Here is a 121,896-nt window from a genome sequence, read left to right as displayed (position 1 = left end):
ACTGGATATGCAGCGCGCCTACCCTGCCACACTGGCAGGTGGCAGTTAAAATGGTTGATCGCGAGAGCCTGGTCACCCAATGAACGTTGCGGCGTATTGCTGCAGTGCCGCGTGTCTGCCACAACTTTCTCAGCGCTAATGCATGCAGCCCACGTCTCCCTCTCATCACCGCCACGTACCTCGATCAAAACGCGAATGCAGCTGTCATGAAAAATAGGGCACTGTGGAATTACAAAAGGTATGCAGTGGTAAGAGGGATCTGGAAAGGGGTGATGGTCCCTAGCCTGACCGCCCCGCCGCGGTGGCTCAGTGGTTAGGGCGCTCGACTACTGATCCGGAGTTCCCGGGTTCGAACCCGACCGCGGCGGCTGCGTTTTTATGGAGGAAAAACGCTAAGGCGCCCGTGTGCTGTGCGATGTCAGTGCACGTTAAAGATCCCCAGGTGGTCGAAAATATGCCGGAGCCCTCCACTCCGGCACCTATTCTTCCTTTCTTCTTTCACTCCCTCCTTTATCCCTTCCCTTACGGCGCGGTTCAGGTGTCCAAAGATATATGAGACAGATACTGCGCCATTTCCTTTCCCCAAAAAAACCAATTATTATTATTATTATTATTAGCCTGACCTTCGGTAATGCGGTCCTGTGTATGAGGCCAGATGTTCAAGCAAGGCTAGAAATTAAACAACGGGGAGTAGGGAGGTTAGCATTGGGAGCACATGGCAATACACCAAATCAGGGGGTACAGGGTGATATGGGATGGGCGTCTTTCGAGAGCAGAGAGGCTAGCAGTAAGATAGCATTTGAGGAACAGTTGAGAAAGATGGAGGAAAAGCAGTGGGCTAGGAAAGTTTTCAGATACCAATATATAAAGAATGTTGGCACGAAATGGAGAAAGCGAACTAGAAAATTGACAAGCAAATATTTGGACAGCAGTAAGGGGGCAAATCAGCAATTATCGGTTAAGAAAAAGGTTAAAGAAACAGAGAGAGCTCTGTTGAAAACAGGGATGCTGACGAAATCGGCACTGGGAACATACCGGACCTTTAAACAGGAAATTGTCAAAGAAAATATCTATGATAATTGTAGGGGAAGCTCTTTGTTGTTTGAGGTCAGGACTGGAGTTTTGCGGACTAAGACGTATAGAGTCAGGTACCATGAGATAGACACTTTGTGCATTGCGTGCGGAGGAGGAGGAAACGGCTGAACACTTGATGCTTTTCTGTAAAGGGCTTCACCCTACAGTGGAAAACAGCGGGGCTGACTTACCCAAGGCATTGGGGTTTACGGATAGTGAAGGGAAAGTGGATTTTAAGAGGTTAGAAGTAACCAAGAGAAGGTTATCTGATTGGTGGCTAAAAGCAAGACAGGAGCAAAATTTCACAAGACATGGCTAGGTGGCTTGAGCCACCGCCCGATTTAAAGGGTTCTGATGAACTAAAGCGGCTGTTTGGGCTTGTTGGTCAGTGAACATGGTAAAAGAATGCAGCGCGAAAAAACAGGGACGAACAGAAGTGGACAGGGCAGGGCGCTGACTACCAACACATTTATTCAGAAAGATGAGCAGCTTATATAACGCAGTCCAACACCCACGTGACCAAGAAAATAGCAAACGCGTTCAACTATCTAATACAAAAAAAAACGAAGTACACAATATCAGTGATACATATCTAGGTAACGCAAAGTCAGCCAAGAACCGATAAAACCGAGAGGACCACCACGAACCGTAAGGTGCACGCATGGAAAATGATCAGTCAGCGACCATTTGCCGCCAGTGCAGCACGAGGCAAACGAAAACGAAAATTATAATATAGTCACCGAACACTAAGTAAAAGTCGAAGCTAAAAGCAGGGTCGGGGCCAAACGCATAACAAAACAATACAAAACGCAACGCAAAAGCTGAGTCAACCGTTCACAGTCAAACTGAGTCAAAAAAGTTGAAAGTTCTCTAGAACAAGAATTAAAAGCAGACGTGATTAAAAAAAGACGTGTTTATAGTGGGCCTAGAAAACTGGACTCCTTGTCTGTAAGTAAAATAGAAGGCGTGCTGACGCACTTGTAGCCAAAGCTGGAGACAACTCCCCGGGTTGCTCCTTCTGCACTTACCCGGAAGAGACTGCCCAACACCTTCTGTGTGAATGCCCTGCCCTTGTCTCCGCAAGGACTATCATGGAGGCTGGCTACCGCTCCCTGGGCCTCCCCTGCACATCAGCGGACCACCTTCTCTTCCCCGGCTGTCATAATGCTGCCAAAGCCCTCCGGCACCTCCTCAACTTCCTGGAGGCCTCCGGCCTCTCTGGCCGCCCATAGGCCACAGGGGACTGCGTATGTCATTCGACATTATCATTGCGGCTGCGCGCCTACCCTTTCCTTTCAATCTTTTTTCCCCTCCCCTCCTCTTTCTATGACACGCCGGCAGTGGGCGTGGAGGCTTGTCCTCCAGGATAGTGTACTAGACAAGTATTCTAGTTCACTATATCCTCCAGTAAACAAGCCCGTGTCTCCCTCCTTTTCATCCTTCCCAACAATCACTGAAGAAGAAGAAGAATAAATGTGTTGGTAGTCAGCGCCCAGTCCTGTCCACTTCTGTTCGTCCCTGTTTTTTCGCGTTGCATTCTTTTACCATGTTAAAGGGTTCAGCCGTATCCATCCATCCATCCATCCATCCATCCATCCATTGCGGTGGCTCGTCGGGTCGGCGAAAACCGAGTGCCATCGCTAGTGCCCCGAGGCTGTTGGATCAGAAGCGTTTGCGGGTCGTTGGATCCGCTGGTCGCGTCAGGTGGCATGGGGCCAACCGAAAAATTTCCCTGTTCATCGGAAACCGACGGGTGTAGGCCTGCACATTCCAGCACGATGTGCTCGATGGTTTCTTCAGCGCCTCCGCAAAGTTCACATGTCGTGACATACCCTCCATGTACTTTGCCCCGCAGTTTTGCCGAGTCCGACAGTGCGTCTCTCAAAATTGGATGGCAAGCATGTCGTCTCTGCGGGATCAGCTGAAGTGATGGTGGAACGCTGGCGTTCAGTTGCCTTTATTGCTGTCTTTTTTCCGGCTTCGCGGCGCGTATTACACGCGTTGCGAATGTGGACGACTCACTCTTTTTGACGCGGATGTTGCACGGTCTACACGATGCACGGCACGAAAAAAGCTTGGTCGCCGCTTGCTGGCGGAGGCGTCGGCGCACGGTGAGATCAGCTTATGCAGTGCGACGACGCTAGCGTTTTCCCTCCGCGCCACAGCTTTGAGAAGACAGCAAACTGCGAGGACACGACTACCGCAACTTCGTGGCAAGTATGTTTCACGTTGTTTGTGACGAACGGCGCGAGTTTCCCGTACCGAACTCGAGACGCTGACAGAGGTGACGGCGTACTGGGAAGTTCGAGTGGCTAGTTCAGGAGAAACCTGTCCTTTTGCTGCGACGTGACCTCATGGCGTTGCTTCTGCTGCATGCTCAAGCTGTGCCGGCTACAGCGTTCGAGTGCGCGTTTGTGGACTTGCCCGCGCTTGCTCATGCTTTGAAATGCCCGCCTTTGTCCTCTGTGTATTTCTGTGCTTTGCAAATGCATGCTTCTCAGTTCATTCGATCTGCTTGGTCGGACTCAGCTGGAACGCGTGACTGCCGCAGGTGCTTAAACTTAGCAATTTTGAAGGTTGATTTTTTGCCATTTTGTTTTAGATTTATGGCGTTAAGTGCAATTTGGAAAAAAAAAAGTCATTTGATTGCACAATTCTAATATTGACTAATCGAGAAATATTAGCGATTTAAAGTGAGCGGTTACCTTTAACCACCACAATTTGTGCATTTATGTAAGTGTGCACCAGGGCAAAATTCTGGAGGCCCGTGTACTGTGCGATGTCTGTGCACGTTAAAGAGCGCCAGGTGGTCGAAATTTCCGGAGCCCTTCACTACAGCACGCCTCATAGCCTGAGTCGCTTAGGGACGTTAAACCCCCATAAACCAAGTGTGCATGCAAAGCATCGTGGAAGAGCTGGAGTGTACATTTTCCGCCAGTGGCACGGCTAGCTGAACGCAACGCGATATGTACTTGCCTTTACTTGTAAAAACTGCTTTTGTTTAGGATATTTTGTTCTGCCTTGGTTGTTATTTTGCAAATTAAAAAGAGAATTGAATGGTGCGTGGAAAGGTATGACCATGAGCAATTTTGTATACCAGCCCGTGAACCATGTGGCATATGAACACTGTAGATAAACTAATGATAACGAACTAGCGGAATGCGACTATTACGCTTCTCCAAACTTTACGCGAGTGAAGAAATGAAGGAAGCAGTCCCTTCAGCAGGAATTAATGAAGGCTGAGTAGGGGCAAGAACGGCTGACTGAAAGCCTCAAAACAGCACCCTGGTAGGGATGAGAGCTCGAAAATCTGACCGGTGCTGACAAGTCGGCTAAGCATCGGGCGGTTTGCTGTTTTTTTTTTTCATTTTTCCTTGCTCTTGTGTTCACCCTGTCTTTAATGATTAACACACGTAGCGGAATTCATAAAAACAGGAATGATGTCTACGCAATCTGCCGTACAGGGGAGTTCCTCCTGTCGGCCTCCTTGTCCCCTGGCCAACTGCTTTGAGTGCCTTTCCTACGCAGGGGCGCCAGCAGCATTCCCGTTGAGCTGATGCCCGAAATGGTGGTCTCGTCAAGGACAACCCAGGGCTGTTTGTGCTGATATCCAGGCAGCCACTCGATATAACAAGATCATCACTGAGGAGCACCAGTTTGGTCGTGGAAGCATATACCGATTGTCAGATCAGGTGTGCGTCAAAGCTGTGCCACATTTGCGTCGCTTCCGGTGAGTTCATTCTTTCCACCCTATCTTACCTACGCAGAGCGCCTTCAATGTTCGAGGTATCCCTGTCTACTATACTTGACACTCCCGAACTACCCTGCAAGACAGGTGGCGGTGCTTTGTATCGCTGTATATATCCGGGCAGCTGACAACGTGCGGGTTCCGACTGAGCCTGTGACAGCCACTTTTGGCGGACGTCAGAAATCAAAGCATGGCCTCGTGAATTTTGCTTCGATCCAATAAATACTAGCCCTCTGTAGTGTAACGCTTGTTGGCACTTCGAACACAGCGCAGGTGCCTTCAAATCTCGCTTGCGTTGCTGCAACGTCGAGGACTGTCATCCTTAGGTGCTTGTCTTTGTGGAAAACGCATGCAGCAAATTAATAGAATTGCCCCTCACGGGCTTGAGAATCCCAAATCATTGAGGTTACCGACAGGGATTCAACGTCCGTGATGAAAGGCTGTTGGAGTTGGCATACGGCTACGCAGGAGCAACAGCCCGTCACGGTGTCGTGCAAGAATCGACGATTTCCCAGGTGACTGCGGCTGCTGTTGAAGCATCCGTGGCAACGGTTGTAGAGCGTCTGTGAGTGCCTGTATATTGTTACTGAAGTTCAGGTGTCGCATGTTATGCAGGCTGCACCCATCATGGCGCCTATGCCTTCTCTTCATGCCAAGCCTAAAAACCCTTAATGGTTCATCCCTGAGAACGACCTACGACTTAATCCCCATTAGCCTAAAGGGAGCATTGGTTTTATTTACAACGTTGGTGCTCATGAAATTTGATAAGCGGATTCTCAAACGCAGCGTGTTCCCTACTTCCCATCCGTATTCTCTGCGTCCCCGGACCAAAGCCAAGAAGTATCCAGCAGCTTGGTATCAAAGCCAAGCAGAGCATTTTGGTGGAAACCACTGAACAGCACTAACAGACGGGATGGAAGAGAAGAATGCAGACATATGCGCTGTTCTCGCATGTTGATGGAAACGACCAGCCGAATCAACCATGCAGCTTGACTATATAAGCCCTGCTTCTAGAACAGTGTTTTGCATCATGCAGTTGCTGCTGCCAGGCTCTCACAGCCATAGGCTCCTTGAGACTACTGCCGTCAAATTCTCTTTCCTTTTATTCAGCTTCACCAGATTTAGATTGCCGGTTGTCGATGTTAACTTTGGATATAAAAAGTTTACAGCAAAAGAGGCTACAGCCAAAGAGCCGTTTCACACGAAGTTACCGGTTATTCCATCCAGATGTCCAGTCAAGAAGAGGAGGTTGGCTCATTGTTGTTTCTTCCAGATTAGTCACATGGTTGGTTTATATTTAGTTAATGGGCCATGAGTGTAAGATTCCAACATAGATTTTATTATCCTTTTGCGCTGTCCATTTGCAATACAGATAGAGAGAGAGATAGAAGGGAATCTTAATGAGAGGAAAGGAGGAGAGGTTGGCCGGTGGTAACATGACCCTGGCCTGCTACTCCACACTGGGGAAAGAGGAAGGGGAGGAAAGGGAAAGAATGAATGAAGGTTAATGATGGCATAATACAACGAGTTTCATGAGGTGATGTCCACACACACACACTGGCTGACACTCGCATTGCGATGAGTAGGCGCACGTGAAATTAATGTCTTGAACACACACTGACGCATGTCATTAGCACATAATGGAGTAGAGACTCCATGAAAACACAAATGTGCATACTCACACATGATGTCAGAGCTGTCGCTGTGTATGCACTAAAGCGGTACGCTGTGTAAGCCGTGTAGGCAGTGCACGTGCGGTCGCAGACGGGTATCCAGGCCTGTTTCACATAAAAACCTGAGCACGGCCTTCGTCACACATCACCCATCAGCACGTTTCCTCCTGGCACCTTCAAAGAGTTTTTTCAGGGAGAGGGCGAGAGTCTTGTTGTCTCACGGTCGCTTCAAGTGTTCTCATCAGTGTAGTTCGGGCACTCGCAAAGAAGGTGTCTAGTAGTCTCTGGAGTGTGGCACTGTACGCAATTTGGATTAGTTTCTATACTGATCTTGTGAATGCAGTGTTTGGTGTAGGTAACGCCAAGCCATAACCGGTGAAATAAAGTCCCTTCACATCACATTACCCTAGATGACAGATGAAATCGTGAGCAGGCGTCAAGCTTAGAGATGCGGTCCTGTTGATGGCTCGAATCGTTTCAGTGCAACTGCATTGCGGCTTGCATTAAATGTGCTAGCAAGGCTCCAATGTGAGATCTGAAAAAGGCTATTTCAATGAAAGCACCATCAGCATGAGCTAGCCGAGCCTCTGCATCAGCAAGCTCGTTCCCCGCTATGCCGAAATGGCTCGGTAACGACTGACGCTTTATGATATGGCCGCGGTAAAAAGCCGCATCTAACAAAAGCACTATCTGTTGAACAAGCTGCTCACATGTCCTCGGTTTAATGCATGTTTGTATGACCTGTAAGGCCGATCTCGAGTCGCAGAATATAGTCTGTTGGTGCGTGGTGTGATGACCAATATAACGGACGGCCTCTCGTATGGCTGCCATTTCTGTTGCCGTATATGATGTTTTGTGCATTAGCCTGAAACGATGACCTAAGGTATTTCCAGGCACTATCACCGCTGCACCTGACGAGGTGGTTGTCACGGATCCGTCCGCAAAAAAATGCTGGGAGTCACCATACATAGATGCAATGTACGACAGCGGCAGCTGTTTCAGACCGACTGGTGTGATGTGCGTCTTTGTTATCCCTGGGATGGTTGTACATATGTACGGTTTCGGTACTGCCCAAAGTGGCACCTCCGCAATCTGGTGTGGCATGTAGTTCGTAGGCACCGCATTGCGCTGCATCCAGAGGGTTTTGGAAAAGGCTGAATCTGGACGCACAGTATTAATATTTGTCAGGGGGTGGTGACGATGCCTGGTCAGATGTCTCAAATGAACACGAAGTGGCTCCTGTTGAAAATAAATTTGCGCTGGGCAGGTGCAGGGCTCGGAAAAAGGGGCCCCATGTAGAAGTGTTGCATTGCAAACCTATGTGTACTCTTAAAAGCACGAGCCTGTGCGCTTCCAAGCGCATGCAGGCCTGATACTCTGATCCCCGAGAGAACGGGTGCACTGTATCTGAGAAGACTGACCACCAGCGCCTGGTACACGTGAAGTAAAGATTGCTCAGAGGGACTCCAGGATTTCCCTGCCATACACCACACAATGCTTGCAAAGCTGTCGAGCTTTTTCTTGAGCTAAGAAATGTGCTTCATCAAGGACAAGTCACGGTCTATCGTAACACCTATGAATTTTCTGATGCGTTACGTATGGAACAATTTGTCTGTCGGTTGTGTCCGGCTGCCACTGCATTAACGTGAGCGTGAAAGCCAAACTTACGCTTTTAGTTGGTGATGAGTGGCAAGCAAGTTCAATAGCGTCTAAAATTTGGACAGCAGCCTTAGCAATGGCCATGTCTACTCCAGCAATTATCAGCCGTAAGGTGCCTATCAGTTGTTTCAGCATTGCCCTGATTTAATCATCTGTTGCAGACACATCCGGCGGACACACAGGGGGACGTGTCACAAAGCTTACAGTGCACGATGGTAGAGGTGGCCACTCTGCAGTGTCCACCTGGGTGGTTGGCATACTTGGCTCTTGTGGAGCTGGAGGCGGTGGCTTCTGCGCTGCAGAGTGGTGTCGTTCCTCATGATGCATTGTCGCTCCATTTCCTAACTTCAATTTTTTATGCTGGTTCCGTGTACTCCTTCTGTAGCGACACACGGCGATTGCTGTTTCTCGGTGAGTAGAATGGTCTCTCATCATTTTCTTCAAGATCTTCATCTTTGTTTTCACCTTCGAACATTCCCTAGATGTTGGCACAAATTGGCACAAGCAGTTGGCACAAATTGGAGCTTCAATCATACATTTAGGTCCCTCGTGAACGCCACTACAATGTGGGCATGCTTTCGTGCTCGTACACGCAGCACTCACATGTCTAATCTAGCATTTTCGGCACTGCAGTGGTCGGGGTACATAAGGACGCATTGGGTGCCTCATAGCACCCACTTTCACGTGAGATGGTAAAATAGTACCCTTGAACACTAGTTTGACACGCCGTGTGGTAGTTTGACACGCCGTGACTGGCCAAAACGATGGATGTCACTTATGCGAACAGAACAAGATAGAAGTTGCACCAAGTTCATATATCCTTGATCTCTATGTCCACGTCGGAAATCACGCCAGCAGTAGTGCTAAGTCCATGAGCAAAGAACGAGCGGACTCGTATGTTGCCAAGGGCTGATACGGTCTTCAACTTGTCCAAGGTGGCCCGGTTGGAGACATCAACAGAGAGGATGTTCCTTCTCGCATTAATATGCACTTTCTTGACTTGGCCCAGGACCAATCGTTCAAGAAGGGTCAATGTCTGCCTAATTGATGGAGTTGAGATTCTCTAAATCTTCGACAGGCATGTATGAAAGTGGTGTGCAAGATACTGGGCCTCTTCACGTGATTGTTATGGCTGGCGATATTAATTCACATCATGTTTCATGGGGACTTTAGGACAACTTTGTGTGGTAGCCGCGAGTAGAATTGGGCAGCAAATAACTTTCTGTGCATAAACTCAGCACATACCCATGTGATGCCCCCGCTGCAGGGCTCCTATTATAGAGCAGGAATCACGCATGAAATACGGCCAGTTACGAGTTTAATCGAGAACTGGATGCCCCCGCTCACTCGGAACGTCCTGAGGCGGCGTCCGGACGCCGCTGCGGGGATCAGGTACTTGGAGAAGACAACTGTGGCAGCACACATGGTGATTGTTGACACGACTTGGCGAGCTCTCTTTGGTGGAGAGCCGGACTCTCCACCACGCACACACTGGGTGGCACTCATCTCGCATAGACGACGTGTACCATATGCAGCACATTTCTTCGGCATATAGCATGTGGCTTGCAAACACACACCAGTTTTCATAGTACGCGCTCCGCGCACAGCTGCAGAGAAGAGATCTGCACTCTCCTATATCCCAGCAGAAACCCGTATGCACTCACACCACCACAAACGCATGTGCACATGGCTGGTCCGCACTGTACACCATCTAGGTGCGCATAGCACAGCACACGCAAGTGTCGCAGACAGGAATCTAGGTCTATTTCATTGAAAAACCTGAAAACAGCCTTCATTGCACACCAGCCTTCAGGCAATATCGCCGCGGCTCCTAGGGTAGTTGCTTTAGAAAGAGGGCGACAGTCCAACCGTCTGAGAGTATTTTCCAAGGCTCTCGTCGCATCAGGGTAGTGAGGGCACTCGCAAATAATATAATGAATTGCCTCTGGATGGCTGCAGTTCAAGCAATTCGGGCTAGCTTCATCTCCATTATTGTGTAAGCAGCTTTTAGTGTCGCTATACCAAGCCTTGAGGCTTGATGATGGAGCAGGGTTCCTTGACGCCGCATAACATTTGATGGCAGGTGAGGTTGCGAACCAGCATCAAGCAGAGTGATGCAGTCCTGCTGGTGGTTCGCATCGTTACAGTGCTGTTGCATGGCAGCCTGCATTCAATGAGCCAGTAAGGCTGCTGCGTCACTTCTTGAGAACGGGACTTGAATGGAAGCCCGATCAGTATGAGCCAGCACAGCTTCCGCATCAGCGCTTTCATTTCCCACTATACTGTAACAGCTGGGTATATAATGAAGCCTGGTAGTGTGGCCACGCTGGAATGCCTCAGCTCGCAAAAGTACAACTTATCCGATTGGCTACTCGCATGGGCAGGGTTTCATGTATGTTTTTATGATCTGCGGGTCTTGAGTTGCAGAATATACTCAAGTGGTTTGCGGTCTGCTGGCCAGTGAAGCGTATGGCCTCTTGTATGTCTGCCAATTCGGTTGCCGGGGATGATGTTTTATGCATGAGCCTGAAGCAGTGGCTAAAGGCGCTGCCAGGCATAATAACCACTGCTGCTGAAGAGGTGTTCGTCACTGATACGTAGACAAAAACATGTTCTGAGTCATCATGCGTGGAGGAGATATTGTCACGGGTTGTTGCGGCAAGCCGTAAAGGCAATCGGGAGACAGGCCAGGGCGTCTTGAACCAGAGGCTTCGCGAGAGCGGGAGACGGGTGAAACGGTCGCGACTCAGTTCACGCGCACTCCACAGGATTCTCTAATTCTTTGTTGCCGATCTGCCCCGAGCAGTCAGCAGCAAGAATAGGTGGCATGCATGACACTACTCTCCTCCCTAAAGATGCATCGTCCCGATGCGCATACAGGCATAATTAACGTAAGTAGAACGAAAAGTGTTAGAATACGTGCGTTCACGCCGGCCAAAGTATGTGGACCCCCTAGCAGTGACATAGTTGTCTGCCCTTTGTAGCAGCTCATTCTGATCGCCCGCTGTTTTCTCCTTCAGGAAGGTAGCCATCGACGGCGTGCAGTTCTCTAGAAACTGCTCCCTCAAAAGGAGGCTCTTGATACCCTCGTAGGTCTGCTCACACGAAGAGAGCTGTACCCACCGCTCCCAGTAATTCTCTAATCGGGAGAAGAACTGGGACGGGGTTTCGTGCTCGTGGGGGGCTTCTGTCCGGAACTTCTGTTGAAATCCCTCCTCCGTCAAGCGGAAACGAAGCAGAAGAGCTCGCTTGACCTTGTATAGTCTACCGCATCCGCTCCCGGCATGCGGCCAAAAACACTCAACGCCTCTCCCGCAAGGCACGTGCTAAGGGCAGTAGCCCACTGGTCTTGCGGCCACTTCTGCGCCTCTGCGACTCGTTCGAACCGTGTCAGGTAGGCGTCCAAGTCGTTCGTTTTATCGTTAAACGGCGCCATTAGCTTATGTGGACTGACGACCGTGAAACGCGATGTAGGTTCGCTTTGAACCGAAGCGGAATCTGAACCAGCGCTCCCGCCACCCTCGCCTCTCGCGTGGAGAATTTGTAGTTCAGCGTTCAGTTGGAGCATTTGACGAGCGGAGCGCGCCTTGTCCCTTTCTTCCTCCTCGAGCAGCCGCTGCTCTTCTTTCATGTGCTCGCGCTGTTTCGCGCGCTCATCTCTGAGGAATTCCTGGAGGGCGACCCCCTCGAAGCCTAGCTGCTTCCCGAGAGCAATTATTTTTTCTAACTCTGCCATTGCACCAACGGTTCTTTGTTCTCAGTTCTGACAGTACGTGAGATATTACTTGAACGCTATGCCTCGCGGTCACGGCCAATCGTGGTCAACAAGTCCTGTCGCGGACGCCAGTTTGTCAAGGTATCGTGGGCGGCTGTGGTGTTGGTTGGCACCGAAGTTACAATTAATCGGGCCAACCTGCCCACCACTGCACTCTCCGTAAGTTCGGAGGGGGAGGAGCGACAAACTTCTCCACCCCGCGTGCGAAAGATTGTGATTCGACTGCTGACCGGCGATAGGGGCCATGTCTGATTAGTCTTTGACTGGAGGCATGAGGCATAGGCAAGTTTTGTAGCGAATTAATTTAATTAGGCAAGCAACAACCAAGTATTACAATATGCCGACAAGGTAGCGCCGTACACTGACGTGACGCAAATAACACAAGCACCAATTGAACATGTTAACACAACAATTAACACAAAGAAAGAAACATCAGGGCAATTGCTATACAAAAATGTTTCGAGACGGAAATACAGTACAAAGGATTACAACTAGAAACACAGAAAGCAAAAATACAAAGATAAAAGAGTTGAAGTGAGTGGTGAGAAACGATGGCTTAGCTGCGGAGTGGCAAGGTCCGGTCGCAGGGAGCGTCGGGCTGCGGTTGCTCGTCGCGGGGCTGATGGGGGCTTGCGGATACGGGCGAACTTGGGCCTCGCGTCTTCGGGACCGCCGTGGCCGCGCTCTATGCGTCAGATCTCCGCTTAGGCTCCTTGCCGACCACTTCCCTGGCTGACCTCACTCACGACCGCACGCATTGAAATCTCCAGACCAACTGCCAGCGCGCGGCGTTCCCGTCGCCCCCTTCGCATGGCAAAGAATGAAAAAAAAACTACACAGGGAAAAAAAGACTCTTCAGGAGCCACGCACAGAGGAGTGCGGCTCCCAAAAAGAAAAAAAAGAACACATGAAGGAATGTCGAAAGAATTCGGCACAATGCCTTAATCCCACGAGGAGTCATTGGGGACCGCGAACAGTGCCAGGGCATTAATCCGCTTCTGCTGTTCCCAACACGTGCAAGCGCTTGCCACCTGTATGGCAACAATGCTAGGAGGGGGGGGGTCCAACTTTTGACTGGTCCTACTTTGAGGACCTGCGTTGGTGCCTTGGGTAATGGAGCTCGTGTTGTTCTGACGTGCCCCTAGGGCCACAACCAAGGGCTGTGGAGTTGAGTGCCGTGGGGGAGGTGGTGGCAGTCGATCAGTTGATTCTGGGGACATTACCTCAGTGTCACCCTCATAGATGAACTGAAGCAGTTCGTCGACACCTGGAAAAGATTGTTTTGCCATGAGTATTTTCTGTGCTTTTACTCTTTGCTGTGGACAGAACACAATAAAGAATTGTGCCGTTTGAAGTCTGTTCAGGCCGCATCCTCTCGCAGTTTAAAATAATGCTTTCGTTTTTTTATTATTTCGCAAACTTGCCATCAGCCATACTAGAAAAAGATAATGCTTTCATTTTTTCAGCCCGACGAGTCCATCTTAAAACACTGCAAAACACAAATAACATTCAGTGTACTGCCAAATCCTTACCTTCGTTCCCATTGAGCACAACACTTGCTGCAGTAATCGCCTGCGTTTGCATCGGCGCCAGCAGCCCAGCCACAGCTGCCGTGCATTCGTCGGCGGAGGCTGCGTTGGCTCCTTCCTGTCGCGGGCGGCCGCCGTCGAAAGGGTTGTCTATAACCTCGGACATGTGCGACGCCACAGCCCCAACTCTTTCGAGCTCCTCCGTCAGCGATGACGGCACCGCTGAGCCGCCGCCTTAAAAACTCAAGAGAAAATTTCATGAATATCAGGCTATTCTTACACATTCTCTCTGAAAACTACACTAAATAGTAGCTTCTCGCCCAAAAATCCACACCTGTTACGAGATTTTTGCAGCATATGAACCCGGTGAAAAGAAACAAGTTTATTGTAGCGGCACACTGATGCGACAAGAAGACAGCTTACCTGTACGGAACAACTCCTTTGTGTCAGTCACCTTGCCTCTGGGCCACTTTTCTTTAAGATTATCTCAGCATTTGTGAAGCTGCTGACTGCTGCGCGGCCGCATGCCGTGCTGGCTGTTGAACTGCTGCTCAATCTTCAGCCACACTTTCTTCTTCTGATTGGCCGACACTGCGTCTGTCCGCTTATTTTCAATCACGCTTTTACGCCGATCCATGAGGTCGATAAATATTCTTTCTTCCTTCGTAAAATTGATTTTCTTTCTTTCTCCTGCCATTGCAGAACGCAATATACTAACTAGGCCGTCAAAATAGAAAATATATGCAAAAACAAAACAAACAGCTGTTTTCAGGGAGAGAAAAAGAAAAAAGCAGTTCCAAATAACACGCGAGCAAAAACAGCGAAGAAACACAGTTTGGATTGGATTGGATCTGAACGACTGCAGCTGTGCCCAGACTTTGAAAACGACGATTGGCTGAACATAGCATTTGTGCCTCCAATTTTATCTCAACCTTTGCAAACACAAGAATCAGCACTTAATTTTTATTTATAGTCGCTAGCAGCTTCTTATTTAGGAAACAAACGTACAATTAAGTGCTAAAATAGTTGGTAGCCTCGTTCTCAGGCATACTTTTCTGCACGATAAGTGGCCCTTTCATAAGGCTTCCTTTTGGTGCGTTAAGGCGGATTTTCGAGTCGCACTTAACCTTGCCCTCATTCTTGTACTTTTTGTATCCTTATGAAAGTTGCCCTTTTGCTATAAGTGTAAGGCTGGTTTGTGAATACGGGGGTAAGTACCAATATTAGGTTTGCCTTGACAATGACGTGTCTGTGAGTCTCCATGAAGACATTGGAGGCAAGTGGCGACTATAGATACTTTTTTGCGACGTGGGAATGTTTTTGAAAAAGATCCAGTGAGGTTGTCACCAGAAGGGAAATGGTTGGAATGGGCACCAAGTACAGATTTGCCCTGCAAAAAAGGGATCCAAAGGGGAGTAGCCATTATCAATCCTTTTACAACAGCCTCCTGGGCTTACTTTGGGGCGTAGTTAAGAGCAGGACAGGGCTGGCTTCTTCTAGCTGCAGAGCAGGTATGCGTGACAGATCTGTAGGCAGGCCTGCCATGCAATACGTTGTCTGCGCTGCGCATAAGCCTTGTCTGAAGGAGGGTTAAGAAACCATCACGGTGTTTTCGCTTGAGGCCGGTGTATGGAGACCACAGGCGCATCTGAGTGGAAATAGGGGGTGCTAACACTGCAACTAAATATTGTCCTGTAGTCCGCCGCGTCGCTGGTCGAGGAAACGTCAGTCGTGGGAGAATACGTATGCAGCTAACATGTGAGCCGTTTTGCAGTGCATGCCCTTCTGAAATGGTGGTACATTACTGGGAAATAGCCTTATAAAGAAGTTCTTTGAGGAAATCGTAGTATCCGGTTCAAAGGACTCCTCATGCTGTCCACATATCAGTGTGGGTAGAATTGCCGAAATCGGAGTGTGCAATCAGAAGTTATTCCACTAACAGTATTGAAAACACAGATAAAAAAAATCGAGTTTCACAAGCCCGCAGCCGAAGATTGTGTCCCACAAATCAGAACCATGGCTTGCCCACATGAAGCGGAACCTTGTAGGCTGTTGTTGACTTGCTAGGGCAGCACTCGGGAGCCCACATTGCTGGCGGTGTACTAGTTCCCCGTACATGATACTGATGGAAGCCTTTTCATGACCCTAAAAAAACGGTCTTTTGGACTCTGGGGAGATTGTGGGAGACATAAACCTCAACTCTTTCCTGTTCCTCGAGCACAGTCCAGTGTCAAACATGCAGACACCCTTCGACCTGTTTATGAAAAACTCCTCCCCCCCCCCCCTCCTCCTCGCACACACACACACATACCGCCCTCCATTTTTAGTCTCCGGTTCTCTTCTCATTACAGTTTTGGCTGTGATGTCCGTAGTAGGGCGTTTTTTTTTCTTCGCTGCCTACTCGGTATCGGCGGTTTGAGCAGCAGCACTCGCTTGCACGATACTTTTTGGCGAAAACTGTCGCCCCTAGCTTGATTCTTATTAGCTTTCATTCACTTGTCCTGCTTTTCTTTTTTACTTTTTTCTCGAGTGAAAAGCTGACAACACTCAGATACATTATATTTTAGATCCCTTTCCATAGGGTAGAAGGATGTTGCAAAAGGTCACGTTGGAAATGCATCCGTAGTGGCTCCTGTTGGAAATAAATACAAGATGGGCAGGTACGGGCCTCATAAAATGTGCCCCATGTCGAAGCCTTGCAGGGTAATACCAAGCACACCCTGAAAGCACAAGCCTGAGCCCTTTCCAGTGTTCGCAGGGCAGTCAGTCTTATCCCCGAAAGAATCGGCGCACTGTATCTCAGATAACCGATCACCAGCGCCTGGTACAGGGCGAAGTAAAGATAGCTTAGACGGACCCCAGGATTTGCTAGCTATAAATCCTTTAATGCTTGTAAAACTGTCCAGCTTTTTGTGAGCAGAAAGACGTGCTTCGTCCTGGACAGGTCGCGGTCTATAGAGAGACCTAAGAATTTATAGTGCGTCACGTATGGAAGGGCTTGACCGTCAGTGGTGACAGGGTACCACACCATCACCTTTTGTGTAAAAGCTAACACAACGTTTTTAGTTGGCTATAACTCAAGCCTCTGACGACGCAAGTACGCAGACACAATGGACACTGAACGTTGCAATCTAATCTCGCTTGCATTTGGGGACGCGTGACACTTAATTGACGCCCATATGCTGATATCTGCATACGCGGATACTGAAACTTTGTTTGATAGTTCTTTGAATAGGTTGATTAGTACCAGATTAAATAATTCTGGACTAAGCACTTTACACTGAGGAGCAGCTGCGGTGGCTCAGTGGTTATGGTGCTCAGCTGCTGCCCCAAAAGATGCGGCTTCGATCCTGGCCGCGGCGATCGAATTCCGATGGAGGTGAAATTATAGAGGCCCGTGTACTGTGCGATGTCAGTGCACGTTGAAGAACCCCAAGGTGGTCGAAATTTTCGGAGCACTTCACTACGACATCTCTCATAGACTGAGTCGCTCGAGTCACTGAGTGCCATAAACCAAATCAAACTCCACCCTGAGGGACACCACACGTGACAGGATTATCTGTCGTGTCACATTCATCAGTCGCCATGTTATACTGCCCGGTTCCTCAGATAACTTGCAATCCACTGACGTAGAGAAGGAAATTCCCGGCTGCACATGTAGGAGAGAGGAGGAGGAGGCCGGCAGGTGGCTGTCGCGGAAAGATCCCCAAAATGACTTTGTAAAATTGATAATGACTAAGAATGACTTAGCAAAAATAGACTACTGATGACTAAGCAAAGAACACACCGAAATTGCGCAGCAGTGAACACTGGCGAAGTATATAAGAAAATATAACGAGAAAAGAAGTAGAGGAGCAGCAATTAAAAGCAAGAAGACCTCGGCTTTGGTTTCACACCCCATAGACTATGTGCAAACACTGTGCATGGCTCCTAAAATGTGCGGATATAGAACACCCGTCCGCCAGGCAGTTTGACTTCTTTTCAGATTACATTTGGCATCTTCCTCAGCTATATGCTAAACTTATCCCGCCCCGCTGTCTGATTGGCTTACCGGAGGATCATTTAAGGAGCCTTTCTGCCATAACACTCCGTTTCAACTGAAGCCTGGCAACGCAGTAAACAGGCGAAGTCGGGTTATTCTGCCCGTCACTGAACTGGCCTTTCTCTCTTCGCCTGCCCAATTTCAGTACCACTTTCCTTGCAGTGATTCTGACGGTAAGCGATGCGCTCAGGCTAGACCATCCTCATTATTCTGTAGCAGTTATTAGCAATTCATTATCATTGTGCTCGTACTTCTTTGTACATAACCACTGGCTCCCTTGTCTTGAAGGAGTAGAAACACCAAATGTCGGTTGCTTATTTTCTCCTTTGTAATAACGCGCAAGACTTTGCTATACAGCAATCGCCACGTGGTAGTCGCCTACGACCGCTAATTAATTTAATTCTCTTCCCTCCCCTATTTTATTTTGGTTTCAACCGAGTGATGGCTACGACCTCTAAGGTCAGTATAGGTCATGTGAGGCTTTAGGAAAACTGTAGTATAATTGTTGCTTCTTCACTCATGATTCCGGCCCTTGAGGCAGGCTGCGTTTAGTACTGCAGTGAATTACAACGACGAAGCAAGGATTATGTCGCAAAATTTTTTTCAAACCTAAAAGTGACTTATACTGACCTTTGATGTCATAACCGTCGCTCGGCTCTTGAAACCGAAACAGGTGAGAGAAGAAATTCGATTGTAAACTATGCAGTGGTCGTAAGAGAATACCACGCGGTTTTTCTTATGCTTACTAATATCTCATTACATAGAAAACATGGAACCAAAAATTTGGTGTCACCTTTAAGAAAGTTTCATTCCCTGCTTCCGCCTCATTTGCGCCTTGTTTGCTTATTAATATGGGTACCTGGCCACTATGGTGTGTTTCTAAATAAGGATGCTTATAACCTGCAGGTTTGTGGCAAGGACTTCCCTCAGTAGCCCCGCGTTAAATGTCCAGGACTCCCATGTGTTTAACGTATATCACGGTTGCTATGAGAGCCGTTGCCAAAAGTAAGGAGCCTAAAAGATTCGCTTTTGTGCAGTGTTGTGGAGCTCTTGTGGTGTGCGTGGCAGTTCTAAGAAGAATTCAAGGGGCGAGTACAGGAGTTTCTCTCACTTTCAAGACATCTGGAACATTGAAGTAACAAGCCACATGGAAGGCAATCCCCTTGCAGTCCTTACTTTTCACTAAGGGTGTACATTGTTAGCTTATTATTATGCAAATGGCAATACCTGTATTTCAGCACCATGTGGGATGATAGGGATGCACAAGAAAGCCTAAGATTGGCTTGACAGAGGAGTGGCACCCTTTCTGCAGGAAAAAGAGGCGGCAATGGAGTACAGACAAAAAAGTGGTAGGGTTTTTGACGTAGTTAAACCGGATAGAGAGAGATTATTTTGTTGAAAGGTTAGCTCGAGGCCTTTCGAGGTTAAGGAAGGTGTGGCGGGGCTAGGTGTGACTCCCCATGGGAGCCTCACAAGCGAAGCTCCACAGGGATAGATGGATGGAAAACGTTGTTTGGTCCTGCAAGTAGCGATAATTAACCACTAAGCAGGCCGCTCCCACGTCGGGACTGGAAGGCCAAGCCTCACGGCCACGTCGTGAGCCTGCTGGACAGCCCAGAATTGTTCATCCAGGTCCGGGCTGCGAAGTGCAGCCTCCCACCTGGACATGTCCTTGATCGCCGAGTCTTCAATTCTTTTGCAAGACTAGAGCATATGTTCGAGCATGGCTAAATCACCGCAATTCTGGCAATCAGGCTCTGTATACGTCTCAGGATAAAACATGTTCAGCCTCCGTGGGCAAGGATAAGTACCAGTCTGTAGTAAGTGTAATGTAAGCGCCTGAGCCCTGTTTAGTTTAGGATGCGGTAAACCGTAAACCCTGCGATTAAGAAGATAATACTTCGTGACCTCATTGTATGTGAAAGGGGAGTCTGTTCTCGGGGAGTACTGCCATGCCATGGCGCGGGGCAGAGCAGCGGGTAAGATCTCGCGCTGCCTCATGAGCGGACTCATTGAGATTCGGAGGGGCTCCCTCGATCATCCCAAGGTGAGCAGGGAACCAACATAAGTAGTGTTGAGAGACCTCACAGGTCTGAATAATTTTAAAAGCAACCTTAGCCACTGAGTCCTTTTCGAAGGCCCTAACGGCCAACTTTGAATCACTATATACAAAAGGCCTGCGCCTGTCAACCAGGGCGAGCGCAATAGCTGCTTGCTCTGCAACCTCTGGCCTATCAGTCCGAATGGTAGCAGCATTAACTACACTGCTCTCATTGTCCACGACAACTACGGTAAACACCTTCCTCTCCTCATTAAAAGAAGCATCGACGAAGCCAACCTTCTGATTCTTATCGCGAATGAGTCTCAGCAGGCAAGCCCCCCTGGCCTTTCTTCTACCCACATTTCGCTCCGGATGATGTTCCTGGGAACAGGCTTGACGTGATACCGCTTACGGACCTTTAAGGGAATACCAACGTGAAGCTTCGAAATCTTCTCCTGAGGAACACCTAACTCTCTCAGAATCTGCCAACCCGCGCTAGTCGTAGAGAGATGCACCATCTGCGTCCTCTCCTGAGCCTCGGCTATCTCATCCTGGGTATTATGAATTCCCATCTTTAGAAGTCGGTCGTTGCTGGTGCACACTGGCACTCCCAACACTTTCTTGGTGATCAGCCGCCGCGGGGGCTGAGTGGTTATGGCGCTTGGCTGCTGGCCCGAAAGACGCGGGTTTGGTCCCGGCTGTGGTGGTCGAATTTCGATGGAGGCGAAATTCTAGAGTCCCATGTGCTGTGCGATGTCAGTGCTCGTTAAAGAACCCCAGGTGGTCGAAATTTCTGGAGCCCTTCACTACGGCGTCTCTCATAGCCCGAGTCGCTTTGGGACGTTAAACCCCCATAAACCAAACCAAAGCAAACTTTCTTGGTGATCTTCCTAATCTGCATGTCAAGCTTCTCCTTCTTTGATGGTTTCCATGTGTGCATGGCCGCTACATAAGTAAAGTGACACAATACAAATGCGTGCATAAGCCTAATCAGACTATCCTCCTTCAACCCAGTCTGCCTGTTGGCCACCCCCTTCACTAGGCGTACCGCATTTTCTGTCTTGGCAATGATCTTCTGGACCAAACCACTTTCTGACTCAAACCACTTTCACATAGTTTAACACACAGTTTCACCATTTTCAGTCAACATGGTTGGGGGCAATTTGTTAGCCCGAACGATATCACGCACAGACACACACGCCGGCGTTTCACACATAGTTTAACACAAACAGTTTCACCATTTTCAGTCAATATGGTTGGGAGCAATTTGTTAGCCCGAACGATATCACGCACAGACACACATGCCGGCGTTTCGCAGTTGATGTGGTGTCTTGTTCGCAGCCACAAGTTTAACACCGGACAGTGGTGGAGCCACATCTTCAGAAACACCAGTTTCAAACAACACAAGCACGTGCACGGCCATGAGTAAAGAGTCTCAGCATATATTTTGCATGTGAGCCAAGAGTGATCTGACATTTAGCGCCGCTAAGATTGTAGCGTGGCTACCAATGAGAGCTTTACACCGACCGTACGCAGCTTCAAGTTTCGAGTCTTAGTAACTCATTCACCATTGAATGGCCCGGATTCGACACGACATGATGAAACCGGTGGTCTCCCTCTTTGTTGGCGAGGAAGAGTCCATCTAGACTCGTCACGCAGCTGAGTGCAACGTACACGAGTTTTGAGGATGGCCTTTTGCGTAGTCGTACACAACTGTGTCGAAAGTTCCGCCTTGCGATTTGTGAATGGTCATCGCACTGGCTGGAACGACAGGGAATTGAGTACGTTTGACAGACATGTGTTTCAAAGCCTTTCCCTTGAGTTGGAACTGCATGGAGATTGGGTTGATGGGAATCCAACTGGCACGTCAACTGGCACACCCCGTTCGGCGCGGGAATTTGGCTTTGGCAAGAGTGCCCACGTTATGCGGACAGTTCAACCACGCTCTCTACGCCTCCTCGTTGACATTGTACTCGATCTTTTGGAGAGTTCTCGCCATACCATTGACCGAATCATTCGACACATCCACGTTCTTGAGAAGCATATACAGTTTGTCGAGACGCGATGGTGAACACTCTCAAAGTTCGCTTACATCCAGTAAACCCACGAGAGCAGCAGATTGGACAGCCGTCGCCGTAGCTCAGTTGGTAGAGCACCGGACGCGATATTCGGATGTCGTGGGTTCGGATCCCACCGACGGCATGGTTGTTTTTTCTGCTGCTTTATAAGTAATTTTCTTTAAGTGATAGATTAATCGAAGTATTACTGTCCCACTGATAAGCACAACACGTTAAAAAAAAATTAACATTCCCCTATGCACCGTGGTTTCGGTGACTGTTGGCACCATATATATATATATTGTTACGTGGCGGCCAGCCGAAAAAAAGAGACGCTATGATCGATGGCAATGAGATGATTTAATGGCCGGTAGCCTAGCGCGAGCGCTCCTGCCCGCGCCACTGCACAGTTCGTCTTCTTCGTCACACTACCCGGGGCCACCGAGCGATCGTCTCGATCGGTGACAAAGAGACGCGCGAACTGGTTACTGGCTTAAGAGGATGGTTGGACAGGAACGAGAAAGGGGTGAGGTGCTGGCCGCCACGATGAATAAGATGGCTGAATGATTCCTGGCCTTGAAGCTTCCGGGCCGCAGGTCGCCAAGAGCTGACGGTCGAGTTCCCAGGACGCGCCGAACGGCCTGGGCAGGGGATCGATGTCTTCAGGTGTAAGCGCCATCTCGGGTCGGTGGGGTCGATAGTTCAGGTCCTTGCGTTGGGTTCAGTTCGTCGTGTTGAGTGGTCGGGGCGGGGGACGGGGCGGGGGGAACAACGGCGAGGTCGGTTCGGGTCTGAAAGGCTGGGGCACGGCCGAGCGACGCACGCCAAGAACTCACGGCTGACGACCACGGCTGATGCAGGACGCCGAAGCTCCCCGGACCAGGATGTCGATGGTACCCCGCAAGCTCCACCAAACGTTACGTGGCGGCCAGCCGAAAAAAAAAGAGACGCTATGATCGATGGCAATGAGATGATTTAATGGCCGGTAGCCTAGCGCGAGCGCTCCTGCCCGCGCCACTGCACAGTTCGTCTTCTTCGTCACACTACCCGGGGCCACCGAGCGATCGTCTCGATCGGTGACAAAGAGACGCGCGAACTGGTTACTGGCTTAAGAGGATGGTTGGACAGGAACGAGAAAGGGGTGAGGTGCTGGCCGCCACGATGAATAAGATGGCTGAATGATTCCTGGCCTTGAAGCTTCCGGGCCGCAGGTCGCCAAGAGCTGACGGTCGAGTTCCCAGGACGCGCCGAACGGCCTGGGCAGGGGATCGATGTCTTCAGGTGTAAGCGCCATCTCGGGTCGGTGGGGTCGATAGTTCAGGTCCTTGTGTTGGGTTCAGTTCGTCGTGTTGAGTGGTCGGGGCGGGGGACGGGGCGGGGGGAACAACGGCGAGGTCGGTTCGGGTCTGAAAGGCTGGGGCACGGCCGAGCGACGCACGCCAAGAACTCACGGCTGACGACCACGGCTGATGCAGGACGCCGAAGCTCCCCGGACCAGGATGTCGATGGTACCCCGCAAGCTCCACCAAACGTTATGTGGCGGCCAGCCGAAAAAAAAAGAGACGCTATGATCGATGGCAATGAGATGATTTAATGGCCGGTAGCCTAGCGCGAGCGCTCCTGCCCGCGCCACTGCACAGTTCGTCTTCTTCGTCACAATATATATATATATACTTAATAAGTTTGTCAAACGGGCCCCTCATTTCCTTTACCTTATATATATATATATATATATATATATATAATCTTGGTGACATCTCTTGATGGTTAATATTGCTCAATAACTAAGGGCACCTAGTGTTACCCCTGAACACTACATCTATTCCTCTGTAAACACATAGATATTGTAAGGGGGCTGCGGAGTCCTGGGTGGAGACCAGAAGGCAGCCATCAAGGCGGCGTCAGCCTGACGTCGAGTTAGTTCAAAAAAGCCGTTCAGCTGGCAGGTCTAGCGCATTGGCCACAACGGTTTTTCTCCACTTCTGCAGTTGCCTGCACTGGGCCTGCGCTGGCCTGCTATATTACAATCACCCTCCGGCAAAGAAGGAGCCAACCTGGCGACTCAAGGCGAGCACACAACCTGGGGCCGTAGTAAGGGTTTAGGCGTCCGTTATAGCGGGATGGAAATTTCGTTAAGAGTCCGGGGGTGGAGGAAGGGACCCAGAGCCAGACGAGAGAGTCGGGAGCATAGGAAGATGCCATTGTGAAGCTGTCGCGGCTGATTTGCTGGCGTTGCTGCATTTTGGTGGTCAATTCACGGGAAAGCTGGCACCACTCTTCAGCGTACTGTGCAGCCTGAGAAAGTGGTAAGGACTCGGAAGCGTCAGGGCAGTCAAGGAGGACGGTTTTCATCGTAGACGTAGGGTCCCGACCGTAGAGGAGGAAAAAGGGCGAGAACCCAGAGGTAGCTTGCACAGTGGTATTGTATGCGTATGTAACAAATGGAAGGATTTTGTCCCAATTAGAATGGTGGCGGTTCACATAATTAGCGAGCTTGTCTCTGAGAGTGCGATTGAAATGCTCAACTAAGTCGTTGGTTTGGGGATGATAAGCAGAGGTAGTGCGATGAATAATTTACAGCCCTTGAGGACTGTCTCGACGACTTCCGAAAGAAGGACGCGGCCGCGATCACTAAGGAGGTCTTTGGGTGCTCCATGTTAAAGGATGAGGTGATGAAGGATGAAAAGTGCAACATCACTCGCGGAAGCAGATGCCAACAGCGTAGTTTCCACATAACGGGTGAGATGGGCTATGGCGACGACATACCGATGGCCATCCGGAGTCGGTGGAAGGGAGCCGTTAAGATCAATCCCAACTCGGTCGAAGGGGCAGGTCAAGTTTGAAGGATCGCTTTGTGGTTCCGGAGCCATTGATGGGCAACATCCGCCAGGTGGCAGATGACACATGTCAGCTTAACGGTGTCGTTCGTTATTATAGCGGCTCATGAGGTCATACTTGGAGAGCAGTGTTGGCGGTAACGCTTATGAAGTCACTCTGCGTCCAGCCGGCCGGGAAGGCGAGCTTCCGTGCAAGCTACACGCAGGCGTTATTTAAGCACGCAACACGTTTCCCCAACCCGTGGCGCAGAGTCACAGCCACGGCAGGTCCGGACGAAATAGGCAACGGCAGGGCAAGCTAGGAAATAGTTTATTATCCTAACGCGAGGTAAAGCACACTGCGGAAGAATGTTCTATCCGTAAAATAGATGTTCAGTAGCTCACCAAGTCGTTGACGTCGACCGGCGTTGGTGTTCGGGGGCCGGCGGGCAGCGGAAGGGGTCCGTGGGGTAGTTAGGTCAGGTCCGGCGGCGAGAGAGCTTCCCGCCGCGCGATCACCCCTTTTTATCCCCTCGGTCATTCCCTCCCTGGCAGCAAATCGTTACCGTCAAGCTTAGGCGTGCTACCCTCTCCGCAGAAGGCGGCGCGCTGCCGTGACGTCACGTCAGTGCTGGGGCGGAAATGAGCAGAGTCGCGGGGGTGCCTTCTCTCCACATTCCTGGCGGCCTGCGCGCCCGTGTGAGTCACGGTCGCCGCTGGCGCGGGGGACGAGGAGGGGATACCAGTGTATCCCACATCCTCCCCTCCTTAAGAAGGCGGGAAGCCTGGCGGCGGCGCGGCGACTGCCCGAAGAGGGGGCCCAAGTGCCTCGGGCCAGCACGCCCGGGGCCCGGTGGGGTGGCCGCCGGGTGACAGCGATGCGGCGAGGGGTGCTTTGGGCTTCGTCCGGACGTCGGGGGTGACCGCCGGCGCTTGGGTTGTGCCTGCCTCTTTTCCATCTGCGCTGGAAAAGGTCAACACAGATGTAGCCAGCTCCCGCAGCGCGTGCTGCGTGGCTGTTCGACCCTCACGAGAGTCATGAGGGTTAATGCAAGTCAGTCTTGCGTGACACTGATCGGCATGAGCGGCCCGTACGTTCATGCATCTAACGAGACTGCCTGCTGGCTCGCGCCCTCGCTCTAGGCTGCGCAGGCAGATTCTGTTTCTGCCTAGGGCGCAAGTTATAGCGGGACGCGGGGTTCGCCGGCTGATCGCAGATCTCGTTGTCCGACTGCGGCGCGGGTCGGGCTGTGTCCTCTACCCACTCATCTCGCTGCACGTAACGTTTCAGGTCGCATACGTGCACCGGTCCGCCTGTCGGTTTCGACCGCAAGTCCTCGAGCCTGTAAACGAGCGAGGAAAGTTTCTCTCGCACGCGGAACGGCCCGATCCATTTCGGCGCCAACGAGGCCGCAAACTGTTTGCTAGCGTCACTGAGAACGTGCTGGCGTCGAAGCACCAGATCGCCCACTTCGTAGTGAACATCCCGGTGCGAGCGGTCGTACTGTGCTTTCTGCTGCGCCCTAGCGGTGCTCAGGTTGCGGCGAGCCTTGCGTAAGGCCTCCGTCATCTTAGCGCGCAGCTGCGTCGCGTACTCAGCTCGTGCTGAGGAAGCGACTGGCGTCTTCCTGCTGTCCGATAGAATCCGGTCCATCGGATTTAGCAGCTCTCTACCCAGATTGAGAGAACACGGCGCATACCCAGTCGAGCGGTTAACAGTCGAACGCAAAGCAAACGTGATCTCCGGCAGATAGGAGTCCCAATCTTTGTGCCTCTCAGAGTACGCGACAAGCAAGTGCTTAACCCAAACCACTCACTCACGCAACTCTGAAAAGTGTAAGCATGCCGAGCATTTTGGAACATCACATTTTTCAGAATTATTGTAAATTTGTTGAGAGTTCAGCGATGTTTTCTTTGTGTAGAAAGAATTTTTGCTGAAACGTCATTTTGTGTTTAATGCCACTTCAGAAAATGGCTTCACCATGTGCCACAGAGCTAGAAGCCATCATATGTAACTCTACAGGCAACTTTAGGCTACTATAACATTGCTGATCTCCTGCACATTTGTGCAAAGTATTCTCGTTAAGTCAGGATTTTGCGTACAATCTTGTTTGGTCTAGAAGTTTTATGTGAAATGTGAGCTTTATGAAATTTTATCGCAAGTTTCTAAGGCGAATACTAGTTAAAATTAATGGCCATGAAGTAATGGCAAAGTAACATGCGGTAGTTTTTTTCGGTAACGGTAACAAGTTACGTTTTTTTGTAGGTAACGTAGGGTGGTAATGCGTTCCTTTTTTTTATGTGTAACGAGTAACATATTTAGTTACTTTTTTTTGGTAACGCCTACAACACTGGTGGAGAGCCAGTCGTTGGCGTCTTCATCGTCGTGGCCGCAAAAGGGGGGGGGGGGGGGGGGGGTACCGGAACAGATGATGGTAGCGGGAAGGGTGGGTGTGGTCTGGCTGGGTTCGTCAGGCATAGCGGACGCCAGTGGCAAGGTTCTGTTGCAATGTTCCAGGATGAGGATCCAGTCGCACCCCCACGAAATATAAGGGGGCTCGGGAGTCCTCAACAAAGACAAAAAGGCAGTGGCAAGGCAGCGATCAAGGCGGTGTCAGCGCGACGTCGAGTTAGTTCAAAAAGGCCATTCAGCAGGCAGGTCTCGCGCATTGGCCGCAACCGTCTTTCTCATCTTCGGCGGTTGCCTGCACTGGGCCTGTGCGGGCCTGCTATATTGCAATATGTATAAGTACTCTTATTTCAAGCAGGTACAAGTTTTACAAGTATTACAAGCAGGTGTCAAGTATTTGTACAACCAGGTAAATGTCATTGCACATAGTCTTGAAATCTTGCAGGCGGCCTCCGATTTCTTAACAACCGAAGAAGTGGTGTTGGCTCGACAGCAGGTTTTTTACAAGCACTAGCACTATCACCATCAGCACTAGCACTATCAACACCAGCACTGCATGTCACCTGAAGGAAGTCGCATGTGTTGTGAACTCTGCTGTAATCGACCTGGTGATGTTGACTGACGTCGCTTAGAAGGCCGTGAAGTTTTGCCAGATGTCTGTGCAGCTTGGTCGCTGTGGTGCTCGCCTAGAACCGCATGCAGTGGCAACTCCTTCACTGGTACTGCGGTCAATTGCGAGGTGTTCCAGGTGTGCCCGTCCGCTACACAGAAGGACCAGCGTCCTATTCGCTTGAGGATTTTCAGCGGTGGTCCAACACTTGGCCGGGAACCGGCTCCTTGACTCTCATATACTTTCCGACATGGAACTGGCACTGTGCTGGAACTGGCATGGAACATGGAACTGGCACTCCGAAATGGCACTGTGCTGGTGCAGCAGGGCACTCACGGTTTGAGGACCGGAAGCCTCATGTTTAGAATGCTCGTCCACGGATGGGCTAGGGGCGATATGGCATGAGCGGAGCTGCACTTCGTCGTTTTCGATGGAAAGAGCCACGTCCCTGGACATGAGGTAAAACGCACCCAAGTTGAGGCCAGCAGGCAAGTCCGCAAACACCGGGAAGTCCACCAGGACCTTGCTGCCAGAAGAAAATTCTCGAATAGGCGTAGCCAGCGGGGCTATGGTATGGCTGGAGTGCCCGTGGTGGCAAGGAAAGGCGGCGGCGGCGGCGGCGAAAGCGCGGCTGAAGCCATCTTAGCGTGGTATTCAACTACATCGTCGCCAGGTTGTGTCGGCCGGCGCGCGACCGTGGGAATCAGTCATCTCATGCCACGCGAGACACCTTATCCAAGCGTGAAGCGATATATATATGGAGAACCACTGGCGGCACATGCACAGTAGGGTTTCGAAGAAACCCAATGGCTGCTCCCTTTTAATGATGGCCATGCAGATGCTGGTGGCAGCCTCAGTGCAGCAGAGATCACGTCGCCTTGTCAACAATGAGATCAGCCAGCCATAAAATTTCCGGCGGAATCAGCCTGCCTGCATCGTGCTGAATTAGAGCAATGAGCTTGGCTGAATCCTTTGGTAGGTCTTCAGCATTGCTGTCTCCTAGCCTGGCTGCAGCTAACAGCAGTCTCTGGTGGATATACAGGGGCTTAAGTTTTTATATGCAGGGTTTTAAAAAAAGTCCTGTGCACAAAATCCTGGCCTAATTGAGAGATAACACCACTCACAAGGTAGAATATTATTGCTTAAGTTGTCTGAGATCTAGATAAACATGTACCCCAAGCCTAATTGAGAGATAACACCACTCACAAGGTAGAATATTATTGCTTAAGTTGTCTGAGATCTAGATAAACATGTACCCCAAGCGTGGCCAAGTGCAAAGTTATGTTGCTAGGCGTTCCGTAATTAACAAAACCCAGGTAGCTAGTAGTACAAATTTTCATATTTCTAACTCCCAGGATGTTCCCGACTCTATTTCAGTGATGCCAAATTGTACTTGTTGTAGCTTGGCCACTGTGTTTGTCGAAGAGATCTATTGCTGCAAGCCGTTTCAGCCGCTGTTGTTATTCTGGGCTGTGTTCCTGTTCGGAAATGCCTGGAGTCAGCAAACCCGAGCTGTTCGATGTGGAAACGAACTAAGTGAATGCCAAGAGCGAACAGTTCAGCACTTCAATGAAACGATGTGCCAGACAACAAAGGAAATAACTGCCTTGCTCACGTGTTGTGGTCCAGCCAAAATACATGCAGGCTTGGAACCTGCCAGCACACACAAAGCAGTGCGAGGAAAGTTAAACCACCACCATTTGGGGTTCGTCTGCCCGTCAGAATTTATATCCCATTTTCACTGCGGTGTTAGTAGTAGAAGCAGTGATGTTCCTTGTGACATTCATTCCGACGGGCAGACAAACGCCATCTTCAAAGAAAGCGCGCTTCTTTCCCACCCACTGAGCCGGGACGTCGTGTGCCTCGCTGTCCGGGACATGGCGCGGCCTGTGAGACTGGCTGCTTGGCTCGAGTCTGCAAAAACTGTACTCGTAGCCGAAAACAGTTTTTCCTTAATTCCACCAAATACAGGCAAGTACCGATGTTTATCTAGATCTCAGACAACTTAAGCAATAATATTCTACCTTGTGAGTGGTGTTATCTCTTCGACAAACACAGTGGCCAAGCTACAACAAGTACAATTTGGCATCACTGAAATAGAGTCGGGAACATCCTGGGAGTTAGAAATATGAAAATTTGTACTACTAGCTACCTGGGTTTTGTTAATTACGGAACGCCTAGCAACATAACTTTGCACTTGGCCACGCTTGGGGTACATGCAATGCATGATGATGCAGGTATCAGTAACACCTGAAGAATGTACTGGTGCAAGCCTGCATTGCATCAGGTCTTTGTACTTAGAGGTGTGGTGTAGGAGCTAGACAACGCTGATTCCCTGGAGACAGTGACCAGAAGCCTAATATCAGGAACACGTACAGTGTTGGCCGCATGTCATATGGGGAACAGTGGCACTTTTCTTCCCACAGTGTGGGAATGGCGGTTGTGAAGGTGGCATGCTCGATCGGGCTGCCAAAAATAAAGAATGTGGGCTGTACCGGCACGTGGAGTTGCGTTGCTTTGCTTCCGCCAGATACTGAGTTCCCGCATCGACTCCAAAGGAAAGATACCTATCAAGGTTGACCTTTACCTTAACGGCTACCCCCTCACCCCCACACACACATACACATACTTGAATAAAAACTACCAGGTGGGGTGCGTCACAGGACACGCACAGCTCGCCATATTGGAGCTTGTATTTTTGTGTTAGTAGAATTTAATAAGATTGCACCTGCTTGTTGGGCTATTTAGATCTTACGTCTTCGGGTATGCAAATTACCGTGCAAGCGCAGAAACTGATTGCTGGTCTTTACTCTCCACAGACTCGAGGATGCACTGTTTCTTCGCTTTGTTCTTCATTTCTTTGGATTTCATTGCCATCGCTTGGCTACACACAATTTATCTGAATGTGGCGTGCTATACATCATCCTGGACGGTTACCTGATGAAAAGTTGTGCTTAAGATGTAAAAAAAAAAATTACTGTTCACTGGTGTTTGAAATTAAGTGCGTGGTTTAACTTAAACAACGGTTTAAATATGAGCACTTTGGCCTTCAACAGTTAAAAGCAACAGCTTTTGTGCATAGCAACCTCTTAGCACACAGTCGGTTACAAAAGCGAACTCCCATTTTTTTTTTTACTACCTAAACGACGAGCCTAAATTTCTTGCAAGGTGTTGTTTGCGGACTTGCCGCGTGCCAACGATTTGCCGGCCTGATTTCTATGCTTCACTTGTCTGAGTTCTTGTCATTTTGACGCATATTAATCAGGAATGTTGGCAAAAATTTGAAAGGCAGTGAAATCATTCAGCATCCGCCTCTCAAAGCATTTGCAGATTTTGCACATCAAAGCAACACCGTAACCATAAAGTGGGTCGCATAATAGCGCTGAACTTCTGGTTATTAATGCCTTCCGTTTTGTGACGTGCACCAAAACTTCAGAGCACAATTGTTTTTCCCAAGTGCTTCTGCTAAAAACCGGCAGTTGCGACCAGCGCTCAATCAAACGATGGTAGGCGAAAAACAACGGCACATAGAACTGTTGCACCACAATGAGTTTCGGCTTAAATCAATTCAACTGCTTCAGGAATCTCTCTCCAAAGAGGAAGCGAAAAAATAACGTAATTTGTTATTTAATCACCGTACAGGTGGAAATATACGAAACACGCAGAATATCTTAAATGAAGTCAATGGACTCAGCTAAAAGCAGAGCATATTTTCCCAAATAACTGATCAAGATACGACTGATTCTCTGGATAACTATTCTTTAGCTCTGGGACTGCAAATGGCAATGCAGCTTCCACGAACTTAAGAATATGTGACAAATCCTCGAAATATTCCTGAACATTTATATGTAACTGATGTAAAATACGTGCTTCCTTTTTATCTTCTTAATCACTCACTAAAATGCGTATCTTATCATGATGAAATCAAAAGTAAACTTATGTGCATCAGAAAGGAGACATGTTCCAGTGGATCAGCGCCCGGCCGATGCCAATTCTAAATGTAACGAGGACATCTCAGGACGCACTCTGTAATGCTGTTTATTACCTTGCATCTAAAACTCAAGTGCTCTGAACCGACGCAGGTTCACACATTGCAAATATACGATGTCTGCAGTTCACAGTCCACCAAGAAGTAGTCTTCACACTGGGGGCAACCTGCGGCGCTTGCTTTATGCTGTAAGGCTTGAGCTTGGTAAAAGGTGTTTCTGTTCACTTTTACGCATTGCTGGCATAAAGTCTGGTGTAATGCATTCCTGCTTTTTGACGATTATCTCCGGCAGTTTCAATGGTCTGCGTCGAGGTATCGATGGTGTTTGGCTGGGAACAGGGACAGTACACCGTGATATGCAAGTTCAAGTCCGTATGAAGCTGACAACTGCGAGGTACCCTAGACAACGCCAACGTAGATAGTGCCATGTTTGGTTCGTCTACTGCCGCTAGCACACGCAACACCTGGCTTGCAGTATAGACACCAGAAATTTCTAGGGACCAGCTATTACAAGCATTTCAGTATTATGGAATTCGCATAGACGCAGGATTAAGTTGAAATGGTGGTAAGTAGTGTAGGTATAGATGAAAATTTGCTTACCATCAGTGACATATGACAGCGTTTGAAACACTCTCCAAAAGGTTGGTTCGACATTCGGTTTCCCAGACCGCCGAACTCCAGCAAAAGAAGGCAGTGAATAGAACGGCACCATGTTTCTTGTAAACCGCAACCAGTTCCGCTTCAAGGCGATAGTCACCCTTGTTATTGAGGGCATTTGAACAGTCCTCGGAACAGCCAGCATGATCCTCGAAAAAAGGATGGCACTGTGAAGGACAAACAAAGAGGATAGGGACTCGGATACGCCGTACAATGTGGGCCATGGAATCAGCGGAATTGAATTGACGTGAGGCCTCATACAGTCCACCGGGGTACGACCCCACTAGAATATTGGCAGAAAATTGGTGAATGACCGTTCATCGAATTTCGCTGCCACGACCAGCTCCTCCCAGAATGCGGAAACTCGCGCATTTGTGCGCGTGTCCATTTTGTGCCCAGTGTCTAAGATCTCAAAAAGCAGGCTAGCAAGCACGCTGCAGCGTGCTCTACGGCCACACGGCGCTTCTCGAATTCCTCCTGTAAATAGCGTATGTGCCATTTTTCGCGCACTGCACACAAGGGCCGCGGCTTCGATTTTATAGAGGCCAGTACCTCAACCCGCGCATCAGCCAGCTCGCAGCAGGCGAGCCTCCTGTTCATCGAAATCTGCCTGAAAGTTCCAGCAGTCCCATAGAAATTGATTATAAGTCTTCTCAGCACCTTCATGGAGCTGTTCACTCAGCTTGCCCCAATGCGATGCAATCATCGAATTGATGTTGCACAGCCCGTCGCTATCCACGTGCTTCTTGGCGTCAATGTACAATTCCAGGATTATTGTTTCAGGCTTCTTTACTTCGCTATTTTTGTCCATTTCTGGCGCCTCATCACACGATGCGCTCTGGTGTGCAGTGGTGTCCACGGGAGGCTTCATGTAGCAGCCGCCCTAAGCCGTATTGTCAGAAACATCACCTCGTTATTGTGATTGTGACCTAATCGTAGCCACACTCCTGTGACTACTTTCTAGCCTCTGCCACTGAAGGCAAGGATTTACTAAGAAATGCGGTCAAACAGTGTGCGCTAAGAACCTGGGTCCAAAAGAGAGACTGCGAAAACTGGAACAACCGTGACTCCTTGCTGCAGCCTCAATGAGGTGTGTGCATTCAGTTGGCAGAAGTGACTGCGATCAGGTTTTCTCGGAACACAAGCCTTGCGGACAGACAGCACTAGGACGGGCTCGGCTGCATTACGAGTGCAGATAGCAGCAGTACAAATGAGTAAATGCTATTGGGCCCCCCCCAAAAATGACGTATTCAGATAGTTTATGCATCATTATTACAACCTGACCTTCAAAATTTGTTTATCAAAGTATTTTTAGTGGTGGTGCCACAGAAGTGGCGGCGGTGCTGGAAAAAAGACTACGGGATGAAAAAACACGAAGAAAAAATAGCGTAGCCGTAAACATGGCTGTTAGTGGAAGGATGCATATATTTCTCAACAGTATTGCAAGTCCCACAACGAGAAGAGAGCTAATGATGTTACTTCATTCCTGGAATTTCTGAATTTTGGAACAGTTCTTCGAAAAACGCACTCTGACTGATTTTTGACTCAAAAAACAAGACAATTTTTGCCCCACGAATTTCGGGAAATATAAAAGGCGTAAACAAAGGCTCTGCCATCATTTCTAAGATAAACGGGTCTCAAACGCTTCGCCTAAAACATCTGACCAACTACCGACCCAGAGTACACTAAAAACAACGCCGGCAGCCAACACCCTCTCTTGTGTAAGAAAATGTGCCTGTATAGGTGGCACATGTTTCAATGAGGCACCGGTACCTAAACACATCTGTAAGCCAATGTGAAATGCAGGCATCATGACTTCTCTAGAAATAGTGCGTATGCGCAGTGGGTGCGATGGGATCAGCCTTCGATGCCGGGTTTGCATCAGCACAATTCGAAACATTTACGGGGTTAATCAAGTAAGCAGAACTCTGTGTTGAGCCGCAGCCAGTCGCATTTTGAGATAAGACTCATTATAACTGCGGACATCACTGCAGTCCATCGGTCAGTCAGCGTAATTCACGAGAAGGGGTGCCATCGGGCTTGGTGAGAAGCGAGAAAAGGGTTTTTGATGCTTTTTGCTATGGAGGCCTCGCAAGTCGGGCTGTCTACTGCACTGTGAAATGGCCACAAAGCCACATACAGTCCACCAGGGAGGACGCCGCTGCCGTGCGAATTCAGCACCGCTGATGCTGGGTTGAAAAGCGCTCGGCCAAAGCTGTATATTCGCCTACAGAACTTTTCCAGCATGAAACCAGAACAAAAGGAGGCGTATTAAAGCCCGCTCTCTCGTCGTGCTCCTGCCTGATGGCATTTTCGATTCTTAAAAAGAAAAATCACCTGGTCATTTTGCACGCTTTTGAATAGAGAATGACCAGGCTTATGCGTTCACAGGATACGAGAGAGGCATGAAATTTTGGTGTGACGGATACAAGAGAGGCATGAAATTTTGGTGCGACGTGTTCTCCATTTAACTTCTGCTGAAACACTAAATGTTTATTTATTTTTTTTCATTCATTGAAAACTTTATTGAACCAAAAAGGTTGTGTTGTCACCGCCGTGGATGCGGTGTTGGGTCCAGGCTCCAGGCGATGGCCGCGGCTTCGTGCCTGCAGGCGACCTCCAGTGCCCAGTCCACCACCAGCCTCTGAACTTCAGGTTCCGAGCTGGTTACCACAGTCTCCCACTTTTCTTTGTTGATAATATGCTATTCTGGCTTAGGCCTAAGCCTGGGGCATCCGTACATCATATGTGCAAGGTTCCTGTTTACATATACGGGACCTATGTCATATTCTATAGCCGTAAGGTTTCTTTGCATAAGTATCGCCGTATTTTTCTTTTCGAGTGCCTTGTAGTCTCTTAATTTAGTAATTGCTTGTGTGTCTTGTAAGGCAATCACGTCTGGCACAATCCCTTCCTCCTGGTTTTGGATATGAAGCTGCAGGTTCTCCCTTTTTCGACGGTATCCCCTGCAGTTCCACTCACTGCCAGATTATGGTTTCTTTTTTCTCTTTAGCCATTTTGCTCTTCCTGGGCTGGAGCTATGGGTATGGTTACCTTGGCCCTTTGTGTCTCAGGCTGTGCTATCTTAATTTTGTGCTTGATTTCATGTAATTGGATCTGACGGTCTGCCACGGTCTGCCACCGTTGCCTTGACTTTATTCATCCTTTCTATTAAGTTGGTTTTTCTTTTGCTTTTCTCCTGCAACTGCTGCATTATTCCATTTATTCCATCTTCTATCCTGTCAATGCACGTTAAAGAACCCCAAGTGGTCGAAATTCCCGGAGCCCTTCACTACGGCATCCCTCATAGCCTGAGTCACTTTGGGACATTAAAACCCCCATAAACCATAAAACCAAACCATCTTCTATCCGCAAATCTCTCTTGGTGTTCCTGCTCTCTATTTCTACGAGAGTTCTCCCAAGTGAGCTGAACTGGTCCTCGTGGTCTTGATCCTCTCATTAGACCGCTTTTTCGCCTGAGGTTGCCTAATCAGTGAACTGGCTTTTGAGGAGTTCGCTGACGCTACCTCCATTGGTGTATTACTTTCCACGCCAAGGGTGCAGTAAGGGTATGGGTCGTGGGCGTGGTTACGGTTTGAGCCTTTTCTTGTAACTTCTGCTGGGGTGGTTTAGATTTAGGGGTTTCATGCCGTTTACTTTGGGCCTGCCCTCGCTTAAGTTCCAATATCTCCTTCTTCAGTTGTGCTATCTGAGCCTTTAATTCTTCCTTCTCCCTTTCCCATGGAAACTGCGGTTCCCAGCTCACCTGTTTAGTTGTTTCTTTATTTCCCTCCCGGCTCAACGGCGGGAAGGATTCCAAGCAACCCTTGGCCCGGCCCCGCTGTTGTCCCAGTCGGATCCCCTGGTCCTGTTCCTCGATGCTCGCTGATCCGAGCTTTTCGATTCCCACCCTCGCGGTGGTCGACCGGTGTTCTTTCTTTGCGGGGTTTCTTCCTCACTTTGTTGTCCTTGAGGTGCGGTGATTTGCTTTGCACGGTTGCACGGCCTTTCAAAGCGCAGCTTGCACTTTTTGGTTCCCGTGAAGTGATCTCCACCACAGATGATGCACTTAGGTGCACAATCTGGCGAGTTTTTTTTTCTGGGGTGGTCTAGTCTACACCTAGCGCACAGGTTAGTCTTTGGCTTCACGCACACATCCCCTCGATGTCCAGGTGTTCTACAGTTGACCTACTTTGGTCTTGAATTTGTAGCATATACAGATGACGTTTCTGTGCCTAAATTGTCTTGGAGGGTGCTCCAAATCAGAGCAATGATGATCATCGAGTTGGTGTGCCCTAGTCTCCTTGCGTCTGCGACCGGGAGTGTTTGGCTCGATTCTATAAGGTCTTTAACAATTTCCTCGTGCCCTTCATCTGCCAGGATATTGTATACGATGCCTTTAACTGCATTTTCGGCAGTGGGTATGTATGCCCTGATGGGATAGGTCTCATCATCCAACTTGAGGTATAGCAGCTTTACATATTCATTGGCTCTATCACTATCTGGTGTGATTATAGTGAAAGAGTTATTCACAGTGTTTATCCGGATCGTGTCCTGCTTGAGGGCCGCGGTCAATTCTTTGCATCCAGCGCCTTTGACGACTGCTCCAATGATGCTCTGGGGTGAGGCTTGGCTGAGGTCTAGGCTTCCCCTTGGTCTGAAAACTACCTTGTAGTCATCGCTCGGTAGTCGCGGTAGTGGTTTCTTTTCCTTGAAAAGGTTCGCCCTCGCAGCGCGGATGTTCAGCATAGCTACTCAGCCAGCCGCGTCTGCGTCGCAGTCAATGTTCGTAGCATTTGCCGGCATTGTATGCTTCTGGTGGGCTGCGTTTTCCGGCGTCTCTGCCTCTGATAAATAAATAAAGCCTTGTCAGTGCACTTCGCCTCACCGAGTAGGCGGCTTTGAGTTAGCCAGCGAACAAAGTAAATAAGTGAAACTGTGGTATTCCTAGAACGAGTCAGAGAAACTCGAGAAGGAAGAAGTCTCCTCCATACGACGTTCGCGGCTCCATCATGGCGGCTTGCAACCTGCATGGTAGGCTGTAAAAGGCTCTCAGGGCACTGTGTACAACCCCAAAAGCCAACTGGCGAGATATAAAAGGCTGTAAATGTGGATTAAAAAGGAAAAGGAAAGACTGCGCAGTTGTTTGAGTGGCGACAGAGTAAGTGTTCGTCGCGAACCAGTCTGCCATCATTTGACTTGTATTCATTAAAAGTTGCCCTTGAAAATTTGAGAAAAAACTTAACTTTAAAATCTGCCAATCCTGTACCAAATGCTGTTTGTGGTAATTTAATTCTGGTCGAAAGCGGATCAGCTCAGGGCACTGTCTTACCAACTCCGAGGAATTGCTCAGGGGTTGCACTGTCTAAGGAAAAAAAAAAAAGGAAATCATTAAGCTATAATGTTCAGTCAGCTTTTGTGGAAGAAAATAACACACAGACACTAAATATGGCGAGCTGGCATTAGAGACCCGTGCTCTGGACCAAGGCAGGTCTGCGGTGTTTTCATGCACTGTTGATATATGGATGTCAAAGTTAGAGAAGTGTCACAATAACATAGTTTTTTTTTAGAAATGACATGCATTCGCGAGATTTTAACACTGAAGTGAGAACATGGAGCTGTATGGAGCTTTATGAATTTCCTGGAGCCTTTAGCGCTTGGCACGATGATCGAAACAAAGCCGAATGGCCATTTTATAAGCGTCGGCGCCTAGAGTGCCACATCCTAGTACAGCTGTGATCATGAACCTATTCATTATGTGCTGTATTCAGCTTCTGTGGTTTGCACGACTCTTCGAATTATACTACCGCCGGTCTCCCAAATCATTAGCAAGCTCTAGCAAGCGCTGGGAGCACCAATTTAATCATCGTCCCTACCTCCTAGCTACGTACTCGAAATTAATTTTCTAGTCTTCTTCAGAGCCGCACTCCTTAACAGCAATCCAGCTGTTCTGATGGCCGCAACATTTTAGCGATTTTTGCCTGTACTATCACACAGCGCTCACACATACCCGAGATGGATGCCTTCCGCTGCTAGCAAGACTTTATTGCATTTGCAGCTCAAGAACCCAGCGTGGCATGCGTTATGCCCGAGAACATGGCAAAGAAACCGTTACGTGGAACTTCTAGTTCAGGAAAGGTTTTTACGAGCTTGTCCTGTAGAATTACATGCCCCAGTGAAGCACGACGACACAGAGCCGCACTCCTTAACAGCAATCCAGCTGTTCTGATGGCCGCAACATTTTAGCGATTTTTGCCTGTACTATCACACAGCGCTCACACATACCCGAGATGGATGCCTTCCGCTGCTAGCAAGACTTTATTGCATTTGCAGCTCAAGAACCCAGCGTGGCATGCGTTATGCCCGAGAACATGGCAAAGAAACCGTTACGTGGAACTTCTAGTTCAGGAAAGGTTTTTACGAGCTTGTCCTGTAGAATTACATGCCCCAGTGAAGCACGACGACAACCTTTGGTGTGACGCGTTAAGCAGATGCTGTCTGCTGCCTGGAACAACTCCATCCAGAATGTGGCGACATGGGATTGCGTGCGTGCCTCTGTCGGGAAGAGCCTTGAAGACCTCCTCGTAGAGCACGGCCACTAGAACGAAAGAGTGGCGACCACGGCGAAGTGCAGCGCAGCACTTCTGCAGTTCGTCATGGGATTGCGTGCGTGCCTCTGTCGGGAAGAGCCTTGAAGACCTCCTCGTAGAGCACGGCCACTAGAACGAAAGAGTGGCGACCACGGCGAAGTGCAGCGCAGCACTTCTGCAGTTCGTCATGGGATTGCTTGCGTGCCTCTATGTCGAGAAGAGCCTTGAAGACCTCCTCGTAGAGCACGGCCGCTAGAACGAAAGAGTGGCGACCACGGCGAAGTGCGGCGCAGCACTTCTGCAGTTCGTCATGGGATTGCGTGCGTGCCTCTATGTCGAGAAAAGCCTTGAAGACCTCCTCGTAGAGCACGGCCGCTAGAACGAGAGTGGCGACCACGGCGAAGTGCGGCGCAGCACTTCTGCAGTTCGTCATGGAGGTAGCGCATCCTTCATTCTTCGTAGGCTCCACACGCGAGGCGCAACTCCTTCTTCATGGAGGCAAGGACCTCCTCCCGTGCCTTGGCCACCTTGCAGCAGCTTGCCGGTTTTCGTGCAGCACCTGTCAGTTTCCTCATATACTCCCAGTAATCAAGCAGAAACTTGTACGTTTGACTTGCACCATCGTGACTAGTGTTGATGCTCTGCAGCTCGTCTCTTCCGTTGTGCTGTCGGCGTCAGTAAAGAAGCCGGTGCTCACAGATCGGCACTGCTTGTGTATTTTAGGGTCTGGATTCTTGGGGGGGGGGGGTACAATCGTTTCCCGATCAGTGTGCTACAGCACTGTTACAGCATTATTATACTCAGGCAAAATTATTAAAAACAACAAAACATTAAAAACATTAAAAGTACAAATGCAGTGACACTATTCTATGTGCCACTAGAACGAAAGAGTGGCGACCACGGCGAAGTGCAGCGCAGCACTTCTGCAGTTCGTCATGGCAATGAAGTGCAGCGCAGCACTTCTGCAGTTCGTCATGGGATTGCTTGCGTGCCTCTATGTCGAGAAGAGCCTTGAAGACCTCCTCGTAGAGCACGGCCGCTAGAACGAAAGTGTGGCGACCACGGCGAAGTGCGGCGCAGCACTTCTGCAGTTCGTCATGGAGGTAGCGCATCCTTCATTCTTCGTAGGCTCCACACGCGAGGCGCAACTCCTTCTTCATGGAGGCAAGGACCTCCTCCCGTGCCTTGGCCACCTTGCAGCAGCTTGCCGGTTTTCGTGCAGCACCTGTCAGTTTCCTCATATACTCCCAGTAATCAAGCAGAAACTTGTACGTTTGACTTGCACCATCGTGACTAGTGTTGATGCTCTGCAGCTCGTCTCTTCCGTTGTGCTGTCGGCGTCAGTAAAGAAGCCGGTGCTCACAGATCGGCACTGCTTGTGTATTTTAGGGTCTGGATTCTTGGGGGGGGGTACAATCGTTTCCCGATCAGTGTGCTACAGCACTGTTACAGCATTATTATACTCAGGCAAAATCATTAAAAACAACAAAACATTAAAAACATTAAAAGTACAAATGCAGTGACACTATTCTATGTGCCACTAGAACGAAAGAGTGGCGACCACGGCGAAGTGCAGCGCAGCACTTCTGCAGTTCGTCATGGGATTGCTTGCGTGCCTCTATGTCGAGAAGAGCCTTGAAGACCTCCTCGTAGAGCACGGCCGCTAGAACGAAAGAGTGGCGACCACGGCGAAGTGCGGCGCAGCACTTCTGCAGTTCGTCATGGGATTGCGTGCGTGCCTCTATGTCGAGAAAAGCCTTGAAGACCTCCTCGTAGAGCACGGCCGCTAGAACGAGAGTGGCGACCACGGCGAAGTGCGGCGCAGCACTTCTGCAGTTCGTCATGGAGGTAGCGCATCCTTCATTCTTCGTAGGCTCCACACGCGAGGCGCAACTCCTTCTTCATGGAGGCAAGGACCTCCTCCCGTGCCTTGGCCACCTTGCAGCAGCTTGCCGGTTTTCGTGCAGCACCTGTCAGTTTCCTCATATACTCCCAGTAATCAAGCAGAAACTTGTACGTTTGACTTGCACCATCGTGACTAGTGTTGATGCTCTGCAGCTCGTCTCTTCCGTTGTGCTGTCGGCGTCAGTAAAGAAGCCGGTGCTCACAGATCGGCACTGCTTGTGTATTTTAGGGTCTGGATTCTTGGGGGGGGGTACAATCGTTTCCCGATCAGTGTGCTACAGCACTGTTACAGCATTATTATACTCAGGCAAAATCATTAAAAACAACAAAACATTAAAAACATTAAAAGTACAAATGCAGTGACACTATTCTATGTGGCACTAGAACGAAAGAGTGGCGACCACGGCGAAGTGCAGCGCAGCACTTCTGCAGTTCGTCATGGCAATGAAGTGCAGCGCAGCACTTCTGCAGTTCGTCATGGGATTGCTTGCGTGCCTCTATGTCGAGAAGAGCCTTGAAGACCTCCTCGTAGAGCACGGCCGCTAGAACGAAAGAGTGGCGACCACAGCGAAGTGCGGCGCAGCACTTCTGCAGTTCGTCATGGAGGTAGCGCATCCTTCATTCTTCGTAGGCTCCACACGCGAGGCGCAACTCCTTCTTCATGGAGGCAAGGACCTCCTCCCGTGCCTTGGCCACCTTGCAGCAGCTTGCCGGTTTTCGTGCAGCACCTGTCAGTTTCCTCATATACTCCCAGTAATCAAGCAGAAACTTGTACGTTTGACTTGCACCATCGTGACTAGTGTTGATGCTCTGCAGCTCGTCTCTTCCGTTGTGCTGTCGGTGCTCACAGATCGGCACTGCTTGTGTATTTTAGGGTCTGGATTCTTGGGGGGGGGTACAATCGTTTCCCGATCAGTGTGCTACAGCACTGTTACAGCATTATTATACTCAGGCAAAATCATTAAAAACAACAAAACATTAAAAACATTAAAAGTACAAATGCAGTGACACTATTCTATGTGCCACTAGAACGAAAGAGTGGCGACCACGGCGAAGTGCAGCGCAGCACTTCTGCAGTTCGTCATGGGATTGCTTGCGTGCCTCTATGTCGAGAAGAGCCTTGAAGACCTCCTCGTAGAGCACGGCCGCTAGAACGAAAGAGTGGCGACCACGGCGAAGTGCGGCGCAGCACTTCTGCAGTTCGTCATGGGATTGCGTGCGTGCCTCTATGTCGAGAAAAGCCTTGAAGACCTCCTCGTAGAGCACGGCCGCTAGAACGAGAGTGGCGACCACGGCGAAGTGCGGCGCAGCACTTCTGCAGTTCGTCATGGAGGTAGCGCATCCTTCATTCTTCGTAGGCTCCACACGCGAGGCGCAACTCCTTCTTCATGGAGGCAAGGACCTCCTCCCGTGCCTTGGCCACCTTGCAGCAGCTTGCCGGTTTTCGTGCAGCACCTGTCAGTTTCCTCATATACTCCCAGTAATCAAGCAGAAACTTGTACGTTTGACTTGCACCATCGTGACTAGTGTTGATGCTCTGCAGCTCGTCTCTTCCGTTGTGCTGTCGGCGTCAGTAAAGAAGCCGGTGCTCACAGATCGGCACTGCTTGTGTATTTTAGGGTCTGGATTCTTGGGGGGGGGGTACAATCGTTTCCCGATCAGTGTGCTACAGCACTGTTACAGCATTATTATACTCAGGCAAAATCATTAAAAACAACAAAACATTAAAAACATTAAAAGTACAAATGCAGTGACACTATTCTATGTGCTGGTAAGCAGCTCTAAAGAGGCCCACTGGAGTTCCAGCCACTGTTTCAATGTCTCAATTGTGATGGACGGTCTGTCTGGCATTTCAGTCCGTTTCGCTGCCGTTCTTGAGTGCGCCTTCTCAGTGGCGTGTTGGCTCCGCTGAACGGGCGTAACAGTAAACCAACCTCCAAGCGAAGCCGGCGATGCTGTCCATCACACTTTCCCCGCCTCACAGGGGTCCGTTGGATCACCCGGGGTGGCGTCCACCGCTTACGAGTTCTGGAAACGACGCAAACTGGCGTCCCGTCCACACATTCCAAAGCGCGGCAGTCTTAAGGCGTGTTGTTTTCCAGGCCTTGGTTGCGATCCGCTGGCTTCCGTGGAAAATGTGCTGGTGTTCTTGCTATCACCATAGGTCATATTTTTCAGCTCTTCGCCGACGTAACAGGCCATACATTGCAGCTCCTTCGCCGACGGGATGATCTCGGACGGCGAGGAGTGTCAGCTGCTCAACGTAAGAAATCTGCATTCTCCTTCAAGTGGTGGCCGCTCATAAATTGCAATAACGGGTGCCACAGAACAAGCAAGCGCCAGCAAAAGCTTTCAGGCAACCAGGCTGTTGTTGCATGATAAGATAATTCGTGCCTGATATTGTATTCTCAATCATTGTCACACTACTGCTGTCTTATTGCTACAAGAAAAAAAATATTCACTCAGACACGTAGGCTGCTCAAAACTGAAGAGCAGCAACACAACACTAACGATATGAGACATCAAGAATATTCCCATAGTTCGCATAGGCAGATTAGGAGTCAGTAGGCACGGCTCAAGCCATCGGCGTTTGCGTTTGCCTTTCCTTTTCTATACCGCACATTAAAGCACAAATCTTGAAGTGCAAGGCCCGATGTTCTTCCGCCGACATAACAGGCCATACATCACAGGAAGCTGACCCCCGTACTTGTACAGCTTGGGATCCAGGCTTCGGCTGAGGGACACCTCGCCCACATAGCCAAGCTCGCAGAAGTGGCTGAAAGACTTGTTGACCCACTGGAGCAGCTGCTCAACGTCGTGCAGCCAGCAGGTTCCTATTTCGGCCATCTCCGCACGGACCTGTGACAGCTGTTCAGGGTTCCTGACGGGGAGGCGGCGCTGATGATAGACGTACTACGAGTTGGTTGGCCAGCATCTCGCGGAGGGTGTCATGAGTTTGGCCAGCCTTGCCTTCATGCTCTGCTTAGAAAAAGCTGCCGACCGTCCGTCTACTGGGCCTTCCACCTTTCTCTTGTGCTGTGCCTTTAATGACTGGCTTCTTTGAGATTGAAGCACGGCGACGCTAGTCTTTAGTGGTTTTTCATTTGCGCCACTATTGTTCAGGCGCTTCTGGGAAACTGATGATTCGTTCAGCTCGGATCGTTCCTGGCGGCCCGAGCGGCCTCCCGCGTAGTCCTACGTGTTCTTGCAAAGGCTTGCGGTATAAGTTTGCGTTGAAGCGTCGGTACTGTACGGCTGAACACAAGTGAGTGTCACATGAATGTGCGGTTGATCTTTAATCTTACAGTTGCTGTCCTTTCTTGGATTTGTCGGTAGACTCAGACTGCGTCGGGGTGCCTTTGAGGCCCTTGGCCGCAAATCCTTATCGCTTGTTTACGTGGTGAGCTTGGAGCTGGTGGGCATCGGAGACTGAGCTCATAGTGGGGCCACCTGAAGTGTGGACGCCGCTTTTTGTGGGTACAAGTTTGCGTTGAAGCGTCGGTACTGTGCGGCTGAACACAAGAAGTTAGTGTCACATGAACATGCGGCTGATCTTTAATCTTACAGTTGCTGTCCTTTCTTGGATTTGTCGGTAGACTCGGACTGCGTCGGGGTGCCTTTGAGGCCCTTGGCCGCAAATTCTTGTTGCTTGTTTACGTGGCGAGCTTGGAGCCGGTGGGCATCGGAGACTGAGCTCATAGTGGGGCCACCTGAAGTGTGGACGCCGCTTTTTGTGGGTACAAGTTTGCGTTGAAATATCGGTACTGTGCGGCTGAACACAAGAAGTTAGTGTCACATGAACATGCGGCTGATCTTTAATCTTACAGTTGCTGTCCTTTCTTGGATTTGTCGGTAGACTCGGACTGCGTCGGGGTGCCTTTGAGGCCCTTGGCCGCAAATTCTTGTTGCTTGTTTACGTGGCGAGCTTGGAGCCGGTGGGCATCGGAGACTGAGCTCATAGTGGGGCCATCTGAAGTGTGGACGCCGCTTTTTGTGGGGTCTTTCACGAGGTTCTGGGACTTGGCGGCCATTGAAGCTGTTGTTGTTGCCTCAACTACGATGGCACATACCCACGGTGGGGGATTGGCCAGGGTTTAGTGCAGATCCAAACAGGAAAAGGTCATCCAGGTATATCACAAGCGGCTCATAAATATAGACGAATCTGAGAGAAAATAATTAATCAGAAATAACAATTTTGAGAGGAAAGAAATGGCATCGAGAGGTTAACACAAAAATCTCCCAGTTTCAATAGTATACTTGTGAAGAAGCTGACACACCTGCTTAATGGCATGTCCTTTGACGGTTGCGCCGAAGAAGAGGACGGGAAGAGTAGGCAGCCCTAATTGAGCGAAGTGATTTTGCAAAAACAATTCTCTGCTGTACAAACCTCCGGAAGTGGAGGATGAAATTATCTATCGTTTCAACGTTCCCGCATGACGTACACAGATTCGACGGCGTGAACCCAGAACGGCATAAACTACCTTGGTTTTGGTGCATCGAAGCTAGCGAAGAGGAAGTACGTTAGCGCTGGGCAAAAGTGGGCATCCTCACGAGGGCAAGCCCTCAAAAGGGTGTCCACACCCTCACCTCATTAGGATTTCACTCAGTGAGGCGAGGGTGAAAGAGGATGGGCACATGAAAATTCGTGAGAACACATGGTGAGGGTGAGGGAGGGAAGGTGAGGGTGAGGGAGGGAAGACATGATGACGTGAGGGCGAGGGTGGTGGCCGGAACCATACTCTAGGCTAACATTTTTTATCTGTGCAGCCCGGTACGAATTCCCATTTTAAAGCGCTAGTTCTTAGGGTGAAGGTTCACAAGGAAGACGTAGTTTGTGCAGTCTGGTGGTACACGAAACAAAACAAACATGAAAGGTGGGGAGCTGCATGCCTTCTCTGTTGCCACGATATACTACACCGCTGACAGTGCTTATACTGAAAAAGGTGCCCTTCTAACTCAATAAGCCTATTTTGTGCATAGTGCGCTATAGGGGTCACTGGCCGGGCCGTGCAGATGACCGCCGGTCCAACGGGAACCGTGGTACCGCAGTCAACATTTTCATTGTCAGCCCGAGTGCATCACATGAGAAGCATATAGAAATTATACCTTGTAAGGTTCAAAGCCTGTTGGCGGTGTTGGTGTGGAATTTTTCTATGCACACTGGGAAGTTCCCTTTACTGACCCCCCCCCCGTCGCCTGCTACGCTACTGGAAATATGCAGTGTTTCAATTTAATTCCGCAAAATTAATAAGAACGAAGTGCGATCAACTGGATTATTATTACTTTTATGAGGAAAACAACAAAACTTGCTTGAAACGCGTGCTGTTGTAAACACAAACACATATGTTCACTTTGTGATTAATCTGCACACTCATGACGAACAAGAACGTAGAAAGGACAGCACAGCTCAGATGTCGATCCTTCTGAAGCTAGGCTTTCTTTGCATCACTAAGTTTAATCCCGTGAGGAGATGCATGGTTGTATCCAAAACATTCTTTATTAAAATTCAAGCATCGATCAGACTGCAGTAATCATTATACACGTTACTCTATAAGTATGCAATAGATATATACAATACTTACAATACTGTAATAATTATAATACTACAATAATTACAATACTGTAATTACAAAACATTTTCGTTAAAGGTAAGACAAGAGAGGACGACACCAAATAAACGTGGCACTATCAAAAACAACAAAAATACAGTTCTTTATAAGCACGCTAAATATCACAAGAAGAACAAACATGAGACGAACAACGACTATGAATTACACTGCTCAGCGTTTCATTGACAACGTGGAGGCTGAGAGGCGACACAACGAACTTACTGTAGCTATTCATGTATAGTGCAAACTGTCCTCTTTTAAAATGGCATCTTTCGCACCTTCGCTTTGGCAAAATCAGATATAGTCTGTTCGAAGGATAGATCGCAGAGGGAGGAGGTCACTTTCAATGGACATGATAGCAAGTGAGTTCACCTTGTCGTCAAGGAGGCTCGAACGAAGGCGATTTTTTTATCAGTGACAGCGAAAATGATCGTTCGGTCTCACCCACGGGCATGCTTAAGTACATTCGCAAAGCAATAGAAAGGTTCGGAAACACTATCAATAATATCGTGCAGCAACTTCTTTATTCCCAGGGGACTCGTGTCCCGGCACAGAGTTGTGCAGAAAGTTTGAGACTGAACGATCGATTTCAGCGGAAAATGCTGGCTCCAAATCATTTTTGTAGATTTTCACAACTTCTCAGCCTGCTGTCCCAGAGAGTCCTAGCTCCCAACTTCTGTCAGCAATTTTAAGAATCCAAACCTTTCGCAGAGTTCAGTGTAGGCAGCCTTTCACACTCGCAAAGCAGAGCATAGACTGTCAAGTACAACATTGTAGGTCTCTACGATAAACTTTTTTCTACCTTGTAGCGCACTATCGCTTTTTCTGTCCGGGTGCTTACTCAAAACTATGCGTTTGTCCTCATCCTGATAACATTGATTGGTACTTAGCGTGAGTGCTCTCTCTTCAAAGGTTGGAGAAGGAAACCAGCGCAAAAGACGAAGACACAGGAACAAGGAACACAGGACACCGCTGGACTATCGACAGTCGATAGTCCAGCGGTGTCCTGTGTTTCTTGTTCCTGTGTCTTCGTCTTTTGCGCTGGTTTCCTTCTTCAATCATGTACCGACTCGCCCAGCTCTCCACTCTACTCTTCAAAGGTATCAAAGCCTTCTAGAGAGTCCCCGCAGGGGCCTCTGGCGTCTACAGCTTGCAGGCATTTGGTGAGTGGCGACACCATAGGTTCCCGAGCATCCGCAGGGACATCCCCGCAGGGGGATGATGATGAACACACCACGGACCTGAGCACCCGCGCTGCCGTGCGTGGCATCGCCGTGTCTGGGGGAGGATCCTGGTAGTTGAGCCGATGCCGAGCGTTCGGGCCTTTAAGGCCCCTCTGCGGAGGCAACACACCACTTGGGCCCCAGCTTCCTGTAGACGGCACCTCCGGCCTGACCCGACCGGAGGAAATCGACAGTCGCCTTTTCCTATCCTCCCCTCCATCTTTCACTTTCTTATCTCTGTCTCACAACTCTCCTATATCCTACTCACTTGGTTTTTCCTGGCGCCGAGGGTTAACCTTGTGTGACCAACTACCCTGAGTTGCGTCATATTTGGTTATAGTTGAGGTGTACAGCTGGCGTGGACAGGACTTGCTTTCGAGTTCCTGTCCCGTCCCCTTGTTGGACTCCGTGGTGGGTGGCTGGCATCATGGCCGAAACTACATTTTTTTATGGCTCCCCCTCCTTTCAAAACCAGATCGCTCTCTCAAGAGAGGGCGGAACGAAGCAGGAGATGTTTTGTCAAAAAGAAACCGACGTTCACCAAGTTCCATGTAATCCACAGTCAAAGCGATGACTAACAGGCAAGAATAATTTCTCCATTCCTTGTGTCTAAATGTTTAACCGACACCTTGGGCACTGGCTACAAGGTCTCAAAAATGGCCAGCGGCGACCTTCTCCTTGAACTGCGCGAGTGCATCCACTGCTCGAAACTCTCAAACATTGTTCTATAGGGGACATCCCAGTCTCCGTAACAGCACATCGATCACTTAACACTGTCCGTGGCGTCATCTCTGAAAATGACTTCATACACCTAACTGAAAAAGAAATGCTGGAAGGCTTGTCCGACCAAAATGTCATAGATGTATGCAGAATCAAAATCCGGAAAGATGTAGGATACCTAAAAGTAAATTTCAGGCACTATATTCCGAACCCACGAAGATGCTTCAATTGTCAAAGGTTTAGCCACGGCTCACAGAGCTGCCGCCAAACCACGGGATGCGCTCTGTCAGAGGGCGGGCGCAACGCACCCACCTCGACCGGCCAGAAAGACCCCCCGACCAAAGCCACATTCCCGCAAAAAAAAAAAAAATTACACGCCTCTCCTGTATTCCGGCAACGCCACAGACACCACCGCAGCAACACGTGCCAAAAGCGCACGGCAACGCGCACTATTTAACCAAGACCTCCACAAGGAGGCATTGTCCTGGCCGCCACCACCCCGCGGCAAACGGGCCACAATTTCTCGCGTCAGCGAACGTGACGACAAATAGTGCCTCACGTCGCCCACGGGGTCCCCGCACGGACACACCACAGACGACGCTAAACCAAATCTACAGAAATAGGCCGGGAACGGGCCGTGTCCCGTTAACAAGGTGGTCAAAGCATGGGGCGGCGGAAAAGCCTTAGGAATGTCCCTCATGTGTGGGACCCAGTCTGCTATCCCCGTGCCGTCGGCATGCTCCCTCCGCCATTCGGCCCACCGGGAGTGCACCACCGCTCCAAACGTGGAGCGGACCCACGCTTTGGTACGCTTCACGCGCCGAGCCCGTGGGGAGCGCTACGCACGAGACGCGACAATGTCTGCCAACTCTGAAACGCCCTGGTGACCCGGGACGTGAAACAGGCGAATAGTCCGCCACGTTGCCACCTCGCGTAACGCCTCCTTCAGAGACGCGATCTGCCCGTCGACAGTCGACAGGGAGGCGAGAGCGGACAGCAGGGACAAAGAATCTGTAAAAACACACAGACCCCGCCTCTGACAACCTTGTCGCCCAATCGACCGCCTCCGCAAAGGCCACCACCTCGGCCGCGTAGGAATCCGTGGCACCCTCCACACGGAATCGACCTACCTCCCTCAAACGGCCCGTGGGACCAAATACGACGAACGCTGGCCCGGCAGCGTAAGACAGGAATGAACCGTCGGTGTAGACGTGAAAAGCCGGCGATGACACCTTCGCCACCGCACACGCCCAACCGAACGTGTCCAAACCGCACCACCGCAGCCGGTCGTCGTACGGAGACGCCACCTCAGAAGCGCTCAACGCCCGCGCACCGAAGGTGACGTCTCTGGCCCGATAGAACAGATCAAACTCCATGCAAAGAGTGGGGATTCGGAAAAATTGCAGGACTGTTCGCCTTTGTTGACTAAGAAAAATCAAAAGCTGTACTGCCAGAACGTGCCTTTGTATGGTGCCCAGATATTCATGTCATGCGCGATTTGCACTGAAGAAATCAATTATTGCTAGGGTCTGTTCGTTGAACACCCTCTATACGTTCTCAAGCAGCCTCTCATGTTCTCTGCTGTAACGGCTCACTTCGAGCTCATGCTTTCTCTCCTCCAAGTCCATCCTGCACTCCTCTAGAGCGAGACGCTGTGTTTTATTCTCCACTTCTTGTTTTTCAATTTCTTGCGCTTTTACGCATAGCTCATAGTCGTTTCTTTCTCGCATAGTGAGCAACTGAAGCCCGATGCTTTGTAACCCTTGTAACCCCCGGGTTCCTGCAAAAACGGACAAGAAGTTTTTTATCAACCTTAAATTTAGTTGAGCGTTGTCAGTTGACATGTGACATTTGCGGGTAACCGGGACTTAGTATACAGAGTTCCTCTTGCAGTGTAGCCTGTGTACTAATTGGCAGCATATTAATGAAGACACCATTTCTTTCGCTAATTTTTGGGGTCCTATACACAGGGTTCGCACGGGTCCTTGAAATATTTAGTGGTGCCTGAAAAACCCTTGAATTCCGTGATGATAGTCATTGGCGCCGTTCTGTGATTGCCCGTTGATGAACTGGCCACGTTGAAAGCGAGGGTTGCCTCCCGATCCAAGCCAAGAAAATCCAGTCCGGTGTCATATTGTCGGGTTGTGGTTTTTGTTCGCTGCAGTGGCGCACTTTTTATAGTTGCCGTGCTCATACCGCTTGTTAATCACCTCCTGTTGGCTTATAGGAGCACGTGTAATGCGGCACGCGCTAGATGTGGATGTAATTGTGTGTGTTCGCAATGCCCGGGAAGTGCTATTTCCAGCGATCGTGGCTTAGCCATGACGAGTACAAAGACTGGATTGCTCCGGACACCACGAGTTCGCATCGTGCTAGATGCAGACCATGCGGAAAAGTGTTTGACATCTCGTCGATGGGATAGTCTGCGCTAAAGAGCCACAAGAGGAGTTCGAAACACAGCGCGAGCATGAAGAACGCAGCAGGTAGCTCCATGTTGAACTACGTGACATCGCACATTATCATCAAAGGAGTCAAAGAGGTGCCTTGTTGTGGAAGTAATTGATACCTTAAAGCGGAAGAAAGCAAGACTTGAAGCAACCGTTGCTGATCTGACAGCTTCAGCAGACAACTTGGCTAAGAAATCAGGACGCGACTCCGTGCACATTGTGAAGTCAAATTGCCTTGGGAAAACGGCCGGCAAAAAGCAAGACGGAAGAACTTCTATACATCAAGCAAGAAATGATCACCAAGCTTCAGGAGCATTCATGAACGCTTGTTATGACCTGTTAGTCTTTTTCTTAGTGTTCAATAAATTTGTTGCAGCGTGTTTTAAAATGAGTCCTTGAAAAAAACTTCTTGGGTGTCTTGAAAGTCCTTAAAAACCTTTGAATTTGTGCCTTCAAAGCCTGTACGAACCCTGTATACACGCCAGATTGCAAAGTACAGGCGGAAAGAGAAGTTTCTTGACCGTGTGAAAGACGGTGACGATTGCTTTTCTTTCATCCACCCTGCATGTCAAGACCACAATGGGGCAGGAAAAATACAAACACGTATTCGGCGATCGGCGGTATGTTAGAGTAAGGTGGCTTCTAAAAACGTGCAGTGAATATCTTCAATCTGAGTGGCACAAAGATTTTTGTGGCGATGGAGCACTGAATGAAAAATTCACGAGTGCTGTTTAATTATGATTACATATATCCTGCGATACCATCGTAAGACATGCTATGTCATAGCTGCCCTGGCAATACATAATTAGCCTTGATAGTCATTTTAATAGCCTATTTAGCCGATATAATTAATTATATCCTTACTAACAATATAATAATATGTTATATTACACATTAATGAAGCGCTGCGTAGGAGTCATCATACAACTCCTGGTACAGTGGTGCATTGCAACCAATCAATAATTCTGCTGTCACCTGTCAAGGTGATGTACACTTGTGAAGTTCTGGTACAACCGCACACCAAACTATCATAGAACCTGCGTTTCAACTCGGTGAATCCAACAGTTAAAATATTCCTTCAAATACTACCTCTAGTGGCGACGGGAAGAACTTGTCGCCTAGCAGCAGGTTGGCACTCTCTTCCTTGGTCTGTCCCATTTGTGAGCTGGGGCTGCGTTCGCCCGGGGGGGCGTGTTGCTGCTCTGGACTGACATTTGCCTTCGCTTTGCAGATTCCTGACGTTGTGGTTTACCCTCAGTTATTAAGCATGCTAAGTTCCCTTGAAAGGAGCCCATAGAACTAAATTACTTATCGGGCTTAAGTCCTTAGGAGTCACCGTACAACTCATGCGGTAACCGAAACCCGAACAGATGCGCAGCGTCTTTTGTTAGGCGGTGGGCTTGCCGGCGAAACAGCTCAGACGAGGGTTGCTTTCTTCTAAAGTAAGCGAAGCCACTTTCCACACCACAGTACGGCAGCCCGCATTCATGTTTCACGCTTTATAACACGTGAGTACGGCTTTTCATTCCTGCTGCTGCATCATCGAGAAATGTATTTTGTTTTTATCATTCATCCGAGGCCGGCCGCACAGCACTTACGGTGATCGACTCGGTTTAGAGACTGCCTAAGCTTTCTCTCATTTCGCGTCAATGGCATTTTGATGTAGCGAACTGAAAAATTCGATGCAGTTTGATTTGCCAATTTTTACGCGGGTTATGTTTGGAGGCTCACAGCCAAAGCAACAAAACAGTAAGGACATTCACAGTAATGATTTGTGAAGTGAGCTCAAAAGTCTTTCAATAGACTGCTCTTACTTATCGTACTTATTTACAGTGCATAGAATACCCGCAAAAATTACCACTCATAAGCGCTTTTATATTTCAGCAGAGAAAATCAAAGCTAGAGCATGTAAGGTTAGAGACACACATGGTAAAACCTACCATGCGTTGATTCAGTTTCGCAACTTCGGTCGGCAGCCACGCTAGGAATACTGCTGCAGCCAGTCGCTTCCTGCACCAAAGTCGCACTTTCCCGTGGACCCGTTAGGGACACGGAAGCTGAACACTCAGGTGTTGCGGGCCATTTTCTGTTCATAATGCCCCTACTTCTTGGCGTTATCCTTGGCTCATAATTGATTGTCCGAACATAGTCGGAGAGGTCTTGAAGTATTTGCTCTTTCTCCGCGTATTGCTCTTCAGTACTAGACCTGAATAATGTGAAAACAGCATGCACGTCAGTTAACGACGATTGTGTGCCCAGCGTCTTAGTCTGGCAGAAATAAAACTCACCTTTTAAGGTTCTTGGCGTCCTGCTGTCGCCAGTATCCGATTAGTAAATCCACGCGGTCTTTTGCTTCACGCAGCGTAAGTTCGCGGCCCACCGCGTGGTTCACAGTGCGCACAACTTCGATCCACTTACGGTCATCTCCAAACGGCCTGGTCGCTGCCACCTCACGCAAAAGACACAAGTCTTCCTCAGCTGTGAAACATCTCTGGGCTTTCTTAGCTTGTAAACAGGCTTGAGCTGTGGTCACCGTCGATAACGCAGCAGTGCCGGTGCATGTGTTGACGGCTGCCATCTTGAATACCCATACACGCCCGTGCGCTGCTCATCGCTCCGCTGGAGAGGGCTTCCCAGCGGGCGTAAGCTTCGCCCCGTAAAAACGCTGGCCGGCCAAGCGATGTGCGCATGTGCAGGGGCATTTGCGCTCGTCCGCTCCCCTCCGCTGGCCGTAAAAATGCTCAGTGAAAACTCTTTAATGACAGCTTAGTAGAGAGTTTTAGTTTCACGTACGTAGAAGGTTCACGTACGCAAACGTGAGAAGTCTACGTAGCCTGCACGCAGGTCGTTTGAAACCCTTATAGTTACACGTACGCGACGCACGCTGTGCGTTACTCCTAGCGCCATCTAAGAAACACACACACTGGTTGTAGCCTAAATCATCCAAGACAAGTCTTTAAGCCAAGCCATTCGGTCTGTCCTCGTGTTTGGCGGTTTGGCTAGTTTCGGGCTCTCTCAGTTCGAGATCTCGCGAGACCGTTGCTATGACCATTGCATCGCATCGAAATCCTCGGTCAACCAGGAAAACGTCCCCTTCTTTAACCTTGTCTCTTTAACCTTGTTCTTTAACCTTCCTCCCCATGCTTTTGACACAAACGTTATGGCTCCTGAAGGCGATATCACGACAAGTAGCTTCACTGTATTGTGGTGTTTGTAGCTGGAGTATGTCTGGCTCCTTGCAGTCATTACCAGCGGCCTTTGTATAAATATCTCAGTGCAGTCAATGATTCCTGTGAGACCATCAGATAGTGTCTTGAAATGCTGCTGGCCGGTTGGCTTCAAGTGTGCGCTGAGATGGCCAGACGATGAACCGCTTCTTGTTGGTGGCGAGAACATCTAGCCATGTATGAAAAATGTCACTCACAGTGCTGTTTGAAATGCCAAATCGGCACGCCAGGTCTTGGGTAAGCAGGCCCAAACGCAGCCTCATGAGGACAAGGATTAATTGTCACGTCGACAGCACTAACTGCAAAAATGCAGAGAACATAGCTGCAGACACGAACCCTGTGTAAAACTTCACAGTTTTCGTTGTCTGCATGACCATATATCTTTGGTTATCCCAGCAAGATTTGCTGGCTTATTCTCAAGCTCAACAACTTATTCATTTGCTGCTGACAAGTCTTGCTCTAGGCAACCCAAACGCTGCCTTAGTGTTTCATTTTCTTTGATTAAGCCTGACACAACTTGCATGCTGAGAGTGGTTTGTGTCTCCATATCACACTTCTCTACAATGCAGACATCTGAAGTTGCAGATGGGGCGGGGTGGCAGGCACCTGGTCCTGGCCCAGAAGCGCACGCCACTGGTCCAGACACAGATCCACTAGGCCCGGGAGCACATGTAGCAGGTGTGCATGTTTGCTTCAGTGCTTCTTTTCGTTCAGCACGTTGAAATCTGGCGATTTTTTGGACAATGTTCCCTGAAGCACGATAAGGAAAGACAGATGGTATGTAGTCTGGATGCGTAGGTTCAGGTGATGGTCGGCCTGTAAAAGAAAAAACGAAAAGGTCACAATATGCTTCTAGATGAAATCAATATTAGCTGCACCTGGACGACAGGACAGCGGAAGGGAATGGAGGAAAGAACACTTTGACAGAAGTAGATTCTTGGACTGGGCACATATAATTAACTGACAATATTCCAGGCGCTGGAAACGCACCAGAATAAGAAAATACATGCGTACAAGGTCGTTCGTTCTAGCCACAGCAGTTGCTTTTTTTTTTACTTTTACTCCTCACAAGAAGCACGCACGGCATGACATCAGTTAAGTACTGCACTGGCGCCGTCATCCTGCCTTTTTTTCCCCAGATCAGAGGCAGGCCAAAACTAATGAAGCTACAGCGATTTTGTGCTACGAGGCACGCCATACCGCAAGTATGTTTGGACTACCGTGGGCTCTAAACGTCCGCCGACGTTGAATGACTCTCGGGCGGTTTAGGATATCGACTCCGCCAAAATGTGCTTGCCGCGGACATGATCGAACACGCGATCCCGAAAGAAGAACGCCTCAACTACGGCGCCAAATATGCAAGCAAACGTTAAAGAAACGCCAAACGAGTTTTGCTTTCAGCGAACAGATTTTCGGGTCTGTTTCGCAGCGTGGTGGCCAGTACTACAATGGAAAGGCCTCAGGCTTGTCTCGAAAAAAGTTGAGACAGGGTGCTTTGGTTCAGCACCAAGCGAGCGTAGCAACGGGTGCTGCTCTACGACGCCTTGCACGCGCCACACAACCGCAAAAAAAAAAAAACTATAAACGTATCCTTGTGAGGGTCCAAGTAGCAGTCCTACTGATACATGTAATCATTAAATGAGCGAATGTGGATGTTACAATAGGTCACTCGTACCGTTCAATCGCGTCGACGGTCATGCATCAAAGCGAACATAAGCAGAGCGGGAACACACTACGGTGTAAGCGAGCTTTTAAAATGTTTCTCACCTTGAACGAAGTGGGCAGAGCAAACATGCGAACTTTTCGCGGGCAGCCATTTGTCCCGCCGCACAGCTGCGATCCAGGCATTTCTGCGCTTCGTGTCCGTAGGGAACCTAAAAGCGCGCACTTCCGACAGGGGGTTGGTTCCAGGCCGCAAGCTGCAGCCTGGTACACAACAACACGGTCCACGTCGCGATGGTGTCACAGGAGACATTTTGGCTGTTGAAAACATGTCGCAACAAGCATGACTGGTACCCGCACAACGCAGGCAACACACGGGCCGAGAAAAACCATCCGCGCTCGCCTTACGGAGAGGCCGGAAGTTTCTCGGGTGCATATCCGGTTTGAGGCGCGTCAGCGCACTCTGGCAACCATGACGGCTAGGAGCCTCCGAAAAGGTCTATACTTGAGCTTTGAAACTCTCCGCCACGCCCATTGGCAGGAGCCGGTCCGCCGCGGTTCCTGCCACCGCGGTGCTGCGGTCGAATGCTGCGCTATGGAAGCAAGCGTCGTCTGCTAGCGCCCAATGTTTTGCCTGTGCAGGGCGCTGCTAGATCGCTTGTACAACTGACTTTTGTTCGCTAACAATTTCGATTTGCGGAAATTTTATCGTGCGGCGAAAAGTTCGAGCTTTTCTGTCTTCCACATTCACGCGTTCCAGCCTTCGTCGTGGTTGAGTTAAAAGGCAAAACGGGTCGATGAGTGCAGCTCTTGGTGGCAAAAAACAATATCAATAGCCAGCGCGGTGGCTATTGAAGAAGCGGTTATGTACGAACATGCGACGATACGAATAGTCGCCTATTGCATAACAACGGTCCTGCAGCTTCAAAGCCGCGGTAGGTTAGCGTTTTATCGCCGCTAAAAGCCGTGCCGCTCATTAAGCGCGTCGCGCCTGCGTAGGATGGCGGACTTGACTGCATCCGTTTTCTTTCCTACAATCTTTAAAGTTACGCTCTTGTGGTTAGTAGTGCGCCTCAAATTATGTTACTTCCAAATGCACCGCTTGTTGCATCCATTCCCGCTTACCTGAAGAAGTGCGCAACGAAAATTTCATTCTGGTACCGAGCACCATTTGCCCTCCTTTTGCACTGACCGCAAGCGCGCGCAACTTCAAGGCGCTCAAGGCGAGGTGCAGGTCGGCGAAATGGAATGTTTTGCAGCTGACGACCTCCGCAGCCCACCTTCGTTCTGTAGTCTTTACTGTGCAGCCTTATCCACACTTTACAACACCAATGTACATAATGTACGCAATGTACCAAGAAACATGACAACAAGAACTGAATGAATGATATTCAAAAACAAAAACACTTTAACACATTTTTCCTCTCTCTTTGTGCCTTCACTGCAGAGTCATTCTCTTGGCACTATGCTCTTGCAAAGAAGTGCATACGAGTGACTAAATAAAAATGGATCACTTCAGCAGTAATTTCCTCAGTGCTGTGAGCAGCCAACCGTGTTGGTGTCATTTTCACAATTTGCACTATCGCTTCCACGTCGTGTCTATAAGCAAGCGCATTCCCTGGAATAATGTATATAAGGTCCTCCCTTACCACAACGCTTTTGAGGATGGAGAACACACCTGTTCTCATTCCTGCTTCGTAGAAAACTGCTTGCTGACGATCACCAGGTTCCTCCACCACAACTAAAAATTGCCAGTTTCGAGGCAGTTGAAGCAACACACCATTCTCGATTATGTTTGCAATGTCAGTGCTATCAAAATCACCAGGCAGCTCTTGTGATTCTTTGTGAGTGACCTGACAAGCCAGCTGTTTACTCCTAGCAGTTTCGCCTCTCTTCGGTGATTGCCGCCTTTTGGTTGCAGAAGACAGGTAACTGGGCAAATTGGGAAATAGCGTGGGAATGGCACCATTCGAGCACAACCTCACTGTTGATGTTGTGCCTGAATGTTCTGACGATGTCTGACGGCTGGAAATGAACGTCGCACACTTTGCATGTTTTGCTGAGTAGCTTGTCAGCGCGGGGGATCGCTCTAGCCCACCTCTCACGAAGCAGCGGGTCCGATAGGGGGGCAAAAAAGTTCCTCTTTTCTGGGTTGCTTCGGTACCCGCTCGTACAACCAGGCGGAAACCAGGGGAAAGAGCAGCAGGTCGGCATGCTGGCTGAATTTCAACGCAGTTGAAGTTAAAAGGCAAAACAGGTCGATGAGTGCAGCTCTTGGTGGCAAAAACACTGTTGATGTTGTGCTTGAATGTTCTGACGATGTCTGACGGCTGGAAATGAACGTCCCACACTTTGCATGTTTTGCTGAGTAGCTTGTCAGCGCGGGGGATCGCTCTAGCCCACCTCTCACGAAGCAGCGGGTCCGATAGTGGTGAGTGCAGCTCTTGGTGGCAAAAACACTGTTGATGTTGTGCTTGAATGTTCTGACGATGTCTGACGGCTGGAAATGAACGTCGCACACTTTGCATGTTTTGCTGAGTAGCTTGTCAGCGCGGGGGATCGCTCTAGCCCACCTCTCACGAAGCAGCGGGTCCGATAGTGGGGCAAAAAAGTTCCTCTTTTCTGGGTTGCTTCGGTACCCGCTCGTACAACCAGGCGGAAACCAGGGGAAAGAGCAGCAGGTCGGCATGCTGGCTGAATTTCAACGCAGTTGAAGTTAAAAGGCAAAACAGGTCGATGAGTGCAGCTCTTGGTGGCAAAAAACGTCTGTACAGCAGCAGCAGGCCGTGGAAATCGACGACTTCTTGCAGCATCCAAATCACTCGCTTCTCACTCCGTTACGGCAAACGGCTGACTTTTAACGAAATTCACGAAGCAGTCGCACATTCACAAACACAAAACCAAATTAAATGAAAACTAAAACGACACAAACACGCAAAAGAAACGTTGCAACAGGGAAAAAAGAGCCACTGACACACACGCCGCAAGCCAAGCGTTGGCGCAACCGGCGACCGCAGCGCCCTCACACTCCCTAGGGCCAAGTCGCGCCCGGCTCCAGCGGGGGCGTTTCGAAACTCAAGTATATCTATAAACGTTGATTACGACGACCAACGCTACTTCGTCAGGAGTAACAGCTGAAAAATCGCCCTTCTGTCTGAAAAACAAAAGCTATTTGTTGTCGCTTGAAACCTTATGCTAGGGTAAGAATGGGCAAATCGAAGGCGAATACAACAGTTTAGAACACGATATCGCGTCGATGGATTAGCGACGAAGCTGTTATCGCTGTGAAGCGGCGGTCAAGGCGCCGTCATGTTTGTCAGCGCTACGTATGCAAGCAACGCAAAGACCGCAACGTAAAAATCCGAATCTCACATACGTACATGGGACTCGCCATACCCTTTGCGTTCTGTACATTCACACTGGTCACCCGTAAGAGCTCTACGTACGTGAAACTAAAACTCTCTATTGTCCTTGTCGTTCAGCTCCGCCAGAATCCTCTCCTGCGCCGCCACGGCAGCATCCATCGACGGCACCGACCGGACCGGCACAGCCGCCACCTCCAACGGCGACTCCATACCGGCCGCCGACTCCAAAAACGGAGCCACCTCATCCGACCGCTCCCGGCCGGACACTGTCCCCTCCACGTCCGAGAGAGCCGGCACCCCCGAGGTCCCACCGGGAACAACACCGTCGCCGCGAGGACGGCCCCGAGAGCTCCAAACTGGCCGCTATCAGAGGCGCAGCCACAGGCGGTTGCGCGGTCGATACCGGAACAGACACCCCAGCAAGGAGGTCGTCCCCGGCCTCCGAGAACGACGGCGAAGCGGCCGAAGCAGACGCAGCCGCCGAAACGCCTGGGCCCGATGCCGCGCCCGGCGACAACCGACAAAGGGCGACCACAGGCACCGCCGCCTCCGCGGACGACGCCGAAGGAGAAGCGCCCGAAGCGCTCATGACGGCGGCTGCAGCCGTGCCTGCCCGCCAAACACCTCCGGGACAGGCGCCCCGATAGATGCCAAAGGGGCCCCGAAACAGCGGCACCGCTCAAACGGCCGAAAAAACAAACTCCATCTTCTTCCTTCTTCTTTCCCGGACCGCAACGAAAAGCGGTCGCGTCCAAGGCCAAGCCCGCGACAGACAGCCACAAGACTGCAAAACAGCGGTCAAAAAGCCTCCGGCAAAACCGGTCCAGGAACCCACCGGAGACCGCCACGACCAGAACGGCGGCGGCTCCCGCACCAGGGCACCCGGCCAAGGCCAAAACGCAAGATGCACAAAATCACGTTTCTGAGGAATGTGACGCAGCCCTTTGCTGTGCAAACTGTGAAGGAGACCCATGCTGCATACTCCAGGGCATGTCCGTCCTGGAAAAAGGAAAAGGAGATAAGCGAGAAGGCAATTTGCCCTCACCAACCAAATTCTCCTTCACAGTGAAATCCAGCATTGCTCATGTGGTGCGCAGGGGCGTAGCACCACACAGCACTCTGGCACCAGCCGATACGGCTTCTACCGAGCCGATGGCAGGGACAGCGAAGGCTGCTCTGTCACCCGAGAGCGCCGGTCCATGGGTTCGGCATCCCACGCGACTTCCCCCTCTCGGGGGAGGTCTGAAACGCAAATAACCACGGCGGCGCCGCGGTCCTCTAGCACCTGTCGTGAGGTGATGGACACAACTCCTCCCTCGCCCCCGCTGCAGTGGCGGCAAAGCTCTCTTGAGCGCAAAAAAGGGATAAAGTCCCTGTAACAGGTCCAAAACCAAAAGGACCTGTTGCATTCATTCAGTAGGTTGCTGCACTCAGTAGGTACGTTGTCATCTTTGGTAGCTTCTTTTCACGCTCTTCTCTTTCTAACTTCGCCTTTCGTTTAGACGCACCACTTTGATGCTTCTGAGCGAGCATTTTCGCGAAGTGTCCGCACCGGACACTTCGTCAGTCTCACGCGACCGCAGGTGTCCAACGGTGGCCATCCGGATGGCTGGCCGAGAGTGGTGGGTCCCCCGGGAGCTCCTCAGCAGGCAGGCTTATGCAAGCTTAGCCAGTGGCTCGCGGCTGAATCGCAGCCCGCGATCAACTTCCTTTCATACACGTGCGTCGTGTCTGTTACTAGCACCAAAGCAGGCATTCACATACGCAGAGTTCCTTGTACAATTCACTCCTTCTCCCGTTCGGGTCTCGTCTTCCTATTGGCTAGGAGCAATCGTCTGTTCTGGGAGGTTCTCGATTTTTCTTTCGCCCCGTCGACGCCGAGTGCGAGAATGAAGGGGAGAGGGCGACTACTAGTGTAGGCGAAGTTACACGCCCTCCGTCGTCTCCATCTTTTTCTACTTCTTTCTGGAAAAATTCGGCGGCCAGTCTGACCTACTTTTTCTGTCGAGCACGCGCGAGGGTGCACAGCCACTAGGCAGGAATGGGCCCTGGAGACTGGCCTTTGTGTCCAGCTCCTCCAAGTTCACCCTTCACTCTTCCACAACCCTAGCCATACAGCCAAGGCGGTATGGCTGTCGATGAGAACTTCCTCAATAATGCTTGCATATACGTCAGCACATGCAAACTGTGTTGACAGTCAAATCCTCCACATGACTTTACACAATTTGCAAGAGGCTTAGCAGCTGTCTTGATGGCGCTTGCAGAAAGCCTTTTGATTTGCCTTGTATTAGAGCCGTTGGTTCACGTTTTTGGCTCTTCAATGTTTCCACACAGCTGCAGCATGACATTGAGAATTTTTTTACTACATAGCCAGCAAGGTAGTCCAGGATGCAGTCTTTCGCAGACAATTCATCATCAAATGCAGGAGAATGCTCCTTGCAGTCATCTGGCTCCACAAGAATATCGTCGAGCAGAACTGTCAAGGTGTCAATCTGAAACATACATTTTTTTTGTCAAAAATAAAGCACACAACTAAGGAGCATGCATGAGAGGCTGTATGATGCCTAATTGTTTCCATAATGATAGCCTCTCTGGAGTATGAAAGGTTGAAGCTAAGCTCGCTAAGGGGAAATTTGATTATAGCTGTATCCTTGGGTTGCGTGTCTCAGCCAACTGTAAAGAGGTCATCGCACCTGATTTGTAGAAGGCTTTTGCTTCTCGAATAGGCCTTGGAGCTTTAGGAGCAACTGCGTGCGCCCTATCTCCAACTGAAGCCCGCTTTGGTAGCCGGACCAGGTTGTGCACTGACAACATCCGATATATGAAAAGAAAATGCTGCACAGTCGGCTGCCCTCCATCCCCAGTTGTGACGTACGATACCGAAGAACCTCTGGGAACAAAAACAAAACTTACAGTGAAGGATTAAGTGCAAGAAAAAATGAAATTACCTCCAAAGGATCCTGCCCAAATTTTCCAGTCAGTACATAGCGGAATCCAGACTTTAGCAGGCTTTCAATAAGTGCAACTGTGCTGTGGAGAGTAATCCTGAGGGCTGCACATGTTGCCTTCGTCAAAAAGCAGGCCTGCCTGGGCATGGGTAGTGTTTGGATGTATATATTCCAATCATCTATTTTCCTTTAAGGTCTGAAATGCAGTCATAATCTAGCTTCAGATAGCAGGCTAGAAGTAAGTATACAGGAGGTACAATGCTCACCGCAATATGATCGGCTTCGTCATACCGCACGTGCTCTGGTCTACGAGAATTTAGGCAGTCGAACGACTTGTTCATCCTTCTTGCGAAGTTTGAAGTAGCAGCCGACTCATGGAGTTGCTTACATTTCTCCTGCTTGCTGTAAAATTACATTGCAGCTGCAGTGCTTTTGCTAAAAAGCTGCAAAATGAAAAAAAAAATTAACCAACACTTTCAGCAGAGCTGAAGATGCGTCTTTCACATAATAACCATTAGGATCTTTCTTGCCTGAACAGCAAGCTTCACACTCATCTTCTGGAATGCATTAGGCGAGATGTGCGCCCTCGTAAGCTTGGGCACAACGTGGAGCCCAGCCTGCTCTTCCTCATAGTGCACCAAGGCACTTCTTAGCCTTTCGGCAGCTGTAACAAAATATTAGTAGCTTCAGCAAGGCCGAGTAACACATTCTGAAGGATCAAATAACAACCTTTCTCTTACCGAAATCTTTCCAACCTTCTGCAGGTTGTTTCGGATGCACTTGAATGTGAGGTGGGTCTAGCAGCTTGTGAATTGTGTTGCCAGGGTCGCACGGATCCTGGCAGCACGTCTGGCGCTTACCGATGTTGCCATTGATACCTATAAAAGGAAAGAACACATTGTATAATGCTACTGTTATCTGAATAACAGCCCGATTATAACACTGGAATTGTCACAGGTGATAGCATCTACAATAGCACCAGCATTTATTAGGTACGCAATACACTGCAGTACCAGCTTTGCTAATATTTCTCCTGGTGTAGCACCAGAGGCACAGAGAGTCCCCACAGTCTGTGACCAGCCACTCGGGAAAGGCCGGAGCAGGAACACAAGCACATGCTCTGCAAGAGATTCCCGTGCCTGGACATGAAGCTTCAAATCAACACCAGAATTTCCGCAGTCGTAATAACAGCTTGTGCTGCATTGCACAATTTTGGCCGCTGTCGTGCTACAGAGGAAATGCCTCCTGCTCTGTTGCACACAAACACATGCAACTCTGTGCAGCCACAGCCTCAACCAGAGCTGCAACCATTGCCTCTGGACTTGCAAAGTAAGTTCAGAGCCAGGGGAAACATCATTCGGCACCACTTTACACAAAATTAAGTATTTATTTATTTATTTTTACTCTCTGTTCAGCTCTTTCTTCAACGCAGCAATTTTAACTGCAAAAGTTGCATGTGCTGTGCGATGTCAGTGCACATTAAAGATGCCCAGGTGGTCGAAATTACTCCGGAGCCCTCCACTACGGCACCTATTCCTTTCGCTCCCTCCTTTATCCCTTCCCTTACGTCGCAGTTCAGGTGTCCAAGGAAGATGAGACAGATATTGCGCCATTTCCTTTCCCCAAAAACCAATTATTATTATTATTAGCCTTTTTGTTCGCACTCTGGAGTGCATGCATCTCCACTGCATGCTTCATGTGCAGCTCATGCTCTGCTTTCATGTGTTTCACTCTTAACACATGTTCGGGAACTCTTAACACAAGACGGAAACTCAGCTCTGTGGCAAGCACGGATTCTTTTGGGGCAGGCGCAGCCTTGCGTCGCTGATAGCCAGCCAGCTGTGCAGCAGCAGCAAGAATGTCTTCGCAGGTGGTGGCCAGTATCGGCTCATTGTGCTCTTCGTCGCTGCACTGTTGCTCGTGCAGGTCCTGGTTGCTGTAGGCCTTCTGGTCATCTAGGGCAATCAGTAGCCTCGCCACATTTAGCTTGACTGCTTTCCGTTGCTCGACACCATGGGAAGTCGAACTTTGAAGAATTGTTCGTAAATTAAACATGTTCCATTAAACTCTGTCTTGTGCTCATAACAATACAATATCACACTACCATCCAAGCAGAGATGTAGTAGTTTGCACAGCATCATAATGCCACAAATACACCAGCTTATCTTGAGTGCATGAGAATGTTGCATTCAGAATGTGTAGCCATAGGCACAGAGAACAGCTGTCATGTTCCCCGTAAGGCAGCAGCAGCTATATGTTAGCAGCCATAAACAACTATTTGGCAGATTTAAAATAATTCCATGCCAGAAAATTACACAGGCTTACAAAAGGCAGGAAACAAAAGAAACATCTGGTGGTATGTTTCTTTTTGTCATCTTGAGTAGTGTGCAGAGAAAAAAAAATAAGGCAAAGCTAGATAGCTGCATATGACAACACAAGCGTCGGCAGAATCAGACTGATAGAGTACACAGATGAACCTGTACAGACTGGGAATGCTGATATTTGCAAAGCACGCAGCTATCATTCATTTTGCATAGCACTTTGTGATATTACAGTAACACAATTCCCTCACTCCGCAAACCTCAGAGTTAAGCACAGATTATTACGGCAGGTAAATTGCACTGGGCAACGTAATCCCAAAATATATCTGCAACAAATTTTAAACTGCTTGTCCCTGTTGTTCTGCCTTTTTCAGTCCCAATGAGGCTGCAACATCCCATCTTCAGTCGTTCATCCCTAAACTTCCATGCTCTAGATAACAGCAAGTAGAAGGCTGCCTGAACAAGGCATGCTGGAGTTTGTCTTTTCAAAGGTTAAGGAAAAAAGACATGGCCATGCTGACGTTAAAATCCCTTGCAATATGCAGGGCTTATCTTCTCCTGCTGACTGTGCAGGAATTTCAACTATGCAGTCATATGCTCTCATATGTTGGATGATGGCTAAAAAGTCCTGATTCAATAACATGATCCCTGCACATCCCATGCTTGCAGTTTAATTTGTGTTGCAGTTGCGTGGCTGACACAGAATAACCATTCACCGAATTTACATGTTTTATTCTTAATTCAGATGCGTGAGGAATGATTAAAAAACTTGTAAGATTTATGAGTGATATCTCCAATACACACATGCCCTAAACTGGTGCCTAGCTTTCAGGCCGGTATGTATAATCGGATATATATTTAAAAGTACACAAGCAAGAATCGTACCATCAGCCTGTGGCTCGGACTGCGTCGCCTCCAGCAGCGGCTCCCCGTCACTGTCAAATGGGTTATATACCCTCGTTCCCATATGGGACGCCACGTCTCCAACGCGGTTAAACTCTTCGTCCAGCTGGCTGTGTGGTGGCGGGCTGCCCCTGAGAAAGGGCAATGAAATTAGGCAATAATGTTACTGAAAATTCCTTAATTTTCGAGCACCTACAAACGAGGCAAATGTCACATGAATACTATATGAGTTTAGCGATACAAAGCAAGAACGTAGCCAGAAAATGAGCAAAACGCGACCAGAAAATGAACAACATGAGTGCGTGTGTGTTCCTTTTGCATCATTTTCACGTCGCCATCCGTGTTGCGGAAAGCTGCTTCGCAGAAAGCACAAAGGATGACAAAATTAAATGCGATGATGATGATGATGGAGCAAAATAATGAAAGCAGACCTCACCTATGCCGAAAATCTTTTTCATGAAGTTTCCCCAGCACTTGCGCAGCTAGGCTTCAGTGCGGGGCCGAACGTCGGTGCGGCAGTTGTACTGCTCATTGAGAAGCTTCCAGGCCTTATTTTTCTCCAGGGAGGCCCCGTCGCTCTGTTTTGCAAAGTCCTTCAGGACGCGGCGCTCGCTCTCCGTAAACTTTTTTTTTGTTCCATTTAATTAAAGCACAAACAACCAAAAGGCACAAGTGCACAAGCACAACACACGATGCACACGAAAATAAACAAAAACGGACGTCGACTCAACAAAGCAGCTTATAGGGACGGCTCAAGGAGGTCATATAATACTATTATGGGTGCGTTCCAATACTGCCAAGTAGACGGCTACTTAGACGTCTAGCCGGACAGCCGCCATCTTGGGACGCGTTCCATTTCTCACGAAGCAGTGAGAGCAGTCTAATGCCCAGCATGGCCTAATGCCGCAGCATGGCCTAGTAGTTTGGTCGTCCGCCACGGCTGCGGGAGGTGGCAGGTTCGAAACCCACTGACGGGTATCCACCGAATGGGTACAGGCAAACCCCGACCTGGCGACCGGTTCTTCCGTGGGGTGCAATCCTGGGAGAGGCTCCGTATATCCCGCAGCGCTCTTCGGAGCACGCATTCTGTTTCGAACAGCAGCCTGAAAAGGCTGAGAGTTGAGGCGTATTTGTCCTTCTTCCCGGTAATGTTGGACGTTAACCCTCCCAGAACGGATGCCCACTAATAAGACTGCTTCGCCGAAGTCGGCATCGATGCAGGCTAACTTGCTGTCTAAAGATGGCGGAGCTGATATACGCGGATGAGCGAGTCGTGCTTTTGCGGGCGTCGGACTGTACATGGAGTATAGGAAAGGAAAAATGTGAGTCATTTCATTATGTTTTTTGGTATGCAAACTAGTGGCTAATTAATTTGTGGACGTGCAATTCCTAGAAGTGAATCACGCAGGAGAAAATCGTGCAGTTGAGAGCTTTGCTACAGCAGCGGATGCTGTAGGTCTGTTTACGTGATCCGGCATCATCAGATGCCGGATCTTAATTAGCACCTTGATTTTAGAGATTAATACTCGTCGCTGTCGTTGAGTTCCTCGACGGGCATTAAGACAGCTGGCGTGACGGTTAAAAAATGTGTTCTAACCGGCATGCTGCGAATTGATTTTAGTCTTTGAAGGATTAAAGCTCGCTGCTGTCTTTAGGTTTCCCGCCGTCTCCACGTACGGCAGACAGCAGGTTTAATGACACGCATGTGTTTTCCTGTTGCAGTGTATATTAGCCGTATCGCATTTCGCGCATATTGATTACAGTCTTTCGTATTCTTTCTTATGTTTACAGGACCGTCTGGACTAGTACGTTCGAGGAGCATGTACAGTTTAGCATCAAGAATAAAAGAATAATCGCATATCTCTTTAGCGTCGTCTTCGGAGAGCGGCCCCGTCTGCTTCAAGTAGACTGACCGATACGCACATCCACCAGTCCGGTTTACGCGCAAAGTAATTGCAGAAAAAACGTGCAAACTTGTTGAAAATGCGTTTTTAATGATCGTTATTGCGCAGTTTGAGAAAAATTGTAGTACAACTGTTCATAAGCTTTAGTTACAATATTATGCCGCGAGGCGGCGTGAGCAGCAGACAAGTTCGAATACATGGACATGTAGACAGCTTCCTAAACGTCACACTAGACGTCTTGTTAGGCATCTAGAGTATTGGAACGCAGCCTATATATTATATAACCTCCTTGGGACGGCTGCCTATCATTGTGGCTAAACCAAAAGGAAACATGCATCAAAATTAGAGCCATGCTACCTAAGTTTAGGATAGAAAAAGTTATGAGTGCATGCACTAATGATGGAAGCTTTAATATTTTTAGCCCCACTACTATGCCTCTTACTTCTGCGGGTAAGGGCGCTTTCCGTAAGGATGCCGAGAGGTAGGTTTCTGAAACGCGGCTTGACCTTTCCCGTACCTTCCACTTTCGGTAACCTTTACGAAAGTCTCCTCTCGGGTGAAGGTAAGGTAAAGGTAAGGTCCGTTTGTGAATACGGCGTTTGTGAATTAATTCTTTGGCTGTTGTGGAATATTTGAAGCACAATAACACAGGCTTGGGCGCTATGTTTAGTATTGATGTACAGGACTTATTTTACTCATTACCTCATGACAAGCTCCTCCAGTGTGTTGATGTATAATAGAAGATAATGATGAACAAGCATTCATTTCGAAGTGCGGGGTATCTGTTGGGTCTTTTTAGAGCTGCTGTCATTTTATCTAAAATCCACCTTTGTTGCTTGGGAAGGAAAACTATCCAAAGAACTGGGGTGTGCATTGGCTCGAAGGTGGCTCCTGTGCTAAGTAGTATCTTTTTATCCTATGTGGACAGAGCTATAAAGGTTAATTTAGGTGACACTGTTAAACACGCCTTCCGATATGTCGACGATTATTTGGTTTTTGTTGAAGGCTGTGACAAGTAGACGAAACCTTAAAAACTTTTGTCGGCAATGGCTATGGTTTAAAATTTACCTTTGAAACCCCGGACAACAGTCAACTACAGTTCTTAAGTCATTCAGAAAACCCGATCCACCAGAGCCTCCCAGTAATGAGAAAATAAAGTGTGCAGTAATTCCGTATGTTCACAGATTATCCCACCGATTAAAACAAGTAGGCACTAGATATGGGGTACGGGTGCTGTTTTCAACTCCCTAAAAACTTGGAAAAATCTGTTATGGTCGATAGAAGAGCCAGATTAGAAAAACAAAAGTAGAGAGAAAGTAATAACAGTGCATTATAAAACGAGTTGCTGTTTGCACCTTGTGCCGAGCGAGTGGTATATGATGTACCGTTCACATAATTAGTCTTTAAAGGGGGCTCCTACCTCTAATTTGGCCCTGCATTATAGAGACTACAAACTTAACAATTCTAGCCCGTTGAACAAAATGCATGTGTACCTCTGTTCAATAGAACAAACATTCTGTATAGGCATTCCAATCGGCTAACAAGGGAATTATATGAGGCATATCATATTCACAAAAACTCCGACATGTGCGTCAGTACACCATCTGTTGTAATCCATGATTGTGAAATTCAGTAACAATGACTCTTGTGGTAGCCAAATGCCTCGTCATCTAATTAGTGACGTGCGTGAATGGATTAAAGAGATTCCCTCAGTCCCGATCTACTATCTAGCGAAACCACAGCAACACAGTGATTCGTTTTGTCATTTTGGGGGTAGGCGCACGCGCTGCTGGCTGCCTTGTGTGAGCTAGTTAACCTTGTGTTTTTTCCCAATAAACTTCAGTTGATAGTAGTGCTTGCCCTTCATGTCTTTCTCTTTGTGTCCCCTGTCGCAGCGCTTTCGAAAGTTTTCAAAGATGTACCAACTAGCTCAATTGTCCGTGTTGCACATGTTTTCGTCACTTCTGGTGCTACAGGTCCCCCTTTCGTGGTCCCGGATGCGTTGTAGATTTCAGAGCAACGGAAATAAGAATCATCTCACCCATGCCTGGTCAGCCGTCTTCTTTAGTGAAGATAGCCATGGTCCAACTGCGACCGGACTGCTCAGCGTCGTCATGGACTATCCAAGCTTGCTTTCATCATCAATAACTCAACCCTTTGACACGCTATTTTTTGTTTCGTTGAAAACAAACATTTTCCTGCCTAAATAGTATATTCAGGCATTAAAAAAGACTATCTGTTACTTTTCTGGCGTTAAATACTAATAGTTATTTTACTGCAAAAATGTGCACAATTTCTTACAAAGTGTCATAATTGATTAAAATAGTGACATCGAAATTCTGTGACCTATCAAGTAAACACCCGAAGGATCGTGGCAATAATTTTTTTCAAATGTGCACATTATGTTTGAAATTGTGAAAAAATGATACTATTGGTGGCAAAATGTCTTCACAAAAATGGCGGACGACGTGCTACTGTGCTCACTGTTCTGCGAAATTTTATTTACTGCATTCCCTATTATAGCATAAAAAACCACCCTATTTACCACATGAAAGATGCAAAGTTCGTCTGAAATATCACTCCTATGTCCAGTCACAAGAAAAGCTGCGAGTTTGCTTTGTACACAATTGTGTACAAAGCGTGTCCACGGGTTAATACTGTTATCACAGAAAATTACTGAATCCTAGGGTGAATCTGCTTTTGCACGTCATAGTCGCGTATTTCCCCGGAGAACACTCGGGCCGAAATGGACTAGGCGACGGGTGTCCCACACAAACGCACATTTAATACACCCTACGTGACACACGCTAGAACACAAAACTAACACACAACACGAAGGCTATAAATAAATACACACGACCCGGGCACACTTCTACCAGCGTCTACTACTAGCGTTCTACTATTCGTGGTCGGCGTTCGTACTCACTGTTGGTTCGGTGTGGCTGCGGCGCTCTATGGATCCAGTAGGCGGCGTCGAGGCGGCGTTCGCCGTGCTTGGGCTGGCGTCGCTGGCTGCGTAGTACAAGCTCCCGGTCCAAGCGCCCGTGAAGGGGATGCCGGTGTTGGCGTTGGGGGCACCACCCGGATGGGTGACAACAGCGCTGGAGATACCCCCTTATCGTATAGCAGGCGGTAGCTACCTCCGTTGACTCCTCGGAACGGGCTCAGGCACGGAAGTCCACGATGTGATGCCATAGAACGCGAGCTCACCGGAGCAGTAGCCGGCGTCGCTCTCTTCCAGCCGATGTGTCCCTGACCCGCCGGAGCCTCCGCTTCTCTGCTGTTCCCCCCGTGCCTCGCTCTCACTCGCCCTTTTATAGCCTCGGTGTTAGTCCACGTAAGCCTTGTCGTCGTCTTTTCCTTCTCTTCTCCACCAATCATCTCTCTGCACCTCACCGAATGCTTCTCCACCAATCATCTCTCTCCACCTCACCGAATGCTTCTTCCTCTTCTTCATTCTTCGGTTAATCCACGTCGTCTTCTTCACCCCTCTTTCCTTTAAAATTTAATTTAGGCTCCTTAATATATGTATGGCATTACCCCCTGACTAGGGTGCCATCCTTTGACCGCACCCACGCCGCCTTTTCTCGCTGCGGCGCCATTTTGAATCAGCGGGCGGGCGCTGTTGCTCGGTGCAAGCAGCTGTGCTTGCGTTGTGTTCCAGGCACAGTGGCTGCGGATTACTCGCTGGTGGTTTTACTTGTTTGAGAGTGTTCGACCGCATGATTGATGAGCTTTACCGTCATCGGTCACCCTTTATGCAAATACCAAGCTACAAGTAAACGGGCACCGAGTTCAATGCCATCCGCTCTTCCACTCTCTCACTTCCCCACTGCAGAGTAGCAGGCCAGATTAACCTCTCTGCATTCGAGGGCAGCACGCAGTCGTTTCACAGCCTTGCCGCAGCGGCAATTAAGATGCTTTCCATAAACAAAAATGTCCGCGACGAGGCAATCGTCGTTCTAAATGGCGTGTAGCTCGGCTGGCTGACTGATAAGCGCAGCCAATGGCCGCCGCCGCTTCGGGCTGGCGGTGAAGCTACGAAAACGAAACTACGCGGCCAGACTATCGGCCTACCGCCATGGGCCTGCCGATCGTAAAAACACCTGCAGTTGCGTGCATGTCATAAGGGCACCGATAAGCAATGTAACATGCAGTTCAGGCCCAGGGACGAGTATCTGGGCGATCGCTTAGTCGAGCACCGCATAGCGCGACACGGCACCACTTTTTCGGGGCCCGTGCGAATTGACCGATGCCAGCCCCTGTGGGCGTCCGAATAAACGAGCGCCCGACGCCGAGTGTTCCAGCTACTGCTGCTAAGGTCACAGATGTTTATATTTTAAGTAAAAATCGGAAGAGTTCGCAGGTATCACAATTTCTAAAAACGATTAACCTCAGGGCTGTGGCTCAACAAAGTTTTTCCATCTCGCTCCTGTTTCAAAATGCGCGCGTATTTGGCGGACACACAGCAACACCTGCGAGCACGCGGCATACTGCATGTTTACACCGAGTCACGTGTCAAGAGCGCTCACAGAGCGGGAGTACCCTTGCCGGCACTAACCTCCTCATGCTCTCGCGCCGCCAACCCATGCTGAGCCCAGCGCCCATGGGCCGTGCCAAACTTCGTTCATGGGGCCACGCGAGATTGATGGCCGATGGCCTTCCCTCCCAAAACAGCTTTCGCAGTAAGCGATGTCAGTGCACGTTAAAGATCCCCAGGTGGTCGAAATTATTCCGGAGCCCTCCACTAGGGCACCTCTCTCTTTCTTCTTTCACTCCCTCCTTTACCATTCCCTTACGGCGCGGTTCAGGTGTCCAACGATATAGGCACCCTGCGCATCTAACTCCCGCGCGTCCCTGTCAGGAAGGCGGGGGCAGTCTGACAGCTCGCGCTGTGTTGCGCGCGCCGTCGCGAAGCAGTTGTGCGCCTCCTTTCCGAGCACAAAATGGCTAATAACAACAGCAGGACACATTGCTGTGTAGTAGGATGCAGTAATACGTATCTGAATTCGCCTGGGACAAGGTTTTATGGATTCCCGACGCGACACTGGGAGACGGAACGGCGTGAGCGCTGGATTCGGCTTATTCGTCGCCAAAAGTAAGTTTGAGCTCCTTTTCTTGTTCTCATACCATGCTGTAGACATAGGGACTCGTTGCAGTTTTACAGTGCAGGAAAAATCAAGTTTTTTGGCACTGTCTTGATGCACTTTCGTGAACTTATATGACGATAGATAAAAAGCGCCGCAGCATCGTTCCTTGCAAACGTCTAGCGGAGTATCGTGAATATTTGTTGTTATTTTGAACTATGCAGCGAAGATGGTACGGATTGGATGCCTTCGAGGAAATCAAATATATGCAGCAGGCATTTTGTAAGCAATGCTAAATCGAATGAAGAAGGGCGCCCATCCTACGACCCAAGCATCTTTCCATCAGCGTACAAAAAAGCAAGCACAAGTGGTTCGTCCGGGCGTCATGACAGGTATGCTGACAAATGTATCAACTTCGGGTTCATTAATGTGTCTTGTGTTTTCGGGGCTAGATATTTTCTCCAAGAACGCGTAATTGGCCTGAAAAACGACAGCAGGCACATGGGTGCATGCAGGTGCGCTTGTAAAACTATCATATGTGTTCGCCACAATCTCGAACGTCTCCATTCCTGTCGTCTTGCTGCACATCTCTTAGACCATTTTAAATGTACTACGCTGCTGTATTTATTCCCCGTTCAGAGCGGCGTGTCACAATACTTTTTTTTTGCTCCGCCTGGTCGAGAGCTTAGTTGTTTTAATACATTGTGCTGGCGGCGGTGAGCGAAACGTCTGTTCGTTTGACGACTGACCTTGATTTCTTTTCTTTTTGCACTTCCGCTTAGTTTTGTTGCATAATATTTGCAGGCGAAAGGAAAGAGAGAGCAGAAAGCATGATCAGCAGATCGACGATGATCCTCGCCCACTGAATGCAGTTTCACCTGACGCCAACTCTCCACCGAGTGGCGGTGACGAAACTGCGTCACAAAAGTTTGCCGATGTACAGTACTCACGGATTGAAATAGGACATTCGGAGCGCGTGGCCGTCGCTTCATGGAGCGCCGCCCGTAGATGCTCATGGAACCAAGGTGGTGCATTGTGGTATGGCGCGAGGGGGAGAACATCTACAAAGCAGAATTGTTCCTTCCAGTCGCCAACGAGCCGGCCTGTGGTTTACCACATGCCTGCGTGGCACTGCAAGGCTTGCGCTTCGAATGTCCTATTTCAATCCGTGAGTACTGTACGTAGGTTTTCCTTCAAAGCAGCATTGAGCGTTTGCAAAACTGTGAGAGGTAGCTTATTTGCGCAGCGAAAACCACTTCACCATGGCAGCCAAGCCGGTTCCGGGGACAGAAAATAGGGTGCAGTGCTGTAGACACAATTCCTGCACATTTCTGCAATTTGTTACTTTCGCGATAAAGGTAGTTAAGTGCAGCTCTACCAAGCCATTCCTTAGCAGGTACAACTCACTCTCCCCGCGCTGCAATCGCGAAGGAAGGGTGCGCCAAGGCAATTCATGTCTGCATACACAGCGTACGGCTTGGACAGATGTCTTAGCGCTGCACCCAACTTCTCTTCCTAGGATAGGCAGCGTCTTCATGGTAGAGTTTTTGCTACGCAGGGAAGTTGACTCACGGAATCTATGTTAACAGCAGCCGCTGACCTGCTACTTTTTTTTTGTATTTCGTGCATTGCAGGCATGCACGATGACCGACATGGAGCCCGAATGCCTTTCCGGGGAATTTACGTTCATCTCGACAACATCAAATTGCAACGCAAGTTGCTATGTGCACCACACGACTTCCACCACCGCTGAACGCGGAACCTCATGTGATTCAGCTCAATTGTGCGACAAAAACGTGGGCCCTGTGCGGAAACAGCCGTACTTCACTGTTTTGCGTGCACAGCACAACGGCGTCCAGGGTATTCAAGTCTGTTCTTGTGAACATAAAAGTAGCAACGAAAGACTGGATCTATTGGCCGTCACGACTAGCAGTGCAGCGCACAATGCCGCCGAGCTTCAAAAGGCACTACGATACGTGCAGGGCTATTATAGATTGTACTGAAATAGAAACCGAAATGCCGCCAGATGTGGAGACACGCAACCTGTGGTTTTCCCACTACAAGGGCAGGTACACCCTGAAGTATTTAATCTGCATCGCACCGAATGGTGCAATAACTTTCGTATCAGAAGGGTACGGCGGAAGGACTTCGGACGCGACCATCACAGTGGACGGCAAGCTGTTATCCCTTCTAGAGCCTGGCGATGTCATTCTAACGGACAAAGGCTTTCCGGGAATTCGCACTGACGTTGGGGTGCAACAGGCGACACTTGTGATGCCACCATTTGCGACTAGTGCCCAGTTTACGGAGTCAGAAGTCGATGCGACGTATGAGACAGCGTCTGTCCGCATTCATGTGGAAAGAGTTATCCAAAGGCTGAAAACGTTCAATATACTTTCCCAAAGAATTCCTCATGAACTGACTGGGTATGTCGATGATATTAGTCATGTGGTCGCTGTGATAACAAACCTAAAGCCAGGAATTTTTGCAAGGAACGAATGCAATGTCTCATAAATTACACTTATGAAAGGATTACTGCACCATTACGTGTTGTAGTATTCTTTCAAGCATGTCAGGTACTTTGCGAAGTAAAACTCCCGGAGCACCGGAATCGCTTCGGCGAGGTATTCTTCATCCGGGAAATTTTAATCGTCAGGGAATCAGCTTCCGTGTAGACGTAAAACCAGCACTGTTGAAGCTCCAGGGCGTACAGGGAGATCTGTATTTGAGCGTAGTAAGCGATGCTCTGGCACGTTCTTTTGCAAATATGGCAAAAGTGGATCTGTTGTCAGCGTCTGACCTCTGCGACTGAAGGGGCAGTTTATCTCCAAAAGCACAGCCTCGTTCTCGTGCGTCCTGCATTTCAGAACAGAATAATCAAATGCAGCAATGGAAGTTATTGATGTTCTGGCAAAATAGCAAAAAGGTGATATCTTGTACAAAAATTATTATATACTTACAGAAAGATTCCGTCCGGAGAGCACGCTAACCACGACTCCTTGCGTGAAACAACCAGGCCGAACAATGAAACTTCAACGCCGTGTTCATTCTCAAATGCTCGGCGGGCTTTGGGCTCCATCGCGATGCCGTATCGCACGGTTGGCCCTCCGAAGTCTTGCTCGAAAATGAGGGACCTCGCTCTTCTGTCAATATTTTCTGGCCGACAGCAAAGTACTCTGTAGGCCTGAAAAGAAAGCAAATAGCGCACTTCAGAAATTTTACAGGGTTCATTAAATGTAGACGTTTTTACACGGAGTTGTATGATACGCTCGGTAAAGAGGAATAATTCGTTCCAATTGTCTGGCTTGAAACAGCAAAAGAAAATTAGAGCTTAGAATAAATATTTTGCAGCCAAAACGATATTTCTGCGCCAAGGGCAAGTTTACTCACATTACCACAATTTTGTTTGCTCACAGCGAACTGCTATTTCCAACCTTTTACTCTGGTATGCAAAAGTTCTTTTATTTCGTAGTGAGTCCTCCGAATCCCCTTTTTTTTGGTGGGTTTTTTTTCCACCATTGGTGGCCGGCGGGTTTTACTTGGAATTTAAGGCCCTCGGCGGAGCTCGTTCGGCTCCGCAGCTGCCATTCCAAGGACTGTGCCACTGCGGGGCCCACCCTTCGCGACGGCCAACACGCGCGCGCGGTTTCTGGTCTAACAATGGTCAAACCCGTGCGGAAGGCGTTTGCTTGACTCTTGCATTACCTCCTAGACAGATTTTTAACTCATCGCACATTCAACAGACGCCGAGGAATGCTAATGGATCTCTGGGAACCCTTCCCTCTTCTTACACCTGCGATTTCCGGTCATTGACTTCGCAACTCGTCCGAGCTCACACCTGAGGAAGCCCAAATTTTGCGCAGCATAGAATCGCTTACCTTTGTTCCAGTTATGCGCGGAATCCTAGCTCGCTTCCACTGCGCCTTGTCGTCCAGCGTCTTTTTGGACAGTGAAAGCACGTTTTCAGGGGCAACAGCAACATGTTCCTCATAAATCTTTGCCTCCACATCTGAAAGACTGGGTGATCATTTAGTACAGTAATCACATATCCTAATGTCGAAGAATCAGGGCACTTGTCCTAACTGTGTAGAAATTAAACCTTGCAGTGAAATTCCGCTTTTTTAGCACAAGCTTTCCGCAAGAATCCTGCATGAAGTAGTTGGGGTACTCCTTTTCTGAACAATCCCAGTCAAAAAGTTTTACGTTGCCGGCAGGAGTTTCAGTGCGCACAGGCGCTTCACCACAGCTTTCATCCTCTTCTGCTTGTAAAAGCTCGTTTATTGGACATTTGATATCCCCAAAATATTGACGCACGTGTTGCAGCGATAACGACCTAGCAGTTGCTGAAAAAATGAAAAAAATATGAGCGGCAGATTACACAGCGGGTACATCATTTCAAGGGATAGTTTCAACAGGGAATTTCATATCGAAAACTGAAGGTGCTGCAAACGAGAATGTTATCAAGTCAGGTTTGCGCCGTTCGCTCAAAAACTGGTTTTCTAGTTACCTTCAATGTTATGCCGCTTGGCCGTCTTCGAAAGTTTAGGGTAAACCTTCTTAAATGTAGGAGCACCCCAGGCTTGCGGTTGGCTCGTTTTAGAGAGCGTTTCACACTGCTCCAAATACACAGCAATGGCAGCAGCGTGTTTGCATTTGCCTGCGACGCCTGCCTTTCAACTGCAGCTCGCGGCAACAAGCTGTCTACTGGAAGATAGCTACATAAAAAAAATAAAGTAAGATCGCAGCGCTAACAGACATTAGATAGAAATATTTCTTACCGTTAATTTGATGGTTTTCGGTGGCGCAGTGATGCTCGTCTGCTCAATGCACCGGGCTGCTACTTCGCTCCCGTCGCACGACACCACCTCTTTCACGTTGTGTACGTGTCCTGCTTTAGCGCGAAATCCCGCCTCTACAATAAGCGGCACGCCGCTGGCAGACGCCATCCCTTCGAAGTCGCGCGCGAGCCTTCCTGACAGGGACGAGGAACTGGCCGCGAGGGGCGCTGAACGCAGCGTCGACGGTGGCGGTGCCTGGCGGGTGCAGGGTGCCTATAAGGCACGTCGAGTTGGTCAGAGCCTGCTCTACGTGAGGTTTTACTCGCGCATACTCAGCGTCAAGCAGGGGGCCGCTCAAAAGGTACTGTCTAGGTGGGGTGTATGAAGGCCGAAGCATCTTCGAAGTAGCGCGCCAGTGCTCATTTTCCGATAGAGAGAACGGCGTGTTCATTGTGTATACACAGCCCTGGCCAAGGTTTCATCAAATTTTTGTTGCATTTGAGGCGTGATTCTGTCGTCAAAAGAGGAGACGCTAGCGGAATTTTTCATCGAAGAAGGCTCCAGTGAGACATTGGAGCTCTGGTACTCACTTGACGAGACCGTCGAGGAACTTCCAGATGGCTTGTTTTGGGCTGCGAAGTCATACACCTCCTCCACCTCTTGAGGGCACTTTTTGGAGGGCACAAGAGATGTTTAGTGAGACGTACATGCCCTACCGTAGGATTTCCGACGCTACACGTGAAGCGTCAGGGAAGCTATGTGACGCGTCACAGTATTTGTTAAACGCTTGCAAATTTTTGCCAGCAGTAAGCGAGTCACATACGTTAAAATGTTTCCACACCTGCGATCGCGGACGAGCCATGTATAGCGAAACTTGAAATGCACAGCCACGCCACGGCGAAGTACAGACGGTAGAGACCAATAGTCGAAGTTATAACGTTTCGGGTACGTCGACGCGTGAAGAAACACGACACGCCATTTGAAAATGGCAATGGCTATCCTCCACCGGTTCGGTCGCGGCCCTCCAGCGAAACTAGAACTCGACAGACTCGTTTTCGCCGCGAGTTCTGGTTTCGGTAAGGCGCCCCGATTTCAGGTTGCGGGAAAGAAATCCGTGCGGAATTTTTTTTTTCATGTTCACTCTGATTGAAAAAAACGAAAAAAAACTTGTTTTTTCCCCAAAGTTTTAGTGTTTTTCGACGCTTCACATCTCTAGGTTTGTCAAGCGAAGTTACTACAGAGGGCGCCAGCGCCTAGTGTCCCTGTGAAGGGCTTCACCCTACAGTGGAATGCAGCGGGGCTGATTTATCCAAGGCATTGGGGTTTAAGGACAGTGAAGGGAAAGTAGATTTTAAGCGGGTAGAAGTAACCAAGCGAAGGTTATCTGATTGGTGGCTAAAATCAAAGAGAAGAGTAAAATTTCATGTCATGGCTAGGTGGCTTGAGCCACCGCCCGATTTAAAGGGTTGAGCTGTATCCATCCATCCATCCTCGATAACTCCATGGCCTCGATACGCGCGCCCGCCTCCGCCGCTGTGGATGGATGGACGGACGGACGGACGGATCCTTTAAATCGGGTGGTGGCTCAAGCCACCTGGCCATGATTTGTGAAATTATACTCTTGTCTTGATTTTAGCCACCAATCAGAACCTTCGCTTGGTTACTTCTACCCGCTTAAAATCTTTTTTCCCTTCACCGTCCATAAACCCCAATGCCTTGGATAAATCAGCCCCGCTGCTTTCCCGCTTCTTCCTCCACTTCTGTAGAGGGTGGGGACACCGCCTCCTCTATTTTTACAATGCCTGCCGCATCGCTTACCACTGGAGGAAAAGCAGCGGGAAAACGAGAAACGGCAGAGACAGCGCCGACGCCACTTCAAACGGTGACAAAATTACCGGACGCCGTCGGTGTATCCGTGTCGCGAAGGACGTGACAACAGCAAGATAGCCAGAAGAAGAACGCGGGTTTATTGGGCAGTGTTGCTTTTATAGGCGACCAATGGCGGCGTATTGCACAGTGCGTCGTACAATGCAGCCGTGCGTGCGTTACTGTAGGAAGACAAGCACCTTCGCAACAGGAAGCTAGTCAGCACGAAATAAATCCAATAAAACGTTATCATTCTCTTTGTCTGTAGCCTAAGCGCCTATCCTATGCTTACCACTCGAGGAAAAGCAGCGAGAAAACGAGAAACGGCAGAGACAGCGTCGCCGCCACTTCGAACGGTGACAAAATTACCGGACGCCGTCGGTGTATCCGTGCCGCGAAGGGCATGACAACAGCAAGATAGCCAGAAGAAGAAGAACGCGGGTTTATTGGGTAGTGTTGCTTTCATAGGCGACCAATGGCGGCGTATTTCACAGTGCGTCGTACAATGCAGCCGTGCGTGCGTTACTGTAGGAAGACAAGCACCTTCGCAACAGGAACCTAGTCAGCACAGAATAAATCCAATAAAAAGTTATCATTCTCTTGTCTGTAGCCTAAGCGCCTATCGTATGCATACCACTCGAGGAAAAGCAGCGGGAAAACGAGAAACGGCAGAGACAGCGTCGCCGCCACTTCGAACGGTGACAAAATTACCGGACGCCGTCGGTGTATCCGTGCCGCGAAGGACGTGACAACAGCAAGATAGCCAGAAGAAGAAGAACGCGGGTTTATTTGGTAGTGTTCCTTTTATAGGCGACCAATGGCGGCGTATTGCACAGTGCGTCGTACAATGCAGCCGTGCGTGCTTTATGAAGGAATACAAGCACCTTCGCAACAGGAAGCTAGTCAGCACGGAATAAATCCAATAAAACTTTATCGTCCTCTTGTCTGTAGCCTAAGCGCCTATCGTATGCATACCACTCGAGGAAAAGCAGCGAGAAAACGAGAAACGGCAGAGACAGCGTTGCCGCCACTTCGAACGGTGACAAAATTACCGGACGCCGTCGGTGTATCCGTGCCGCGAAGGGCGTGACAACAGCAAGATAGCCAGAAGAAGAAGAACGCGGGTTTATTGGGTAGTGTTGCTTTTATAGGCGACCAATGGCGGCGTATTTCACAGTGCGTCGTACAATGCAGCCGTGCGTGCGTTACTGTAGGAAGACAAGCACCTTCGCAACAGGAAGCTAGTCAGCACAGAATAAATCCAATAAAAAGTTATCATTCTCTTGTCTGTAGCCTTAGCGCCTATCGTATGCATACCACTCGAGGAAAAGCAGCGAGAAAACGAGAAACGGCAGAGACAGCGTCGCCGCCACTTCGAACGGTGACAAAATTACCGGACGCCGTCGGTGTATCCGTGCCGCGAAGGGCATGACAACAGCAAGATAGCCAGAAGAAGAACGCGGGTTTATTGGGTAGTGTTGCTTTTATAGGCGACCAATGGCGGCGTATTTCACAGTGCGTCGTACAATGCAGCCGTGCGTGCGTTACTGTAGGAAGACAAGCAGCTAGTCAGCACAGAATAAATCCAATAAAAAGTTATCATTCTCTTGTCTGTAGCCTAAGCGCCTATCGTATGCATACCACTCGAGGAAAAGCAGCGAGAAGACGAGAAACGGCAGAGACAGCGTCGACGCCACTTCGAACGGTGACAAAATTACCGGACGCCGTCGGTGTATCCGTGCCGCGAAGGGCATGACAACAGCAAGATAGCCAGAAGAAGAAGAACGCGGGTTTATTGGGTAGTGTTGCTTTTATAGGCGACCAATGGCGGCGTATTTCACAGTGCGTCGTACAATGCAGCCGTGCGTGCGTTACTGTAGGAAGACAAGCACCTTCGCAACAGGAAGCTAGTCAGCACAGAATAAATCCAATAAAAAGTTATCATTCTCTTGTCTGTAGCCTTAGCGCCTATCGTATGCATACCACTCGAGGAAAAGCAGCGAGAAAACGAGAAACGGCAGAGACAGCGTCGGTGCCACTTCGAACGGTGACAAAATTACCGGACGCCGTCGGCCAGCAAGATAGCCAGAAGAAGAAGAACGCGGGTTTATTGGGTAGTGTTGCTTTTATAGGCGACCAATGGCGGCGTATTTCACAGTGCGTCGTACAATGCAGCCGTGCGTGCGTTACTGTAGGAAGACAAGCACCTTCGCAACAGGAAGCTAGTCAGCACAGAATAAATCCAATAAAAAGTTATCATTCTCTTGTCTGTAGCCTTAGCGCCTATCGTATGCATACCACTCGAGGAAAAGCTGCGAGAAAACGAGAAACGGCAGAGACAGCGTCGCCGCCACTTCGAACGGTGACAAAATTACCGGACGCCGTCGGTGTATCCGTGCCGCGAAGGGCATGACAACAGCAAGATAGCCAGAAGAAGAAGAACGCGGGTTTATTGGGTAGTGTTGCTTTTATAGGCGACCAATGGCGGCGTATTGCACAGTGCGTCGTACAATGCAGCCGTGCGTGCGTTACTGTAGGAAGGCAAGCACCTTCGCAACAGGAAGCTAGTCAGCACAGAATAAATCCAATAAAAAGTTATCATTCTCTTGTCTGTAGCCTAAGCGCCTATCGTATGCATACCACTCGAGGAAAAGCAGCGAGAAACGGCAGAGACAGCGTCGGCGCCACTTCGAACGGTGACAAAATTACCGGACGCCGTCGGTGTATCCGTGTCGCGAAGGGCATGACAACAGCAAGATAGCCAGAAGAAGAAGAACGCGGGTTTATTGGGTAGTGTTGCTTTTATAGGCGACCAATGGCGGCGTATTGCACAGTGCGTCGTACAATGCAGCCGTGCGTGCGTTACTGTAGGAAGGCAAGCACCTTCGCAACAGGAAGCTAGTCAGCACAGAATAAATCCAATAAAAAGTTATCATTCTCTTGTCTGTAGCCTAAGCGCCTATCGTATGCATACCACTCGAGGAAAAGCAGCGAGAAACGGCAGAGACAGCGTCGGCGCCACTTCGAACGGTGACAAAATTACCGGACGCCGTCGGTGTATCCGTGTCGCGAAGGGCATGACAACAGCAAGATAGCCAGAAGAAGAAGAACGCGGGTTTATTGGGTAGTGTTGCTTTTATAGGCGACCAATGGCGGCGTATTGCACAGTGCGTCGTACAATGCAGCCGTGCGTGCGTTACTGTAGGAAGGCAAGCACCTTCGCAACAGGAAGCTAGTCAGCACAGAATAAATCCAATAAAAAGTTATCATTCTCTTGTCTGTAGCCTAAGCGCCTATCGTATGCATACCACTCGAGGAAAAGCAGCGAGAAACGGCAGAGACAGCGTCGGCGCCACTTCGAACGGTGACAAAATTACCGGACGCCGTCGGTGTATCCGTGTCGCGAAGGGCATGACAACAGCAAGATAGCCAGAAGAAGAAGAACGCGGGTTTATTGGGTAGTGTTGCTTTTATAGGCGACCAATGGCGGCGTATTTCACAGTGCGTCGTACAATGCAGCCGTGCGTGCGTTACTGTAGGAAGACAAGCACCTTCGCAACAGGAAGCTAGTCAGCACAGAATAAATCCAATAAAAAGTTATCATTCTCTTGTCTGTAGCCTAAGCGCCTATCGTATGCATACCACTCGAGGAAAAGCAGCGAGAAAACGAGAAACGGCAGAGACAGCGTCGCCGCCACTTCGAACGGTGACAAAATTACCGGACGCCGTAGGTGTATCCGTGCCGCGAAGGGCATGACAACAGCAAGATAGCCAGAAGAAGAAGAACGCGGGTTTATTGGGTAGTGTTGCTTTTTTATAGGCGACCAATGGCGGCGTATTGCACACTGCGTCGTACAATGCAGCCGTGCGTGCGTTACTGTAGGAATACAAGCACCTTCGCAAGAGGAAGCTAGGCAGCACAGAATAAATCCAATAAAAAGTTATCTTTCTCTTGTCTGTAGCCTAAGCGCCTATCGTATGCATACCACTCGAGGAAAAGCAGCGAGAAAACGAGAAACGGCAGAGACAGCGTCGCCGCCACTTCGAACGGTGACAAAATTACCGGACGCCGTCGGTGTATCCGTGCCGCGAAGGGCATGACAACAGCAAGATAGCCAGAAGAAGAAGAACGCGGGTTTATTGGGTAGTGTTGCTTTTATAGGCGACCAATGGCTGCGTATTGCACAGTGCGTCGTACAATGCATCCGTGCGTGCGTTACTGTAGGAAGACAAGCACCTTCGCAACAGGAAGCTAGTCAGCACAGAATAAATCCAATAAAAAGTTATCATTCTCTTGTCTGTAGCCTAAGCGCCTATCGTATGCATACCACTCGAGGAAAAGCAGCGAGAAACGGCAGAGACAGCGTCGGCGCCACTTCGAACGGTGACAAAATTACCGGACGCCGTCGGTGTATCCGTGCCGCGAAGGGCATGACAACAGCAAGATAGCCAGAAGAAGAAGAACGCGGGTTTATTGGGTAGTGTTGCTTTTATAGGCGACCAATGGCGGCGTATTTCACAGTGCGTCGTACAATGCAGCCGTGCGTGCGTTACTGTAGGAAGACAAGCACCTTCGCAACAGGAAGCTAGTCAGCACAGAAGAAATCCAATAAAATGTTATCATTCTCTTGTCTGTAGCCTAAGCGCCTATCGTATGCATACCACTCGAGGAAAAGCAGCGAGAAAACGAGAAACGGCAGAGACAGCGTCGCCGCCACTTCGAACGGTGACAAAATTACCGGACGCCGTCGGTGTATCCGTGCCGCGAAGGGCATGACAACAGCAAGATAGCCAGAAGAAGAAGAACGCGGGTTTATTGGGTAGTGTTGCTTTTATAGGCGACCAATGGCGGCGTATTTCACAGTGCGTCGTACAATGCAGCCGTGCGTGCGTTACTGTAGGAAGACAAGCACCTTCGCAACAGGAAGCTAGTCAGCACAGAATAAATCCAATAAAAAGTTATCATTCTCTTGTCTGTAGCCTAAGCGCCTATCGTATGCATACCACTCGAGGAAAAGCAGCGAGAAAACGAGAAACGGCAGAGACAGCGTCGCCGCCACTTCGAACGGTGACAAAATTACCGGACGCCGTCGGTGTATCCGTGCCGCGAAGGGCATGACAACAGCAAGATAGCCAGAAGAAGAAGAACGCGGGTTTATTGGGTATGTTGCTTTTTTATAGGCGACCAATGGCGGCGTATTGCACAGTGCGTCGTACAATGCAGCCGTGCGTGCGTTACTGTAGGAATACAAGCACCTTCGCAAGAGGAAGCTAGGCAGCACAGAATAAATCCAATAAAAAGTTATCTTTCTCTTGTCTGTAGCCTAAGCGCCTATCGTATGCATACCACTCGAGGAAAAGCAGCGAGAAAACGAGAAACGGCAGAGACAGCGTCGGCGCCACTTCGAACGGTGACAAAATTACCGGACGCCGTCGGTGTATCCCTGCCGCGAAGGGCATGACAACAGCAAGATAGCCAGAAGAAGAACGCGGGTTTATTGGGTAGTGTTGCTTTTATAGGCGACCAATGGCGGCGTATTGCACAGTGCGTCGTACAATGCATCCGTGCGTGCGTTACTGTAGGAAGACAAGCACCTTCGCAACAGGAAGCTAGTCAGCACAGAATAAATCCAATAAAAAGTTATCATTCTCTTGTCTGTAGCCTAAGCGCCTATCGTATGCATACCACTCGAGGAAAAGCAGCGAGAAAACGAGAAACGGCAGAGACAGCGTCGGCGCCACTTCGAACGGTGACAAAATTACCGGACGCCGTCGGTGTATCCGTGCCGCGAAGGGCATGACAACAGCAAGATAGCCAGAAGAAGAAGAACGCGGGTTTATTGGGTAGTGTTGCTTTTATAGGCGACCAATGGCGGCGTATTGCACAGTGCGTCGTACAATGCAGCCGTGCGTGCGTTACTGTAGGAAGACAAGCACCTTCGCAACAGGAAGCTAGTCAGCACAGAATAAATCCAATAAAAAGTTATCATTCTCTTGTCTGTAGCCTAAGCGCCTATCGTATGCATACCACTCGAGGAAAAGCAGCGAGAAAACGAGAAACGGCAGAGACAGCGTCGCCGCCACTTCGAGCGGTGACAAAATTACCGGACGCCGTCGGTGTATCCGTGCCGCGAAGGGCATGACAACAGCAAGATAGCCAGAAGAAGAAGAACGCGGGTTTATTGGGTAGTGTTGCTTTTATAGGCGACCAATGGCGGCGTATTGCACAGTGCGTCGTACAATGCAGCCGTGCGTGCGTTACTGTAGGAAGACAAGCACCTTCGCAACAGGAAGCTAGTCAGCACAGAATAAATCCAATAAAAAGTTATCATTCTCTTGTCTGTAGCCTAAGCGCCTATCGTATGCATACCACTCGAGGAAAAGCAGCGAGAAAACGAGAAACGGCAGAGACAGCGTCGCCGCCACTTCGAACGGTGACAAAATTACCGGACGCCGTAGGTGTATCCGTGCCGCGAAGGGCATGACAACAGCAAGATAGCCAGAAGAAGAAGAACGCGGGTTTATTGGGTAGTGTTGCTTTTTTATAGGCGACCAATGGCGGCGTATTGCACACTGCGTCGTACAATGCAGCCGTGCGTGCGTTACTGTAGGAATACAAGCACCTTCGCAAGAGGAAGCTAGGCAGCACAGAATAAATCCAATAAAAAGTTATCTTTCTCTTGTCTGTAGCCTAAGCGCCTATCGTATGCATACCACTCGAGGAAAAGCAGCGAGAAAACGAGAAACGGCAGAGACAGCGTCGCCGCCACTTCGAACGGTGACAAAATTACCGGACGCCGTCGGTGTATCCGTGCCGCGAAGGGCATGACAACAGCAAGATAGCCAGAAGAAGAAGAACGCGGGTTTATTGGGTAGTGTTGCTTTTATAGGCGACCAATGGCTGCGTATTGCACAGTGCGTCGTACAATGCATCCGTGCGTGCGTTACTGTAGGAAGACAAGCACCTTCGCAACAGGAAGCTAGTCAGCACAGAATAAATCCAATAAAAAGTTATCATTCTCTTGTCTGTAGCCTAAGCGCCTATCGTATGCATACCACTCGAGGAAAAGCAGCGAGAAACGGCAGAGACAGCGTCGGCGCCACTTCGAACGGTGACAAAATTACCGGACGCCGTCGGTGTATCCGTGCCGCGAAGGGCATGACAACAGCAAGATAGCCAGAAGAAGAAGAACGCGGGTTTATTGGGTAGTGTTGCTTTTATAGGCGACCAATGGCGGCGTATTTCACAGTGCGTCGTACAATGCAGCCGTGCGTGCGTTACTGTAGGAAGACAAGCACCTTCGCAACAGGAAGCTAGTCAGCACAGAAGAAATCCAATAAAATGTTATCATTCTCTTGTCTGTAGCCTAAGCGCCTATCGTATGCATACCACTCGAGGAAAAGCAGCGAGAAAACGAGAAACGGCAGAGACAGCGTCGCCGCCACTTCGAACGGTGACAAAATTACCGGACGCCGTCGGTGTATCCGTGCCGCGAAGGGCATGACAACAGCAAGATAGCCAGAAGAAGAAGAACGCGGGTTTATTGGGTAGTGTTGCTTTTATAGGCGACCAATGGCGGCGTATTTCACAGTGCGTCGTACAATGCAGCCGTGCGTGCGTTACTGTAGGAAGACAAGCACCTTCGCAACAGGAAGCTAGTCAGCACAGAATAAATCCAATAAAAAGTTATCATTCTCTTGTCTGTAGCCTAAGCGCCTATCGTATGCATACCACTCGAGGAAAAGCAGCGAGAAAACGAGAAACGGCAGAGACAGCGTCGCCGCCACTTCGAACGGTGACAAAATTACCGGACGCCGTCGGTGTATCCGTGCCGCGAAGGGCATGACAACAGCAAGATAGCCAGAAGAAGAAGAACGCGGGTTTATTGGGTATGTTGCTTTTTTATAGGCGACCAATGGCGGCGTATTGCACAGTGCGTCGTACAATGCAGCCGTGCGTGCGTTACTGTAGGAATACAAGCACCTTCGCAAGAGGAAGCTAGGCAGCACAGAATAAATCCAATAAAAAGTTATCTTTCTCTTGTCTGTAGCCTAAGCGCCTATCGTATGCATACCACTCGAGGAAAAGCAGCGAGAAAACGAGAAACGGCAGAGACAGCGTCGGCGCCACTTCGAACGGTGACAAAATTACCGGACGCCGTCGGTGTATCCCTGCCGCGAAGGGCATGACAACAGCAAGATAGCCAGAAGAAGAAGAACGCGGGTTTATTGGGTAGTGTTGCTTTTATAGGCGACCAATGGCGGCGTATTGCACAGTGCGTCGTACAATGCATCCGTGCGTGCGTTACTGTAGGAAGACAAGCACCTTCGCAACAGGAAGCTAGTCAGCACAGAATAAATCCAATAAAAAGTTATCATTCTCTTGTCTGTAGCCTAAGCGCCTATCGTATGCATACCACTCGAGGAAAAGCAGCGAGAATACGAGAAACGGCAGAGACAGCGTCGGCGCCACTTCGAACGGTGACAAAATTACCGGACGCCGTCGGTGTATCCGTGCCGCGAAGGGCATGACAACAGCAAGATAGCCAGAAGAAGAAGAACGCGGGTTTATTGGGTAGTGTTGCTTTTATAGGCGACCAATGGCGGCGTATTGCACAGTGCGTCGTACAATGCAGCCGTGCGTGCGTTACTGTAGGAAGACAAGCACCTTCGCAACAGGAAGCTAGTCAGCACAGAATAAATCCAATAAAAAGTTATCATTCTCTTGTCTGTAGCCTAAGCGCCTATCGTATGCATACCACTCGAGGAAAAGCAGCGAGAAAACGAGAAACGGCAGAGACAGCGTCGCCGCCACTTCGAGCGGTGACAAAATTACCGGACGCCGTCGGTGTATCCGTGCCGCGAAGGGCATGACAACAGCAAGATAGCCAGAAGAAGAAGAACGCGGGTTTATTGGGTAGTGTTGCTTTTATAGGCGACCAATGGCGGCGTATTGCACAGTGCGTCGTACAATGCAGCCGTGCGTGCGTTACTGTAGGAAGACAAGCACCTTCGCAACAGGAAGCTAGTCAGCACAGAATAAATCCAATAAAAAGTTATCATTCTCTTGTCTGTAGCCTAAGCGCCTATCGTATGCATACCACTCGAGGAAAAGCAGCGAGAAAACGAGAAACGGCAGAGACAGCGTCGCCGCCACTTCGAACGGTGACAAAATTACCGGACGCCGTCGGTGTATCCCTGCCGCGAAGGGCATGACAACAGCAAGATAGCCAGAAGAAGAAGAACGCGGGTTTATTGGGTAGTGTTGCTTTTATAGGCGACCAATGGCGGCGTATTGCACAGTGCGTCGTACAATGCAGCCGTGCGTGCGTTACTGTAGGAAGACAAGCACCTTCGCAACAGGAAGCTAGTCAGCACAGAATAAATCCAATAAAAAGTTATCATTCTCTTGTCTGTAGCCTAAGCGCCTATCGTATGCATACCACTCGAGGAAAAGCAGCGAGAAAACGAGAAACGGCAGAGACAGCGTCGCCGCCACTTCGAACGGTGACAAAATTACCGGACGCCGTCGGTGTATCCCTGCCGCGAAGGGCATGACAACAACAAGATAGCCAGAAGAAGAAGAACGCGGGTTTATTGGGTAGTGTTGCTTTTATAGGCGACCAATGGCGGCGTATTGCACAGTGCGTCGTACAATGCAGCCGTGCGTGCGTTACTGTAGGAAGACAAGCACCTTCGCAACAGGAAGCTAGTCAGCACAGAATAAATCCAATAAAAAGTTATCATTCTCTTGTCTGTAGCCTAAGCGCCTATCGTATGCATACCACTCGAGGAAAAGCAGCGAGAAAACGAGAAACGGCAGAGACAGCGTCGCCGCCACTTCGAACGGTGACAAAATTACCGGACGCCGTCGGTGTATCCGTGCCGCGAAGGACGTGACAACAGCAAGATAGCCAGAAGAAGAAGAACGCGGGTTTATTGGGTAGTGTTGCTTTTATAGGCGACCAATGGCGGCGTATTGAACAGTGCGTCGTACAATGCAGCCGTGCGTGCGTTACTGTAGGAATACAAGCACCTTCGCAACAGGAAGCTAGTCAGCACAGAATAAATCCAATAAAAAGTTATCATTCTCTTGTCTGTAGCCTAAGTGCCTATCGTATCCATACCACTCGAGGAAAAGCAGCGAGAAAACGAGAAACGGCAGAGATAGCGTCGCCGCCACATCGAACGGTGACAAAATTACCGGACGCCGTCGGTGTATCCGTGCCGCGAAGGACGTGACAACAGCAAGATAGCCAGAAGAAGAAGAACGCGGGTTTATTGGGTAGTGTTGCTTTTATAGGCGACCCATGGCGGCGTATTGCACAGTGCGTCGTACAATGCAGCCGTGCGTGCGTTACTGTAGGAATACAAGCACCTTCGCAACAGGAAGCTAGTCAGCACGGAATAAATCCAATAAAACGTTATCGTCCTCTTGTCTGTAGGCTAAGCGCCTATCGTATGCTCACCACTCGAGGAAAAGCAGCGAGAAGACGAGAAACGGCAGAGACAGCGTCGACGCCACTTCGAACGATGACAAAATTACCGGACGCCGTCGGTGTATCCGTGTCGCGAAGGACATGACAACAGCAAGATAGCCAGAAGAAGAAGAACGCGGGTTTATTTGGTAGTGTTGCTTTTATAGGCGACCAATGGCGGCGTATTGCACAGTGCGTCGTACAATGCAGCCATGCGTGCGTTACTGTAGGAAGAGAAGCACCTTCGCAACAGGAAGCTAGTCAGCACGGAATAAATCCAATAAAACGTTATCGTCCTCTTGTCTGTAGCCTAAGCGCCTATCGTATGCTCACCACTCGAGGAAAAGCAGCGAGAAACGGCAGAGACAGCGTTGACGCCACTTCGAACGGTTACAAAATTACCGGACGCCGTCGGTGTATCCGTGCCGCGAAGGGCATGACAACAGCAAGATAGCCAGAAGAAGAAGAACGCGGGTTTATTGGGTAGTGTTGCTTTTATAGGCGACCAATGGCGGCGTATTGCACAGTGCGTCGTACAATGCAGCCGTGCGTGCGTTACTGTAGGAAGGCAAGCACCTTCGCAACAGGAAGCTAGTCAGCACAGAATAAATCCAATAAAAAGTTATCATTCTCTTGTCTGTAGCCTAAGCGCCTATCGTATGCATACCACTCGAGGAAAAGCAGCGAGAAACGGCAGAGACAGCGTCGGCGCCACTTCGAACGGTGACAAAATTACCGGACGCCGTCGGTGTATCCGTGCCGCGAAGGGCATGACAACAGCAAGATAGCCAGAAGAAGAAGAACGCGGGTTTATTGGGTAGTGTTGCTTTTATAGGCGACCAATGGCGGCGTATTGCACAGTGCGTCGTACAATGCAGCCGTGCGTGCGTTACTGTAGGAAGGCAAGCACCTTCGCAACAGGAAGCTAGTCAGCACAGAATAAATCCAATAAAAAGTTATCATTCTCTTGTCTGTAGCCTAAGCGCCTATCGTATGCATACCACTCGAGGAAAAGCAGCGAGAAACGGCAGAGACAGCGTCGGCGCCACTTCGAACGGTGACAAAATTACCGGACGCCGTCGGTGTATCCGTGCCGCGAAGGGCATGACAACAGCAAGATAGCCAGAAGAAGAAGAACGCGGGTTTATTGGGTAGTGTTGCTTTTATAGGCGACCAATGGCGGCGTATTGCACAGTGCGTCGTACAATGCAGCCGTGCGTGCGTTACTGTAGGAAGGCAAGCACCTTCGCAACAGGAAGCTAGTCAGCACAGAATAAATCCAATAAAAAGTTATCATTCTCTTGTCTGTAGCCTAAGCGCCTATCGTATGCATACCACTCGAGGAAAAGCAGCGAGAAACGGCAGAGACAGCGTCGGCGCCACTTCGAACGGTGACAAAATTACCGGACGCCGTCGGTGTATCCGTGCCGCGAAGGGCATGACAACAGCAAGATAGCCAGAAGAAGAAGAACGCGGGTTTATTGGGTAGTGTTGCTTTTATAGGCGACCAATGGCGGCGTATTGCACAGTGCGTCGTACAATGCAGCCGTGCGTGCGTTACTGTAGGAAGGCAAGCACCTTCGCAACAGGAAGCTAGTCAGCACAGAATAAATCCAATAAAAAGTTATCATTCTCTTGTCTGTAGCCTAAGCGCCTATCCTATGCTTACCACTCGAGGAAAAGCAGCGAGAAAACGAGAAACGGCAGAGACAGCGTCGCCGCCACTTCGAACGGTGACAAAATTACCGGACGCCGTCGGTGTATCCGTGCCGCGAAGGGCATGACAACAGCAAGATAGCCAGAAGAAGAAGAACGCGGGTTTATTGGGTAGTGTTGCTTTTATAGGCGACCAATGGCGGCGTATTGCACAGTGCGTCGTACAATGCAGCCGTGCGTGCGTTACTGTAGGAAGGCAAGCACCTTCGCAACAGGAAGCTAGTCAGCACAGAATAAATCCAATAAAAAGTTATCATTCTCTTGTCTGTAGCCTAAGCGCCTATCGTATGCATACCACTCGAGGAAAAGCAGCGAGAAACGGCAGAGACAGCGTCGGCGCCACTTCGAACGGTGACAAAATTACCGGACGCCGTCGGTGTATCCGTGTCGCGAAGGGCATGACAACAGCAAGATAGCCAGAAGAAGAAGAACGCGGGTTTATTGGGTAGTGTTGCTTTTATAGGCGACCAATGGCGGCGTATTTCACAGTGCGTCGTACAATGCAGCCGTGCGTGCGTTACTGTAGGAAGACAAGCACCTTCGCAACAGGAAGCTAGTCAGCACAGAATAAATCCAATAAAAAGTTATCATTCTCTTGTCTGTAGCCTAAGCGCCTATCGTATGCATACCACTCGAGGAAAAGCAGCGAAAAAACGAGAAACGGCAGAGACAGCGTCGCCGCCACTTCGAACGGTGACAAAATTACCGGACGCCGTAGGTGTATCCGTGCCGCGAAGGGCATGACAACAGCAACATAGCCAGAAGAAGAAGAACGCGGGTTTATTGGGTAGTGTTGCTTTTTTATAGGCGACCAATGGCGGCGTATTGCACACTGCGTCGTACAATGCAGCCGTGCGTGCGTTACTGTAGGAATACAAGCACCTTCGCAAGAGGAAGCTAGGCAGCACAGAATAAATCCAATAAAAAGTTATCTTTCTCTTGTCTGTAGCCTAAGCGCCTATCGTATGCATACCACTCGAGGAAAAGCAGCGAGAAAACGAGAAACGGCAGAGACAGCGTCGCCGCCACTTCGAACGGTGACAAAATTACCGGACGCCGTCGGTGTATCCGTGCCGCGAAGGGCATGACAACAGCAAGATAGCCAGAAGAAGAAGAACGCGGGTTTATTGGGTAGTGTTGCTTTTATAGGCGACCAATGGCTGCGTATTGCACAGTGCGTCGTACAATGCATCCGTGCGTGCGTTACTGTAGGAAGACAAGCACCTTCGCAACAGGAAGCTAGTCAGCACAGAATAAATCCAATAAAAAGTTATCATTCTCTTGTCTGTAGCCTAAGCGCCTATCGTATGCATACCACTCGAGGAAAAGCAGCGAGAAACGGCAGAGACAGCGTCGGCGCCACTTCGAACGGTGACAAAATTACCGGACGCCGTCGGTGTATCCGTGCCGCGAAGGGCATGACAACAGCAAGATAGCCAGAAGAAGAAGAACGCGGGTTTATTGGGTAGTGTTGCTTTTATAGGCGACCAATGGCGGCGTATTTCACAGTGCGTCGTACAATGCAGCCGTGCGTGCGTTACTGTAGGAAGACAAGCACCTTCGCAACAGGAAGCTAGTCAGCACAGAAGAAATCCAATAAAATGTTATCATTCTCTTGTCTGTAGCCTAAGCGCCTATCGTATGCATACCACTCGAGGAAAAGCAGCGAGAAAACGAGAAACGGCAGAGACAGCGTCGCCGCCACTTCGAACGGTGACAAAATTACCGGACGCCGTCGGTGTATCCGTGCCGCGAAGGGCATGACAACAGCAAGATAGCCAGAAGAAGAAGAACGCGGGTTTATTGGGTATGTTGCTTTTTTATAGGCGACCAATGGCGGCGTATTGCACAGTGCGTCGTACAATGCAGCCGTGCGTGCGTTACTGTAGGAATACAAGCACCTTCGCAAGAGGAAGCTAGGCAGCACAGAATAAATCCAATAAAAAGTTATCTTTCTCTTGTCTGTAGCCTAAGCGCCTATCGTATGCATACCACTCGAGGAAAAGCAGCGAGAAAACGAGAAACGGCAGAGACAGCGTCGGCGCCACTTCGAACGGTGACAAAATTACCGGACGCCGTCGGTGTATCCCTGCCGCGAAGGGCATGACAACAGCAAGATAGCCAGAAGAAGAAGAACGCGGGTTTATTGGGTAGTGTTGCTTTTATAGGCGACCAATGGCGGCGTATTGCACAGTGCGTCGTACAATGCAGCCGTGCGTGCGTTACTGTAGGAAGACAAGCACCTTCGCAACAGGAAGCTAGTCAGCACAGAATAAATCCAATAAAAAGTTATCATTCTCTTGTCTGTAGCCTAAGCGCCTATCGTATGCATACCACTCGAGGAAAAGCAGCGAGAAAACGAGAAACGGCAGAGACAGCGTCGGCGCCACTTCGAACGGTGACAAAATTACCGGACGCCGTCGGTGTATCCGTGCCGCGAAGGGCATGACAACAGCAAGATAGCCAGAAGAAGAAGAACGCGGGTTTATTGGGTAGTGTTGCTTTTATAGGCGACCAATGGCGGCGTATTGCACAGTGCGTCGTACAATGCAGCCGTGCGTGCGTTACTGTAGGAAGACAAGCACCTTCGCAACAGGAAGCTAGTCAGCACAGAATAAATCCAATAAAAAGTTATCATTCTCTTGTCTGTAGCCTAAGCGCCTATCGTATGCATACCACTCGAGGAAAAGCAGCGAGAAAACGAGAAACGGCAGAGACAGCGTCGCCGCCACTTCGAGCGGTGACAAAATTACCGGACGCCGTCGGTGTATCCGTGCCGCGAAGGGCATGACAACAGCAAGATAGCCAGAAGAAGAAGAACGCGGGTTTATTGGGTAGTGTTGCTTTTATAGGCGACCAATGGCGGCGTATTGCACAGTGCGTCGTACAATGCAGCCGTGCGTGCGTTACTGTAGGAAGACAAGCACCTTCGCAACAGGAAGCTAGTCAGCACTGAATAAATCCAATAAAAAGTTATCATTCTCTTGTCTGTAGCCTAAGCGCCTATCGTATGCATACCACTCGAGGAAAAGCAGCGAGAAAACGAGAAACGGCAGAGACAGCGTCGCCGCCACTTCGAACGGTGACAAAATTACCGGACGCCGTCGGTGTATCCCTGCCGCGAAGGGCATGACAACAGCAAGATAGCCAGAAGAAGAAGAACGCGGGTTTATTGGGTAGTGTTGCTTTTATAGGCGACCAATGGCGGCGTATTGCACAGTGCGTCGTACAATGCAGCCGTGCGTGCGTTACTGTAGGAAGACAAGCACCTTCGCAACAGGAAGCTAGTCAGCACAGAATAAATCCAATAAAAAGTTATCATTCTCTTGTCTGTAGCCTAAGCGCCTATCGTATGCATACCACTCGAGGAAAAGCAGCGAGAAAACGAGAAACGGCAGAGACAGCGTCGCCGCCACTTCGAACGGTGACAAAATTACCGGACGCCGTCGGTGTATCCCTGCCGCGAAGGGCATGACAACAACAAGATAGCCACAAGAAGAAGAACGCGGGTTTATTGGGTAGTGTTGCTTTTATAGGCGACCAATGGCGGCGTATTTCACAGTGCGTCGTACAATGCAGCCGTGCGTGCGTTACTGTAGGAAGACAAGCACCTTCGCAACAGGAAGCTAGTCAGCACAGAATAAATCCAATAAAAAGTTATCATTCTCTTGTCTGCAGCCTAAGCGCCTATCGTATGCATACCACTCGAGGAAAAGCAGCGAGAAAACGAGAAACGGCAGAGACAGCGTCGCCGCCACTTCGAACGGTGACAAAATTACCGGACGCCGTCGGTGTATCCGTGCCGCGAAGGACGTGACAACAGCAAGATAGCCAGAAGAAGAAGAACGCGGGTTTATTGGGTAGTGTTGCTTTTATAGGCGGCCAATGGCGGCGTATTGAACAGTGCGTCGTACAATGCAGCCGTGCGTGCGTTACTGTAGGAATACAAGCACCTTCGCAACAGGAAGCTAGTCAGCACAGAATAAATCCAATAAAAAGTTATCATTCTCTTGTCTGTAGCCTAAGTGCCTATCGTATCCATACCACTCGAGGAAAAGCAGCGAGAAAACGAGAAACGGCAGAGATAGCGTCGCCGCCACATCGAACGGTGACAAAATTACCGGACGCCGTCGGTGTATCCGTGCCGCGAAGGACGTGACAACAGCAAGATAGCCAGAAGAAGAAGAACGCGGGTTTATTGGGTAGTGTTGCTTTTATAGGCGACCCATGGCGGCGTATTGCACAGTGCGTCGTACAATGCAGCCGTGCGTGCGTTACTGTAGGAATACAAGCACCTTCGCAACAGGAAGCTAGTCAGCACGGAATAAATCCAATAAAACGTTATCGTCCTCTTGTCTGTAGGCTAAGCGCCTATCGTATGCTCACCACTCGAGGAAAAGCAGCGAGAAGACGAGAAACGGCAGAGACAGCGTCGACGCCACTTCGAACGATGACAAAATTACCGGACGCCGTCGGCGTATCCGTGTCGCGAAGGACATGACAACAGCAAGATAGCCAGAAGAAGAAGAACGCGGGTTTATTTGGTAGTGTTGCTTTTATAGGCGACCAATGGCGGCGTATTGCACAGTGCGTCGTACAATGCAGCCATGCGTGCGTTACTGTAGGAAGAGAAGCACCTTCGCAACAGGAAGCTAGTCAGCACGGAATAAATCCAATAAAACGTTATCGTCCTCTTGTCTGTAGCCTAAGCGCCTATCGTATGCTCACCACTCGAGGAAAAGCAGCGAGAAACGGCAGAGACAGCGTTGACGCCACTTCGAACGGTTACAAAATTACCGGACGCCGTCGGTGTATCCGTGCCGCGAAGGGCATGACAACAGCAAGATAGCCAGAAGAAGAAGAACGCGGGTTTATTGGGTAGTGTTGCTTTTATAGGCGACCAATGGCGGCGTATTTCACAGTGCGTCGTACAATGCAGCCGTGCGTGCGTTACTGTAGGAAGGCAAGCACCTTCGCAACAGGAAGCTAGTCAGCACAGAAGAAATCCAATAAAATGTTATCATTCTCTTGTCTGTAGCCTAAGCGCCTATCGTATGCATACCACTCGAGGAAAAGCAGCGAGAAACGGCAGAGACAGCGTCGGCGCCACTTCGAACGGTGACAAAATTACCGGACGCCGTCGGTGTATCCGTGCCGCGAAGGGCATGACAACAGCAAGATAGCCAGAAGAAGAAGAACGCGGGTTTATTGGGTAGTGTTGCTTTTATAGGCGACCAATGGCGGCGTATTGCACAGTGCGTCGTACAATGCAGCCGTGCGTGCGTTACTGTAGGAAGGCAAGCACCTTCGCAACAGGAAGCTAGTCAGCACAGAATAAATCCAATAAAAAGTTATCATTCTCTTGTCTGTAGCCTAAGCGCCTATCGTATGCATACCACTCGAGGAAAAGCAGCGAGAAACGGCAGAGACAGCGTCGGCGCCACTTCGAACGGTGACAAAATTACCGGACGCCGTCGGTGTATCCGTGCCGCGAAGGGCATGACAACAGCAAGATAGCCAGAAGAAGAAGAACGCGGGTTTATTGGGTAGTGTTGCTTTTATAGGCGACCAATGGCGGCGTATCGCACAGTGCGTCGTACAATGCAGCCGTGCGTGCGTTACTGTAGGAAGGCAAGCACCTTCGCAACAGGAAGCTAGTCAGCACAGAATAAATCCAATAAAAAGTTATCATTCTCTTGTCTGTAGCCTAAGCGCCTATCGTATGCATACCACTCGAGGAAAAGCAGCGAGAAACGGCAGAGACAGCGTCGGCGCCACTTCGAACGGTGACAAAATTACCGGACGCCGTCGGTGTATCCGTGCCGCGAAGGGCATGACAACAGCAAGATAGCCAGAAGAAGAACGCGGGTTTATTGGGTAGTGTTGCTTTTATAGGCGACCAATGGCGGCGTATTTCACAGTGCGTCGTACAATGCAGCCGTGCGTGCGTTACTGTAGGAAGACAAGCACCTTCGCAACAGGAAGCTAGTCAGCACAGAATAAATCCAATAAAAAGTTATCATTCTCTTGTCTGTAGCCTAAGCGCCTATCGTATGCATACCACTCGAGGAAAAGCAGCGAGAAAACGAGAAACGGCAGAGACAGCGTCGCCGCCACTTCGAACGGTGACAAAATTACCGGACGCCGTAGGTGTATCCGTGCCGCGAAGGGCATGACAACAGCAAGATAGCCAGAAGAAGAAGAACGCGGGTTTATTGGGTAGTGTTGCTTTTTTATAGGCGACCAATGGCGGCGTATTGCACACTGCGTCGTACAATGCAGCCGTGCGTGCGTTACTGTAGGAATACAAGCACCTTCGCAAGAGGAAGCTAGGCAGCACAGAATAAATCCAATAAAAAGTTATCTTTCTCTTGTCTGTAGCCTAAGCGCCTATCGTATGCATACCACTCGAGTAAAAGCAGCGAGAAAACGAGAAACGGCAGAGACAGCGTCGCCGCCACTTCGAACGGTGACAAAATTACCTAACGCCGTCGGTGTATCCGTGCCGCGAAGGGCATGACAACAGCAAGATAGCCAGAAGAAGAAGAACGCGGGTTTATTGGGTAGTGTTGCTTTTATAGGCGACCAATGGCGGCGTATTGCACAGTGCGTCGTACAATGCATCCGTGCGTGCGTTACTGTAGGAAGACAAGCACCTTCGCAACAGGAAGCTAGTCAGCACAGAAGAAATCCAATAAAATGTTATCATTCTCTTGTCTGTAGCCTAAGCGCTATCGTATGCATACCACTCGAGGAAAAGCAGCGAGAAAACGAGAAACGGCAGAGACAGCGTCGCCGCCACTTCGAACGGTGACAAAATTACCGGACGCCGTCGGTGTATCCCTGCCGCGAAGGGCATGACAACAGCAAGATAGCCAGAAGAAGAAGAACGCGGGTTTATTGGGTAGTGTTGCTTTTATAGGCGACCAATGGCGGCGTATTGCACAGTGCGTCGTACAATGCATCCGTGCGTGCGTTACTGTAGGAAGACAAGCACCTTCGCAACAGGAAGCTAGTCAGCACAGAATAAATCCAATAAAAAGTTATCATTCTCTTGTCTGTAGCCTAAGCGCCTATCGTATGCATACCACTCGAGGAAAAGCAGCGAGAAAACGAGAAACGGCAGAGACAGCGTCGGCGCCACTTCGAACGGTGACAAAATTACCGGACGCCGTCGGTGTATCCCTGCCGCGAAGGGCATGACAACAGCAAGATAGCCAGAAGAAGAAGAACGCGGGTTTATTGGGTAGTGTTGCTTTTATAGGCGACCAATGGCGGCGTATTGCACAGTGCGTCGTACAATGCATCCGTGCGTGCGTTACTGTAGGAAGACAAGCACCTTCGCAACAGGAAGCTAGTCAGCACAGAATAAATCCAATAAAAAGTTATCATTCTCTTGTCTGTAGCCTAAGCGCCTATCGTATGCATACCACTCGAGGAAAAGCAGCGAGAAAACGAGAAACGGCAGAGACAGCGTCGGCGCCACTTCGAACGGTGACAAAATTACCGGACGCCGTCGGTGTATCCGTGCCGCGAAGGGCATGACAACAGCAAGATAGCCAGAAGAAGAAGAACGCGGGTTTATTGGGTAGTGTTGCTTTTATAGGCGACCAATGGCGGCGTATTGCACAGTGCGTCGTACAATGCAGCCGTGCGTGCGTTACTGTAGGAAGACAAGCACCTTCGCAACAGGAAGCTAGTCAGCACAGAATAAATCCAATAAAAAGTTATCATTCTCTTGTCTGTAGCCTAAGCGCCTATCGTATGCATACCACTCGAGGTAAAGCAGCGAGAAAACGAGAAACGGCAGAGACAGCGTCGCCGCCACTTCGAACGGTGACAAAATTACCGGACGCCGTCGGTGTATCCGTGCCGCGAAGGGCATGACAACAGCAAGATAGCCAGAAGAAGAAGAACGCGGGTTTATTGGGTAGTGTTGCTTTTATAGGCGACCAATGGCGGCGTATTGCACAGTGCGTCGTACAATGCAGCCGTGCGTGCGTTACTGTAGGAAGACAAGCACCTTCGCAACAGGAAGCTAGTCAGCACAGAATAAATCCAATAAAAAGTTATCATTCTCTTGTCTGTAGCCTAAGCGCCTATCGTATGCATACCACTCGAGGAAAAGCAGCGAGAAAACGAGAAACGGCAGAGACAGCGTCGCCGCCACTTCGAACGGTGACAAAATTACCGGACGCCGTCGGTGTATCCCTGCCGCGAAGGGCATGACAACAGCAAGATAGCCAGAAGAAGAACGCGGGTTTATTGGGTAGTGTTGCTTTTATAGGCGACCAATGGCGGCGTATTGCACAGTGCGTCGTACAATGCAGCCGTGCGTGCGTTACTGTAGGAAGACAAGCACCTTCGCAACAGGAAGCTAGTCAGCACAGAATAAATCCAATAAAAAGTTATCATTCTCTTGTCTGTAGCCTAAGCGCCTATCGTATGCATACCACTCGAGGAAAAGCAGCGAGAAAACGAGAAACGGCAGAGACAGCGTCGCCGCCACTTCGAACGGTGACAAAATTACCGGACGCCGTCGGTGTATCCCTGCCGCGAAGGGCATGACAACAGCAAGATAGCCAGAAGAAGAACGCGGGTTTATTGGGTAGTGTTGCTTTTATAGGCGACCAATGGCGGCGTATTGCACAGTGCGTCGTACAATGCAGCCGTGCGTGCGTTACTGTAGGAAGACAAGCACCTTCGCAACAGGAAGCTAGTCAGCACAGAATAAATCCAATAAAAAGTTATCATTCTCTTGTCTGTAGCCTAAGCGCCTATCGTATGCATACCACTCGAGGAAAAGCAGCGAGAAAACGAGAAACGGCAGAGACAGCGTCGCCGCCACTTCGAACGGTGACAAAATTGCCGGACGCCGTCGGTGTATCCCTGCCGCGAAGGGCATGACAACAGCAAGATAGCCAGAAGAAGAAGAACGCGGGTTTATTGGGTAGTGTTGCTTTTATAGGCGACCAATGGCGGCGTATTGCACAGTGCGTCGTACAATGCAGCCGTGCGTGCGTTACTGTAGGAAGACAAGCACCTTCGCAACAGGAAGCTAGTCAGCACAGAATAAATCCAATAAAAAGTTATCTTTCTCTTGTCTGTAGCCTAAGTGCCTATCGTATGCATACCACTCGAGGAAAAGCAGCGAGAAAACGAGAAACGGCAGAGACAGCGTCGCCGCCACTTCGAACGGTGACAAAATTACCGGACGCCGTCGGTGTATCCCTGCCGCGAAGGGCATGACAACAGCAAGATAGCCAGAAGAAGAAGAACGCGGGTTTATTGGGTAGTGTTGCTTTTATAGGCGACCAATGGCGGCGTATTGCACAGTGCGTCGTACAATGCAGCCGTGCGTGCGTTACTGTAGGAAGACAAGCACCTTCGCAACAGGAAGCTAGTCAGCACAGAATAAATCCAATAAAAAGTTATCTTTCTCTTGTCTGTAGCCTAAGCGCCTATCGTATGCATACCACTCGAGGAAAAGCAGCGAGAAAACGAGAAACGGCAGAGACAGCGTCGGCGCCACATCGAACGGTGACAAAATTACCGGACGCCGTCGGTGTATCCCTGCCGCGAAGGGCATGACAACAGCAAGATAGCCAGAAGAAGAAGAACGCGGGTTTATTGGGTAGTGTTGCTTTTATAGGCGACCAATGGCGGCGTATTGCACAGTGCGTCGTACAATGCAGCCGTGCGTGCGTTACTGTAGGAAGACAAGCACCTTCGCAACAGGAAGCTAGTCAGCACAGAATAAATCCAATAAAAAGTTATCATTCTCTTGTCTGTAGCCTAAGTGCCTATCGTATCCATACCACTCGAGGAAAAGCAGCGAGAAAACGAGAAACGGCAGAGATAGCGTCGCCGCCACATCGAACGGTGACAAAATTACCGGACGCCGTCGGTGTATCCCTGCCGCGAAGGGCATGACAACAGCAAGATAGCCAGAAGAAGAAGAACGCGGGTTTATTGGGTAGTGTTGCTTTTATAGGCGACCAATGGCGGCGTATTGAACAGTGCGTCGTACAATGCAGCCGTGCGTGCGTTACTGTAGGAAGACAAGCACCTTCGCAACAGGAAGCTAGTCAGCACAGAATAAATCCAATAAAAAGTTATCATTCTCTTGTCTGTAGCCTAAGTGCCTATCGTGTGCATTCCACTCGAGGAAAAGCAGCGAGAAAACGAGAAACGGCAGAGACAGCGTCGCCGCCACTTCGAACGGTGACAAAATTACCGGACGCCGTCGGTGTATCCGTGCCGCGAAGGACGTGACAACAGCAAGATAGCCAGAAGAAGAAGAACGCGGGTTTATTGGGTAGTGTTGCTTTTATAGGCGACCAATGGCGGCGTATTGAACAGTGCGTCGTACAATGCAGCCGTGCGTGCGTTACTGTAGGAAGACAAGCACCTTCGCAACAGGAAGCTAGTCAGCACAGAATAAATCCAATAAAAAGTTATCATTCTCTTGTCTGTAGCCTAAGTGCCTATCGTATGCATACCACTCGAGGAAAAGCAGCGAGAAAACGAGAAACGGCAGAGACAGCGTCGCCGCCACTTCGAACGGTGACAAAATTACCGGACGCCGTCGGTGTATCCCTGCCGCGAAGGGCATGACAACAGCAAGATAGCCAGAAGAAGAAGAACGCGGGTTTATTGGGTAGTGTTGCTTTTATAGGCGACCAATGGCGGCGTATTGCACAGTGCGTCGTACAATGCAGCCGTGCGTGCGTTACTGTAGGAAGGCAAGCACCTTCGCAACAGGAAGCTAGTCAGCACAGAATAAATCCAATAAAAAGTTATCATTCTCTTGTCTGTAGCCTAAGCGCCTATCGTATGCATACCACTCGAGGAAAAGCAGCGAGAAACGGCAGAGACAGCGTCGGCGCCACTTCGAACGGTGACAAAATTACCGGACGCCGTCGGTGTATCCGTGCCGCGAAGGGCATGACAACAGCAAGATAGCCAGAAGAAGAAGAACGCGGGTTTATTGGGTAGTGTTGCTTTTATAGGCGACCAATGGCGGCGTATTGCACAGTGCGTCGTACAATGCAGCCGTGCGTGCGTTACTGTAGGAAGGCAAGCACCTTCGCAACAGGAAGCTAGTCAGCACAGAATAAATCCAATAAAAAGTTATCATTCTCTTGTCTGTAGCCTAAGCGCCTATCGTATGCATACCACTCGAGGAAAAGCAGCGAGAAACGGCAGAGACAGCGTCGGCGCCACTTCGAACGGTGACAAAATTACCGGACGCCGTCGGTGTATCCGTGCCGCGAAGGGCATGACAACAGCAAGATAGCCAGAAGAAGAACGCGGGTTTATTGGGTAGTGTTGCTTTTATAGGCGACCAATGGCGGCGTATTTCACAGTGCGTCGTACAATGCAGCCGTGCGTGCGTTACTGTAGGAAGACAAGCACCTTCGCAAGAGGAAGCTAGGCAGCACAGAATAAATCCAATAAAAAGTTATCATTCTCTTGTCTGTAGCCTAAGCGCCTATCGTATGCATACCACTCGAGGAAAAGCAGCGAGAAAACGAGAAACGGCAGAGACAGCGTCGCCGCCACTTCGAACGGTGACAAAATTACCGGACGCCGTAGGTGTATCCGTGCCGCGAAGGGCATGACAACAGCAAGATAGCCAGAAGAAGAAGAACGCGGGTTTATTGGGTAGTGTTGCTTTTTTATAGGCGACCAATGGCGGCGTATTGCACACTGCGTCGTACAATGCAGCCGTGCGTGCGTTACTGTAGGAATACAAGCACCTTCGCAAGAGGAAGCTAGGCAGCACAGAATAAATCCAATAAAAAGTTATCTTTCTCTTGTCTGTAGCCTAAGCGCCTATCGTATGCATACCACTCGAGGAAAAGCAGCGAGAAAACGAGAAACGGCAGAGACAGCGTCGCCGCCACTTCGAACGGTGACAAAATTACCTAACGCCGTCGGTGTATCCGTGCCGCGAAGGGCATGACAACAGCAAGATAGCCAGAAGAAGAAGAACGCGGGTTTATTGGGTAGTGTTGCTTTTATAGGCGACCAATGGCGGCGTATTGCACAGTGCGTCGTACAATGCATCCGTGCGTGCGTTACTGTAGGAAGACAAGCACCTTCGCAACAGGAAGCTAGTCAGCACAGAAGAAATCCAATAAAATGTTATCATTCTCTTGTCTGTAGCCTAAGCGCCTATCGTATGCACACCACTCGAGGAAAAGCAGCGAGAAAACGAGAAACGGCAGAGACAGCGTCGCCGCCACTTCGAACGGTGACAAAATTACCGGACGCCGTCGGTGTATCCCTGCCGCGAAGGGCATGACAACAGCAAGATAGCCAGAAGAAGAAGAACGCGGGTTTATTGGGTAGTGTTGCTTTTATAGGCGACCAATGGCGGCGTATTGCACAGTGCGTCGTACAATGCATCCGTGCGTGCGTTACTGTAGGAAGACAAGCACCTTCGCAACAGGAAGCTAGTCAGCACAGAATAAATCCAATAAAAAGTTATCATTCTCTTGTCTGTAGCCTAAGCGCCTATCGTATGCATACCACTCGAGGAAAAGCAGCGAGAAAACGAGAAACGGCAGAGACAGCGTCGGCGCCACTTCGAACGGTGACAAAATTACCGGACGCCGTCGGTGTATCCGTGCCGCGAAGGGCATGACAACAGCAAGATAGCCAGAAGAAGAAGAACGCGGGTTTATTGGGTAGTGTTGCTTTTATAGGCGACCAATGGCGGCGTATTGCACAGTGCGTCGTACAATGCATCCGTGCGTGCGTTACTGTAGGAAGACAAGCACCTTCGCAACAGGAAGCTAGTCAGCACAGAATAAATCCAATAAAAAGTTATCATTCTCTTGTCTGTAGCCTAAGCGCCTATCGTATGCATACCACTCGAGGAAAAGCAGCGAGAAAACGAGAAACGGCAGAGACAGCGTCGGCGCCACTTCGAACGGTGACAAAATTACCGGACGCCGTCGGTGTATCCCTGCCGCGAAGGGCATGACAACAGCAAGATAGCCAGAAGAAGAAGAACGCGGGTTTATTGGGTAGTGTTGCTTTTATAGGCGACCAATGGCGGCGTATTGCACAGTGCGTCGTACAATGCATCCGTGCGTGCGTTACTGTAGGAAGACAAGCACCTTCGCAACAGGAAGCTAGTCAGCACAGAATAAATCCAATAAAAAGTTATCATTCTCTTGTCTGTAGCCTAAGCGCCTATCGTATGCATACCACTCGAGGAAAAGCAGCGAGAAAACGAGAAACGGCAGAGACAGCGTCGGCGCCACTTCGAACGGTGACAAAATTACCGGACGCCGTCGGTGTATCCCTGCCGCGAAGGGCATGACAACAGCAAGATAGCCAGAAGAAGAAGAACGCGGGTTTATTGGGTAGTGTTGCTTTTATAGGCGACCAATGGCGGCGTATTGCACAGTGCGTCGTACAATGCATCCGTGCGTGCGTTACTGTAGGAAGACAAGCACCTTCGCAACAGGAAGCTAGTCAGCACAGAAGAAATCCAATAAAATGTTATCATTCTCTTGTCTGTAGCCTAAGCGCCTATCGTATGCATACCACTCGAGGAAAAGCAGCGAGAAAACGAGAAACGGCAGAGACAGCGTCGGCGCCACTTCGAACGGTGACAAAATTACCGGACGCCGTCGGTGTATCCCTGCCGCGAAGGGCATGACAACAGCAAGATAGCCAGAAGAAGAAGAACGCGGGTTTATTGGGTAGTGTTGCTTTTATAGGCGACCAATGGCGGCGTATTGCACAGTGCGTCGTACAATGCATCCGTGCGTGCGTTACTGTAGGAAGACAAGCACCTTCGCAACAGGAAGCTCGTCAGCACAGAATAAATCCAATAAAAAGTTATCATTCTCTTGTCTGTAGCCTAAGCGCCTATCGTATGCATACCACTCGAGGAAAAGCAGCGAGAAAACGAGAAACGGCAGAGACAGCGTCGGCGCCACTTCGAACGGTGACAAAATTACCGGACGCCGTCGGTGTATCCGTGCCGCGAAGGGCATGACAACAGCAAGATAGCCAGAAGAAGAAGAACGCGGGTTTATTGGGTAGTGTTGCTTTTATAGGCGACCAATGGCGGCGTATTGCACAGTGCGTCGTACAATGCAGCCGTGCGTGCGTTACTGTAGGAAGACAAGCACCTTCGCAACAGGAAGCTAGTCAGCACAGAATAAATCCAATAAAAAGTTATCATTCTCTTGTCTGTAGCCTAAGCGCCTATCGTATGCATACCACTCGAGGTAAAGCAGCGAGAAAACGAGAAACGGCAGAGACAGCGTCGCCGCCACTTCGAACGGTGACAAAATTACCGGACGCCGTCGGTGTATCCGTGCCGCGAAGGGCATGACAACAGCAAGATAGCCAGAAGAAGAAGAACGCGGGTTTATTGGGTAGTGTTGCTTTTATAGGCGACCAATGGCGGCGTATTGCACAGTGCGTCGTACAATGCAGCCGTGCGTGCGTTACTGTAGGAAGACAAGCACCTTCGCAACAGGAAGCTAGTCAGCACAGAATAAATCCAATAAAAAGTTATCATTCTCTTGTCTGTAGCCTAAGCGCCTATCGTATGCATACCACTCGAGGAAAAGCAGCGAGAAAACGAGAAACGGCAGAGACAGCGTCGCCGCCACTTCGAACGGTGACAAAATTACCGGACGCCGTCGGTGTATCCCTGCCGCGAAGGGCATGACAACAGCAAGATAGCCAGAAGAAGAACGCGGGTTTATTGGGTAGTGTTGCTTTTATAGGCGACCAATGGCGGCGTATTGCACAGTGCGTCGTACAATGCAGCCGTGCGTGCGTTACTGTAGGAAGACAAGCACCTTCGCAACAGGAAGCTAGTCAGCACAGAATAAATCCAATAAAAAGTTATCATTCTCTTGTCTGTAGCCTAAGCGCCTATCGTATGCATACCACTCGAGGAAAAGCAGCGAGAAAACGAGAAACGGCAGAGACAGCGTCGCCGCCACTTCGAACGGTGACAAAATTACCGGACGCCGTCGGTGTATCCCTGCCGCGAAGGGCATGACAACAGCAAGATAGCCAGAAGAAGAACGCGGGTTTATTGGGTAGTGTTGCTTTTATAGGCGACCAATGGCGGCGTATTGCACAGTGCGTCGTACAATGCAGCCGTGCGTGCGTTACTGTAGGAAGACAAGCACCTTCGCAACAGGAAGCTAGTCAGCACAGAATAAATCCAATAAAAAGTTATCATTCTCTTGTCTGTAGCCTAAGCGCCTATCGTATGCATACCACTCGAGGAAAAGCAGCGAGAAAACGAGAAACGGCAGAGACAGCGTCGCCGCCACTTCGAACGGTGACAAAATTACCGGACGCCGTCGGTGTATCCCTGCCGCGAAGGGCATGACAACAGCAAGATAGCCAGAAGAAGAAGAACGCGGGTTTATTGGGTAGTGTTGCTTTTATAGGCGACCAATGGCGGCGTATTGCACAGTGCGTCGTACAATGCAGCCGTGCGTGCGTTACTGTAGGAAGACAAGCACCTTCGCAACAGGAAGCTAGTCAGCACAGAATAAATCCAATAAAAAGTTATCTTTCTCTTGTCTGTAGCCTAAGCGCCTATCGTATGCATACCACTCGAGGAAAAGCAGCGAGAAAACGAGAAACGGCAGAGACAGCGTCGGCGCCACATCGAACGGTGACAAAATTACCGGACGCCGTCGGTGTATCCCTGCCGCGAAGGGCATGACAACAGCAAGATAGCCAGAAGAAGAAGAACGCGGGTTTATTGGGTAGTGTTGCTTTTATAGGCGACCAATGGCGGCGTATTGCACAGTGCGTCGTACAATGCAGCCGTGCGTGCGTTACTGTAGGAAGACAAGCACCTTCGCAACAGGAAGCTAGTCAGCACAGAATAAATCCAATAAAAAGTTATCATTCTCTTGTCTGTAGCCTAAGTGCCTATCGTATCCATACCACTCGAGGAAAAGCAGCGAGAAAACGAGAAACGGCAGAGATAGCGTCGCCGCCACATCGAACGGTGACAAAATTACCGGACGCCGTCGGTGTATCCCTGCCGCGAAGGGCATGACAACAGCAAGATAGCCAGAAGAAGAAGAACGCGGGTTTATTGGGTAGTGTTGCTTTTATAGGCGACCAATGGCGGCGTATTGAACAGTGCGTCGTACAATGCAGCCGTGCGTGCGTTACTGTAGGAAGACAAGCACCTTCGCAACAGGAAGCTAGTCAGCACAGAATAAATCCAATAAAAAGTTATCATTCTCTTGTCTGTAGCCTAAGTGCCTATCGTGTGCATTCCACTCGAGGAAAAGCAGCGAGAAAACGAGAAACGGCAGAGACAGCGTCGCCGCCACTTCGAACGGTGACAAAATTACCGGACGCCGTAGGTGTATCCGTGCCGCGAAGGGCATGACAACAGCAAGATAGCCAGAAGAAGAAGAACGCGGGTTTATTGGGTAGTGTTGCTTTTTTATAGGCGACCAATGGCGGCGTATTGCACACTGCGTCGTACAATGCAGCCGTGCGTGCGTTACTGTAGGAATACAAGCACCTTCGCAAGAGGAAGCTAGGCAGCACAGAATAAATCCAATAAAAAGTTATCTTTCTCTTGTCTGTAGCCTAAGCGCCTATCGTATGCATACCACTCGAGGAAAAGCAGCGAGAAAACGAGAAACGGCAGAGACAGCGTCGCCGCCACTTCGAACGGTGACAAAATTACCTAACGCCGTCGGTGTATCCGTGCCGCGAAGGGCATGACAACAGCAAGATAGCCAGAAGAAGAAGAACGCGGGTTTATTGGGTAGTGTTGCTTTTATAGGCGACCAATGGCGGCGTATTGCACAGTGCGTCGTACAATGCATCCGTGCGTGCGTTACTGTAGGAAGACAAGCACCTTCGCAACAGGAAGCTAGTCAGCACAGAAGAAATCCAATAAAATGTTATCATTCTCTTGTCTGTAGCCTAAGCGCCTATCGTATGCATACCACTCGAGGAAAAGCAGCGAGAAAACGAGAAACGGCAGAGACAGCGTCGCCGCCGCTTCGAACGGTGACAAAATTACCGGACGCCGTCGGTGTATCCCTGCCGCGAAGGGCATGACAACAGCAAGATAGCCAGAAGAAGAAGAACGCGGGTTTATTGGGTAGTGTTGCTTTTATAGGCGACCAATGGCGGCGTATTGCACAGTGCGTCGTACAATGCATCCGTGCGTGCGTTACTGTAGGAAGACAAGCACCTTCGCAACAGGAAGCTAGTCAGCACAGAATAAATCCAATAAAAAGTTATCATTCTCTTGTCTGTAGCCTAAGCGCCTATCGTATGCATACCACTCGAGGAAAAGCAGCGAGAAAACGAGAAACGGCAGAGACAGCGTCGGCGCCACTTCGAACGGTGACAAAATTACCGGACGCCGTCGGTGTATCCCTGCCGCGAAGGGCATGACAACAGCAAGATAGCCAGAAGAAGAAGAACGCGGGTTTATTGGGTAGTGTTGCTTTTATAGGCGACCAATGGCGGCGTATTGCACAGTGCGTCGTACAATGCATCCGTGCGTGCGTTACTGTAGGAAGACAAGCACCTTCGCAACAGGAAGCTAGTCAGCACAGAATAAATCCAATAAAAAGTTATCATTCTCTTGTCTGTAGCCTAAGCGCCTATCGTATGCATACCACTCGAGGAAAAGCAGCGAGAAAACGAGAAACGGCAGAGACAGCGTCGGCGCCACTTCGAACGGTGACAAAATTACCGGACGCCGTCGGTGTATCCGTGCCGCGAAGGGCATGACAACAGCAAGATAGCCAGAAGAAGAAGAACGCGGGTTTATTGGGTAGTGTTGCTTTTATAGGCGACCAATGGCGGCGTATTGCACAGTGCGTCGTACAATGCAGCCGTGCGTGCGTTACTGTAGGAAGACAAGCACCTTCGCAACAGGAAGCTAGTCAGCACAGAATAAATCCAATAAAAAGTTATCATTCTCTTGTCTGTAGCCTAAGCGCCTATCGTATGCATACCACTCGAGGAAAAGCAGCGAGAAAACGAGAAACGGCAGAGACAGCGTCGGCGCCACTTCGAACGGTGACAAAATTACCGGACGCCGTCGGTGTATCCCTGCCGCGAAGGGCATGACAACAGCAAGATAGCCAGAAGAAGAAGAACGCGGGTTTATTGGGTAGTGTTGCTTTTATAGGCGACCAATGGCGGCGTATTGCACAGTGCGTCGTACAATGCATCCGTGCGTGCGTTACTGTAGGAAGACAAGCACCTTCGCAACAGGAAGCTAGTCAGCACAGAATAAATCCAATAAAAAGTTATCATTCTCTTGTCTGTAGCCTAAGCGCCTATCGTATGCATACCACTCGAGGAAAAGCAGCGAGAAAACGAGAAACGGCAGAGACAGCGTCGGCGCCACTTCGAACGGTGACAAAATTACCGGACGCCGTCGGTGTATCCGTGCCGCGAAGGGCATGACAACAGCAAGATAGCCAGAAGAAGAAGAACGCGGGTTTATTGGGTAGTGTTGCTTTTATAGGCGACCAATGGCGGCGTATTGCACAGTGCGTCGTACAATGCAGCCGTGCGTGCGTTACTGTAGGAAGACAAGCACCTTCGCAACAGGAAGCTAGTCAGCACAGAATAAATCCAATAAAAAGTTATCATTCTCTTGTCTGTAGCCTAAGCGCCTATCGTATGCATACCACTCGAGGTAAAGCAGCGAGAAAACGAGAAACGGCAGAGACAGCGTCGCCGCCACTTCGAACGGTGACAAAATTACCGGACGCCGTCGGTGTATCCGTGCCGCGAAGGGCATGACAACAGCAAGATAGCCAGAAGAAGAAGAACGCGGGTTTATTGGGTAGTGTTGCTTTTATAGGCGACCAATGGCGGCGTATTGCACAGTGCGTCGTACAATGCAGCCGTGCGTGCGTTACTGTAGGAAGACAAGCACCTTCGCAACAGGAAGCTAGTCAGCACAGAATAAATCCAATAAAAAGTTATCATTCTCTTGTCTGTAGCCTAAGCGCCTATCGTATGCATACCACTCGAGGAAAAGCAGCGAGAAAACGAGAAACGGCAGAGACAGCGTCGCCGCCACTTCGAACGGTGACAAAATTACCGGACGCCGTCGGTGTATCCCTGCCGCGAAGGGCATGACAACAGCAAGATAGCCAGAAGAAGAAGAACGCGGGTTTATTGGGTAGTGTTGCTTTTATAGGCGACCAATGGCGGCGTATTGCACAGTGCGTCGTACAATGCAGCCGTGCGTGCGTTACTGTAGGAAGACAAGCACCTTCGCAACAGGAAGCTAGTCAGCACAGAATAAATCCAATAAAAAGTTATCATTCTCTTGTCTGTAGCCTAAGCGCCTATCGTATGCATACCACTCGAGGAAAAGCAGCGAGAAAACGAGAAACGGCAGAGACAGCGTCGCCGCCACTTCGAACGGTGACAAAATTACCGGACGCCGTCGGTGTATCCCTGCCGCGAAGGGCATGACAACAGCAAGATAGCCAGAAGAAGAAGAACGCGGGTTTATTGGGTAGTGTTGCTTTTATAGGCGACCAATGGCGGCGTATTGCACAGTGCGTCGTACAATGCAGCCGTGCGTGCGTTACTGTAGGAAGACAAGCACCTTCGCAACAGGAAGCTAGTCAGCACAGAATAAATCCAATAAAAAGTTATCTTTCTCTTGTCTGTAGCCTAAGCGCCTATCGTATGCATACCACTCGAGGAAAAGCAGCGAGAAAACGAGAAACGGCAGAGACAGCGTCGGCGCCACATCGAACGGTGACAAAATTACCGGACGCCGTCGGTGTATCCCTGCCGCGAAGGGCATGACAACAGCAAGATAGCCAGAAGAAGAAGAACGCGGGTTTATTGGGTAGTGTTGCTTTTATAGGCGACCAATGGCGGCGTATTGCACAGTGCGTCGTACAATGCAGCCGTGCGTGCGTTACTGTAGGAAGACAAGCACCTTCGCAACAGGAAGCTAGTCAGCACAGAATAAATCCAATAAAAAGTTATCATTCTCTTGTCTGTAGCCTAAGTGCCTATCGTATCCATACCACTCGAGGAAAAGCAGCGAGAAAACGAGAAACGGCAGAGATAGCGTCGCCGCCACATCGAACGGTGACAAAATTACCGGACGCCGTCGGTGTATCCCTGCCGCGAAGGGCATGACAACAGCAAGATAGCCAGAAGAAGAAGAACGCGGGTTTATTGGGTAGTGTTGCTTTTATAGGCGACCAATGGCGGCGTATTGAACAGTGCGTCGTACAATGCAGCCGTGCGTGCGTTACTGTAGGAAGACAAGCACCTTCGCAACAGGAAGCTAGTCAGCACAGAATAAATCCAATAAAAAGTTATCATTCTCTTGTCTGTAGCCTAAGTGCCTATCGTGTGCATTCCACTCGAGGAAAAGCAGCGAGAAAACGAGAAACGGCAGAGACAGCGTCGCCGCCACTTCGAACGGTGACAAAATTACCGGACGCCGTCGGTGTATCCGTGCCGCGAAGGACGTGACAACAGCAAGATAGCCAGAAGAAGAAGAACGCGGGTTTATTGGGTAGTGTTGCTTTTATAGGCGACCAATGGCGGCGTATTGAACAGTGCGTCGTACAATGCAGCCGTGCGTGCGTTACTGTAGGAAGACAAGCACCTTCGCAACAGGAAGCTAGTCAGCACAGAATAAATCCAATAAAAAGTTATCATTCTCTTGTCTGTAGCCTAAGTGCCTATCGTATGCATACCACTCGAGGAAAAGCAGCGAGAAAACGAGAAACGGCAGAGACAGCGTCGCCGCCACTTCGAACGGTGACAAAATTACCGGACGCCGTCGGTGTATCCCTGCCGCGAAGGGCATGACAACAGCAAGATAGCCAGAAGAAGAAGAACGCAGGTTTATTGGGTAGTGTTGCTTTTATAGGCGACCAATGGCGGCGTATTGCACAGTGCGTCGTACAATGCAGCCGTGCGTGCGTTACTGTAGGAAGACAAGCACCTTCGCAACAGGAAGCTAGTCAGCACAGAATAAATCCAATAAAAAGTTATCTTTCTCTTGTCTGTAGCCTAAGCGCCTATCGTATGCATACCACTCGAGGAAAAGCAGCGAGAAAACGAGAAACGGCAGAGACAGCGTCGCCGCCACTTCGAACGGTGACAAAATTACCGGACGCCGTCGGTGTATCCCTGCCGCGAAGGGCATGACAACAGCAAGATAGCCAGAAGAAGAAGAACGCGGGTTTATTGGGTAGTGTTGCTTTTATAGGCGACCAATGGCGGCGTATTGCACAGTGCGTCGTACAATGCAGCCGTGCGTGCGTTACTGTAGGAAGACAAGCACCTTCGCAACAGGAAGCTAGTCAGCACAGAATAAATCCAATAAAAAGTTATCATTCTCTTGTCTGTAGCCTAAGTGCCTATCGTATGCATACCACTCGAGGAAAAGCAGCGAGAAAACGAGAAATGGCAGAGACAGCGTCGCTGCCACTTCGAACGGTGACAAAATTACCGGACGCCGTCGGTGTATCCGTGCCGCGAAGGGCATGACAACAGCAAGATAGCCAGAAGAAGAAGAACGCGGGTTTATTGGGTAGTGTTGCTTTTATAGGCGACCAATGGCGGCGTATTGCACAGTGCGTCGTACAATGCAGCCGTGCGTGCGTTACTGTAGGAAGACAAGCACCTTCGCAACAGGAAGCTAGTCAGCACAGAATAAATCCAATAAAAAGTTATCATTCTCTTGTCTGTAGCCTAAGTGGCTATCGTATGCATACCACTCGAGGAAAAGCAGCGAGAAAACGAGAAACGGCAGAGACAGCGTCGGCGCCACTTCGAACGGTGACAAAATTACCGGACGCCGTCGGTGTATCCGTGCCGCGAAGGGCCGCAAGAGCATGACAACAGCAAGATAGCCAGAAGAAGAAGAACGCGAGTTTATTGGGTAGTGTTGCTTTTATAGGCGACCAATGGCGGCGTATTGCACAGTGCGTCGTACAATGCAGCCGTGCGTGCGTTAGTGTAGGAAGACAAGCACCTTCGCAACAGGAAGCTAGTCAGCACAGAATAAATGCAATAAAAAGTTATCATTCTCTTGTCTGTAGCCTAAGCGCCTATCGTATGCATACCACTCGAGGAATAGCAGCGAGAAAACGAGAAACGGCAGAGACAGCGTCGGCGCCACTTCGAACGGTGACAAAATTACCGGACGCCGTCGGTGTATCCGTGGCGCGAAGGGTATGACAACAGCAAGATAGCCAGAAGAAGAAGAACGCGGGTTTATTGGGTAGTGTTGCTTTTATAGGCGACCAATGGCGGCGTATTTCACAGTGCGTCGTACAATGCAGCCGTGCGTGCGTTACTGTAGGAAGACAAGCACCTTCGCAACAGGAAGCTAGTCAGCACAGAATAAATCCAATAAAAAGTTATCATTCTCTTGTCTGTAGCCTAAGTGCCTATCGTATGCATACCACTCGAGGAATAGCAGCGAGAAAACGAGAAACGGCAGAGACAGCGTCGGCGCCACTTCGAACGGTGGCAAAATTACCGGACGCCGTCGGTGTATCCGTGCCGCGAAGGGCCGCAAGAGCATGACAACAGCAAGATAGCCAGAAGAAGAAGAACGCGAGTTTATTGGGTAGTGTTGCTTTTATAGGCGACCAATGGCGGCGTATTGCACAGTGCGTCGTACAATGCAGCCGTGCGTGCGTTACTGTAGGAAGACAAGCACCTTCGCAACAGGACGCTAGTCAGCACAGAATAAATGCAATAAAAAGTTATCATTCTCTTGTCTGTAGCCTAAGCGCCTATCGTATGCATACCACTCGAGGAATAGCAGCGAGAAAACGAGAAACGGCAGAGACAGCGTCGGCGCCACTTCGAACGGTGGCAAAATTACCGGACGCCGTCGGTGTATCCGTGCCGCGAAGGGCCGCAAGAGCATGACAACAGCAAGATAGCCAGAAGAAGAAGAACGCGAGTTTATTGGGTAGTGTTGCTTTTATAGGCGACCAATGGCGGCGTATTGCACAGTGCGTCGTACAATGCAGCCGTGCGTGCGTTACTGTAGGAAGACAAGCACCTTCGCAACAGGACGCTAGTCAGCACAGAATAAATCCAATAAAAAGTTATCATTCTCTTGTCTGTAGCCTAAGTGCCTATCGTATGCATACCACTCGAGGAAAAGCAGCGAGAAAACTAGAAACGGCAGAGACAGCGTCGACGCCACTTCGAACTGTTACAAAATTACCGGACGCCGTCGGTGTATCCGTGGCGCGAAGGGTATGACAACAGCAAGATAGCCAGAAGAAGAAGAACGCGGGTTTATTGGGTAGTGTTGCTTTTATAGGCGACCAATGGCGGCGTATTTCACAGTGCGTCGTACAATGCAGCCGTGCGTGCGTTACTGTAGGAAGACAAGCACCTTCGCAACAGGAAGCTAGTCAGCACAGAATAAATCCAATAAAAAGTTATCATTCTCTTGTCTGTAGCCTAAGCGCCTATCGTATGCTTACCACTCGAGGAAAAGCAGCGAGAAAACGAGAAACGGCAGAGACAGCGTCGCCGCCACTTCGAACGGTGACAAAATTACCGGACGCCGTCGGTGTATCCGTGCCGCGAAGGGCCGCAAGAGCATGACAACAGCAAGATAGCCAGAAGAAGAAGAACGCGAGTTTATTGGGTAGTGTTGCTTTTATAGGCGACCAATGGCGGCGTATTTCACAGTGCGTCGTACAATGCAGCCGTGCGTGCGTTACTGTAGGAAGACAAGCACCTTCGCAACAGGAAGCTAGTCAGCACAGAATAAATCCAATAAAAAGTTATCATTCTCTTGTCTGTAGCCTAAGCGCCTATCGTATGCATACCACTCGAGGAATAGCAGCGAGAAAACGAGAAACGGCAGAGACAGCGTCGGCGCCACTTCGAACGGTGGCAAAATTACCGGACGCCGTCGGTGTATCCGTGCCGCGAAGGGCCGCAAGAGCATGACAACAGCAAGATAGCCAGAAGAAGAAGAACGCGAGTTTATTGGGTAGTGTTGCTTTTATAGGCGACCAATGGCGGCGTATTGCACAGTGCGTCGTACAATGCAGCCGTGCGTGCGTTACTGTAGGAAGACAAGCACCTTCGCAACAGGACGCTAGTCAGCACAGAATAAATCCAATAAAAAGTTATCATTCTCTTGTCTGTAGCCTAAGTGCCTATCGTATGCATACCACTCGAGGAAAAGCAGCGAGAAAACTAGAAACGGCAGAGACAGCGTCGGCGCCACTTCGAACGGTGACAAAATTACCGGACGCCGTCGGTGTATCCGTGGCGCGAAGGGTATGACAACAGCAAGATAGCCAGAAGAAGAAGAACGCGGGTTTATTGGGTAGTGTTGCTTTTATAGGCGACCAATGGCGGCGTATTTCACAGTGCGTCGTACAATGCAGCCGTGCGTGCGTTACTGTAGGAAGACAAGCACCTTCGCAACAGGAAGCTAGTCAGCACAGAATAAATCCAATAAAAAGTTATCATTCTCTTGTCTGTAGCCTAAGCGCCTATCGTATGCTTACCACTCGAGGAAAAGCAGCGAGAAAACGAGAAACGGCAGAGACAGCGTCGCCGCCACTTCGAACGGTGACAAAATTACCGGACGCCGTCGGTGTATCCGTGCCGCGAAGGGCATGACAACAGCAAGATAGCCAGAAGAAGAAGATCGCGGGTTTATTGGGTAGTGTTGCTTTTATAGGCGACCAATGGCGGCGTATTGCACAGTGCGTCGTACAATGCAGCCGTGCGTGCGTTACTGTAGGAATACAAGCACCTTCGCAACAGGAAGCTAGTCAGCATGGAATAAATCCAATAAAACTTTATCATTCTCTTGTCTGTAGCCTAAGCGCCTATCGTATGCTTAGCACTCGAGGAAAAGCAGCGAGAAAACGAGAAACGGCAGAGACAGCGTCGCCGCCACTTCGAACGGTGACAAAATTATCGGATGCCGTCGGTGTATCCGTGCCGCGAAGGGCATGACAACAGCAAGATAGCCAGAAGAAGAAGAACGCGGGTTTATTGGGTAGCGTTGCTTTTAGAGGCGACCAATGGCGGCGTATTTCACAGTGCGTCGTACAATGCAGCCGTGCGTGCGTTACTGTAGGAAGACAAACACCTTCGCAACAGGAAGCTAGTCAGCACGGAATAAATCCAATAAAACTTTTTCATTCTCATGTCTGTAGCCTAAGCGCCTATCGTATGCTTACCACTCGAGGAAAAGCAGCGAGAAAACGAGAAACGGCAGAGACAGCGTCGACGCCACTTCGAACTGTTACAAAATTACCGGACGCCGTCGGTGTATCCGTGCCGCGAAGGGCATGACAACAGCAAGATAGCCAGAAGAAGAAGAACGCGGGTTTATTGGGTAGCGTTGCTTTTAGAGGCGACCAATGGCGGCGTATTGCACAGTGCGTCGTACAATGCAGCCGTGCGTGCGTTACTGTAGGAATACAAGCACCTTCGCAACAGGAAGCTAGTCAGCATGGAATAAATCCAATAAAACTTTATCATTCTCTTGTCTGTAGCCTAAGCGCCTGTCGTATGCTTAGCACTCGAGGAAAAGCAGCGAGAAAACGAGAAACGGCAGAGACAGCGTCGACGAACGGGCCGACCGCAGCGCGCATGTCCGGAACAAGCGCACGGTCATGCACGCGCCTGATATAGTCGGAGTATTAAATTGCAACTTTCAGTCAGGGATTCTGTCATATCATTGGCTGAAAGGTGTCACGTGGGCTTGAAATGGTCTCACTGTGGGGAGAAGAGAGAGACGACCTCGGAGCCCGGTCCCTCCGAAGCATCCTGATGGAACGACCCGCCGCGGTGGTTCGGTGGCTACAGCGTTCGGCTGCCGGCAGCAAATCCTGTCCTTGAAGGCCGGGTTTCGATGGACACTGAACGCTAAGGACGCCATTCTGTCGTACTACCGGGAACAACGAAGGGAGTATGCACCCCCAGCCCCATCGCTCACCATAGCGCAGGCCGCACTCTGGCGACGACTACAAACTCTGACTGCTCCATACCCCATTAATACTACTTACTGCATACCCGATACCCAGACCAATTCCTCTCGTCATTCAAACTTTTCGGAAAACCAAGAGACTTTCTGCACACTCTGCTCACATGCTCCACTTTCCTTCCCTCATCCCCCATCACCGACCGTGGCGGAGTCTTTAGAGAGAGTCTCTTATCACTGAAGCTTCTCCTCAAGACCAGCGCCGGCTCATCTCCAGCGCTCTGAGAAGGATTTCTATCTAATGGTGTCTTCGGCTGGTCGTTTTTGAGCGCTCTAGAGCGCTACAAAACGGGTGGTTGTATTCGGCTGGTCGAAAAAGAGCAATTGACATGTATTCGGCTGGTTCTTTTCGAGCGCCTCTGACTTGGAGCGCTCTGTGCCAGAGGGCTCCGAGTTGCTCTCACTTTCTCGACGGAGCAACGAAAGCTCGGCTAGAGATCACATCACGTGATAGCCACGTTTTCCGGTGTTGGGATCCGCGCCAAGCCAGGCCAAGCTAGTTCCGTAACCTGCTGCAAAATTTGGCGCCAACGCACGAACAGATCGAGTTGCCTCTGCACCGAAGTTGTGTACCGGGTACCGCTGTGCTAAACTTTTTGGTTATTTTAGCTCTGCTGAGTGCACGCAGTTTCGCAGCATCATGTCGAAGCGGAAGCGTCTAGTGGCGTTAGCGAAGCCATCAGTTCTTTTGTTAGCTGCAAATGACAGCACCGACAGCAGTTCCGACGAAGATGACACTCACGTGTATACAGCGATGTTCACAGAGTTGTTCACTGTGCCGGCTAAAATACCCAAAGTGACAAGTTACGTGGACACGACGGTGCGACATTATTCTGAATCAGAGGTAAGTGCCAAGGTGCGGTCAATATTGCTAGCTCTAATTTACATGTTCAACAGTTCCGCGGGATTTTTCGCCTTCTGCGCAAGGCTTGCTACGAGCTTGTCTCCAAGTTCGAGGGCTCCAATTTCTATCCTTCAAGCAGGAATCACGGTGGCTCACCCGCCAAGACGGCAGAGGAGCATCTTCTTTCGTTTCTTTGGTAAGTTTTCTGAAATTTCCCCAGCATGATAAGTAGTGAAATAGTGTTCTTGCTGCACGCGAGTTGAATTTACAACTAGGCATTCTTGCCGGGTTCGAGCTGAATTGCCGCCTGAAAACATCTTTAAAGCATTCTTTGTCTGTAGCTAGATTTCTTGGACTGTGTCATTTGCTCGGTTGACTATGTTTAAAAGTGGTCAATCTACAGCATATTAAGCTGACTAGTTGGTACTGCAGTGGTTAGAATTTTTCGTCGCTAGCGCACTGCTTTCCTGAATCCAACCCAGTTAAATAGCCCACACATCGGCCTAAAGGGGTTACTTTTGCATTGATAATTCATAAAACGTGCAACGTGCATGAGTAACATTGCTTTATAATGTAATCGCATCAAAGCAATCTTAATTCTATGTAGCACTTGCAATGCATCAACATACTCAAGAAAGCGGTATAATAATGGCTTTACTCTTGTTTTTCAGGTATCTAAGTTACAAAGCATCCATGCGAGAGGTTGCTGTACTCTTTAACATGGCAGAATCAACACAGATGGCAGTGATAGACAGAGTTCTTCAGTTTCTCTGTCATGTAGCACCAGAAGTCATCAACTTCGGAACCGACAAGGATGCCATCGCTAAGGATTTTGAAAAAGTATGTACACTTACTGTTCTATTGAGTAGCACTATGCAAGCGCAGGCAGTAGACTTGACAGCCTGGTGAAGGTTGAGGTAGCTCAAAGTATCTAGTGTAGTTAACGACCTATCTTGCGCAAAAATCACTTTCTAGAGCAGCACTGATATGCAAACGCTTTCAACGCTTCATTTGAAGGTACCGCAATTACATTATGGATGAAAAATATTTCATGCGTAATAGCACAAGGTATCGTTTTTATCTTCTTGATTTTCTCACCTTTTCCAGGTTGCTGGCTTCTCCAATGTGATAGGATGTATAGACGGCACCTACCTACCCATGCGCTGCCCAAAGAACAAAGTGCGGTCCACATATGGAAACCGGCACGACCAGGTGTCTCTCACTATGCAAGGCATATGTGATGCGAATGCAAGATTTGAAGATGTGTTTACTGGCACGTCTGGAAAAATTCACGATGCTAGAGTGCTAAGGCTGTCCTCTATCAGTAGTGATCTTCCAAAAATTTGTGAAGTAAACAAATATCATCTGCTCGGTGATGCGGCTTACCCTGTCAGGGAGCATTTGCTCACCCCATATAGAGACTATGGCAACCTTACTGCAGCAAAAATTGCTTACAATAACCGCCACACAGGCACGAGAGTGAAAATAGAAAATGCGTTTGGGCTGCTGTACCCGCCGCGGTGGCTCAGTGGTTAGGGCGTTCGACTACTGAGCCGGAGTTCCCGGGTTCGAACCCGACCGCGGCGGCTGCGTTTTTATGGAGGAAAAACGCTATGGCGCCCGTGTGCTGTACGATGTCAGTGCACGTTAAAGATCCCCAGGTGGTCGAAATTAATCCGGAGCCCTCCACTACGGCACCTATTTCTTCCTTTCTTCTTTCACTCCCTCCCTTATCCCTTCCCATACGGCGCGGTTCAGGTGTCCAACGATATATGAGACAGATACTGCGCCATTTCCTTTCCCCCAAGAAACCAATTATAATTATTATTATTGGGCTGCTAAACAGAGGTTTCGGCAGCTCAGATACATTGAGCTAACCACGATTGACAAGATAACACAGCTTATAATAGCATGCTGTGTCCTTCACAATGTTTGCATTGATGCTGGAGACTCTACAGATGATCTGTTAACAGAGGAGGAGGTGGTAGAAAGAGCACTACACTTTGCCCAGCACTCATGGCAAAATAAAGTGGACCCTGAGCAATGTAGAGCGGTTCAGACGACACGTGAAAGTGTGCTACGTCATCTGGGGGAGCTGAAACGAGAGAAGCTAGCCGACCTCTTCCTAAGACGTGCTAGAATGAGGGTGCAGCATGATGCAAACTAGGCAAGGCTCCCCTTGTTTGCAACCGTGTACAGAGCTGTGGCTTTCTCTTTACATTCATTAAGGCATTACTTTGTCACTTTTATTTTTGAGTTAAATGTTATCTTATTTTGTGCAAGCTGTTATATTCTGCTCTTTACATTTGCCTTCACACTGTGAGCTTAGAAATTGCAGTCAATAAATTGCACCTAGCTGTTTCATTCTTAGCAATGCAGTTGCAGTGTATTATACACAAACAAAACAAGCTGTAAAAAATAAAGTAGGAATTCGTAACATATGGTTGTGGATGGAAAAGTTAAAAACAGCTGTGAACTGCTCCACAACTCTGTGTAAACAAGAAAACGATAAAGTAACACAGCTGCAGCTTAACAGCAATAAATAAAATATTGATAAATATGCTGACTATTGTAATAGTAGACTAGTAGTGTAAACATTGCCAAGATGTGACGATGTCTTCTCAGTCTTCGTGATGCAAAATTTTCTTCAGCGTTTCCATGTGCTCTGCATGTGCCTTAAGCAATTCCTTATGACGTTCTTCTCTCTTTCTTCCTTTCTGACTTCGTTTTCTTGGACAATTTCTCTCATTTTCTCAAAAAATAGATCCATGTGCTTTGCTCGTGAAGTAATTGGCCGCATGCTTCTATCTGCTTTGTGCTTTGTGCACGGCCTGACTGTATCTGGTTCCTCCAAATTACTTTGACACAGATCCTCGGCTAACAAATACTCAGATGCAGTATCAAGCTCTGCAGAGCCCTGGCTACTATGGGATTAACTTTGCACATGTGTTGCTGTGTTTTTGTAACGGACATTTCCAATGCCTCATAGCACCTCGTGCTCCAAGCTATCATCAATGGCCCTTATAGCGGAAAATTCCTCTTCAAAGGTTGGCCGACAGGGAGCTTGTCCCACGTTTTGTTGACCTTCTCTTCGCTCTTCTTTCTTTTAGCTACAGTTTTAAATCGAGTTTCACACTGTATTGCAGCGACCATAGAATGGCAAGGTCTAGAATTAGCTTAGACTTGAAGAGGGAACGGAAGAAGCTAGCGAAGAAGAAGACCATTAACGAGTTAGCCGTAAGAGGGAAAGCACAGGAGTTTAGGATAGCGCTGCAAAACAGATATTCGGCTTTAACTGAGGAAGATGATCTTGATGTTCATTCAATGCACGATAACCTGACATCAATAATTACGGAGTGCGCAGTAGAAGTAGGCGGTAGGACAGTTCGAAAAGATACCGGGAAGCTATCTCAGGTGACGAAAGATCTGATTAAGAAGCGCCAAAACATGAAGGCATCTAACACTACCGATAGAATAGAACTAACGGAGCTATCAAAGTTAATAAATAAGCGCAAGGTAGCCGACATAAGGAAGTTCAATATGGAGAGAATCGAGCATGCTATAAAGAACGGAGGTAGCCTAAAAACAGTGAAGAGGAAACTAGGCATAGGTAAAAACCAGATGTATGCATTAAGAGACAAGCAGGGCAATGTCATTAGCAATATGGATAAGATAGTTAACGTAGCCGAAGAGTTCTACACAGACCTGTACAGTAGCCAATGTAATCAGAGGGCTAATGAGAAAGAAAGAAAGCCTTAGAAGCAATGAAAAGGGGAAAAGCAGCTGGGGAGGATCAGGTAACAGCAGATCTGTTGAAGGATGGAGGGGACATCGTGCTAGAAAAACTAGCCACCCTTTATACGCAATGCCTTATGACCTCAACTGTACCAGAAGCTTGGAAGAATGCAAACATTATCTTAATTCATAAGAAGGGAGACGCCAAGGACTTGAAAAATTACAGGCCGATCAGCTTACTATCCGTTGCCTACAAAGTATTTACTAAGGTAATCGCTAATAGAGTCAGGGCAACGTTAGACTTTAATCAACCAAATGATCAGGCAGGCTTTCGTAAAGGATATTCCACAATAGATCATATTCACACTATCAATCAGGTGATAGAGAAATGCGCAGAATATAACCAACCTCTATATATAGCTTTCATTGATTACGAGAAAGCATTCGACTC

The 121,896-nt window shown here is 49.4% G+C and overlaps 1 long non-coding RNA gene and 1 pseudogene across 3 annotated transcripts; one reads left to right on the top strand and one right to left on the bottom strand.

Moving 5' to 3' along the window:
• Nucleotides 1-2,732: 2,732 nt before the first annotated feature.
• Nucleotides 2,733-72,922, top strand: LOC144128386 (uncharacterized). Of its 3 annotated transcripts, XR_013313777.1 has the most exons (6): nt 2,733-3,112; nt 3,247-3,291; nt 4,603-4,804; nt 66,791-72,001; nt 72,215-72,382; nt 72,795-72,922. It is a non-coding gene; the product is annotated as an uncharacterized LOC144128386 (long non-coding RNA). The 3 variants fall into 3 exon arrangements; XR_013313776.1 differs by lacking the exon at nt 2,733-3,112 and having other exon boundaries at nt 3,163-3,287; XR_013313775.1 differs by lacking the exon at nt 2,733-3,112 and having other exon boundaries at nt 3,169-3,291.
• On the bottom strand, nt 56,988-62,191 carry LOC144128385 (uncharacterized; annotated as a pseudogene).
• Nucleotides 72,923-121,896: the final 48,974 nt, after the last annotated feature.

Source organism: Amblyomma americanum, chromosome 4 (genome assembly GCF_052857255.1).
Source record: "Amblyomma americanum isolate KBUSLIRL-KWMA chromosome 4, ASM5285725v1, whole genome shotgun sequence".
Classification (NCBI taxonomy): domain Eukaryota; kingdom Metazoa; phylum Arthropoda; class Arachnida; order Ixodida; family Ixodidae; genus Amblyomma; species Amblyomma americanum.
Note: the sequence above shows the minus strand (reverse complement) of the source record. Positions and strands in the feature narration are given on the sequence as shown.